This window comes from Equus asinus, chromosome 3 (assembly GCF_041296235.1).
Source record: "Equus asinus isolate D_3611 breed Donkey chromosome 3, EquAss-T2T_v2, whole genome shotgun sequence".
NCBI lineage: Eukaryota > Metazoa > Chordata > Mammalia > Perissodactyla > Equidae > Equus > Equus asinus.
In genome coordinates, this window is record NC_091792.1 from 124,318,421 (window position 1) to 124,462,599 (window position 144,179).

The 144,179-nt window shown below is 36.8% G+C and overlaps 1 protein-coding gene and 1 non-coding gene across 3 annotated transcripts; one reads left to right on the forward strand and one right to left on the reverse strand.

Annotated features, from left to right (window-relative positions):
• Positions 1-20,877: 20,877 nt before the first annotated feature.
• Positions 20,878-99,045, forward strand: COX7B2 (cytochrome c oxidase subunit 7B2). 2 transcript variants are annotated; one of them, XM_070505954.1, is made up of 3 exons: positions 20,883-21,003; positions 21,417-21,511; positions 98,578-99,045. In XM_070505954.1, the coding sequence occupies exon 3, from the start codon at positions 98,641-98,643 to the stop codon at positions 98,881-98,883; it is 243 nt and encodes an 80-aa protein (XP_070362055.1). In that variant the 5' UTR covers positions 20,883-21,003; positions 21,417-21,511; positions 98,578-98,640; the 3' UTR covers positions 98,884-99,045. The 2 variants fall into 2 exon arrangements, with proteins under 2 accessions (XP_070362056.1, XP_070362055.1); XM_070505955.1 differs by lacking the exon at positions 21,417-21,511 and having other exon boundaries at positions 20,878-21,003.
• On the reverse strand, positions 27,950-28,022 carry TRNAF-GAA (transfer RNA phenylalanine (anticodon GAA)). The gene has a single exon. It is a non-coding gene; the product is annotated as a tRNA-Phe (tRNA).
• Positions 99,046-144,179: the final 45,134 nt, after the last annotated feature.

Consider the following 144,179-nt stretch of genomic DNA (forward strand, 5'->3'; position numbering starts at 1 on the left):
GTTACAGAAATGGAACATACAATGAATACCGGATCAGTTTCAGCTTGTGATTAGTTTTTTAGTTTTGAACATTAGATATTGCAACTGAAAAAGTAGATCCCCAGTGAAGATTACAGGGCTGAAACTCTGCTCACCACTTCATTCCTTTGGGCTCTTCTTGTATCTTTGCTGCAAAAAAATACCTCAGCTTTGCCTTTAGTCTATTTTGTGAATCTTAAAAGTATCAAAAATTTAAGCAAATTCTGACTTTCCTCCCCTCCCAGCTGTGTTGCTCATACTTGAATAAAACATAAAATTAAATGTTGGATTTGAGTTATATGTTGTAACTTATGAATTGAATTTAGTTTTCACAGAAATCTGAGCCAAATGTCCATGCGTTTTTAAAAAAACAAATAATAGATGGATAAGCTGAAGTTCACAGACTAAGAGAAACCTTGCTTTAATTTGATTTAAGACACAAAGTGAATTGTAATCTGAAAGCAAATATATTTTTCTCTTTAGGATCCATAAGATTTTAATCCATTTACCCATTGGACATCAATTTCAGTCCCCTCATAATTTGACCTGCTGAATTGACTGTGGTTTAAATAAAGAAGGAAATGATAATACCTCTACTAACAAATAATAGAAGAATTTATTGAGCTCCTATCATATTTTAAGTGCTTTCTACTTTATTTAATTTCATTTAATTAAATTAACACCAAAGCTGTATGAGGTAGGTAGATTGCTATCCCCTTTTTAGACACAAAGTGAGCCACTAAATTGTCCAAGGTTACACAGCTAGGAAGAGGTGAAGACATGAATTCAGACTCCGACATTCTATCTGAGTTCATTTCCTTAACCCTATACTATGGAACTGCTTTGTTGACATAATTTGTGAAGAATTACCTTCCAAAGATAGAAATAAGAAGTAAAGTATGTATTCCTAAAAGTCAGATAAAGGAATTGAGGCTACAAAATGTCGTTAAACACATAAAATATAATAGCAATAGCTATCAGACGGACCTCTTAGGTTATATTTAATTAAGTTTTTCACTTATTTCCCTTCCCCAGCACCATTTTCCAGATGAGGAAACTAGAGGTCAGAGGCATTAAATACCTTCTTCCGGATCACAAAGCTTGTAAATGTCAGATTCAGAATTTGAACACAGATCTCTGACTTCTAAAATCTGTGCTATTTTTGGTAGGAACCTGGGAGTCAGAAAAGAAGGAGTGAAAGGAGCAATTGAGTCCAGATTAGGGGAAATACAAGAGGCTGTGCTTGTGGCTCAGGCGGTGAGAGAAAAGAGGAGGCTTGGCAGTGCTAGGGGCTGGGTGTTAAGGCGGAGACAACCTCACTGTCAGGAAGAGACCACATTTCTGGGGAGAGACACAGGTTTCAACGACCTCAACCCAGGAATGAAGGATTCTGCATCTAACAATGCATTCCTCATCACACCACAGTGTATGTTAAGGACCACGTAGGATCTCTGAAAGAGTATTTTTTCCACCCTAAGTTAGCAGATCTAAGTTTGAGGTTCTAGTTCTGCCAGCAACTGGATGAATAATCAGAGGAAAATCACATACACACTTTTTGAGCAGAAACACACTGTTCGTCTTTCAAGGTTGTGATAAGAAACATTCAATGACGTTTGTGAAATGCATTTATGAATGTAGTCCACCTTGCCATACTTGCTAGTTACTGCTTTGACTAGTTACCTCGATTTCCAGCTTTTTTCTTTCCTTATAAGTCTGAGGAATGAGACACTTCCACACACACACATACAAGACACCCGTCAGAATCTTCAGGGATTGGGGGAAGTGGAGCTGTATTGTTTGAAAAAGTCTCCTACCCCCAGGAAATTCTTAAATATTCCTCTGGGGTGTGCCAACCTACACCAAACCAAATAATTAGGTTGAGTTTAACTTTGAGATGCAATATTTTAAAGCCATAGAATAATCTCTATATATTTCCTCCTCCTTCTCTCTAATGTTTAAGGTGTATTTAACATAAAGCTAATCTTTTCATGAATGAAAAATGGCCTGAAAGTCACATGCTGCTTGAGTTAGTATATTAAAATATCATAAAATATAAGTGATACTACAATACTGTCTTCACTTTCTTGGGATATTCTGGGGAAGGGGTGTGGTAAAGAAAGTCAAAAAGTGACAATTCTGTTCCCCAAATGTGATTGGCAGTCTCTTTCCATCCCACTTTTGTACCAGCCATTTCTCCTGTTTGAACATTGCTGCAAGTCTCCTCCACTCTGCCCCCAACTCTGGTCAATTCCTGCATTTTCTTTAGGTCTCAGTGTACAGGTTGGTGGCCTTGGGAAGCTTTCCCTCTTCCTAAGTCTGGGAGGGTGACCCCACCAATCTGTTGTTCTCAAATCATCTTTTACAATTTTAATATTTCAATATTTTAATTGCCTTAGAACATCTCTGTGTCTTTCACTAGACTTTATGGCTTTCAGGACAGGTTGTGTGTTTTGTTCACCATTGTGGTCCTTATCCAGAGGTTACAAACTGTGGAGATCTGCACATTTTGGGAGGGGAGGCTTATAAATTATTTATTTATTTATTTTTTGCTGGGAAATATTCACCCTAGCTAACATCTGTTGCCAGCCTTCCTCTCTCTTTTTTCTTTTTCTCTACCCAAAGCCCCAATACGTAGTGGTATATTCTGGTAGTCCTTCTAGTTCTTCTCTGTGAGCCACTGCCACAGCATGGCTACTGACAGACGAATGGTGTAGTTCTGTGTCCGGGAACTGAACCTGAGCCGCTCAAGTGGAGCATGCCAAATTTTAACCACTAGGCCATCAGGGCTGGCTTGAAATATTTTTTTAAACTGAGCCAAAATTTTAAGAATTAATATACTTTACATTAAAAAACCCCCAGCCTTCCAGTTTCTTTTGAAGAAAATAAATATCAGAAGTTCTAGTGACATTTGTACCATCTCTCCAATGCTAGTTCCATGGTAAATGACCTCCTTATTCATGTTTTATGTTAATTATAATTTCCCCACAAAGAGAAGGTTGTTTTAATGGGAAGAATACAATTTGGATTTTTAAAGGGATCAGAGTCTTCTTTTTGTGGGCTTAAAACTAAATAAATTATTTGCTTAAGAACATAGACTAGTTTCTTCACAGTGATCAGGGCAGCGCTTTAACTCCTTGGAGGAGCAGATCGTGCTCTCAGGGCTGTCAGAGTGAGGCATGTTGTAGGGAGACTGTCATCTTCAGGTGAAATTAAGGAATGTAATTTTATGGATAATTTATCTAAAAAGGACACTAACTTTTGTTTGAAATATGGGGTAACTGTATTTTTTCGGTTGCTTTTGGATGTGTGTATTAGGAGGACACTTCATTAGAATTTTGCTCATGTACATGTGTCAACATGATTTTCACCTTTTTTCAATTGTCATTGAAATCTGTTTCTCTTAGAAAATAGTGAAGACAATATTGAGTGTTGTTGATCATTGTTTGACACTGGAGATTGACAAGAGTAAATAAAAGTCATTTCTTTGAGTTTATTAGCTTTTACTGTTCAGTGGCGAATGTTAAATTAAATATTATTTATATATTGTATATAATCCACCTTCCCTGGATTTCCCAATATGAAGCACCTACTGTTACCAGGCGGTTTCCACGCTATTCTGTAAAAATACCATGCTCATTCCTTCCTCCCAGTGTTCACATATTGCCTCTAACCAAGACCATTTCATTTCTCCCCCCTGGTTGCCCAAATCTTACCTATTCTCCCAGGTCTAACATAAAGTTCTCTTTTTCACACATCCTTTTTTGGTAAAAAGAATTTTATGTTAGAAAGAGTATGGACATTGGAGTTGGAGAAACCTTGTTTTGAGACCAAATCTTCTGCTTCCTGGATATGTGACTGTGTAGACATTATTTAGCTTCCCTGATCCTCAATTTCCCCACAAAATTGGTGTAATAGTTAGCTCAGGTTTTTATGAGAAAAAATGTTGTAGCATGTTAAACATCTGAAGCATCATAAAGTGCCAGCAAACATTTTTATATAGCACTTAGTGAACCACAGACTGTAAACCAGCAGCTCACAGGCTGCGTCGGCCTCAGAGAGGTGTGTTTGATTTACAAGGTGTTTTAGAATGTTTGAATTAGATTCTAGTGCTGAAAAAAATAGAGATTTTACATAAATGTCTAGATTCTTGTTTCTGTTTAGAAAATTAGAAATCTGGGAACCTTGGGCCTCCGTTCCCAAGTGGCAGCAGTCCATGGGCGCTTGGTGGGCAGCTTTTCTGAGAAAGCATGCTTCCTTTTGGCTTAGCATCTACTTTGCCTCTTACACAGATTTTCTTGGCCTTCCTGGACTTGATAATCATGTGAATTTATGATCCCAGAGTTAAGCCATTTATTCTTGTATTTGAATACATTTTACCGTTCCTCTTTAAATGTGTATATATCTTATTTTATAGTACATAAAAATACAATATATTTTTATGTACCTTATTATATATAACATATATATCTTATTCTATGATATATGTGTGTGTGTGTGTGTGTGTATATACATATGTATATATACTCGTAGAGGGCAGACATGAGATTTAAAATAATTCTTCAAAATCCCCACCGGCTTCTAATAGTTAATAAAGTAACTAAGTTAATTAATCATAAGTTAATAAGTACTAGATAAATTTGATTATGAGGTGAAAAGATGTACCTGTGTCAGTGGAATTCATTTTATCTGATATTAGTATTTCCTCCATCTCTCTATGAGACTATGAAGGAAGAGAAAAAAGAAAAAAAGCAAAACCTCATCTTGTTATTTCTTATTCTCTCTGCTCTTTCCAACACGAGGATTGGGTTTTCAGGGCTTTTCTTTTGTTCCTTGAAACTTTAGGACTGCATACATTGTGAAAACTCTTTGTTTTGATCGGTTTTTACTTCTGTAGCTCTCCCACTGGGAGATTGTACTTGCTCTTTGTTTAATTTAGCTGTTACATAAATATGTTGAAATGCTCCACCATTTCAGTTCCTACTGTGAAAATATTTTGTAAGCAGCAGTATTAAAACACTTTTTTCTCCCGGCTGTATAGATCATAGTGAAAGTAGCAAGACAATGTGGGGCTCATCCAGTGCGCCTCCTCATGGCACACTGGGGCATAGAAAAGAAAATGCTGTGCCCACAGTTCACCTTGAGGTAGAAGAACCAGGCGTTCATGACCCCAAGTCAAACTGATGTTTGAATTTTAAACAGAAATTCAGCTTTTTATCATGTTTGTAAACCAAATAAAGTGGATTCCTCTGAAATGGTGGTTCTCCACCTCACATCCAAATCAACTAGGACTTATTAAACTCACTGTGTGGTATGATTTTATTCTCCTAAGAGCCGTCTGGGGTACGTATTGTTATTATCCTCATTACAGCAGGGAAATTGGAGGTACAGAAAGGTTAGGTAACTTGTTGGGAGTCAGACAGCCAGTGATGGCTGAAGTGAGATTTTGACTCTTGCTGTCAGTCTTCAGCTTCTGTGTCCTTATCCAGCAGGCCACCTGCCTTGTCATCATGTGCTTCACTTCTCTATTCTGTTCTGCTCTTGTCACGTCCGTGTGTAAGAACTGGTATAATATTGACAACGTTTTTAGGCTTTCCACCTGTGATTGCTTGAAGTTTAACCTTTGAAGTTAAGACTTTCTAACTTCGTCACACAGTTTTATCAAACTGTATTGCCATTCTTCCAACTATTTCTATTCCTAGTCACCATTTCACCTATCTCTGAAATTCTGAAGTTGCTGTAGTTTCACTTTTCTTCCACTGCAAATATACCTTACTGATGCTTGCCTCTTTAAAAAAATAGATAAATAAAAACTGTAGGTATGATGACTTTGGATGGGTAAAAAACATCTCTTAATAGCTTTGCCTCAAGAATTTTCTCAATTACTCAAAAAAATCTCTTTTCCCCTAGGGATAGTTTTGGTCTTCTACTATTAATTTCACCCTTTCTCTGAAAAGAGTGCCTGCTGGGATGAAAAATTGTGCACTTTCTATTCATGGGAGAATGTCCTGTTCAACTTTTTAATGTCCCTTTTTTTTTTGCTAAAGCTATATCCGGTGCTAGATGAGGCACTATGGGAGGAAACTAAAGGAGTGGGGACTGGAGTTTGCAGTTGAGAAATAGAACATATGAGCAGTGTGGCGGATAGTTAAGTCCATGTAAGGTAATCCTTGGCAGTGAAAGCCAGTGTCGCATCCCCTAGTGCTGAGCTGAGGTGAATGTGGAGAGTGAAGCGCAGTGGAGTCAGGTGGTGTTAGTCAAGGGCTTTGGAAGGAGATCCTGTCCAGTCCCGGTCCCACAGTCACACCCTCTGCTTGGCACTCATTCTTCACTGATCTGGAGGAACGTGGAGGAAGCAGATAATTCAGAACTTGGGGCTCTGTTTTTTTGACATTACATTTTGGTTTTTTTGCTTATAAAACAAAGCCAGACTTAACTGTGAATATTTTAAAACTATAAAAAGGTATGAAGAAAAAAATTGTCACCCAACACTTAGAGAAATCCCTTGTAAACAGCTAATTATGTATTTCTCTGGGTCCATGTATTTAATTGCTGAAACACCTGTCTGTTGCCTCTACATTATGTAAGTTCAACAAACTCAGGATCATACTGTCTATGTAACTTTTAGCTTATTTTTTTCTCACTTAACCTGTAAGTCGGAGTAGCTTAACATCTATAACTAATCGGCCATACATTTAGTATTATTCAAAGGCATGGTTTAACGCCTTTGTTATGTTTTCTTCTGTGACGTTTAGCATATATTTTGTTATTCTCTTCTTACGCCCTTCTGTCTTCATTTTTTATTAGGAATAAGTGTTTACCATTCTTATACAGAAATCTTTGATTTCTTTCTTTATAATGAAGTAAAAATTATATAATTATTTTTGGTAAATTTCTTTAGGAATCAATCCTAGGTCAGGGCTTTATAGGTTAAATGTATGAGCTTTAAAGAACAAAAGTTTTTTTTTCTTATGACAAAATTAGATCACATTTATAAAAACTTTAGAAAATATAAATTGAAGAAATGAAAAATAAAATATCTGATATCTAGATTCCTCTCTCTTGATGTTTATATTTTCATAATTATTTCCCATTAAAATATTACTATGGTTTATTTCATTTAGCTATAGAACATAACTGTCTTTCCAAGTCATTAGTTTTTTCTAAACCACTCTTTTAATGACTTTATAATATTCCATTATGAGACCATGTTATTATTGATGGATGCGTTTTATTGGATATACAAGTTATTCCCAATGTTTTATATTGTAAAAATTCTGTAACAAACATCTCTTACTATATGTTGCCAGATTTTGTTCCTGATACCATCTTTCATTTATTCATTCTTTTCACAAATATGTCTTGAGTTGGCACAGGGAAAATAGCCACTAGCCTCATGGAACTCATACTGTCAAACAGCGCTGTCCAGTAGAACTTTCTGCAATGATGGAAACCTCACCTCTGTCAGATGAAGTTATTTTATTTTAACTAAATTAATTTAAATTTTGATGGTCACATATGGGTAGTGGCTACCATCTTGGATAGAGCAACTGTAGAATTTATCTATTCATATTCATATAAGTCTGCCAGCTGTCTTGACTACTGTACTGTAGGAACTTTCATGTGATTTGTACTAAGATTTCCTTTATATAATCTTTGAAGAGAAATACCTTCACAGAATTATTCTATTGCAGAGGTTTTACTAAATTCAATAATATATTTTTTTAAACTCAATGTAATCCTATTTACAAAAGAATCAAAAATAATAAAATATTTAGGAATAAATTTAACTATGGAGGTTAAAGACCTATACACTGAAAACTATAAGACATTGATGAGAGAAATTAAAGAAGACATAAATACGTGGAATGATATCTCATGTTCCTGGATAGGAAGAATTAATCTTATTAAACTATCCATGCCACCCAAAGCCATCAATAGATTCAATGCAATTCCTGTCAAACTTTTTTTTTTTTAAATATATTTCTTTGGCTTGATTTTTTTTTAAGATTTAATTTTAATTTTTTTTTCTTTTTCTCCCCAAAGCCCCCTGGTACATAGTTGTATATTCTTTGTTGTGGGTCCTTCTAGTTGTGGCATGTGGGACGCTGCCTCAGCGTGGTTTGATGAGCAGTGCCATGTCCGCGCCCAGGATTCGAACCAACGAAACACTGGGCCGCCTGCAGCGGAGTGCATAAACTTAACCACTCGGCCATGGGGCCAGCCCCTCCTATCAAACTTTTAATGGCATTTTTCACAGAAATAGAAAAATAATTTTAAAATTTGTGTGGAATCAGAAAAGATCCCCAATAGCTAAAGCCATCTTAAGAAAAAACAAAGCTGGGGGCATCACACTTCCTGATTTCAAATTATGTTAAAAAGCTATAATAATCAAGAAGTATAGTCCAGGCATAAAACTAAACACATAGACCAATGGAACTGAGTACAGAGCCCAGAAATAAACCGATACATATATGGTCAACTAATATTTGACAAGGGAGCCAAGAATGCTCAGTGGGGGAAAGGATAGACTATTCAATAAATGGTATTGGGGAAGCTGGATATTCACATGGAAAAGAATGAAATTGGAACCCCATTTTATACCACTCACAAAAATTAATTTGAAGTGATTCAAAGACTGAAATATAAGACCTGGAACCGTAAAACTCCTAGAAGATAACTTAGGGGAAAAAGCTCCTTGATACTGGTCTTGGCAATGATTGTTATGGATATCATGCTAAAAGCACAAGCAAGAAAAGCAAAAATAAAGTGGGACTACATCGTACTGAAAGCCTTCTCTACAGCAAAAGAAACGATCAACCAAATTAAAGCAGCCTATGGGATGGGAGAAAATATTTGCAAACCATATATTTAATAAGGGATTAGTATTCAAAATATGTAGAACTTATCCAACTCGATAGCAATAAAACAAATTATTGGATTAAACAATGAGTGGAGGATCTGAATAGATGTTTTTCTCGAGAAGATATACAAATGGCCGACAGTACATGAAAAGGTGCTCAACATCACCAATTAGCAGGGAAAAGCAAATCAAAACTACAATGAGATATCATGTCAACTGTTAGGATGGCTATTATCAAAAAGACAAGAGGTAAAAGTGTGGAGAGGATGTGGAAAGAAGGGAACTCTTGTGTACTGTTAGTGGGAATGTAAATTGGTGCAGCCACTATAGAAAACGGTATAGAGGTTCCTCAAAAAATTAAAAATAGAACTACCATATAATTCAGCAATTCCATTTCTAGGTATATATCCTAAAGAAATGAAATCATTTCCATAGGGAGAGATATCTGCACTCCCATGTTCATTGCAGCATTATTTGCAATAACCAAGATATGGAAACAACCTAAGCGTCTGTTGATGGATGAATGGATAATGAAAATATGTGTAAATGTATATGAAATATTATTCAGCCTTAAAAAAGGAAAGAAATCTTGCCACTTGCAACAGCATGGATGGATCTTGAGGGCATTATGCTTAGTGAAATAAGTCAGACAGAGAAAGACAAATACTGTATGATCTCACTTATATGGGGAATCTACAAAAATTGAATTCTAGAAACAGAGTAGATTGGTGATTGTGGAGTGGAAGGGGTGCATGGATGATGGTGATCAAAGAGTACAAACTTCCAATTATAAGGTTACTAAGTACATCTGGACACCCAATGTATAGTATGGTGACTATAGTTAACAATATTGTATCATATATTTGAAAATTGCAGAGAAAGTAGATCATAAATGTACTCACCACACACAAAAAATGTTAACCATGTGAGGTGACGGTTGTGTTAACTGGCCCTATTGTGATAATCATTTTGCAATATATATGTGTATCAAATCATCACAGTGTACACCTTAAGCTCACGCAGTGTTGTGTCAGTTGTATCTCACTAAAGCTGGAAAAAGAGGATAAAGTTGTTTCCTTATTAGAATACATATGGATTTGTATTGAACTGCAAAGTCAGTGCTCTTGGCGGCCACCTGCCTTCTTGGATTCTCTCATGGGCCAAAACACCTCTGATGACAACTCCATGCCTGTATTCCCAAATAGCTTGTATTACTTCTTACTTTATGCCTGTGTCACCTTTAATTCTGTCACTGCTTAATTTTCTTGGCATTTCTTAGTTTAAGTCCAAAGGAAAATAAATGGATTGTCCCTAGTAATTTTTTTTTTAATTGAACCAGTCCTCATCTAATGTCAGAAGCCAACCTAATGGATTCCTGCCCTTGGATTAGATGCCTAGCCCAGGTCCAGTGAGTTTGCTCCTGTGGGGGCATGGGCATGGTACAAAGCCTGGCCAACTACTGATTGTCTTCATCAGGGATGGTGACTTCAGCAGCTTGTTATGGTATTGGCAGACAATATAGTTGGCCTATGTAGAGTAGTAATTCATTCTCACTAATATAGCACGGGTAAATAACTATACTTCTTTACAGTGTTAGTAATTAATTTACATTTTTCGCAATGCTTTACAGGCTGAAATTGTGTTCACTTATATAACTTCATGTGATACTTCACATTAAAATGAACTAAAATCTTACCCCTTAAGGCAGTGGAGACTAGATATTAATATTGTGCTATGTTTTTTCACGTGAGGTAGCTATACTATGTGAAAGCATTGTGCAATTTGGAAAGTACAAGAAATTTATCTTCATTTAACATCCTGGTTATTTTTCTGGTCTTGAAAATGCTCACAACTTATCCTAATAAATAATAATTATTGATGGGTACATGCATCAATAACAGAAAGATTGACAGGTGATAGACTCACAGTATAAATCCTGGAAGGAGCTGTATATCTTATTCAATCCAACACCTTAATTTTAGCAATTCTAAATCAATTTATTCATCTTCCTTAAGCCCATTAAGGAAGAAATGTGCTCTGATTTTTGCTTTAATCTAATGATCCTTGCAATAAATTCTTCTTAGAATTTATCACCCAAGAAAAAAGTTTTTCCTTTGCTAAAGTGAAATACTTCTTTTTGTTGGAAATAAGGTTACACAATCTGTATTTCTGTCTTTGTAAAAGCTGTCAGAAAGCACAGGGCTAGATTTAATTTTCGAATTTAGTTATATGGCCTATTTTAAAAAATAGTTATTATCTCCAGTTCATTAAACAAATTGTTGAGTGGAAACCATGGGCTAAACATTGTGTAGGCCCTTTTTACTTAGCTAGAGTTTGTGTATGTTTATCTAACAATGTATTTACATTTGCTTGTCTAAATGTATTTTTCCATTTTCATGAAAGCCACCTTAACCATTTTTGAAAATAGCTAATCAGTCAAATAGTGCTTATTGATCACACACTACGTGCTAAAAGGTATACCAGTGAAAAGCTAATAGTTTCTGCTAGGGAGGAGCTTACATTCAAGTGGGGATAGGCAGGAAAAGGAGAATAGGAAAGCTGTTACTAATAGAATAAGGTGAAAACTCCACCATGCCATGATCTAGTCTTATACTTCCCTTTGCCTCCCAGTGTCAAGGACATTATTGAGATTAATGAAGGCTGTTACACTTCTGAACCAACTGAAACATAGGAGCAACTGATTTAATATTTTAGCCTTGATTATGGAGCAAAATCTGGGGAAAAGCTGATGGTACAAGGGCAGAGTTTTATTGCTAGCTTATAGGAGATAAATATACTATAAATATATAATATATATAGACACACACTATGTATATAAGTTAGGCAGAGTAAATGTAGATAAATATTTATATATGCATACACACATATGTACACACACAGATATGCATAGATAAAGTATATTGAAGACATAAAAGACAAGGCACACATTTTGAGTAAGGTCATCTTATAGAACAGGAACTTTGAATACTTGCCTATTTTTTATCCAGTTTGCCCCTCTACGTAACTAAGTGCTCAATACATCTTCATTGAGTAAGTGAGTAGAGAAGAAATTGCTTTCAAGTCATTATAGGAAAATAGGATGCTTGCTGCAGATAAGTCTAGATAAAAGCTGAATACTAATCACATTAGGGCATAAAATAGTCTTTGACTGTGTGACAGTGCTTTATAAATAGTATAAGTTTGATACAAAATATAGCTGATATAAGTTTGATGCAAATTATGCAAAAAAGCAAGAAGACACCTTCTTTCACTGAGCTCAACCTTGTTAATTCAGGGCCTTGCGCATAATACATGCATATTAGATTTGGTTGTATTAATTTTTTTAAAAAATAAAAGCCAATCTAAGCATGTCTAAAGACAATGAAAAGTTTGGAAATAGGTTATCTTATCTACTTAGTAATTAAAATGAGCTGACCTTGATTAGTAGTAAGCGTTAGCCAGTTTTAAAATACTAACTTTCAAAGCCTGATAAATAGTGAAGGAGCTCAACTTTGGCACTAAGTAGGTCTTCTGGGGAGCCTAATAAGGCTGTCTGTCATTTACTTAGCAGTACCTCTTACCACTTTCTCCTCGGAAGAAGGCTAGAATGGAGGTGGCTCAACCTGGCTTCTCAGTGATTACCTATGAGCTTGATAGATTATAAGGACCCCTCACACACACACAAATGCACAGAGAACTTCATCATTGCTAAAAAATAGCTGTAAATCTTTCAGTGCAGGCACTAGTATTGTTAGTGAATGACCATCTATAGCAGAAAGAACTGAACTTTCTGGCTTCTTCCAATTCCCATGCAGCATCACTGTCTCTTTGCACTTTCACCTCGGAAGGGGTAAAGTAGTAGACCCCAAGGTTGTCAGGGAGGTGGCTCCACCTGGCTTCTCATCTCCCTTCCAATGTTGAATACCTGTGAGCCTCAGGCAAATCAGCAGACTCACCTTTCCCTTTGCTCTTTATCTCTGTTTCATGTTTCTCTGAGGAAGCTGGTGGTAAGCCCCTTGGAGAAATGGTTTTCTCTTAGTTTTCCTAGTACCTCACTGGCCTCTCTTCCTTGATCTTTTTTCCCCTGCTGTTTCATATAACTCTGGCCTCTAAATGTTGTAGTAACTCAGGGCCTTCCTTACTTTTCTATTGTTATTATTGTTATTATTATCTATGGTTATTGTTATTGGTGCATAACAAATTAACACAAATTCAGTGGTTTAAAAAAATACACATTTTTTGTCTCATAGTTTCTTTGGATCAGAAGTCTGGGCATATCTTAACTAGGTCTTCTGCAAGACTGCAGTCAGGGTGTCACGGGGTGGCATCTGAATGCTTGACTAGAGAGATTTATTTCCAAGCTTACTCAGGTTGTTGGCAAAATTTTCTTGAGGCCAAAGGAGTGAGGGCTTCATTTTCTTGTCGGCTGTAGGCTGAAGAACTTACCAGATGCCAGCTAGAGGCTGCCCTCAGTTCTTTGCCAAGTGGGTTCCCCAACATGGCTGTTTGCTTCACAAAAGTCAGCTAGCAAGTGAAAAACTTCAGCAAGATGAGTGCTAGAATCTTATATAATTTACTAGTGTAATCACACAGTGCAATTCATATGCATCCTGTCACATTTTCTGTGGGTTAGAAACAAGTTACAGGTCCTGCTCACATTCTAGGGAATGGGAACCATACAAGGGCATGACCAGCAGGAGGCAAGGATGATGGAGCCACATAAGAGTCTCCCCACCCCAGGGCTAGTGTCTGTCCTCTCTCTTCTGTCTGTACTCCACTTCCTCCTGTATCTCATGGTTTAAATACTGTCAGTGAGTGGAAAACCCTCGGTTTTATATTTAAAGCTTGATCTCTTTCTCTAAACTCCACACTGAAATAGCCAACCGATTACTTTATATTGCCCCTCTTGGTGATGTCTAATAGGCATCTCAAAATTTTCAAACCCAAAGTCAAAATAATTATTTCTCCCAATAATCTGCTATTCCCATGGTTTCTCACTTCCACTAAATGGTAGGTCTATCCTTTCAGTTGCTCACATCAAAAACTTTTACGTCATCCTTGACTCTTCCTGTTCTCTCATATCCAACATCCAGTTTATCAAACCTTTTTTTAAATTTGCCATTTCTTGGTTAGTATCCTTATCTTCAGGTGGCACTAAGACTTGATCTAAAATATAAGTCGCTTGGTGGCTCTCTGGCAACCATTCCAGTCCTAGTGGGAAGTAAACTCTATCTCCATTTTCTAGCAACTGGCTCAGGTCCTACCTTTAATAGGATGGACCACATGGAACCCCAACACCACTGCTCTCTGACTTTGCTATTGATGGAAAGCCATGCAGCTTTACCATATGCCAGATTAGATTATGTCAGATGTTGCCTGTCACCAAATGAAGCTGCATTTGCCTTGATGAACCTCTAGTATTTGTTTCACTCCAAACATCAAGATGGAGTAATGCAGGTAATACTCGTTACCTGATTCCTCTCCTAACATACTCTTCCTGCAGAGTTTTCTCTGTGGCCTGTCCTCTTTTCATCCTATTCTTTTTTTCTTCCTTCTCCCTACATCCTCGAAAACTGTGTTAAAATCTACTTCTGGGTAGGTATGACTTCCTATCATTCACATACACTTTGGTCTAAAATACTAAATACATGTATCATTTTCTCTAAGTGCATTTTTATTTTAAACTCTTACTCTTGTTATAGAATGAAAAATTTGTTGCCTTCAAAAGGATTTGAGACATTAGCCTGCTGATGAATTTGATTTAAGGCGTAAACAGTAAAGAGGTCCATTCCTGCTTCCTTAAACTCACAGCAAAAATGTGAGGTGTGCATACTCTCCATACATATGGGGTGTACCTTGGCCAGAACTCTCTATCTCTTTGAGCTGGGACACAAGTAAATGGTGACTCATGGAGGGAGCTGGCAGAAAAGAGGGGATGATTTCAACCACATGGGTTGAGAAAAGTTTACAGATTCCTTCTCTACCACTATAGGAAGATGGGTAGCTATGTCCTCTTCACATACTTTGTGATTCTTTCCTTTCAACTTTAAGTTGTTTCTTAAAGTTCATTAAATCAGGTGTCATTTGTATAAAAATATTTACCGTTGGTGGAGTAGTATATGGTGACTTTACCTGAGTGATATAGACCACATTTACCTTTTTGCATTTTTTCTATTTTGTTGAAGCCCCATGCTAATTTTCTAATCCTATTTTTAGGATTCTGAATCTTGAACGTTCTGAGGAGAGCATCCAGGCTTCAGAGTTCCTGCCAGGTAATGAGAAAATATGGAAAAGTCCCATACTGCCCCGATTAGAATTTCTCTATGAGTGTCAATTTTAGATAACCGCTTTTTTATAGGGGGGAAAATGTTAAAGTTCTGATAGGAAATTTTATAAAAAATAACATAAAATTGACAATGAAACCATTTTTTAAAGTTGTATGTACTCTTAATTACTCTGTTTATTATTGAGAATCAGCCTACCCACAGATAAAATAAGAGACAGATGCCACTCTAACTAGACAAATGTTTCCAAAATAAGATATTTCCTATCAGCAGAAAATGTTTTACTTGATAGACTAACTTGATAGTATTAACAAAAACAGTTGGATGCAGAAGAAAATGTGTGTATTGCCAACACACATTTTCAGGAGATAAGCACTTGTTACAAGTACTACATGCCTAGAGAAATCTTTGTTTTGGCCAGCTGAGACCGCTACGTGTTTTAAAATATGTCATCCATTATTTCAGTGTTAAGAGCGCCCCCTGGTGTGATTGTATGATCATATGTTTATGAGAAATTTAGATGGTTTTTAAAATCTCATTTTGCTGTTATGTGGTGATGGGCCTTCTTTGTATGCTAGATTGACTTGGTCAGTATGGTGTGTAATTATCTAGAAATATGCATTTAATTTATTTCTTGCTCTTCTCTGTGGATTATATTTGGTATCAGTGGTCAGCCTGAAAGTAGAATTTGGGAATATCTAATCCTTAAACTTCTTCAATCCAAGATAATGACCTTAATATATCATTGAGCAAGTGTGAAATTATATGCTGAGATACATTTTTAGAGAATAATCAAATTCTTTGCTGGTAATTACTTTATTAAGTGGCAAATTGCTGTGAACAGTTTCTTTTTGGTACACTTAGGAGCATTTTAATAGTTAAACATGAGAATTCAGATGAAATATCCATTATGTAAACATGAGAATTCAGATGAAATATCCATTATGTAAAAAAATAATCCAAGTTTTGAGATATTCTTACGATCCAGCAGCCCTCTGTTTGGTATAGAACTTGCAAATATAAACATAATAATTCATCCATGAATCATAAACAGAGCTCTAGCCCCTGAAATCACCCTCACCCCCATACATTTTCCTTCAGAATTGGCAGCAGAATACCTATTTTGTAACTGTCATTTTTCCTTACATTTAATTTTTAGTCCTTTGGGAATAATTAAACCATCCTTGCAAAGCGGATGTGTCCATAATATTCTAAACTACGTTTCTGTAAATGTGATGATTGCAACTATATTTCCCCCTACTGTCTCTTCTCCATATTAAATTTTCTTGATTGTTTTAACTATTTCTCATAGGTTCTATATTCTAAACTTGATCATTTATGGGGCTATAAAACTGAGTTGTTTGCTATAGACTCTGTCTGTTTTCATTTCTTCTATATGCTCCCTCTCTCATTTGATTCTGAAGCCTGAAGCTCAGCACAATATTTACGTTAAGTCCTGGCTTGTTGAAAGGATAGTAGCTTCTAAAACGTAGAATGAAAAAAAAATAGAGAGCAGTCTACTATCTACCATAGTAGATAGTATGTTTGAATCCTGGTTCTCGTATTTACCAACGTTGTGACCTTGGACATGTCACTGAGAGTCTCTCTCAGAGCCTCAATCTCTTCTCCTGTAAAAGGGGAATGCAAATGACTGCTTTGCAGGATGTTAATTCACCCTTTACATTAACATGTATTTAGGACTTGCTGTACGCCAGATTTAGAGTGGGCGCCTCACGAGCATTTACTTCTCACAACAATTCTGTGAACTGGGTGCTATTATTTCTATATCATTGATGAGGCTTAGCAAGGCTAAGTAGCCTGATCAGTGCAAAAGCCGAGATTCTCATAAAGGTCTATCAGACTTAAAGTGAGCTCATATCCACTATGTTATATATTTGTTTTAATGATACTGATTCATTTCTGCTAATTTGTTGATTTCATTTTCCTCAAGGTCAGATAATCTTCCAATGCACAAACATAAAGGAAACCAATCTTTTGAAAAAAGAGGAGGTGTATCTTTTAATTCTTGTCTGGAAATCAGAATTACTTTGGGCACTTATTCTTCTATACAATTTTTTCAAACCAGGCAGTGCGTTAAGAGACTTTTTGTTATTGGCCTGGTTGAGCTGGTAACAGCAGTGACAAGAACTATGGGGTTAATGAATCTTAAGGCACCTCTATGCATAATACAGAGGTAGGATAATAGAATGCTAATTTTAGAAACTGTTGCATGCTTTCAACTCACCATTTCCGTTGGTTTTCTCTGGACCTTGGACCATAATCTATTCCTATGTGCCTTGCTATTTCAGTTAAATATCTAATTACTTGGATTGGCTTTGTGAAGCCACATCATTTTCCTTATGGTTTAAGAATTTTTTCCTGATATTTTAGAAAACAGATTTTATTCTTTAATTGCTTCAGAGGCCGATGTAGTAAGTTTCTCGTTTTGTTAATAAGTCATTTTAAAGGCTACTAAATAACTCACCATAGTAACACGTTGTGAACAGGCCTGTTCTTTGGTTAAAATCTAGTGCTTCATACTATTCCTTTGGTCCTTGAGATTTGCTCTAGGAAGCAGGCTGTTCAACCATGACTCAAGAGCACAGAGTTAGGTTCCTCAATGGCTGAGTGACTATTTTCTTGTTAAGGTTTTCTCATCTTGTGCTTGGGTCGGATGTGTAGGCATTAATATGAATAGGTGTGTATGTTATTATTGTCTTACTAAGGTAGCACATTACCCCAAACACACACTATCCTTAGGAAAACTGGCTCAATCATCATTATTAAATCAATGAATGAGGGAAGGAGTGGGAGTTCTTTTAGCTTTCCACCCTCATTTCTGCCCCACCTCTACACTTGTTACCCCTTCCTGCCCATCACACACACACACACACAGAGGCACACATACGTGCACACACACATTTGGTGAGTGTGTTCTTTAACTTTGACTTGTTTAATGTCTGTGGAATCAATCCCTGTTTTTCCAAATCCTCCAATATTGTTTTGGGTTAGGCTCTCATATATTTCACTTAAACAATTGGAATCGTTCTTTAACTGAATTCCCCCTCTCTAATGTTACCTATTTCCAATAAACTGTCCCCAGTGGGACCAGGATAATTTTCCTCAAGTATAGAACTAAAATCAGCTTAAAATCATTCAGTGTCTCATTGTCCAAAAAGACCCTTTGGTTCTTGCTTACCTCTCATCTAATTTGTCTCACTACCATTGTCCTCACCCTTTGAATTCTGTGTTTTGCACCACTGAGAAAATTACAAATCCCAGAATGCTTTTCACTTTCTTTGCCTTCCTGTGCCTTTATGCAGTAACTCTCTGTGCTCGTAACACCCTTCCTCACTTATTTGGTGAGCTCCACTTTCTCCTTCTGTGACAATCCTTCCCTGACTCAACTCCCACTCCACAGGCACACACCCAGTCTGGGTTGAGTGCCTCTTCAGTGGACCGCTGTAAGACCCTATGCTCACTTCTGTTATCGCAAAGTTCAGCTTACGGTGGTCAACCTGAGGGCGAGAATTATGTTAGATTACTCAAGGTATCAAAGTGCCAGATATATAGAAAGTTCTTGGCAAAACTTTATTTTTGAAGCCCATGAAGAGGCTGAATGAAAAATAGAAAGATATTGTGTCAGGAGTCACCTTAAACCCATGCCTCAGTCAGGCTTTAAAGCTGACAGGTCAAATGCCTGACTTCTGTCAGCCGTTACTGGGCAGGGTGGTGAGGCGGCCATCTGTCGACTTTATCTGCTGTGTCTTCCATTTACGTTGACTTTCTCCCAACACTTGTATACTCCTCTGTGTACCACACCGCCCCTCTGTCACAGAGATTTCCTGTGGCTTACTCAATATCCATTCTCTTCTCCTTCTTTGCAGAGTCCCAATATTGTTTCAGGCAAGGAAAAAAAATAGGGAAAAAAACCCCACTAGCCTGTCATTTTCTCATCCTCTTTGTTGTTGTGGGAGATTATGTGCTATAATTCTGTCCAGTGAAATATAAACAGAAGTCTGATGGAATTTCTGGGAAAGTGGTGCCTTCTTGATATGGATGTTGCCTTATCTTCCTTTTGGCCCTTTCTTTCTTCCTCATTTCTGGAAGGTACACATGATGACTAAAACTGGAGCAGCCACCTTGCAACCTTGAAAGGCCAGGAATATTGCTGTGATTTTAGCGTTGACATCCTTGAACTTCCAAATCAATACCACAGTTTCCTTCCTTTGACTTCTCATTACATGAGAAAAATTCACCATGTTGTTGAAGCAATTGTTATCTGGGTTTTCTGTTGCATCAACTGATTCAGTTGCCTGATACTCGTTAGCATTACAGTTAAAATGAATGCATTAAAAGTTAATGGTGTAAGTTTCTCACCTTTCTACCTATATTTTATATTGTTAACTCAACGATCACGTATTTAGACTTCCTGTCACTGTATACTACTCTACACAGTAAGATATAACAACTGGAACACCATTCTTATGCACATGGCTTACAGTCTCATGGGGGCTCAGAAACATAAATTTAGTTATAATATACAACATGAGATAGAATATATACTATGGTAAGCACCACGAGAAGTATATGTAGACAAACCTAAGGGTAAAATTTAAGAGAGTATCTGCAATTTGAGCAAGATCTCCTAAAAATATTAAAAGTTTTAAAATCAGAAAAGTGAATCTCTCATCTGGGATTTCAGACACCCTGGACCGGACTTATTCGTTGTGCCTTTAGAGTGACGCAGTGTGGGTGGTCACCTACTTTTGTGTGTCAGCTTTGTTGCCTCTTACTAATAATTAAAATGAGCACAGTCTAGGAGGCCAGAGATAAAATCCATGCTTTGAACGGCTGCTATCTTTGGAAAGTTAGATTGGTGAAAAGCAATGTGTGGAGGAGGAGGGGCAAGAAATGACACAGGACGTTGCCAAGGATTCTATTGACACAGACTGAAGCAGTAAGCCAAGAGCTGTAACAGGGAAGGCAGTAAACAAGAAACTGAAGCTCAGTGGTTGAAAGGCAAGAGTTAGTTAATGGAGAGAGACATCAAAACATCAGGCAGCCGACAGCCCGGAACAAACTCACAATGAGGGAGGACGGGGGAACAAGCCTCCTCGAGAGAGCACAAAAATAGGCTGCTCTACTCCGGGACTCTCTGCGAAGTCTGTGAGGAAAGCCAGAAGCAAACCATAATAAGGGCATTATTTATAAAATCACAGAGACTCAAAGAATTAAAATGAGAAAACGGTCTCAAAATAAAGCATAAAAATTATAATCAGTAGATATTTTGAAAAGGCACTAAATGCTCAAAGAACCTGATTCAAAACGAGGGTCCAGGGACATTGGTGTTGATTTCAGTGCTTGATTTTAAGTTGATTTTTTTTTAGGTACAGATTTGATGAAAGAAAAGCTCTGGGAAATGCAAAATCAATGTGGAGTAAAATTCCTGAGGTTGTGCCAAATGCCATTCAGAATTCTCAGGTCTCGGTATAAGCTACAGTAGGAAATTTGAGCACATTACCATTTCTTCTAACTGTGACACAGGGTTTTCCCAGAAGATGAATGAGAGGAAAGCAGCCAATGAGCCAGGTTTGAATAATGAGGACTGACCATCTCCAGTCGACTACACACTTGAGAGAAGCTGTGAATACCAATAAGGCATCTAGTCATGTTTGTGCAACCACAAAATACTCCCCACTTTTACTCCCCTCAGGATTAATGGACCAAGTTATGCTTTGATGCATGACAGCCAGGGTCTGACAGAGAATTATAGATACTCTTCTATGGCACAAGTCCAGTCTTCCTGAAAAAACAGAGAACAGTTAACATAGATAACAGGTATTTTGGCTTCTATGACTGTATTCCATCTGCACTCTTCTTCTAATGAGGAATGCTAATTACTTCATCTAATGAGATTTGACTGAGAGTGGTTTTCTGAAATATATATTATATATTGTTTGTATTTTATATATTTTTATATATGAAATAGATCACTTATAGTATAATATAATAATAATGTATAACAATATTATAAATGATCTGAATTATTTCTAATGTAAGACATATAAGTAGTTCATTTATGATTTTTTTTCACTTTGAAAGTGCTACCTCTGAGGTAGCATAATTATTTCACATGATGTCAAGTGCCATAGAATAGGGATGTGACCTAGATACCTTTTAACTTTCCTTTGTAATTTGGTGTTGACCTAGAATATGTAAATTCGCCTGAATTTTTCTTGAAACTCTTGTAGTAAGCAGGCTGCTTTACTTCGTCTGTGAAACACAGGAACGCACTTTCACAGAGTATACTGTTTTCTGGATTTCCATTCTAGGCCACCAGGATTCAGTAAGTAGTCGTGTTCACCTTACCCATGTCTTCTTTGTTTACAGTAATTTCAGTTATTTCAACCTCAGTCTTCCCGTGTCTCTCTTCATTTATGGATCTATGCTATGATTTATTATTATTATTATCCTTCTCCATACCTTACCTTGCTCTTTGGTATTTCTGAAATGTGGCAACGAACAGCACGAGGCAGTGTAGGAACACATAAAGCAGAATGTTACAGAAAAACCCTTCATGAATACTTAATTGTCATTACCTTTCTGAGAGTACCATCTCATCCTGATGATGAATCCAGTTCCCCAAATCATAAAGTCTTGATTTTTATAAGCAAATGTGTGATTATAGTGAGCCATTAATATTTGATGAATAGAATGTGAAGATTGCATTAGATTTCCAAAAGAGATCAGGAACATATAATGGTTAAGAATTGGTCATGAATTTGCAAAGGAGTTTGATTTAAAGAGATTTTTTTTTAGCATTTCAATATCCTCATTAGATTCTTTATGTAGGAAGAGATTTTCTTTTCCTGCCAGTTTTCCTCTATAGAAAAACTGAGTTAATTATTTTCATTCATTTATACCTATACTTGTATGTTTGGATTGGACCTCATTTTTATGTTGCATAGCCTGCCCCAGGTGAATCGGATGCCCCAGTATATGAGAGCAGTCTAAAATATTCAATAAAATTATCACAGTGAAAATTGTTATAATGAGATGATACTTAGAAATGTGTTTAAGGTCTGCCTTGACTTCAAATTAAATATAATTGCAAAGTATGTGTTATGGACTGAAATGTTTGTATTCCCTCCAAATTCATGTGTTGAAATCCTAACCTCCTATGTGATGGTATGAGGAGGTGGGACCTTTGGGAGGTAATTAAATTTAGATGATTGACACTGGAACCCCTGTAATGGGATTAGTATTAGAAGTGTAAGAGTTGTAATTAGTAGAAGAGGAAGAGACTAGGGTTGGATGTGAGGGCATGGTGAGCTAGGATACACTGCAAGCCAGGAAGCGAGCTCTCACCGGGAACCAAACCTGCCAGCACTTTGATCTTGGACGTGCCAGCTTTCAGAACTGTGAGAAATAAATTTCTGTTGTTTAAGCAAACCAGTCTGTGGTATTTTGTTATATTATAATGTCCTGAGCAGATTAATGAAGTATGAATTGGAAGCCAGGAACCATTTAAAGAATTTCAAATCTTTTTCTAGCTAAGGTTGGCTGCTAAATTCACAGTCACCTTCAAGTACCAATAAAGAATGGTAACCAAATGACTAATAGTGGGCATTACTGAAAAGATGACCTATTAGGAAACAGCATGTTTGAAAACTGTAGAGAAGGTATTTTCTATAACTAAATTGCAATATGGAAAAACTTGGTTAAACAGAATGCCTAGAGAACAGTATTCCAATTAATTGGCTCTTTGATAAAGTTGAGCTGAATGTCCTTTGTGACTCAGTCATTGTTGAAAATCTTCTTCAACTAATGCTATCTTTATCTTCTCTCCCTCAATATCAGTCATAACTGGATCTTTCTTTGCATTTGGAAACTTCTATTCTGAAGCAGATTTCTCATTCTAGAATACTCCAGAGGGGGTAAAAATGGAAAAGTATGGGCATTTGTTTGTAGTGGAACTCTCTAATATCAGCTTTTTATGTGTGTGATTTGCCATTTTATGTCTATAGAAAATTCTAGACAACTGAAGTTTTCAGTTAATGGTTTTATTGAAGAAAAGACTGTTTCAGATCTCAGTAGTTAAAAGTAATTTTCAATAGTTGAATTTATCATGGAGAGATGGACATTTTCATCATCATGGTCATTAGATGGTCTGGAGAAAGAATGTAAAAGAAGAGTTAGGAGGTTGACATAGACTAAAATAAAGCATTTGAAATTTACCCTGATTCTGCATACTGCTTTTGAAATTAGTGTAGATCTAAACAGAGCTTTATCTATAGCTCATGTTCTACGGATACCACAGCAATGCGGTACTAAATACTTACTCTGTCCTGGGCACTGAGTTAAACGGTATCGCACACACACATACTCATATATAAAATCTCATTGCTATATATTTATATATTTCAGACCTTACACATTTTCGAAGGCTCTTGAAAAAGCTTGTGCCCTAAAATATAAATGGACTTATATTGCCTAATGCATTTAAGGCTGGGTTGATAGCTGGATTTTCTTTAAGAAGATACAGCCTATGCAGTCAGTTTTATCCATTGAAAACTATTTCTTTCACTTTTTCTAAGTCACTAAGAGGACTAGGCGTGCTTACATGTCCCAAAATGCAGCTATCAGACCTTTGTTCCACTGCCATTCTCCAGTGGTTCACCTTCATAGCATGAGTGAGTGTGTGATGTGTCTGTGTATCTTGGAACAGTTATTGCATTTTTTTCATTTTGAAAGCAATCCGTTTTTATCGTAGGATATTTACAAATTGGAGGAACATTTGGTTTGCTAACTTTGTTATTATAAACAAGGTTGCAACAGATAGCTTTGTTCCTATAATTGTGTCTGTGCGCAAGGATACCTGAAGGTAAAAAATATGTGCATTTGTAATTTTGATAGATGCTTCCAAATTTTCCATGTATTATTGTTATACTGTCACCCAAATTCCCACCAGCAATATGTAAGGTCACCCGTTTCCTTACACTATCGTCAACACAGTATGTTAGCAAATTTTTGAGTTTTTGCTAATCTATTAGATAAAAAAGATGTTCTCAGTATACTTTTGACTTTTATTTCTCTTATTATGATTGAGAATTTTTTCATGTTTGAGAACCATTCATATTTCCATTTTTATGAATTAACAGTTTATATACTTGCCCATTTTTCTTTTGAGGGATTATTTTTTGAAAGATTCGAGGCTTGCCTATTGCCTGCGATATTAGCTGACATTATTTTGCTCAATGTGCTTGTCTTTTGATATTATTCCTGTAGGATTTTGCCATTCATGAGTTTTTTAATGAAGTTAAGGTTTTTATGTCAGTTTTTGGTGAGCAGAATGACTTCTGGGTGAGATTATTTGAAAACTTACCATGGTTTCTTTTAGTAATTTTATGCACATTCATTTTATATACTTAAAACTTTGGTTTATTGAGAATTCATCCTGTTGGACTGATGAGGCAAAGTCACAATCAAGGTGAAGAAGAAAAGAGCTGGAAGAGTAATTAGAATAAAATACTGTGAAAGAAAGATGGGTCAAAGCAATCAAATTTACATCTTTTATTGAAAAATCCATTTTTTTACGCAAATTGCAATGCCACCTTTATCATATACATATCTTCCAAATGTGTTGTTTATTTTCAGAGTTTTTTATGCTATTGACATCATATATTCATGCTTAGCACTAAAGTGATTTAGTTATCATAGCTGAAAATATGTTTTAACATTTGAGAGGGGTATTGTTCCTATATATTTCCTTTTTTATCTTTTTAAAAATAATTCGCAGCTTTTTGTGCTTGTTTGTTTTACCATCTGAACTCTAGAATCAGCATGTCTAGTTCTCCAAAACAAAACAAAACAAAACCTGTTGGCATTTTTAAATTGGAATCATATTACTTTATGGTTTGACTTAGGAAGAATTGTCATCTTTATGATGTTATCATCTTTATGATCCACCCAAGAATACGTATATCTTTCCTTATTTTCATTTTCTTTTTCATCTTTCAATAATTTTAATGTTTTCTTCATGAAGAATTCACATATTTTTGGTAAGGATTTCGTTGTTATCCATTTGGTTGCTTTTTCTGGATTTCTTAAGCATTTTACTCCAGTTATTCTCCCAACTCTTTGTGACCTCATTTATCAGCCCTACAATTTATAGCTACATCTTTATACTCTTCTTTTGAACTGGATTTTGTCTTCAAGCTTAAAATATTTTCATGGAATTCCAATTTGCCAGCTGAACAGCATTCCCTGTAACTAACCTTGTCTTCAACCTTCACATTCTTGTGCACACTCCTCTCTTTTTTCTTAAATTGCTATTGTCTATAGATTAATATCTACATGGACTGGAGTTTCTCACAATTCGCTTATCCTTTATCCCTTCTCAATTGGTTTTTGTTCTCAGAACTGTTAAATTCACATGGTTATAAAGTGACATGATAGTCTCGTAGTCATCAATTCCCATCAATTTTTCTCTCTGTTCATCTTCCTTCTCGTACCCTTCTGATTTGGTATGGTTTATTGCTTCTTCTCTCTTGAAACATTTTCCTTAGGTTTAGTGACACTGAGTTCTGAGTCTTGCTTCTCCTTCTAAATCCTAGTTCAAAAAGTATATGACCTCTAGGAGCCCATATTTTAACTCTACTCTTCTTGTACTTTCTCCTTTGGAATGCCATCTTTTCTTATGAATTCTGCTTTAAGAATATGCCTCCCAGTGCCCAGAGAAACATTGGAAGCCAGATGTTAAAGATGGTAGAAACTTTTCAGCCAACACTGCTAAATTTCTATGGCATAGACTCTCTTCCCTCTCCTACACTCTTACTAGGCTTTACACAAGCAAGAAATAAACATGTATTGTGTTAAGCCACTTATATTTCAAGCTTTTTCTGTTACAGCAGCTAACATTACCTTTACTAATACAATTGACCTTTGAACATTTCCCTCTAAAGATACTTAGACACTTCAAACTTACTATGTCCAGCATACATTTTCTTATCTTCTGCTAAACCTGATGTCTGGAAAGGAAAGACTCTCCTGTTTCTTTTTCACTCTAATACTGCTCTGGCCAGCGATTATCTGGGTTTTTTTCCCCCACATTAAGCAATTCTCCAACATCAGCATGGTGTCCTGCAATTCAATTCAATTTCGACACTAACTGGAGTTAGCACAGACCCCACAGGTTAAGGACTCAGTCCCACAAGACTGCCCCCAACTTCAGAAGCCAGTTACAAGTAGTAGGTCCCTAGGTTACCCACAACTTCTGTCTGACTTGGCTACAAATCAGAGGTTCCCATGATACCCTCATCATGTTTGATAATTTGCTAGAGTGTCTCACAGAACCCAGAAAACCAGTTTACTTACTATTGCTGATTTATTATAAAGGATATTTTAAAGAATACAAATGAACAGCCAGATTAAGAGATACCCAAAGCAAGATCTGGAAGGGTCCCAAGTACAGGAGCTTCGGTGACTGTGGTATTGGGCTGTGCCACCCTCCCTGCATGTTGAATGTATTCACAAACCTGGAAGTTCTCTGAACCCTGTATTTTGGTATTTTTATGGAGACTTCATCATGTGAGCATGATCAATTATTAACTCAATTTCCAGCCTCTCTCCCCTCTTCAGAGAATGAGAGGTGGGGTTGAAAGTTCTAAGCTTCCGATCATGGCTTGGTCTTTCTAGTGATCAGCCCCCATCCAGGAGCCACTGAGAGTCACCTTATTTAAAAAAGATGTTTATGTCACCCCGGAAGTTCCAAGGGATTTAGGAGCTCTGTGTCAGACACTCCTATCAATCCGAAATTCCAGAGGATTTAGGAGTTCTGTGTTAGGAACTGGGGTCAAAGGTCAAATATTAGCAGGAACCTGGAGCAGAGACCAATATATATATTTATGATTATTTCACACTTGCTTTTCCTCCTTTTCCCTGTTCTTATTTATGAATAAAGTATACTACCCATCACCTAGACCAAAAAAATCATTCATTTTAACTTTTTATTATCTCCCTCACCCAATTGATTTCTGTTTCCTAGAAAATCTTGCCTGTACACGTTTATTCCTCTTCTCTCCATTTTTATAGCTTCTCCCCTATTTCAGACTCTCATTATCTCTTAATAGGACAATTCTCATAACTTTCTACCCAATCTCCCCATTTCATTTCTTCTCCAAGCTCTTCCCGTGCAGCTGTTTAATGTTCCAAACTTGTTTCTAATGTGCCATTGCCTTTTACCCAAACTGTATTAATAGAGTTCAGATTCTTTATCCACGATATGCCCTTCAACTGAGTTTTGCTGCCTTAGTCCATGTGGCTGCACACGTGGTACGATGTACTGTGTCGACAGAGATGCCTGCAGTTCCTTGACCTGCTCTTTGTTCTCCTGCTGCCCTTCGTTCTCTTTACCTGGAATATCTGCCCCTCCACCTCACAAGTTCTGAATTCTCCCTGACTTCAAGGTCCAGCTCAAATGTTATTTCTTCCACAATGCTTCTCTGACCCACTTCTTTTTTTTTTTTTTTTTTTTAGCCGGTTATTCTTTTTTTTTTTTTTTTAAAGATTTTATTTTTTCCTTTTTCTCCCCAAAGCCCCCCCGATACATAGTTGTGTATTCTTCATTGTGGGTTCTTCTAGTTGTGGCATGTGGGACGCTGCCTCAGCGTGGTCTGATGAGCAGTGCCATGTCCGCGCCCAGGATTCGAACTAACGAAACACTGGGCCACCTGCAGCGGAGCGCGCGAACTTAACCACTCGGCCACGGGGCCAGCCCCAAAACTGCCGAAACCCGGGATCGAACCAGGGACCTTTAGATCTTCAGTCTAACGCTCTCCCAACTGAACTATTTCGGCTGACCTCTGACCCACTTCTTGAATAATTTCTTCGTCCTTTAAGGGATGGAGTGTCATTTAAGACACACGCTTTCCTTATCGTTATATTTGTCTTCTCTTGTCCACTAGAGAGAGCTTCATGATGACACTCTTTCATAAACTATTACTAGTAGGATTTTACCTGAAATAAAAGTATCAACAGTTTTTGGAAAAGAGTAAAAATGGGTGTAAGTTGAGGTAGAAAATAGATCTTCAAGGGATTTGTAAATAGATTGTTCTTAGACAAGGTAAGATGCCTTCTTCCACCATCAGCAAACGCTTGTTACAAAGCGGGAGATGTTATTACTTCATAAGGTTCAACTAAACTGAATCACGAAACTTGACATATTTTTCAATTTAAAACAAGAGGAGTCTTAGCAGTATGTCACACACCGTGAAAAATAAATATATTCTCTTTAGAAGGAAAAAGTTCTGATAAAATGATTCTTTGATGTTCCCCAAGGAATGCTGTATCCATTGTGCTATACAGAAAGACAGTAATCCAAAGCACATGCCTGGAATACTGCTGTTGTCTTCAAAGTCTAGGCTATCATTTGAGAAAGGAGCGATAGCTTAGATATAAGGATATGGACACAACATTACAAAAGTGTTGCGAAGCATGAACATATGCAAATGCATTTTTACTTTGTATGCAGAGAATTCATTATACTTCTCTGATACCAATCTGTGCAAGGCCTCTCTCCTTTTATTTTTTCATAATTACCTCTTTTACTTGATTCCTCATCTCTACTGGCATTCCTCTCCCTTCCTGTTCGTATTAGACATTGACTTAAGTGTATCTTTGGAAATTAGATCGTGTTAGTCTGTCTAGATGTGTGCATGTGTTTTTTTTAATTTGCATAAATCATTTTGAATCATCTTATTCTGTTTAATAGGTTTTCTATTCAACACTATTTTTTATTATTTATTAAGTCTACTCTGTACATCTACTTTTATTCTTCAGAGCGTTGCCTTGAGTTCCATCTCATGCATATACCGCATTGTACTCATCTTGTCTCCTGTGATTGACATTTGTGTTACCAGAGGGGGGTTTGCTAGGTTACGTGCTCATATAATTTCACTAAGTACTTCCTGATTGCTTTGCAGAATGGCTGAATCGCTTTACAGGCCTCGCTGCAAAACCTGGCAGCTTAATTTCACCCTTATACTTTCTAACATTTGGTAATATCGAACTTTCTGATTTTTGTCAATTTGAAAACTGGCAGTTTGAAATTTGTGTTACTTTAGTAGTGAAGATGAGCCCTTTTTCAGAGATGCAGCCTTTTTCCACTCTTTCTCTTGGGTTTCCTGTCGTTCCCTTGTTGATTTTCAGGAGTTTCTTTTATATTCCGGATTAATACTTTATTAGTTTCAGACATTACACACATCCCTTCTAGTCTTTAATCTTCTATTTAACTTTGCTCGTAGTAGTCTTCATTGAACAGAAATTCGTACCTATATTTTGTCAAAATCATTAGTCTTTTACTTTGTCTTTCTTAATCAAATTTAATAAAGTATAATTTATATATATAAAATGCATCCGTGTTAAAGATACAGTTTGATAAGTTTTGACAAATGTATACGTCTGTGGCTCATCACCACAGTCAAGTTGTAGAAAATTTCAATCACCCTTGAAAGTTGCATTGTGACCCTTTGCAGTCAAGTTCTGCCTTTGATCCCCAACTCAGGCAAGCGGATCTGTTTTCTGTCCCTAAGGATTAGGTTTACTTCTTCTGGAATGTTATATAAATGGGATAATGCAATATGTGCATTTTGTGTTTTGAAAGAAATTAAAAGAAGAAAATGTGTGTATATATCTGTGTATCTACGTACATATATGCGTGCATATGTACACATACACAGACACATACGCACAGATAGGTACACATACATATATACAGTTTCTCTGCTTCCTAAATATCTGAGCTGCTATTTGGTATCATTTCTCTTTAATCCTCCAGACTTCCTTTAGCATTTCTTTTAGGGCAAATCTGCTATTAATAGCTCATTTTTTTAAAAAAAAATTTATTTTGACTTCATTTTTGAGGGGTAGTTTCACTGGATATAGATTGATTCTTAACTGAAGTCCTGTACTTTGGACATGCCATTCTGTTGTCTTCTGGCTCTGCTGTTTGTGATATAAAATCCACCATTGATTGTATCATTGTTAACATCTATGTAAGGTGTTATTTTTCTGCTGCTTCCAAGATTTTCTCTTTATCTGTAGTTTTCAGAAGTTCACTATGAAGTACCTGAGTGTGATTTTCTTTATGTTTGTTCTACTTGATATTTCTTAAACTTAGATCTGCAAGGTAATGTTTCTTTTTCTTCTCTCTTTTTTTCCTTTATGCTAAGTTTGGGAAGATTACAGCCCTTATTTCTTCAAATATTGTTTTCTTTCACTTTTTGTCTCTACTTTCTTGGAACTCCAGTGACAGGTGCATTGAATCATTTGATATTATCCCACAAATCTTTGAGCCTTTATTCATTTTTCTTCAGTCTTTATTCATTCCATTGATCTCCTTTCAAATTCATTGATTCTTCTTTCTTCTTTCCTAAAACTGATGTTGATCCCGTTTAGTAGATTTTATATTTCTGTTATTGTACTTGTCAGATCCAAAATTTCCATTTCATTCTTTTTTATAGTTTCTGTTTCTGTGCTAAGATTCCCAATCTGTTCACACATTGAATTGTGTTTTCCTTTAAGTTTCAAATGTTTCCCTTTAATTATTTGAACTTCTTTTTTTCTTGCTGAGGAAGATTGGCCCTGAGCTAACATCTGTTGCCAATCTTCCTCTGTTTTTTTTGTTTTCTCCCCAAAGCCCCAGTACATAGTTGCATATCCTACTTGTGGGTCCTTCTAGTTCTTTTCTGTGCAATGCTGCTTCAATGTGGCTTGATGTATGGTGCTAGATCCAGGCCTAGGATCCAAACCAGTGAACCCCAGGCCATGAAAGTGGAGCACACAAACGTAACCACTATATCACAGGGCCAGCCCCTGAACATATTTTTAATAGTTGCTTTCAATTCTTTGCCTAGTATATCCAGAATCTGTGGCCATTCAGAGTCAGATTCTATTAATTGATTATTTCATAAAAAGAGATCACAGTTTCTTGTTTTTATTTTTACTTTGTTGCTTGTCTAGTAATTTTTGGTGGAAAAGTGCACATCATAGATAATTTGTTTTAGCAACTCAGAAACTGATTTTTTCTTTCTATTATTAATATTATTATTATTTTGTTCTTCTCTTTTTCCTCATAAGTTATCTTGTCTGGACTCAAATTGTGAAATTTATTTCTTCTGCAACATTCAGCAGCTGATATTTCTACTGATTTTTTTTCACCTTCCAGCTGCTGTTGCTGCTCCCCCCTCCTTCTCTCCTCCTCTGCTTCTTTTCCTCTTCCTCCTCCTCCTTCATCCTCATTCTTTCTTCCTCTTTTATCTTCATCCTAGGCTTCTTACCTGATCCTGAAATTTAGCAATTAACCGAGAGTTTATGTGCAGAATTTATACACAGATTCTGGAGCTCACCCAGTCTGATAGCTTTTCCTTCCTTTATTGAAATGAATTTTATTTTATTTTTCCACTTTAGTCTGTTATTGCGCATTGCATTACATTAAATTAAAACCACTTCCAGTTGTGAGGTAATATCCACTTAGAAATGATTTATTTTCCTTTTTATATATTTTTGGATTTGATTGACTAACATATTGTTATGTATTTTAATGTGATTTTTATGTAGTTTTGTTATCTAGTAATGTCTTAGTCTAATTTTAGTTTCAGGGTAATGCTGAACTCAACAAATGAGTTGTGATGTATTCTCTCTCTTTGTAAAATTGTTTCTGTGGGATTATTATTCTTTCTTATACATTTGGTAAAATTTTCAGTAAAGCTATATGGCATAGAGTAGTCTTTGTGGGGAGGTTTATAGTTGAAATACACTTTCTCTAGTGTATATAGGGCTACTTAGTTTTACTATCTCTTCTTGGATCCGTTTTGATAATTTGTATTTTTAGGGAATATTTCTGTTTTATCTAAATTGTTGAGTTTATTGGTATAAAGCTATTAATAACATTCTCTTAGTCTTTTAATATCTGTAGTGCTATTTCTCTTTTGTTTCTGTTATTAGTAGTTTGTGTCTTCTATTTTTTTGATCAGTCTAGATGTTTTGCAATGTTATTGATCTTTTGAATGAACCAGTTTTTAATTTCATTTATTTTGTCTTCTATTTTCCTATTTTATTTATTCCTACCTTTACCTTTATTACTTCTCTGCATCTAATTGCTTTGGACTTAATTAGCAATCATTTTTTAACTTTTCAAGCTACAAACTTATGTCATTGATTTTATACTGTTTAAGCTAAAATTTTCTTCTAAACTGTTTTAGGTGCATCTCAAAAATTTTGATATGTCATTCTTTAACGTGGAACTTTTTTTTACCCAGTAATGTGTTACCTTTTCTATAATTTGAAGTTATTCGTGTTGTGGTTATAGAATATAATCTTTGTGATTCAAGCCCTCTAAATTTACTGTGACTAATTTTATGGTCCAACGCATGTTCTATCTAATTGAATGATTGGGTGAAGTGTTCCATAAATGTCAATTAGATCAAGTTGATTAATAGAGTTTTTCAAGTCTCTCATATCCATAATGATTTTCTATTATTTAGCCTAACACTTGCTAGGTCATATGGTATGTATATGTCAAGCTTTATAAGAACCTGCCAAACTGTTTTCCAAAGTGGCTGTATTATCTTGAATTCCCACCATCAATGAAGGAGACTTCCTGTTGCTTCACATCTTCCCCAGATTTTGAATTTTCAGGGTTTGTTCATTTGTTTTAATTTTAGCCATTCTAATAATGCCTTGGTGTGGTTTTAAGTTTGTGTTTTCCTAATGTCTAAGGATGATGAGAAGTTGTTTTCTGTGCTTATTTACCACCTGTATAACTACTTTGCTCAAGTGTCTCTTCAGATCTTTTTGCTTCTTTTTTGTTCTTGTGCAGTTTCTTCCTTATTACTACGTTTTAAGAGGTTTTCACATAGTCTGCATGCAAATCTTTTATCAGCTAAGTGATTTGCAAATATTTTCTTCCAGTATGTAACTTCTCTCTTTATTCTATTAATAGTGTCCTTTGCAAAAGCACATTTTAAATTTTGATGAAGTCATTATTACCAAGTTTTTATCTTTTATGTCTGTTGCTTTTGGTGTCATATAAAACTACTTATTACCAAACCTGAAGTCTTATAGATTTTCTTTTCCTTGTTTTTTCCTAGAAATGTTATTGTTTTATGTTTTGAATTTACGTCTATGACTCATTATGAGTTAATTTTCACGTAAGATATGAAGTGTATGTTGAAGTTCATTTTTTGGAATAAGGATGTCCAGCTGTTCCAGCAATATATGTTTAAAAGACTCTCCTTTTTGGGGGGGGGCCTGTCCCGGTGGCATAGTGGTTAAATGTGCATGTTCACTTTGGCGGCCTGGGTTTTGCCGGTTCGGATCCCGGGTGTGGACATGGCACCACTTGGCAAGCCATGCTGTGGTAAGTGTCCTACATATAAAAAAGTAGAGGAAGATGGGAACAGATGTTAGCTCAGAGCCAGTCTTCCTCAGCAAAAAGAGGAGGATTGGCAGCAGTTAGCTCAGGGCTAATCTTCCTCAAAAAAAAAAAAGACCTTTTTTCATTAATTTGCCTTTGCACCTTTATAAAAAATCAGTTGACTATATTCATATAGGTCTGTTTCTAGGCTTTTTATTCTACTCCACTAATCTGTTTGTCCTTTTGCCAATACCACACTGTCTTAATTACTTTAGTTTTATAAGTTGTCTTCAAATGGGGAGTGATTCTTCTAACCTTGTTCTCCTTCAGGAATATTTGGTTAGTCTAGTTCCTTTACCTTTTTATGTGAATTTTAGAATTAGCTGGACAAAATCTACAATGCTTTCTGTGATTTGGTTGAGATTGCATTCAATTTGTAGATCAATTTTGGTAGAACTTATGTCTTAATATTGAGTCTTCCAATCCAAGTACGTGCTATAGTTCTCCATTTATTTAGAGCTTCTTCAATATCTTTCATTAGTGTTTTGTGTTTTCAGTATACATATTGTGGTGATTAATTTTTTCTGTTAACTTGGCTAAGCTATGGTATCCGGATACTTAATCAGACACCAGTCTGAATGTCACTGTGAGTGTATTTTTTATGATATTAACATTTAAATCATTAGACTTTGACTAAAACAGATTACACTTCATAATGTGGGTTCATTCAATCAACTGAAGTCCTTAAGAGGAAAAAGACTGAGGTCCTCCAAGGAAGAGGGGAATATGCCTTCAAACTGCTTTCAGACTTGAGCCACAGCACCAACTCTTGCCTGAGTCTCCAACCTGCCTGCTTACCCTGCAAATCTTGGACTTGCCAGCCTCTGCAATCATGTGAGCCAATTGTTTAAAATCTCCCTCTCTCTCTCTCGCCCTCTCTCTCTCTCTCTATATATATATATTTATATTTCTTTTAGTGACTTTGATAGTTCGTATATTTTAAGGAATTGGTCAATTTTATTGAAGCTGTTGGCTTTCTGTCTATAGAGTTTTTCAATATTTCCTTGTTATCTTCTGGATATCTGTGGTATCAGTAGTGATGTCCCTTCCTTCATTTTTGATGTTGGTGATATGTGTCTTTGCTCTTTTTTTTTTTTTTTTATCAATCTTGCAACAGGATTGTCAATTTTACTAATTTTCCAAAGAACCCATACATGGGTCTTTGATTTTTCTCTCTTGTTTGCTGCTTTCATTTCACTGATTTCTGCTCTAATCTTTATATTTTCCTTTCTTCTGCTTGCTTTCTATTTAATTTGCTCTTCTTTCTTTAGTTTCTTAAGGTGGAAGCTTAGGTTGCTAATTTTGCATCTTTTTTAACATGTGAGTTAATGCTATAAATTTCTGTCTAATCACTGCTTTAGCTACATCCCACATATTTTTGTATGTGATATTTTTATTATGTTTTAGTTGATCATCTAAAAAAGTCCCTTTAGAATTCCTTTCTTGTTCATGAGTTATTTAGGAATGAGTTGTTTAATTTCCAAACATTAGGGATTTTCCAGATATCCTTTATTATTAATTTTAAGTTTAATTCCCTTATAGTCTGAAAATGTACTTTATTTATATTTTAAAAAATGTGTTAAAGTTTAACATTTCGTCTGGGGTATATTTTTTTTTGAAAGCTTCATATGCACTTGAGAAAAATGTGTATTCTGCTATTGTTGGGTGGATTATTTTATAAATGGTTCATAGTACTATTCAAGTTATTTATATACTTAGAGATTCCCTGATTAATTTTTCTATCTATTATTGAGAGAAGAGTGTTGAAATTTCCGAGTATAAAATGTGGATTTGTAAATTTCTCCTTTCAGTTCTATCAGTCTTTGCCTCATACATTTTGAAATTTCTTTTGTTACGTTCTTGCACATTTACAATTGTCTTGTCTTCTCAGAGAATTGACCCCTTTATAATTGTGTAATATCCCTTTTTATATCAGGTACTCCCTTGTTCTGAAGACTACTTTGAAATTAATAATGCTATAACAGGTTTCTTTTATTTTTTGTTTTCATGGTATACATTTCTCCATCCTTTTAGTTTTAGCTTATCTAAGGCTTTATATTTAAAGTGGCTTTCATTAGACAACGTACAGTGGGTCTTGCTTTTTAATCCAACCCAACAATCTCTGTCATTTAACTGGTTTGTTTCAACTATTCATATTTCAAATGTTTCTCCATATAGTTGGATTAAAATCTACCATTGTGCTGCTTTCTATTCATTATATTTGTTCTTTGTTTCATTTTACCTCTTTTTATTTATTTCTCCTCCACTCCCTCCCTTCCTCCTTCTCTCTCTTTCTTTCTTTTTAAATTTTTTAACTCTAGCATCCCACAGTTTACATTTAAAAATAATCTATGTCTACCTTAAATACACTGTGCCACTTCATGTGTAGTGTGAGAACCTTATAACAGTCTATTCCCAGTTCCTCTCTCCCATTGCTTGTGAAATTTAAAAAAAATTTTTTTTAATTGCAGTAACTTTGGGTTATAACATTATATAGCTTTCATATGTACTCTCCTTCTTTTGTGTGTAGCTGTCCAGTTTTCCTAACACCATTTATTAAAGAGACTTTCTTTTCTCTATTGTATGTTCTTGGCTCTTTTGTCAAAGATTAGCTGTCTGTAGATGTGTGGTTTTATTTCTGGGCTCTCAGTTCTGTTCCATTGACCTGTGTGTCTGTTTTTGTGCCAGTGCCATGCTGTTTTGATTACTATATCTTTGTAGTATATTTTGAATTCAGGGAGTATGATGCCTCCAGTTTCGTTCTTTTTTCTCAGGATTACTTTGTCTATTTGGAGTCTTTTGTTGTTCTATATATATTTTAGGATTCTTTGTTCTGTTTCCATGAAGAATGTCATTGAAGTTGTGATGGGGATTGCATTGAATCTGTAAGTTGCTTTAGGTATATGGACATTCTAACTATGTTTATTCTTCCAATCCATGAGCATGGAATATCTTTCCATTTTTTTATGTCGTCTTCAATTTCTTTCAATTGTGTCTTATAGTTTTCAGTGTATAGGTCTTTCACCTCCTTGGTTAAATTTATTCCCAGGTATTTTATTCTTTTTGTTGCAATTGTAATGAGATTGTATTCTTTTTCGCTTTGTGCTAGTCCATTATTAGTGTAAAGAGATGCAACTGATTTTTGTATGTTGATTTTGTACCCTGAAACTTTATTCATCCATTATTTCTAATAGTTTTTTGTGGATTCTTTAGGTTTTGCTACGTATAGAATCATGTCATCCACAAATAGTGACAGTTTTACTTCTTCCTTTCCAATTTGGATGCCTTTATTTCTTTTTCTTGCCTAATTGCTCTGGCTAAAACTTCCAGTACTATCTTGAATAAGAGTGGTGAGAGTGGGCATCTTTATTCTTTTTCTTAGAGAAATAGCTTTCAATTTTTCACCATTGAGTATGATACTGTCTGTGGGTTTGTCATATTTGGCCTTTATTATGTTGAGGTACTTTCCCTCTATATCCATTTTATTGAGAGTTTTTATTGTAAATGGATGTTGGATCTCATCAGATGCTTTCTCTGTGTTTATTGAGATAATCATATGATTTCTATTCTTCATTTTGTTAATGTGGTGTGTCACATTGATTGATTTGCATATTTATTCCAGGGATGCAGGGATGGTTCAACATCCACAAACCTTCTCACTTTTGAGTCATATCCCATATTGGTTTTATGGAAGGGATCCAGTTCATGTTAGTGCCCTCTCCTTGAGAAACAGAAGCTCCCGTATTTTCTTTTTGAAGCAATTGAAGAAATTGAGTACTTAAAGTGTACTAAACACTTAGCAACTATTTTGGCAATGTAAGAGAGACATATAACATAATTTCTGTTTCCTGGGCTTAGTTTCTAATACAGTTAATCAACAGAGACTCCCTAAATATTCTGTTATAATTCCCAGGTATTTGACATTAAAAGTAAATATTTGTGACAATGATTATTATTCAAATTATACATTTAAATAACACTTCCAAGCTTATACACTTTATGCTCTTTTTTCAATTTGATTCTTCATCCTACAGGTGTGGTATCTGTACTGTTGTCCAAATATCAAAAATTAGGGAACTTGATGCTCAGAAAGCTTAAAAGATCTACCTAATATAAAAAAGTCAATGGTAGAGTTAACACCAGGGCTGCATATTCCAAATCCAGTTCCAGTTTTGTATCACTAAAAATATTGCTGTGTGTTAGCACCCTTCTTTACTTATTGTGTGTCTTAATTTATGTCAGTTCGTGCCTAGGCTGTAAGTCATAAAATCAAATATATTAAGGTTACTTTGAGATTCACTGAAAACTTCAAAGAATGTTACTGCCAAGTAGAGTTTATATTTTCTTTTGGAAAAGTGATTTCTGTCAGAAGGAATTATCCATGCTATTTAATATTATATTCTTTGATGAGAATGACTGAACTTTCTCTGTTGTGTCTTTCAAAGTGCCTCTCATGGCTTTTACTTCATGATTTCCTATTGAATTTATATGACACCTTGTTAAAAAATAATTAATTGAAAATCCATATTTGAGTTGAATTCAGAACAGAAGAGTTTCAGCTAAAACAACCAGGTGTGAAACTCAGAGGTGTGAGCAAGGTCAGCATAAGGTAGTGGATCTAACTTTAGTATGCATGAAACCTACTTGAAAAACCTGTTAAAATTCAGATTGCCAGGCTTCAACTGTAGTAATTCTGGTTGACTTTCTGTGATGGGCTATTGAATTTAAATGTTTAGCTTTTACCTTAGGCTGGACTACTTTTTGAGATAGACTACCTAAGTGCTGTTATGTGTTAGTAAAAAGCAAGTCATCAGATGAGACACAGGGTAATTTCAGTCTGAATACCGAGCAGTCAACCTTGAAGACATGCTTCAATTGCTTGTTGGAATGAGGACAGTTAATTGAAAGGTCTAGAATTTGGCCCTGATCATCCTGATCCCTATGTGGGACTAGATCAGGATTTTCTCTCACTATGTTGCTTTACTTTAGCATTTAACCATGGTTTGTAATTTTCATTCATTGCTCTTATTTATTTTTCTATCTCTAGACTGTAAATTCCCGGAGAATGAGGTGTTAGTGTGCTATTCTACTTCTAGCCCTTAAATGGGTGTTTAATGTACATATGTGAAAAGAATGAATGAGGTGTGACCCTGAAGTGGTACCACAAAGCAGAATTTTGATGAATAAAGGTGGATTGGGAAGTTCTCCAAATCAAATTGACCCTCATTTTACAATTTTTTCTTTGAGAAGTAGTCATTTAATAATCTTTATTCTATAAGAAACTCTCACTTATCAGCCAAGAGCAGCTAACATGGTTAAAAGAAAAGGATGTGTTTTAAAAAGGGCAAAATTTGAGGTGATTGTGAACATGTCTAAGTTACTCAGAAAACATTCTATTCATTTTTTGTCATTCATTCAAAAATTGTTATTGAGCACCTATAATTTATATAAAGCACCACTTTATACATTACGAGGTAGAAATATAGTTCTTTCATTCTTGAACTTACAGTATTTGAGGAAGAAAGCCAAATCAGTAATTACAACAAAGTGTGTGCTGTCTGTAACACTGACGTGTCTGAAGTGGTTAGCACAGAACAGAGGCCATGTGTTTGTAGCACAGATAAGACAGATATGCTGTCTGGTACATTTCCTACAGATGATAACACATTTGTGTGCCATGTCAAAGGGCTCTGATTATAGAAATGAGCACATTTCTGTGTACTTATTTGTTTTTCCATTACATTGAAAGATGCTTAAAGTCCAGGAGTCTGTCTCCCGTGCTCATGTATTCTGTACAGAGTTCACTGCAATACTCTGAACTTAGTGGACCTCCCGTAAAAAACATTAACAAACTGACCCTTCCTACCTTCTGCTGGATGTGCAAAAGATTAATAAGATAGTTAATTCAATAAAAGTTACTGAGTGCATTCAGGGGCGTTGCATAATTGAGAATTGACTTGTAATTTTTCTCTTTACTCATTCTCGCTTGTCCAAGCATTCTGGATGTTTTCAAACAGTCCATTCTTGTGTGGATGTCAGTGCAGTTACCCTTTGTAAGGGGCATGATAAGACTCACTGGAAGCCACTGCACAGTATTTTGGGAAGAAATTTATCTTTTGTAATTTTGAATTTTCTGAAATTTAAATTTCTAATCAGTTCTTTTCCTATGTTCTGCTGAGAAATGCGTAGGTTCAAAGAGTTATTCAAACATCTCATATACAGAGCAAGTTTGAAGCTGGGGGAGGAAATGTGTTTGAAGAGAGTCTCAATAGCGTGACCCTCTGACTCTTCTCAATAGCAAAATTCTAATCTACTGAGAAGATTAGAGAATCTGGCCTTCTTTCAGCTGCCCCACTTTGAGGCTTTTCCCCCATCTCCTGGTTTTCTTTAAATTTCATTGAGCCTGACTCTGCAACCAGACTCTAAGCCTCTTTGTGCTATTTTTGCTTTAACTTGATTGTGTTTCCTCAGAGGGGAAAGTATTTCAGAAAGTGCTGTTTACTCTGTGACCTAGGATTTTGCCTTGATTATGTAATTATTCAGAATGTTTAGAGCATGTAGTTAGACAGTGAATTGAAGTTCCCCAATTAAAGAATGTCAGAAAGAAGTAAGAAAAAAAAAAAGATATTTGAAAATGTCAATATTAAGATCATACTTGAGTTTATTCATCATGTGAAAGTGGAAAGATTATAGACTTGGGGTGTTCATGGACTGAAATGTGAGCCCTGGATTGGCTATTAACCTTGTAGCTGGACTTAAATTCCTAAAGCCTCAACTTCCTCATCAACAGAAAGGGGATGATGATTCTACCTATATCACAAATTGTTGTTCAAATGGAATAAAATAATTCATGCAAATCACTTAGCCGAGTGCCTGGCTCTTGGTAACCATTTAATAAATATTAGCTTCTTTCTAATTTTTCCTAATATCCATTCATCCACAGGTCAAGCTAAATAGACTCTAGCAAAGAACGGCAACATTATCAGTTAACTACTTAATTTGTATAATTGAGGTTTAAAATTCACTTGCTTCCTTTCTATCCCCTTTCTTCTTGTCTGTCTTTTCTTTTAACTTCCCACTCATGAGCTGCTGCCTGAAAACACTGAGCTAAGATTGAATCACTCTTTCTCGCTGTACACTAATCAAAAAGGCAAAAGGAAGCAAAATCCTGAGTCTGACTCCCACTTTTTAAAACTTCTCAGAGGCTCACAAACAAGCTACAAGGCATTCAAAGTAGAATCTCAATCAATAAGTTGTGACAGCGCAGCAACTGCTTTCTGCCTGATGCCTCAAACGTAGGTCTAGTTTTCGTCCACACACAACCAGGGTTACCATGATAACGAATCAGCGAGATATGTGATATTCTGCTTCAAGTGAATACGATGAGACTTTGTGATTTCTTTGCTATTATGTAGCAGATTATTTTCGTGCCTGTGGAAAAACATCCTAATGCAAACAGGATATTATTTTGAAATTAAATATATTTTTGAAATTAAATAATATTTTCAACGTTTGATTGAATTCCTTCGATGTACAAGATATTTTGCTAGGATTTGCAGAAGATTAAAAAAAATTTAGACACCAATCATGGTTTCAAGGTGATTAAATATAATAAGAGATATAACTATTAAATAATTATAATACAGAGTAGATTATTTTAAGATTTCTAATTACTGTGAGAATTCAGAGAAGAACGTGATTACTTCAGTTTAGGTTCAAGGAAGAGTGGAATTTTTTTGGAAGGTGGTGACCTTTTAGATGGCCATTAATTTATGGAAGATATAAAAAAAGGAATAGAACAGAGAAAGGGCATTCTAGGCAAAGGAACAACCTAAGCAAGGAAGTGTAGCCCAGAAAAGATGAAGCATATATTAACAATAGCAAAGACCCCAATATGCGTGAAGCTTAAAGGAAGAATATGAGTTAAGCTTTGACTCTATCATTAAAGGCATTGAATACCAAGCTACAATTTATTTCTTTCACATGTATTCATGAATACAACAATTTTACATGCAGTTGCAATTGCAGGATGTAATCCCAGTCTTGTATTCAGTATACACTTATGTATATATTTTATTGTCTGGTGGACTGACTGAGGCTTGCTGATATTAGTGGAGGATATAAGGAGAGCCTCCATATGCACTGCTCCTGATGTCATCAAGTTTTTATTTTCAGTGAGATAGATTCTCAGACTTTTTGTTTATATCAAAAAATCTAACAGTCACAAGTCTCATTTTATTCCCACACATGAGAGAGAAGAGGACAGTGTCACCAATCTTGTGGTTTGACAAATCTCACAAGTATTTATTGGTACCTTTCCAAAAGAGAAATGTCAATTTAAATATTACCAGGGAAACAAAGTGTTATCTACTAAGACAACTCACCTGTTTTACAGACATTTTAGAGGGTAAAGCTTTACTTTCACGGGGCATTGCTGTGCTCTCAGAAGCCCTGATATCATAAGGATCCTATGTTGAAATAATACTTCAAAGGACAGTTTTAATAATAGAAAATAAAAGGATTATATATTTCCCCTAACCTGAACAAGACAGTAAGATTTGTGAGTTCTTAATTTACCACTAGAGCAGAATTGAATCTGCATTTCTGCAGTTGTAGGTAAAGGCAGAACACAGTCTCTTTCTTAATTTGCTGAGATTGTTTTTACTAATAGGGCAGCCTTTAATTTCCAAGGCTAAGCTCTGGAATTTCTTGGTTAGCACTGAGGAGAGGCAGAGGGAAGGCAGATCTAAGACGCACAAAATGTACACTATAAAAAGGGAAAAGCTATATGAGAATTATTAAGTAGGATTGCTAATTATCACACTGCAGACCACAATGATGAATATGACAGTATCGCAAGTTCTATCTAAATAGAGCTAATGCAATGCGAATTTAATAGACTTATAGATTTGGGTAGTTATTCTATAACATTAATAATAACTCCATAATTTAAAGGAAGTGTCTGACTTCAATCCCAACTGGAGATAATTTTTATTTTCTATCTGAATAATGTGTATGCTTCTGAATGACATTTTCTTAAGCCAAATCTAATTTCTTAGAATATACTAATGAAATAAAAGAATGATACTATAACTACTCTAAGCAATCTTAACTAATGTTGGTATCTCTTCAACAAAAGTGTCCAATGGCAGTCAACTTGTCAATAATACACGGACACAGAAAGTGGTGAATCTTCCAATAAAATCTCTGAAACCATTCGTTGCCGAGAATCTTATCATAACATATCATCATTCGTTAGTATGAGTTGTAACTCTTACTTTGCAAACACATGTCTTTAAAGAAGGAAGCTTTTCTAAGATACTTAAAAAAAAAAAAAAGTAACTATAGGCTTAGTTCATTTCCTAAAGGAAACATTTTGTTTTATACATGTTGTATCGTTACTTGGGTCAACTATGGGTTTAGTAATTCCTGTAGGAAGATGATTACATCCAGGAAGGATACACTTAAAGAGACACATTACAGATGCCTTTTCCCAGGTTGATCCACCTAAGGGAAAGTAGAACCATATATTATCTTGCACAAAGCAACGTCTCCAATGAACTGGAGAAAACAAAATGAAAGTCTAGTTCTGAAATCTACATTGCTACAAGTTGCATATCCAATAACTGACAAAGAGTTAGGCAAATGCAAAATATTTTTTAAAACTTTGTCATATGACTACAGAAGTATCATCATATTAATCTCAAAAGTTTAGATTCAGCTGATTATGTTGTGGAGATTGCTGGTTTCTGACCCAAATCCATGTTCTAATCTTCTTTCTGGTCATACTGGTAGGCATTTACCAAACTTTTTTGCAAATAGGCATGGTCATGTAACTGAGTGCCAGCAAAGGATTGGGAGCACAAGTGGTTCATGCCACTTACAGGCCTGAAAATGAGATAAAACTTCTCATGTATGTTCCTCCATGCTCATCGCCCCTCTCCAGTGGCCTGGAATTGAGACTTCATTTTGCATGAGGAGGTCAGTCCCACTGTTCACCTGCCTAATGCGTTTTTTTTTTCCTTAAAGATTGGGACCTGAGGGGCTGGCCAGGTGGCACAGAGGTTAAGTGCGCATGTTCCACTTCAGCAGCCTGGGGTTTGCCCGTTTGGATCCTGATTGCGGACATGGCACCGCTTGGCAAGCCATGCTGTGGTAGGCGTCCCACATATAAAGTAGAGGAAGATGGGCATGGATGTTAGCTCAGGGCCAGTCTTCCTCAGCAAAAAGAGGAGGATTGGCAGCAGATGTTAGCTCAGGGTTAATCTTCCTCAAAAAAAGAAGAAAAAGATTGGCACCTGAGCTAACAACTATTGCCAATCTTCCTTTTTTTTCTTTCTTTCTGCTTTTTCTCCACAAAGCCCCCCAGTGCATGGTTGCATATTTTAGTTGTGGGCCCTTCTAGTTGTGGCATGTGGGACGCTGCCTCAGTGTGGCCTGACAAGTGGTGCCATTTCTGTGCCAAGGATCCGAACCAGTGAAACCCTGGGCCACTACAGCACAGCGCATGAACTTAACCACTCAGCCATGGGGCCGACCCCTGCCTATAAGTTTTTAATGTGTTGAACTCATACTGTATTTTGGAATATATTTGTTATAGCTATTAGGCTACCCTAACTCATATATAAATGTTTATTATAATAATTGGACAGAATGCTATCCTGATTCAATACTGAAAATAGGAAAGCCGTACAGTTGAGGTCCACATTTATTAAAAAGAACAAAAAACAAAACTAACTCATAATGCTTACATGAAGATATAGAAGGGTATTCTTTTCATTTTTTTTCTTATTTTTCATCATATGGAAATTCACATGAGGTATAACACTATGTCCATGTGTGTGCACACCTGTCTGTATTAATTGGGCATACATGCTCTGCCAAGAATTAGGAAGATAAAGGATGAAGAAGAAAAAGATTGGGACCCCAGGTGATCAAATTATAAGGATATTCAAGACATCTGGTAAAGTGCTTGCATCTTCTCATCCCTTCAAATATTTAGAGTTTACATGAAGACATGGAAGGGTGTTCTTTTTGCTGTTTTTTTTTTTTTTTAGAAAACAACATCTAATAGAAGCAGAAAGGAGTAATAATATATAAAAGATTATATTAATCTACAGAAATCCACAAAGTGGCTGAAAGTATGGGGAGAAAGGAGGACATTGCGTGAAGGTAAATGGAGAACAAAGCAGGACAAAAAGGAGAGGGAAACAAAAATGACATCATTAAAACTTTGGACTTGGTGCTGGCCCCATGGCCTAGTGGTTAAATTCAGCATGTTCCACTTGTCACCTTGGTTCGGTTCCTGGGCAAAGACCTATACCACTTGTCAGCAGCCATGCTGTGGTGGTAACCCACATACAACATAGAGGAAGACTGGTACAGATGTTACCTCAGTGAGAATCTTCCTCAAGCAAAAAGAGGAAGATTGGCAACAGATGTTAGCTCATAGTGAATCTTCTTCAGCAAAAAAAAAAAAAGACAAAATTTTTAAAAATCTAGGTTCAACTCCTATATCCCGCTTTTGTTAGCCATGTAACTTTGCATTTCAACAGTCTTAGTTTTAGTGTTTCCATCTGTGAAAAGGAATAAGAATTCTTGATGTATTGCAGGATTGTAATGCAAATGAAGTAAGATAATAGATATGAAAGAGCTTTGCAACCTATAACATAGTCTCACACACGCAGAAATACTTTTTGTAGTATATTCTTTAATTAACATGTAGCATTTTGAGTCATTTTGGAAGGAATATATTGATGATATTTTCCTAAGAGAGACCTCAATAGTAGCACAAGGCAAGATTGAATAGGGAAGAAAGCTTTAGAAAGTCTCATTCTGATTTTTAAAAAATGAAGGTGGGTGTGAACTATAATAAATATTTGATTTTCTTTGGGGACAAATTTATCCCATGGAAAGCAAAAAAATCAATCAAGTAAATCAGGCTTAATTTTTTCCAATGAGCAAGAACAATGGTGATATGAAAGCACTGGAACATGGAAAGAAAGTGTCCAGGTTATCTGAGAATAAAGACATGTACTGTAACTAAAAGTGCTAAACATATTTGCCAGGGGAGGGGGGAGTGGGAGAAAATGTAAAGATATGATTGTATGGTCTGACACTCTTAAAGAAACATTGGGTTAAGACAGATGAGAATCTTAAAAATATTCACTCTAATAAAATAAAATATTTGATGGAGAATTCCAGAAGCATGGTAATTGGATCATGATAACTGGACAGGAAGCACTAATGAAACTCAGATTTTTGAAAAAGGATCCAGAAAAGAAGATGAAAGGAAGGTCAGTTAAGCACAGAAGGAATAGCAGAGCCCAGAATGAGCTACACTTCGAGAAAAGTGCTAACTACAGGAAGCAGGAAATTTTATCTATAATAAGAAAGATTGGACAGGATCCTAGCTAGGTAAAGATGTCATGATGTTAACATATGAAAGCAAGAAGTCAGATGTGCTGAGGTCTTATTTAAATTCCATCTTCTCCAATAAGTAGGAAGTGGTTGAAACACAGAATCTCTTAACTCCACAAAGCACATTAGAACCAGTAGAGAAAGTTACCCCAAAGCAGATGTAGATACAGTGAAAGACGGGACGTGCTAGAAATTTGTAGTAACTGAAAATTTGACTGCCCGGCTCAGAGGTAGTAAAATGTCCGTTCCTAGAAGGATTCAAGTAAAGGTCATGTTGTAGTCTAATTGTTAATATTATAACTGAGTGGAAACTTGAGTTAGAATAATTCTAAACCCCCTACCCAAGCTGAGATTCTGCAGTTCTAATTGAGATTATGGTCACTTTATTCTAGAGCAGAGTTGCTAAATTTAGCAGATAAAAATACAGGACACTCAATTAAATGTGAATTTTAGATAAACAATGAAGAATTTTTTTGGTATAAGTATATCCCAAATATTTTATCTGGCAACCTTCTTCTAGAGGACAACATGATTTTTTTTTTTTCTTCAAATGAATCTCTGGCTCAATTTGTGCTTTTTTCTGGGGATGCAAGGAACAGAGAATGAATAAATCATCAGCACAGCCCAAAACTACTCAGAGACCTGACTTCAGGGGCTTGGCCACGATTTTTAAATGCTAGAATACATGGAATCACAAGACTCCAAAGAACTCTTACATGAGACCTGGGCAGTTCCTTAATGTTAAGAGCAACATGGATGACTTAGCTTTTCTTAAGACAGAACATAATGAAATAGTTGTTTGCCACAGATATTCATTGCTTAGGAAGCTTACGGAATCTTCTTTACTTAGGTGATTCAAAACCATCTAAAGGTCATCCTTCCTAAGCATGTGGGAGTGGATGGTAGGCTTCTCCAAATACCTTTTAGCTCGGAAAGCCTATTTTTAAGCCTTACCAGAATTCCCCTCAGGTATCATCCCTTCACGGTTTTATAGGACTAAGTTTTCAGCTCATCAGTCTCTGAAGTTCCAGTAACTTCACTACAGATAGTTGTGGGGATAATTTAAATAAGTCCCATATCCCTCCAATTTCCTTTTGTACAACTTCTCTACAAAATAACCCAACCATGAGACACTTTGCAAATGTGAAAGCTCAGTTTTCAGCCTCTCCTGTGGTTAGAAACTCTTGTGGCTAAACTTTGGAAACTAACTCAAAGTAGGAATCCCCTAGGAGATTCCAGTACTGTAATTAATTCTTTGTTGCTTGAATAACTAATATGAAATGATAGTCATGTTGGTGGGGGGGGGGGTGGTGATTAAGTGACTTAGAATTAGAATTGTGTGTTCCAAAAATGACATTTAAAAAAAATCTGCAAAATTCTCTATTATGCATCATTTTCTCAACATCAGTATTTCCATAAAACCAATGTTCACTTGACATTGCATGAAAGAAGCCATAGAAACTGTTTAATAAGCAAGTTTTTGTCATATTGAAGGACACCTTCCAAGATGTTTCATACCTTTCTAACCTAACTCCCTTGTCTAGTCCTGCATATCTCTTTTAAACTGGTAGACCTGCCCATGTAACATGCAGCCACAACTACTTAATATAACCCCAACCATCATTTGGGCTCCTGGGATTCTGCTCCTCAGCTGAGCACTGGCCCTTTACACCTGCCTGGTTTGTTCTAATCACACAAATGGAAGCCACCTCAGACTGAACTAAGTCTCATTACAGTGGTGCCTTCTATGCTAGTTGTTGTCTACCAAGGGGACCTCTTAGAGTAGGAGAGAACTATCTCCAGGAAAGGGCTGTCTCTGCTCTATTGACGTTGTGTCTGGAGCTCACTTTCTTGGGAGTAAATACATCTGATCTAAGCTCTAGAGACCTTTGTATCTAAAGAAGATAGAACGGATACATTCAGAACCTCCTGAAGGCAATTTTGTATAAGCCCATTGATCTTTCTGGCAAAGGCCCCAATACTTCTGTGTTAAGAAAACAAATGGAAAACTCAGAGGCACCAAGAGTACTAAGTACTTAATTTGGGGCCTGGGTTTTTCTTCAACTTTCTCACACGTACTCATTCTCAATCTGCTGTGTTAGATGGGGTGGTGAAGGTTAGAAAATTGACGAACCTAGACTTCCAAGGTGAATCTAAATTATTGATATGTGAGGAGTAATGAATGGTAGAGCATTTAAGATCTGATATGGGTGACCTCAATGCCAAATACGTCATTTGGGTTATGCAGTGCTATTGGAGATTACCAATGCCTAATGAATCATTTTCTCCTTGGCTTCCTGGGTTCTGGAATGGGAGTAATTGATTTTGAGAATATCTTGCAAAAATACTTGATTCAAATGATATAGAAGTAATTTCAGTGACATTTCCTCTGGGTCAGAGTAAACCCCTTATGAGATTCTTGTTTAAGCATCTGAAGGTCAAGATCTTAGGCAATCTGACTGATAATCTGGAAGAGTCTAAGCAAAGTATTTGCCATTCTAAAGGATCCCTGATCTATCTGGGACACTATAGGGATTCTTACTACAGATGTTGAAATCTACTTCTGTAAGTTAATCGGATGTGTTCTTTGGATCTTTGTGATAACTGAACTATATGGAGAATTTAAGGTGCTCTTTGGCTCTGTACCCATTTGAACTGTGTTATCTCTTTCCACCAGTATATACCAAAGGCAGAATTGAAATAGCTCTTAATTATAATACTATCTTTTTTCTTTTTCTTTTTCTTTTTCAAGGAAGATTAGCTCTGAGCTAACATCTGCCACCAATCCTCCTCTTTTTGCTGAGGAAGATTGGCCCTGAGCCACCATCTGTGCCCATCTCCCTCTATTTTATATATATCTCCCGCTATTTTATATGTGGGGTGCCTTCCATAGCATGGCTTGATAAGCAGTGCATAGGTCCACACCCAGGATCTGAACCAGTGAGCCCTGGGTTGCCAAAGCACAGCACGTGAACTTAACCACCGTGCCACCAGGAGGGCCCCAATACCATCTTTTTTTCTTGTAGTGTATAGTAAAGACTTGGGTGGATACCAATAAGCATCATTGGTTGCAAGCTGGAGGGTCAGCAGATGCAGAGGTCCCGTGTTCCTTCAGCTTCCTGTGGAAAGGAATGCCTGGGTGAGAGTGCAGCTATGTGCTCCATGGGTTTGGATTCCAGGAGAGGGACTCCAAAATACACATTATTTTCTTTAAACAGGGCAAATGTGAGAATAGCTTTACGTGGGAGGAAAAATACAGTTTGGGCTTAGGCGCTAGCCATTTAGTTGAGTGTTAGAAAACCAGCTGTTCAGCACTTTGAGTTCATGAAGGCTCTAGGTCCTTTTGGGAGTTTAGTTTGGAAGAAAGAGAGCTCTTGGTCTTGCCTAACTAACTGCAAAGTAGTGCAGAGGAAGCGCCCAAGGTCATTCACTATGCAGTCCTATCCAATGTGAAGTCAAAGAGACAAGAGGCAAGATTCACCCACAAATCTATTTAAAACCCCTCACTTTTGTTCAAAATAATATTATTTTGTTAACATTAGAATTATAAGGTGTCATATGTATTTCCTGATACAATTCTATTCAAAAACATGGGTAATTAATGAGTACATAGTATTAGGACTTTAGGCATTTGCCAAGGCTAAAACAAAGTACTCTCATGAAGTGGACTGAAGTTCACAATGGAATTCCATTCTCACTGAGGAATTTTTGGAGAAAAAATAAGAAAAGTGAGAATAGGCTAGAGTTTGATTCATAAGCAACAAGAATGAGGTGTTTTTTCAACAGAGTAGAGGGTCAATAGATGGTTTCAAATGATGGTCAGGTGTGTGCCAGTATTGTTTATGTCAGCAGACCCCACTGAGACTGTTAATGAATTGCTTTCTTTGGACAGATTTGTCTCAGAGTAGTACGACGCTGAGCTTGAAAGTGCCAGGAGGATATACGTAACTAGAACAGGTATGGGCTGAAAATAATTAGAATGTTTTGGAAGGTGGGATACCAAAGGCAGGGAATATAGTTTGTGGTGATTCTAATTGCCCTTATCTGAGATGACATGGTCTTGAACTGGGATAGTCGTAGTGACCAGGAAAAGGGGCAACAGTAAGACAAACATAACAATAATAAAATAACAAATTACCTATATACGTAAATTTGAGTTGTGAAAATGAAGTGACCAAACTTATTGATCAAAAAATGTCACTCAACACACTGCAAATGTTATATATATGAATAAAAGACTCAGGAGTCTGGATCTTCAGGGGCTATTTCGCTGCCCCCTTCCGAATGAAATAGAACCCATACAGTTAGGGTACAAGCTGTGAATCATCTACAGAGCATAGCCTTAGGCCAGGGCTTAATAAACATTTGCCGAGTGAGTTAATAGGATCACAAAGAACACACCTAAGGCAGATAAATTGCTTACTCTATTTCTGTCTCAAAATTCCCCATGTTTCTTGATTATAAGCAGACATTGTGGTACAAAGATGTACTTAGATGACAGATATAAAGATTATAGACATATACCTTTTCACATAAAGTATACTTGATTTTAAGATGTGTCTCTGTCTAAACCACTATATTTTTTGCTGTCCTTTTTTTAAACAAACATACAAAAATAGTTTTTTGATAAAAAACGTACAATGACTTTTTTTTCTTTAGTTACTAAGTGGCAATTCCAGAGAGGGTCTCCCTTTTCTCATGTTGTTTTTAAAATTCCAAGAAGTGTCACCTACATTGGAAATGTTTGCTAAACCTGAACTTTCAGAATGCTAGTGAGATACACTTTTATTGGATCTATGAAAGTAATTCCCCAAAGAGGGTACTTCCGAATAGTTTACAGAACCAATTTGGGGTTTACAGAGGGAAAAAATAAAATGCTGAAAAACTACAAGTATTCCCTGCTCAGCTTAATGTTTAGAGGAAAGACTGATGAATGAAACTTCAGTGGTTCATTTAGGTGGCACTTGGGTTGGATGAATTGTATAACCCTATTTCATTTTATGTGGTTTTCTCCAATGTTCCAGAATCATGATATTATTAATGCCATGAGCAGTAATATGCCCACCAAAAATAGCTCATTCTAGGATTTCCGTAGTAATGGTAAACAGTGGTAGATCAATGAAATTGACAGGCAACACAAAAGGAACTTTTCATTCAATAAACAATTTCAGCAGTCCTAGAGAATACAATTTTTTAAATCTCTTTTCTGTTTTGAGATTTTTTTGTGTGTGTAATGGTGGTTTTTCACCAGCACTAACATAACAAGTTGGAGAGGCACAGTATTGATCTTTTAAGTTCTATGATTCAGTAGCCTTGTTTACTTGTTTATTTTCGGCTTTCCTATAGTTGGGTCTTATCTGGTAGAAGTGCAAGTAGGCAGTTGAGTAGTCAAAGGAGAGGCAACCAAAGAAAGAAAAGTAAATGGCCTCGATAATCCATACACTAGCTCATCAACCTCCTGATTTTTGAGCGTTGATTGGATTCACAGGCCGTGAAATGGAGTCCTGTAAAGTTTTCCTAGCTAAACCTCAACTTAATTTTGCCTCCCAGTAAAAACTTTGCGAAGTTTAGAAACCAAATACTAAGTTAGAACACACCAGTGGTGACTTAGGGCCCAAAGGAGAAAACAGAACAAGCAGATATTTGGGGAAACCAGCTGAGTCAGCATGGTGCTCCTTAGAGACGGCAGCCTCCACGCCTAAGTCTCTGTAGTCCTGAGGGTAAATCACTTTGTTTCATGGATCATTCATGGGCTGACGTAGGTCAACACAGTTTTCTGCTTTGCACTAAAATAGGTAAAATCATGTTTTATTTGAATTTCTCAGTTTTTTCTGCAGCATTTTATTAACATGGAGCAATGTGACTTTATTATTAGTTTTGCTTTAATTATATTTCTATTTTTGTGACCTTTTTAGTAAGTTTTATTTATTTTTAATATATGTGTATAAATATATATATATATTTTTTACATGGCAAGAATTAGGTGTTTTATCAATCCTGGTGATTCTAAGGATTCTAAAAATTATCATTTAGGCCAAAGCATGATGGCTAGAAATTTTTAAATTTCTTACTTCTTATTTTAGATTTCTGACTGTTATAAAATAACCATTTCACTCGATATAGTTTTTTTAACTGAGAAATGACTTCTAGATATTAAAAAGTAGCATGGATTTAACAAGGTAAGTCTTTTCAAGGACACATTAATGTCATCAAAACTCTCAAAAGGCAACTTTTGCCTTGTATTATCCTGTTCTATGTATAATGTTTTTATTACCTGTCATAGAAATAAAATTGGTTTTTCAATTCAGTTTTTAAGTGTTATGTTATATCCAGCATTGCTTGGTTCCATTTATATTGATTTAAATATAATTGGACTGAATATAACTGACCAGTGTTATCCAACATGTTAAACTCTGGAAGTTGGGCTTCTTTCCTGTCTGATACTTTGTTCTACAACACTATTCTACAGCTTTTTCCTTCCCTTTTCTTTCCTGGGTCTTTGCTCATGCTATTTTCTGGATCTAGAAATATTCTTTCCAAGTCCAAGTACCCAGCTCAATTTGTTGAAAGCTTGGTTCCCTGGAGTCCTAAGCTCCAAGCAAGGTAGCCATAGGGTAAAGAGTTGGTGTCATATTTAACAATATTGCATGGTACACTTAAAGATTTAAGGATGTATATCTTATGTTAAATGTTCTTAACACAATTAAAATAAGCAGAAGAGAGATATAAAGAAAAAAAGTTGGGGATCACAGGCCACATACATCAGGACTAAAAGCCATCCAAGAGAAATGAAGCGAGGGAGAAGACACACTTCAAGTGGTGGGATTACATGGGTGATCAGGATCTGGATACGTAAAAGCCACTAAAACTAGAGTAGACTGAAGCCCCAGGACAGAAAGTGAGAAGAATGCAGAGTAAGTAGAGCCAAGGCAAGGTGTGAGAGTAATTTCAGAATTCATCTCCAACCTCCTTGCCGCTTAATGAAGTCCTGCTGAGCAGGGGCTGAGGTCTTCGTATATCAAAGCTCTGCCAGACACGGCCTTCTAGGATTCTCAGCTCAGATTTTGTCTCTTCAGTGAAGTCTGTTCAGTATCCCTCACACTACAATTAATCTGTCCCCTCAATACTTTATCAATATTCCCATTGTATTTCTACTTTCTAATTCAATTCAGTAAATATTGAGTGCCTGCAACGTGGCAGACTTTCTGCTAGGAAATTCCTTTCAGTCTTTATTAGTCTCCCAAAAATCACAAAACAAGAATTAGCAATGATTAGAAAATGGAAGATGGCTCCTGACTGTTCTCTCTGTCACAGTTGTTAGTATCATCTTTTCCAACCCACAGCAGATGCTTGAAGTCCAGGAGCTTTCTCTACTATCCTACATGTGGAGCGTGGGTTCTTTGCTATGATTCAAGTTTCTTAGATGTGCTATCCTGCTATCATACTCTCCAGCTCTGGCCACCTCCTAGGGGACTAACTGTGGTCTATACTACCAAAGGGACCTACAGACATCTCTTTCTCCAACCAGACATCCATACCTTTGCTTTCTACCCCAGGATATCTGAGATAATCTCCTCAGTAGTTTTAGGCTCCTTTAGCTGCTTCCACTTTGTATCAGGCTGTAAACCCTGAGGGGAAGAATTACAAAGCTGGATTATCTCAGCAAGATGGGGAAAGAGAAAATATATCTGAACTTCCAGAAATTTACCTGCCAGTCTAAAATGAAAGATAGATATTGAACAAGTGACTATTATAGATGAGAAAAATAATTGTAATTATAGCTACCAATTACAATTAGAGGATTTATTCCCCCCAAATAAGCCAACACACTAATATATTTAGCTACATTTATGCCTATTACAGTATCACTTATTAGGAGAAAAAAAATGGGATCAATGTTAGTGCTCAGAAATGGGAGAGTGGTCAAATAAAGTATGTTGCTTCTGTACAAGAATGTGCTACATGGGTACTTGAGCATTAAAATGATGTTGATGGTGACATGAGAAGATGTTGAAATTATATATTTAGGTACAAAATATAGGTTACAAAGAATGCAAATGACAAGGTACATGCCAAAGTTTTACCAGTGGTTATGACTTAAGTAGTCCAGTTGGTGAGAAGTCAAAAGTTTTCAGGGGCCGGACCCGTGGCTGAGTGGTTAAGTTCGCGCACTCCACTTCAGGCGACCCACTGTTTCGTAAGTTTGAATCCTGGGCGCGGACATGGCACCACTCATCGAACCACGCTGAGGTGGCGTCCCACATACCACAACTAGAAGGACCCACAACTAAGAATTCACAACTATGTACCTGGGGGCTTTGGGGAGAAAAAGGAAAAAGTAAAATCTTGAAATGTTTTCAGCTTTGCTCTTTTTGTTCATTTGCATTTTTTCGTTTTTCTCCAAGGACTGTGTATTTCCTTTTAACCACAAAAATGAAACTAAAAAGAACTATTTTGAATTTCATAAAGATCTAATTGCTTCCATGTACTAAATCTTTACTGTGTGTCAGTCACTTTGGTAGGCACTTTATGTACGTTATTCTATTCTTCTCACCAATCCTGAACAAAATAGGTATAAGATGGAAACTTTTTTTGCTGTTTATTTCCCTCCTTTGTTCCTAAAGGAGGAAATATTCATCAGGTTGGCAGATGGAAGAGCCATGTTTCCTACTGGGCAGGATTGCAATACGGTAACAGGCTCCTCCCTCATGGGTGACCCCTCATCTACTCCATCTGTGTGGTTAGGTGAGGAAGAGCCCCCCCCCCACCAAGCCTCTGTTTTTTCCTTTCTCTTTGATTAATATCTTGACATGCTTGTCATTGCTGTTAATTTGGGCAGAATATGGTTATGAAGTGAGAGAAAAGGACTTTAAGGCACGGGAATGAGAAGAAGAACTCTCATTTTTAAAAAGATAACTGTGGAGGAGTTTCCACACAAATTTCTGGATTAGATTTTCTGGAATTCTTTTGCATTCATTTCCCAACAAAAGTAGGGATTTCTCAGGAAATCAATATTGTGTTAGGTCTAAACCTCTGGCTATATGTTCCACACCAATGATGGTGTAACTTCCCTTAACAGGCTATCATCCATTCATTTATGGTGTGTGTAAGGGAATGAGACAGCAACTACACAAGCAATGAGACATCAAGTGATAAAGTCTGTGCCTTATCTAATGATTTTCTTTTGCTATGGAAATTTTTTTTTGGTGAGGAAGATTGGCTCTAACATCTGTGCCAATCTTCCTCTATTTCGTATGTGAGATGCCACCACACCATGGTTTGATGAGCAGTGGTAAGGTCTGCCCCCAGGATCCAGACCCACGAACCCAGGGCTGCTGAAGCAGAGCATGCAAATTTAACCACTATGCCACCGGGCCAGCCCCTTAAAATATATTTTTAAAACTCAGAGTAATGAAATAGATTCTGAAAGTTTATGATACTTTTTACATTTCTTTTTCCTTGCAACTTGATGCCAAATTCTTTTCAAATGCCTTAAACATATTATGTTACTATGTAATGGTTCTCCTTAAACATTTTTAGCTAAAAAAATGAATAAGAAAATAACTTGTGTGAATTGAAAGATGATAATCCTGTCAGGATCAAGGAGCAAATAATTGATGATCTTTAATATTTTACAAACGTAATACTGTGTATGAACAGCTCTTCTAGATGACAGTAAAGATAAAGCTAAGTAGTTAACACTTATTGGTAAGATACCCAATGAGTCATGAGGATTGCAACTTGTCATGAGGGAACTGAGACTTTTATGGCTGGCATAGAGCCTGGTTTTGAGAATTCTGCTTCAGTTGGTTTTTAGTAATTTAGAAATAGATCATTCACTTGATTCACATAGCTTCTCTTATTTCTCTAAGTCTGTTCAATCTTTATTATGTAAGGCTGAATTTGTCTAGTACTTTGTATTTTACAAAATAATAGTTTTTCATAATACACCATTCAATTTTTGTCTACTCAATGTCAGTTTTGCTAATACCAGTGCCCTCTTCTTTGTACTTTGCCCTTCTCCTACTCCATGAGGTTCTGATGGGACTGCTCTTCACAAAGCTAATTGGGTTGTGCAGCAGGGTTGTAACATAACTGAGATCTGGCTGTGATTGGAATGAGCACATAACCCAAGATGAGTGAGTTATAAACTTTTGATGAAATATTATATATAGACACTGGAAATAGAAAATAAGTTCATGATATTGTCTCAATCATGTCCTCTGCCAAAGAGATACCACCCCTTCCTTTCTAGTTAAGTGACATGGTAAATTTCTTTTTTTTTTTTTCACTTAAGCTAATTTGAATTTGGTTCATATCATTTACAAAGAAAATGTGAATGGACCTCATGAAATGGCCCAGCACTGGTGTGTGAATTTTTATAGCAAGACCCTGCTTCAATGAAAGCTCTAATTAAACAAGTAAATAGGATGACCCACTTTGTAGATATAGCCATTCTCCTTCCTTAGTCAACCCAGGGTTTATTCAGTGGGCTTATTTACAAAGTGGTAAAATAGAGTGAATATGGAAGTGATGGTGTTCCCCTTACCAAGACTGACCTGGCTACTGCCACTGCCAGTGCCTAATTTTCCTGAATTATTGATAAGTATCAGGTCCCTAATAAGAAATGATATTTCTAAGAGATCCACCAGCTACCTAGTTGTAGGTCAGTTATATTGGGCTTTTCCATTTTACAAGGGTCACCAATCTACAGTCTCCAAAGTACTTATTTTGAATTTGGTTGTTTTCCTACCTGTAATGTTTCTGTCAGATCCTTTACTCCTAGCTTTACTCACCTGAATATTGTCACACAAATCATCTCTCTTGTTTTAACTCACTTCCCAGTGGAACAAGCAACACAATGCACCAATGCCTGTGGGTTTCCTAGTCTTATTGTATATCCCACCTGTGGTACCAGGTTATGATTTATAATTATTTTAGTAGTGGAAAAAGAACTAAGTCAAACAGAATATATAGGAAAGGATTGAAGAGAAGATTTGAAAAGCTAGCCTTGAGATGGTCAGAAACCAGAGCAGCTCTGGTTTTGTGTACATTAGGTGAAGCTGACTGAATGTTTAAGGCACTGTCATCAGAAACTCAGCTCTAACTTATTTGGTTTCTGAGTGTGTTTGGTCTTTTTACCCTAAGACTAATCTTCCTGGAGAAGATAATCTGGTTGGCTTAGTTTGGGTCATGTGTATACTCCTGTGATCTGGGCTCCATTATCAGAAGAAAGAAGTATTAAATACTAGGGACTAGACTGTAGTAGCTACTATTTTTGCTTTCCAGTACTTTTCCTATGTGTCTCCCACTCAGCCCTGTTGCCCACCTTCTGGTAGTAAATCTATTCTCCTAGCTATATGGTTGCACACATGATCTAAGTTGTTGATAAGCATATCTGGCTGCTGTTAGGGTGACTTTTTCTAATGTCAGAATAATGATAGTCATCCTATGTCTATCATTTTGAAAACTATCCAGCTATAAAATCTCCCCTGAAGGGATGATTACAGTGAAAAATATTCTATTTTTAATAAATTTAATAGCTTCAAGTGTAATAAATGAAGATACTGAGATCACATCACTAAAATGACATAGTGTTGTGAAGTCATGCACTGTTTAATTGCATTAATTTTATGGAGAAGACGAGTATGGACCAATGTTACTTATAGTATGGTATATAAAGAAAGATTTTGCAGTTGTTTTAATAGATTAAAAGTGGGAGCAAAAGTGGGTCTTTGTATGGCACATAGAAATATAGGCATGCCAACCCGAAAACAGACCAAAAAAGCTGTGGCTGTTGGGATTGTATTTATGTTTCAAGTATACCTAATCACAGATCTGGTGTTTTAAGTTCTTAGGGAACCAAATTCTGCCACACAGTTTGTATGCCTGCATCATTTAATACTTTTTCCTTAAAGTAATTTATTATATTAGTTCTGAAATTTTGCGTTTTGTACTGTATGTCCCCCAACCAGACTGTGAGGCAGGGACTGTCTTTCATTTCTGTATCTCATAACCTGCTCTTTAGTTGGGGACATGATAACACAGGACATGATGGTCACAGACAGAGCAAGGGCTTTGGTGTTAGTCACAGCTCAGTTTGTTTACTGGATTTGCCATATTCTAGCCCTGGGTAAGTCGTTGAATCTAATCAAACATTAAATTTTTATTTGTGATTTGGGAATAGCATCGCCTCTTTGGGTAATGTGAGAATTAGAGGTGATAACGTAAGTGAATTTCTAATTGTAGTCTCTGGCATATTGGTTTTAAATGAATTGTAATTAGCAGCATCAGTTATTCAGTGAACATTTGTGGATTGTTAGGTGAACAACTTCTAAGTTCTTCGAGCTAAAAGCCATGCGCTTTGTCAAAAGAATTATATCAATGAATATAAGTATTTCCAGTATCTAAAATGCAAGAGTAACATCTGTGTTTGAATGTATACAATTATGTAAACTCAGTGTTTTATTGAATAAGAACTACATAAAATATTGTTATTTGAGAAGAATGGGAGCCTCACAATTGAATAAAGTAGGCAGAGGGACCATTGAGTTACTACAGTGAAAATTTAGTTTCATTGATTATTCTACTAGCGGAATTAATAGATGTTAAAAATATGGAGCTAATTGATATATAAAATTATTCAATGGCTCATCAACTGGTGTGACTAAATAGCAAGACATAAGCTATATTTAAAAGTGTCTACTGATTCTACATGCTTCATCTCACATGTTAGCATTAAATGCATATTTTTAAATTTGAGTGTAACAGTGGGAAACTGTTTAAGTAGGTCACTCGTAGTTGAATTGATATGTAGTGTTTATTTTTCTTGTTCTGCTAGCCAGTGAACATTTTGGTTGGGTAATCATGAAAAATAATGAAACTCAAGATCTGCATGCATTTACATGTAACTGCGGTACTGCCAGAAGAAAATAGTGATAGCATAGAGGATTCAGAAGATAACCTGGTTTGCTGAATGCCTGTTATTGTCATGGTTACTGTGTATTGAGAAAGGAAGATGACTGACAATAGGAGATGTTGTAACTCCCTTTAGGAGAAATATAAACAGAAATGATAGTGATAGAAAAGCTTCTGGTCTTGTTCAGGGATACTGCTGAGAAAGGATCTGGAAGTTTTCAAAGTAACTATTACAGAATTTGGTTTTCAAATCACATCTCTCATACCTGCTATTCTCCCCCCCCCCCCACACACACACACACTCTCTCTCTCTTACTTCAGCACCAGAGAGTTGTCCCTTGTCTTTGTCAAGGAAGGGATCATTTCATTCCAAATCAATGAGGATGGTGTTAAAATTAGTAACTAGTTGGGGGCCGGCTCAGTGGCACAGTGGTTAAGTTCGCATGTTCCACTTCAGTGGCCCAGGGTTCCCTGGTTCAGATCCCAGGTGTGGACATGGCACCACTTGGCACGCCATGCTGTGGTAGGCGTCCCACATATAAAGTAGAGGAAGATGGGCATGGATGTTAGTTCAGGGCTAGTCTTCCTCAGCACAAAGAGGAGGATTGGCAGCGGATGTTAGCTCCAGGCTAATCTTGCTCAAAAAAAAAAAACAATTAGTAATGGTGGTAATAATAAAAGATCTATGTAAGTACTTTTCAGGTGTTATTTTTTCATTTTTAGCTATGTGCCTATTAAGTCTTGGACACTTAAGCACTAGGGATGTAAAGTAAAAAAGAAAAAAAAACAGGTGGAAATTCATGTCCTCATGGAGGTTATATTTTATTGGGGGAAGATAAGTCCATTATGTCGTCTGATCCTTTTCAACTTTATGATGTTGGCACCAGTATTATCTCCATCTGCCGTTGAAGAAATTGAAGCATGGAGAAGTTTGGTATTTGCTTTAAGTCGTCTGGCTGGTTAAGGGCTGAACCAGGAACTAAAGCCCTGAAATGTCTTGCTCTACCATGATACTCTGCTTTTCCTAATCTACTGCTTCTTAATTTACAGCCCTATGCATTTCTTGAGAAAACTGGAGCCATTTACCTGCCAGCATCTGTCCCCATATACTCTACCTTTGTTCTTATAATACAGATGAGCTGACTATGTACCACTCTGAGACCAGCAACTCCCTTTGTACCCAGGATCCCTCTCTTCTTGTCTAGTTAAGGAACTTGTTCTGGAAATTTTCACCTGTGTCTTCTGCATTAGTTTTCCTCTCTCTCCACTGGATCATTCCAATTAGAGGATATAAACACTATTTTTCTCCATTATTTAAAACATACACACACACTTTCTCTTTAGCTCACTTTCCCCTCCAGTTACTGACCTGTTTATCTGCTCTTTGTTAAAAGAAGAATTCCTCATGAGTTGTCTATACTAACTTTTTACAAATGTACTTCTTCCATTTTTTCTTAAAACCTTTGCATTCAGGCTATTGTTCCCTTTTACTCCGAGATGTCCTTCTCTAAGTCCAAAGGCATCCATATTGCTAAATCCGGAGGTCATTTGTCAGTTCACATTAACGTATCACTGACATTTGACACAAATAAATAACTCTTTTCTTGAAATTCTTTCTATACTTGGCTTCCAGTTGACCACACTCTTCTACTTTTCTATTTCACTGGTAGCTTCCTTTTAGTCTCCTGTATCAGTTTTTCCTCATCTAATCATCTTCTAATGATGGAATGATTCAGGGCTCTGTCTTTGATAATTTCTCTTCTTTTGCTTTACTTACTTATTTGGTGATCTCTTCTTGGGGTTTTAAATACAATTATATAACCTATTACAGATTATGCTATTGTACTCAATCATTCATTCACTGTGTCCCTGTAACAAGATTTCACATTCTTGTCTCTTGCAGTGTGACTAACACTGAACAGTGCCTCCCTGTAGGTAGAGTGCATGTCACTACTCCTTTCTCTGGTTTGATCATGTGATTGACTGGATAGGCTGATGAAATGTGAGTGGAAGTGACAGTATGCCAGTTCTAAGCAGAAGCTTTGTGTGTCAACACTCTTGCTTTCTTGATTTTTTTCATAAGAAACAAGACAAGTATATCCCAGAAAGCAGTTTCTCCTTCAGCCAGGATGCTGGAGTAAGAAGACAGAAACAGAAGTATAGCATAAAACCCATATAGCTACCAAGAAGTAATGTGAGTGAGAAGTAAATATGTGTTGTTTTAGCCCAATGAGATTTGGAGGATGGGGTTGTTACTGCTGCAGAGCTGACTAAAATACCATCTATGTGCTAAGGACTCCCTCATTTCTGTCTCTAGCTCAGTCTTTCCTTGTATACCCAACCTACATATCCAAATGTTTACTCAGTATTTTTAATTGAATGTCTAGTAGACATCTCAAACCTAACATATCCCAAACCAAATCCCTGCCCTTTCCTCAACACACTCCCAGCCCCTTCCCCAGGGCTGCCACCCTTTCACTTGTTCAGGCAGAAAACACAGAATCATCCTTGATTCTTCTCTCTATCGTTATCCCCACATCCCAATCAGGAAATCCTGTTAGCTCTACTTTGAAAGTATATCTGTAATGCTGCCACTTCTTATCACTTCCATGGCTGCTATCGTAGTCTGAGCTGAAGTTGCTTATTAGCTGGATTTAAAAGAGCCTCCCTGCCTCCACCCGTACTCCCCCATATCCTCTTTTTACACAACAGTCATATTTTGAAGTGATAATTGAAATTTGTCATTTTTTTGCTCCTCACTCTTTGTTAGCTCCCATCTCATTCAGAGGTACACCCAAATCCTTTAAGTGGCTTATAAGTCCTACCTGATCTTGTCTCTTATCTCCTCCCTAAATTCCACCTACTCTCTCTCTCTCCTTTACTTCCATCCAGCCACACTTGCCTCTTTATATTTTTCTGGAATACTTGAAAATCACTGTGCTCTGAAGATTTTATACTTGCTTTTGCCTCTAGTGTGAACCCTTTTTCTCTAGTTAGCCATGTGGTTTACTGTCTCACCTCCTTTAATTGTTTGCTCAAATGTCATCTTTTCAGTGAGGCCTTTCTTCAACATCCAGTTCCAAATTACAAACACTCCCTGTACTCTGTATACCCGTCTCCCTTGTTTTCTCCAGAAAGTTGACCATTTCTGTTATTTTATAGGACTTATTTTATTTGTTGTTTCCTCCTCCCCCATTAGAATGTATGTTCTAAGACTGCAGAAATTTTTGTCTGATTTGATCCTTTCAATATCACAGTACCTGGCATATAGTAGGGACAATAAATAATTGTTAAATGAATATGTTGAGATCTTTTTGGATACTCCCATATATGCTATTATGGACTGAATGTTTGTGTCCCCTCAAAATTTATGTGTTGAAGCCTTAATCCCCAGTGTGCTGGTGTTTGGTGGTAGAGCCTTTGGGAGGTAATTATATTTATATGAGGTTATGAGTGTGGGCTCCCCGTGAAGGATGAATGTCTTTACAAGACCAGGAGACCAGATCTTGCCCTTTCTCCAACATGTGAGGACACAGGGAGAAGGCAGTAGTCTGCAAGCCAGGAGGACTGCTCTCACCAGGAACCAAATTGGCCAGCACCTTGATCTTGGACTTTCCATCCTTCCAAACTGTGAGGAATAAGTATCTGTTGTTAAGAAATGTCTGCCACCCAGTCTATGGTATTTTGGCATATCAGCCCAAGTTGACTAAGCGGTTCCTAACAGATTTTGATATTAGGAACCGGGTGCTGCTAGAACAAATAGCTAAACATGTGGAAGAAGTTTTGGAACTGGATAATGGGTAGAGGCTGGAAGAATTTTGAGGTACATACTATAAATATGGATATTAAAGTGATTCTGGTGAGGTCTCAGATGGAAATGAGGAATATGTTTTTGTACACTACAGGAAAGGTGATCCTTTTTATAAAGTGGCAAAGAAGTTGCCTGAACTGTGTTCTAGTGTGTTGTTGAAGATGGAACTTGTGAGTGATGAAAATGGGTATTTAGCTGAGGAGATTCCTAAGCAAAGTGTTGAGGAGCAACTTGGTAAAATGCAAGGAGATAAAGATGAATTGAAGAAAGCATTGTGAAGAATAGGAAGCCGACCTTGAAGATTTGGAAAATTCTCAGCCTATTCTTATTGCAAGAACTAAGAAAGCATGTTCTGAAGAGAATGCCAAGGGTGTGGCAGACTATTACTCCATAAAGAGTTTATGGGATTATACATGCAGAAACACTGCCAATTTGAACTGAAGAGTACAGAAATGGGATGAAATGAAGGAGATTATCAGGCTCTTTGGATTCGACAGGATGGGATGATATAATTATTCAGCTGCAAAGGTGCATTATTCTTCAAAAAGAGGAAAAAATGACCCTGAAGACAATTCAGAGATGGACTACTGCCTCAGTATCAACAGACCAACTGGTCTCTAATTGAAGCCTTGGGGCCAGGACCACTCTGCAGAACCTTGGGGCAGCGCCTGGAGACAGCACTACTGCCCCAGTGGGGCTGGTGGGCAGAACATCAAACAAAAAGGATTATTCTCGAGCCTTAAGATCTGATGGCATTCTCCTTGCTAAGTTTAGACTTTCTTGGACCCCGTCACCCTTTCTTTCTTTTCTGTTTCTTTTGGAATGATAATATCTGTCCTATGTGTGTCCCGCAATTGTAATTTGAAAGCACATAGCTTGTCTGCCTTCACAGGTTCACAACTGGAGAAGAATTTTGCCTTAGGATAAATCATACCTCAAGTCTCCTCCATATCTGATTTAGATGAAACTTTGCTCTTTAAACTTTAGAGTTGATGCTACAATGAGTTAAGATTTGGGGGACTGTTGGGATGGAATGAATGTATATTGCTTGTGAGAAGGGCATGAACCTTGAGGGACCCAGGGCAGAATGGACTGAATGTGTTCTGCCAAAATTTGTATATTGAAGCCTTAACCCCCAGTGTGATAGTGTTTAAAGGTGAGGACTTTGGGAGGTAATTTTGTTTAGGTGAGGTCATAAGGATGGGGCCTCCATAATGGCATTAAACCTTATAAGAAGAGGAAGAGAGACCAGAGCTTACTCTCTGACATGTGAGGACACAGTGAGAAGGCAGCTGTCTGCAAGCCAGGTAGAGGGCTCTCACCAGGAACCAAGTTGGCCAGCACCTTGATATTGGACTTTTCAGCCCCCAGAATTGTGAGAAATAAGTGAGTGTTATTTAAGCCATCTAGTTTGTGATAGTTTCTCATAGCACTCCAAGCTGACTAAGACACATACCTTCTTAAACTCTAAAAAGTCTGCATTGTCTAGGTTGCCAAAATCTTTCCCCAGACTTTTTTTTTTTTTAAAGATTTTATTTTTTTCCTTTTTCTCCCCAAAGCCCCCCAGTACATAGTTGTATATTCTTCGTTGTAGGTCCTTCTAGTTTTGGCATGTGGGACGCCGCCTCAGCGTGGTTTGATGAGCAGTGCCATGTCCGCACCCAGAATTCGAACCAACGAAACACTGGGCCGCCTGCAGCGGAGCGCGCGAACTTAACCACTCGGCCACGGGGCCAGCCCTTTGCCCAGACTTTGTTCTTACAATGCATGAAGATGAATTTCATGAAAAGATCACTTCCAAATCAGTGTATTTTGACACATCAAACAGAGATATCCTGAAAACTCTTGATTTTCAGTCATGTAGGTATTGAGTTACTACATGACCTTGCTTTCAGCCTAACAGATGGATTTCCTTGTGCACAGGAACAAGAATCTAACAATAGTAGTGTAATTGTATTAAAGATTCATGTTTTTCCCCTATAGAGTAAATTTTTGAAAAAAATAATTCTCAGAGCCAGAAAATTTTTAAGAGAATTTAGTATCCTTAGTTCCATATGGGACTAGCTTTTTTCCATGATTTAAGTTTACTAACACACATATGCATCATATTCACTCTGAATGGTGCAGTAGTCTTTCTGTATCTTTCAAATGTTTATATTTAATATACATCCAGTGGAAGGGCAGAAATGGTAAGAGGAAATTGGAAGGTTGACTTAAAGATCACATTGATTAGGACTGCTTATTACCATCTGCTGCAAATTATTTGCTTTAACATGTAGGTTAAAAGAACAAAACCAGTCTATAGCATTCAACTTTAAACTAGCTATTCTATAGTGATCAAGAGAAACCCTGGTTATGTGGCACAGACTTCTTGGGGCTCTTATCCTGCTTTTGTAGGGTCTAAGCGATGGATGTGGTTCATGATCTTTTTTTTTTTGAGGAAGATTAGCCCAGAGCTAACTACTGCCAATCCTCCTCTTTTTGCTGAGAAAGACTGGCCCTCAGCTAACATCCATGCCCATCTTCCTCTACTTTATACATGGGTCGCCTACCACAGGATGGCTTTTGCCAAGTGGTGCCATGTCCGCACCTGGGATCCGAACCAGCGAAACCCCAGGCCGCCGAGAAGCGGAACGTGCGAACTTTGCTGCGCCACCAGGCCAGCCCATGGTTCAGGATCTTTACCGAGCTCTCCTGGGTGCATGGAGAAGTTCAAGGGCTTATTTTATTGTTCCATCTCCAGCTGCTGAAATAAAATAGCTAAGAAAGGAGCAGAAATCCAAGAGGCATTGTTAATTTCTCTTTTATCTTTCTTTTCTGTATCTAATCAGTCGCTACATTCAGGAGACGCTAATATTTCCTGATCTTTGCGCCTTCTCTGCATACCTGTTGCCACTACCTTAAACTCTTTACCCTTTCCCACTGAGTTTATTACAGCGGTGCTCAACTCGTTTCTGGGTCTGCCCTTTTACACATTGTGCACAGTTATCTTTCTGTACCATATATATCATTAGACTACTCTCCAGCTTACAGTTATTTGGTGGCCCGTCATGGCCATCAGGATCTAGTCCAAACACCTTAGCAGGAAATGGTAAAATAATTCCCAAAAGTTATGTATTTGCCATTGTGACTCTGTTGCTCTTTTATATCACATGCAAATTCCTTTTAAAGCATCTATTTTTTGGTCCTCTGCTTTCCTGATGCTATAATCATGGGCTTTGTCTGTCTACTAGGTAATTCTTCACTGCCTCATACTTTTATAGATCAAGGGCATGTGCTTTTCAACCTGTCTGTAATTATCTGTCATCCATTTTCTCCAATGGAATATAAGCTTTGTGAAGTCAGGAAGTATATCTTATTCACTATTTTACCTCCAGGGCACTGGAACACAATAAATCTATGTTTAGATGAATATTCTTCTATTTAAATAATTATTCTACTATCTTTTCTAAAATTGCCAATTATTGGCATCTTACATTTTCAAAGGGACTTGGAAATAATGTTGCACATTGTCCTGCATAGTATTTGAAGTTTCCACCTCATCAGGCCTCTTTGAACACCTCCGACAATGGGGATCTCACTACCTCCCAAGGAAGCCTGTTTCCTTATAAAATAGCTTTAATTTTGATAATCCTCTTCTTCATATTGAGCCAAAATCTACCTCTAAAGTTCTATTCTAATTTGTCTCCCTTGTGCCTCATTGAACCCCATCTACTGTTCTTGCAGACATCATAAGTAATGGAAGGTTTTGGCTCTATATGTATCTAGCTGCTGTAACAGATTTCCCTTTGTATGTGGAGGAAAAGACGTTATTCAGGAGCTTCCTTTATATATCCGTACGTAATGCAGGCGGCTGTTCATGGCAATATGACCCAATTAGACAAGAGCATTTAGACAACATTTTTATCACTAAGCAGTAAACGATTATGCTTATAAAATTAGTACACAGTAATGTGTAATATACTTCGGGGAAATGTAAAATTCTAAAAACTGGGCGTCATGCTTTCTATGATGAAATATTTAAAGTCATCCTAAAGTACAATGACTTTTTGCAATTGCATTAGAACACTAAAATGAATAGAGATGATTCTTTTAACAATATATGACTGTAACACTAAACTTTGGCTCTAGAAATCCTGATACTCTGGTTTGCAAAATACAGTCTCATAAGATGTTTTATATAACATACTGGAAGTCATATTTGTACTTTCCCATAAAGAATATAACTCGCCTTTTCCTAGTCATTATCTTAAATAATACTAAAGAATCTGGCTAGCAAACCATGTATATTTGCAGTTTACTTTTAAATATTAATCTGCATCATATATAATGTCTACAGTTGAGGTAATTATGTAGTTGAGGTAAAAAATCAGAGCATTAAAATTTACAGAAACTAATTTTATTTCAAGTATATGGAAACATCAATTATCTATTTGAAAATTAAATGATACATCTTTATATTTCAAAGTAAATATAGGCTGTCTTATATAGTGCATTGTGTTTCTGAGTGAATGACTTGCTGTGTAAATTTTACATTTAGTCAAGTCTCTGGTACATTTCACTTGTTTCCCTTTTAGAGTCAGGATCAGCCCTAGGAAAAATTGTCCCTTCACCACTCCCAAGAGGGCTTATTATCAGCTACAATATTTACCCATCAACAATAAGATTTGAACAGAGGAGAGGTTGAGGTAAAAATTGAGTTTTCCAAATGGATGAAGATATGCAAGAGGAGGAGGGTGTGTAGCAGAGAAACATGAGTAAGCTCTATATAGCCATCCATACCAACAACATGGAATTAGGGGAAATGGACAACAGTCTACCAATGGAAAAAGGAAAAGACAGACATCACCTTCACTTTAAAGTCAGGTACTCCACTTTGTGCCAATGTAGTAAGGCTATCTACAAAAGATTTAGAGTGGAAGCTTGGTGATATCCATGAAAAATTAGTAAAACTAGAGCCCTGGAGCAGTACCAAGGACAGTAAGACAGGGAGTTACCGTAATTTCTCTGAATTTGAAGACAAGGTCTCCAAATTGGAACTCCAACACAGAATCATTGAAAGTAGCATTGATAGAAGAACCAGGTCCTAAGATAATGAGTTAATGAGTTAAATGTGTTGCTAGCCAAGGCAAGTAAGGAACGCGGCATTTTCAAAGAGAGTCACTTGCAAAAGTTGGAAGCACCTTCCAAGGAGGGAATAACAGCAATTTGAGCTATTGAAATCATTAAAAGGGTGAACCTTTTGACTGAAAAGTAACCACGGAAGGCGTAGCCTGACCAATTCTGTATCTGACTTTCTAGAAAGAAACTGTTAATGGTCTGTACATAGATTCCTGAAAAACCAGGGCCTGAGAATGGAAATCCAGGTCAGCCCAGAGAACAATGGAATGAGGGAAATAGGAGGGCACCTGTTTCCGGCTACTAGAGGAGGCGTAGCCTTCTCTGGATCATGAAACGGAATTTAGTCATCGTCTGGCTGAAACATCTCTCTTAGTCCATTTGGGTTGCTGTAACAAAATACCACACACTGAGTAGCTTATAAACAACAGTTCTGAGGTTGGAAGCCTGAGGTCAGGGTGCCAGCATGGTCAGGTGAGGGCCTTCTTCTGGGTTGCTGACCTGCCAAGTTCTTACTGTGTCCTCACATAGTGAAAGGGGCTAGAGATCTCTCTGGAGCCTCTTTTACAAGGAACTAATCCCATTCATGAGGGCTCCACCTTCGTGACTTAAGCACTTCCCGAAGCCTCCATCTCCTAATACCATTACCTTTGGGGGTTAGGATTCAACAGATGAATTTTGGGGAAACACAAACATTCAGAGCACAGCAACATTCCTCTAAATAAGAATCTTAAAGAGACAGTGCATAGACTGAATATGGCTCCCAGTATGTGTTTTGTTTGCCCTATATCTTATTTTTAGAAACTAAATCTACTCTTAAAAATCGGGGGACCAGCCCCATGGCATAGTGGTTAAGTGCGCACACCACTTCGGCAGCCCGAGGTTACTGGTTCGGATCTTTGGTGCAGATCTACACATGGCTTATCAAGCCATGATGTGGCAGGCATCCCCCATATAAAATAGAGGAGGATGGCCACAGCCTTTTTCTCCTCAACTCTAAAGCTTAGTGTCAGTTCTCATTTTTTCATGATTACACCATGGGTTCTCTTTGTAATAGTAGAGAAATATTTCTCTGTGCTCATATCTCTATCTAGAATGGCAAATCAAATCAGCCTAAAGACAGGCATTATATTTCTTGTGTTTGAAGAGAAAAGATAATACACATATTTTTGTTGAAGTGAAAAAAATTTTTAGCTGATTCTAATGAAAACCTTCAGCCCCTTTGCCACTTGTCCATTATGTCTCTAGCTTCTGTGGACATTTAAGTCCATGCCCTGTGCTCTAGACTCAAGAATCCCAAATTAAAACAAGAAAAAAGAAAAACTGTTTAAAGGTCACCACATAAATTTCTTAGATAGTTTGGTTTCCTCCAGTCTCCACTTACAGGATATAGGTACCCTGAATGGTGCACTATGTGGGCACTAGCAGTAACTCATCCTGGTGTCTAAGACTGTGAGTGTGGACAGTGTGATTTGAACATCTGAAACCTAAACAACCAGCATAAGTTGTGGAAAAAAAGGAATTTCTGTGAGGATGAAGATGAGGTATGGATTGTGATCACTCTGCTTAAGCACCTAAAGTAGCTGATGACTCTGTTCCTTGGCATTTCTTTAAGTGAAAAAATGCATTTTACTGTTTTGACTTTTTTGTCTGTCAATATTTCTGAAATCAGAACTTATCTGACAATCAATGTATACATTTAATGTGGCAGTATTTTCTTTTTAAATCTCTGAGTAGATTTTATTAAATTGATAGCATCTAAGCAAAGAGGAAATTAAGTAATCTTCCCTGCCTTAATATATATAGTTAAAAATCCTAAATAGTAAGCAAAAATGCTAAAGAATTCTGGCATAGTAGCCGTTCAAGAAGGGAAGCGATTTGGAAAGGTAATCTTTCAGATCGCTTCAGATCAGTCATTCAGGTGGCGGCCCACTCCCTGAGTGAGGCTGACTTGAGTGTGTTGTCATTGGCCATGTTTTTAATTTCAAACTATTTTCTCTCTTCCCAACATACTGCAAGAATTTGAGTTACCTTCTTCATGTAGCCAACTTATATTCAGGCTACAAGAAAAGATTCAAATATTCACTTAAGTAAAATCTGGATAGGGAATCAATTGTTGCTGAAGTCATTGGTCATTTGTCTATTTTGTGTGTATGTGTATATGCATATATATTTATATATATGTACACATGTGGCTGCAACTTCAGATACAAACAATGTTTGAATTCTCTGGTGGTTTTGTCCTTAATCCATATGCTTGAAACTTTGATTTTTCACTTAAGAAGCCATATAGAACATATACTCCATACCTGCCTTGTGCTGGATCTCTTGTGTCTTAAGTTCATACGATTTGGCAGGGGTGAGGAGATAATTATGTATGTACATATAAAGTCTGATTAAATAAGGGTTAAATTTGGCTGAATTATAATCATGTTCATGAGCTCTGATAGAAATCGTCAGAGCAGGATGAGAGGCCTTATTTTGTGCATGAGGATTTAAATGTTGTAGTCCTCTGGAAAATATATTGAAGAAAATTTTGAGACCAACTAGACCGCCTGGGTCACCACTAGTAGAAATAGGATTATATCCTTAGGTCTGCTCTAAGACCATCTAGCATAAAGACCACACACATGAAAAAACAGGGAAATGGAAAATGTTTTCTCTCTAAGTTCATGAAGTTATACTTTTTTTTTCTTAAAGATTGGCACCTGAGCTAACATCTGTTGCCAGTCTTCTTTCCTTTTTCCTTCTTCTTCTCCTCCTCAAAACCCTCCAGTACATAGTTGTATATTCTAGTTGTAGGTCCTTCTAGTTGTGGCATGTGGGATGCCACCTCAGCATTGCTGGATGAGCTGTGCCATGTCCACGCCCAGGATCCGAACCGGCAAAACCCTGGGCCACCAAAGTGGAGTGCGCGAACTTAACCACTGGGCCATGCGGCCGGCCTCGTGAAGTTATACTCTTTATAGAAAGGGAAACTGAAATAAGCAATTATCTATGTCTGTATCTATATCTATATCTTTATGTATCTATATGTTTCCCTTTAGCTGATAGGACAGTGAAAACTGTGATGTATAACTCTTCTCTTACTCCCCCATCTCTCTGTCTTCTCCGGTATGGCCCGATAGCTGGACACCTATGTTGAACTAACTCTTATCAGAATTCATTTACTCAACAAACATTTATTGAGAACTTTTATATGCGAGATCCTCCATAGGTGCTAGGAATTCAAATATGGATGAAAGAGTTCTGGTTCTCAATAAGCTTATGATTAAGTTAGAAAAAAAGCAGAGGACAGACATTGTTAATAAAGTTTAGTATATGCAATTATAGAGCTAAGAGTCCTTTTGTTCTCCTCTGCTGGGCACCGTATTCCATTGTCACCTATTCCTACTCTCATTAAGCCTCTTATAAGCTATTTCACCTTAGACTACAATAGTTATTATTATTCTTATTTATATGTGAGTAAGATGAAGCAAGGAGAGTTTGCAACTTACTCAAGGTCACATAGTTAATAAAGCTGCAGAGCCGAGACTAGAATTTCCTGGATCCTGCACCCAGGATCATACTGTTCATTTGGTTATTTGCAGTCTTACCAAGGTGGTTTAAAAAAGCGTGGACAATAGATAAGTAGATGACAGTCGTGATTAAAGAGATCAGTAAGTTGCCTTAATGGATGATGGAATTTTTAGGTCTCTTGTAATTCACTCGTCTCCACAACTTCTGACCTATAGTTAGAATTTCTGATTTCTCCTGGGCTCTCTTGATTTTTAATCCCTAATACTTACAAAGGTCTGAGAAGAGCATAACAAAAAGCAATTCATCATGTGGGCCAGCAGAGATCCGTATTTCCCTGGGGCAAAGCAATGAACCTTTGAGTTTCAAACAGCTTAGGATATTGAGTCCGAACATTCAGATTTCAGACATAAAAACTAAAAGGAACTAATAGCTTCTGGAAAATGCATTCTCAGCCTTAATTCTATTCATACTTCCTCAGCAAGAAACAGTGGAAGCATAATACATACAGGAACAGTTCAGCTCTCTCCCCTGTCCTGGGACCAGGAGAACACAGTAGGAATGATTGAACAATTAAAGCAATATAATCTATATGTGGAAGGAAGAGGAGACTGTGTATTTAGTAGAGGCCATTTCTAATGTGCCTCTGGAAGCTGTGCCAGCTCTTTAATGGATATCTTGGCCACATGAAAACAGCAGGAAATTATATTGCACTCCAGATGCTACCATTTAGGCGGCCCCCTGCTACTGGTTCTGCTGACAAGCAGGTTTACACATAGAAGCAAGGGGCTATTTTTTAGGGAGCTCTGGCTTCTGCTGGCATAGCATCCTTTTTAAACCTTTTTCTACTCACTTAAAAAGGCTCTGATTGAGGAAGAGCTGAGGCCCTGCTAAGAGAACACTTAGCTTGCTATGTAAGTAACTCACCTACCTTCCAAGAAGTTTTCTTGTGTTTGATTGCAGCCAGCTCAAGTGGCTGAAAAGTTAAGGGCCAGACTGGTTTTAAGGGTCGAAAGAAGGAGGAAATCCCTAGAAGGCCCAGTTAGAAGGCGTATTTTACTATCATTCATTACCATGTACCCTCACCAGTATGATTCTGAATTCTCTGCTACGCATCTGAACACATTAAAAACCTTTGTCATACTTTTTCTTTCTTTCTCTGCTGGATTTTGAATAATTCCTCAGATTACCTTCTTGTTCACTAATTCTCTCTTTAGTAGTGACTAATTGCCATTCAACCCATTCATTGAATTTTTAATTTTAATTGTTTGTATTTTTAGAAATTCTTTTTGGCTCCTTTTCAAATCTTCTTAGTCATTCTTTAAAATTCCTTGTTCACAGAATATATTTTAAGATTTTTTAAAAAATTCTTTAAATGTAATAAATATGTTTATCTTGGAGACAGTCTCTGATAATTCCATTATCTGCAGTACTTATGACTCAATTCCTTCTATTATTTCTTGGGCTGTTGCCCATGGTGCCTCATTTCCTTTGTGTTTGGTACTTTCATCTGCGAGCTGCTCATTTTCCTTAGACTTTTCATTGTGAAAATCCCCTGAACCTGGGATAGAAGTGTGTTCTTCTGGAGAAGATTTACATTTACTTTTGTGAGTCTAGGATCTCTAAATTATATTCTCAGTTTGAGGGCTTTCAGACTACCAAGACAGTGTGAAATTGGGCTGTAAACCTGCAGGAGGGCCAGTTTGTGGTTCCAAAATCTTAATCACCATTTTAAACCAATGCCTTCTAGACAGTTTCAAGGTTTGAGAGAGGTCATTTTCTTGCAGTTTTCTGCAGAGTGGATTATTTCTGGCCCCTTCTTTCCCGAAAGAGATAATCCTTTGGAATCTCAGTTGTAAGAGAGAGATTCCCCACCTTGGACAGGTTTGGGCTGTGATTACAAGTTTCCCCACACAGAGAAACCATGAAAACTGAAGTTCAAGTTCACTTTTGGGGGAAAACATCTCAGAATAAATGCTGACTAAACTCCTGTGCTTATTTGACCAAATTCCTCCATCACTAAACCTCTGCTTTGAGAATATGTATTCTTCTGTGTATCCTGCCACATTACTACAACTAGAAATCTTAATCAAAAACACTCTGGAAAAGAGACTCGGACTCATACACAGCTATTCTTTTTAAAATTTTTTTTATTGCAGTAACATTGGTTTATAACATTATATAAATTTCAGGGTACATCATAATATATTTCGAATTCTCTATAGATCACATCATGTTCACCAATCCAAAGACTAATTATAATCTATCCCCACACATATATGCCTAATCACCACTTTTTCCTGCCCCCCTCTCCCCTTCCCCTCTGGAACCACTAATCCAATCTCTGTTTCTATGTATTTGTTTGTCATTTTTATCTTCTAGTTATGAGTGAGATTATATGGTGTTTGACTTTCTTCCTCTGGCTTATTTCACTCAGCATAATACCCTCAAGGTCCATCCATGTTGCCACAAATGGCTGCATTTCATCATTTTTTATGGCTGAGTAGCATTCCATTCTGTATACATACCACATCTTCTTTATCTATTTGTCCCTTAATGGGCACCTAGGTTGCTTCCAAGTCTTGGTTATTGTGAATAATGCTGCAATGAACGTAGGGGTGCATGTATTTTTATGCATTTGTATTTTCAAGTTCTTTGGATAAATACCCAGCAGTGGAATAGCTGGATCATATGGTAGATCTATTCTTAATTTTCTGAGGAATCTCCATACTGTTTTCCTTAGTGGCTGCATCAGTTTGCACTCCCATCAGCAGTGTACGAGGGTTCCCTTCTCTCCACATCCTCTCTAACACTTGTTGTTTCCTGTCTTGTTAATTATAGCCATTCTGACTGGAGTGTGGTGATATCTCATTGTAGTTTTGATTTGCATTTCCCTGATAGTTAATGATGTTGAACATCTTTTCGTATGCCTGTTGGTCACCTGTGTATCTTCTTTGGAGAAATCTCTGTTCAGATTTTTAATTTGGTTGTTAGATTTTTTTGTTGTTGAGCTGTATGAGTTCTTTGTATATTTTGGATATTAACCCCTTATCTGATATATGGTTTGCAAATATCTTCTCCCAGTTGTTAGGTTTTCTTTTCATTTTGTTGATGGTTTCCTTTGCTGTGCAGAAACTTTTTAGTTTGAAAAAGTAAATTTTTAGTTGAAAAATAAACATTTGTTTATTTTTTCTGTTGTTTCCCTTGCCTGTTCAAACATGGAATTTGAAAAAATGCTTCTAAGACCAGTGTGGAAGAGTGTACTGCCTATGTTTTCTTCTAGAAGTTTACTAGTTTTAGATCTTACATTCAAGTCTTTAATCCATTTTGAGTTTATTTTTGTGCATGGTGTAAGATAATGGTTTACTGTCATTCTTTTGCATGTGACTGTCCAATTTTCCCAACACCATTTATTGAAGAGACTCTCCTTTCTCCATTGTGTGTTCTTGGCCCCTTGTCAAAAATTAGCTGTCCATAGATGTGAGGGTTTATTTCTGGGCTCTCAGTTCTGTTCCATTGATCTGTGTCATACACAGCTATTCTTATAATTTACTCTTTTTTTTGTTGAGGTAGAATGTCTCTTTGTTCTTTTCTCCATGTAATATCAGCTTGGTTACCTGCACTTCTGGAAATGGAAACATATAAAACTTTCATTAATAAAAAAACACATACTATCTGCACATTTAAGCACTTGCCAGGATGCAGAGATATGAATTGATTATTATTCAACTCCTGCCAGACACATGGCTGAGATAATAGCTAACTGTGAGAGAGAGGGAGACTGTCTCCAAGGGCCGTGCCAACCACCCACTTCTCTAGATTTTCTGTGCTCTGTGACTCTTAGTTTAAAATATTAAAGAGCAGTATATCTAGACTATCTTATTTGCTGAAGGGAAATTTTCACTGAATTCTGATTGAATAAATATTACAGTAGTTGTTATAGAACAATACTATAGGAAATAGTTATGTAAAGAAATTACAATGAAGTGTTGTACTTACAAATACAATCCAAAATCCCTTGGAGGGCTGCTAGGTTCTGCGTTGCTGGCTCCTGCCAACCTTTCCTCACTTACCTGCTGCTAGCTTTCCTCCATCCGCAATGCTCCAGTCATGCTGGACTTCTTTCACTTTCCACCTCCGGGACTCCTTGTGTATTGACTCTTCCTCTTAGAATTACCTTCCCCCTCTTCTGCTGGAACGTTTCTGGTCATTGTCTGGTCCCACCCTAAATGTCTTTTCCTCAGAGAGATCTTTTCTACACACCAATTATAAAATAACTTCAATTTCATTCCCATTTTTATAATACTTGGCATTTTTTTCTAGACTTATCACACTGTAATTATATATGATTGTGGTTATCTAATGACTTGTTCCCCCACTGACCTATGTAAGCTGCTCAAGGGCAGAGAATGTGTCTGTTTTTTTACTACTATTTCAATAAATACTCAAGCTTACAAATAAAAGCATAGCATAAAATCTTCTCAGTTTCATCAGCTCTAAAATGAAGATAATTAACTTCCACATTTTCTGGTAGAAGTTAAAAGAGAATAAAGTTGATGTAAGGAGTGGCTTCTAAAGTAGACATATAAGTGTTAACTAAATGGTATGCCACGCACTCCACCACCAACAATAAACAAATTCATATGTAGGCCTCAATAAAATTGTTGCTTTTAAGTAGTTGAAATAAATGAAAGAATATAAAGATCTCTCTGAGGACAATTTGAGCTGATAACAGAGGGATAAGTTAGAATTGAGTACATGAAGTGAGAGGAGAAAGAACAGCAAATTCAGTGGCGAGAAGGAATAGGGGTTCCAGAAACTGAAAGAAGGCCACGTGTGACTGCAGTGCAGAAGGTGAATAGAAGATGGAATGCAGAAACTGAATAGAAGATTTGTGAGCGATGTGGCTGATTAAATGCTCAAGGATCGTATAAGCCTCCTTCATCATTGGTAGGGACTGAATGTTTGTGTCTTCCCAGAATTCATATGTGGAAGCCCTACTATGCAATGTGACTCTTTTTGGAGATAAGGCCTGTGAAGAGATGATAAAGGTTAAATCAAGTCATAAGGGTGAAGCTCTAATTTGATAGGGCTGGTGCCCTTCTAAGAAGAAAAAGAAGACACCAATGCTTGCTCCCTCTGCCACATGAGGACACAGCTGAAAGGTGGCTGGCTGGCTGCAAGCCAGGAAGAGTCCTCACTGGAAAAAGAAACCCTACTGGACCTTAATCTTGGACTGTCTAGCCTCCAGAACAGTTAGAAAATGAAATTCTGTTGTTTAAGCCATGCAATCTGTGGTATGTTTTTATGGCAGCCCAAGCAGATCGTGACAGTCACATAAAAGATGTTAGTGTTTATCTTAAAAGCAATGAGAAACTACTGAGTGGTACTGTATCCTGACCTAAAACAATTTGGCCTTTCAAGCAGTCACATTCTTTTGATAAATATTTGTGCTCACTAATAGCTTGAGTAGGTTGTGCACATAGATGGTATTATAATAAAAGAAATTCTTAAACTTAATTCTTTCAAATATATGGAATTGAGTTGAAAGAAAACTCAAGAACATTGGTTCAGGTACTGTCCTTAGGCACTTTGGCACACTTCTTACATTAAAACAAGGCCAATGATATTCTTTTTAAAGGCAGGAGCAACCAATTATATAGTTTAATTAGAGAACAGAACTTGTTTACAATAGATAAACTCAGGACCAGTAGAACTCTAGAAGTAAAGCCAGTATATCAAGCTGCTATGCTTGCCAGATTCTCATTCTTCATTAACGCAAGAGCATTAGGCCTGATCTAACCTTTCTAGTCAGTCGTGTATCTTTAATACAACTCATCAATGAAAAATTATTTCCAACATTCTTTAGGCTAATTAACAAACCCTCTGATTTATATTTCTATAATTGTATGTCAGGTGCGTATATAGCCATTCCTGAAGTGCAGATTTCTGATTAGTGTACTTCAAATGCTAACAACCCCTAGGCTGTAAACTGAAATTAATTTATTCACATGTATATCAGACTATTTATGTTGAAATTTTGTTTGAAGGGCAAGATTCTCCCAGAGCTAACACCTGTTACCAGTCTTCCTCTTTTTTCTTTTTTCCTCCCCAAAGCCCCAGTACATGGTTGTATGTTCTAGTTGTAAGTCATTCTAGTTCTTCTATGTGAGTCACCGCCACAGCATGGCAACTGACAGACAGGTGGTATGGTTCACAACTGGGAAGCGAACCTGGGGCACTGAAGTGGTGAGTGCCGAGCTTTAACCATTAGGCCACTATTTATTTATTTTGAGAGGAAGATCACTACTAAAGTGATCTACAGATTCTATGCAATGTCCACCAAATACCAATGGCACTTTGCACAGAAATGGGAAAAACAATCCTAAAGTTCTTATGTAACCACAAAAGACCATAATTATCCAAAGCAATCTTGAGAAAGAAGAAGAAATCTGGAGGCATCAAAAGTCCTGATTTCAAACTGTATTAAGAAGCTTTCGTAATAAAAACAGTATGATACTTGCATAAAAACAGACACATAGACCAATGGAACTGAGCAGAGAGTCCAGAGATAAACTCACAAGTACACAGTCAACTAATCTTGACAAGGGCACCAAGAACACACAATGGAGCAAGGATAGTCTCTTCGATAAATGATATTGGGAGAACTGGATATTCACATGCTAAAGAATAAAACTAGACCCTTATCTTACACCACTCATGAAAATTAACTTGAAATGTATTAAAGACTTAAATGTGAGACCTGAAACCATAAAACTCCTAGAAGAAAACAGGGAAAAAGATCCTAGACATTGATCTTGGCAATGATTTTTTAATTTTGATGCCAAAGGCACAGGCTACAAAAGCAAAAATAGGCAAGTGAGATATCAAAGTAAAAAGCTTCTGCACAGCAAAAGAAACAATCAAAAAAGTGAAAAGGCAAGCTATGGAATTAGAGAAAATATTTGCAAACCGTATATCTGATAAAGGGCAATATCCAAAATATATAGAGAACTTATAAACTAAATAGCAAAAAGAAAAAACAACCCGATTAAAAAATGGGCAGAGGACCTGAATAGACACTTCTCCAGAGAAGACATGCAGATGTCCAACAGCTACATGAAAAGATGGTAAACATCACTCATCATCAGGAAATGCACATCAAAGCCACCATAAGATATTACTTCATACATTTTAGGATGGCTATTATCAAAAAAAATAGAAAAAGCATTGAGGAGGATTTGGAGAAAAGAAAAGCCTTGTACGCTGTTGGTGGGAATGTAAATTGGTGTACCCATTTTGGAAAATAGTATAGAGGTTCCTCAAAAAATCAAAAATAGAACTACCAGGGGCCAGCCCAGTGGTGTGGTGCTTAAGTTCGCATGCTCCACTTCAGCGGCCCAGGGTTTGCAGCTTCAGATCCTGGGTGCAGACCTAGCACTGCTTGTGAAGCCACACTGTGGCAGTATCCCACATAAAATAAAGAAAGATTGACACAGATGTTAGCTCAGCGGTAATCTTCCTCACAAAATAAATAAATAAATGAAAAATAGAACTACCATATGATCCAGTAATCCCACTTCTGGGTATATAGCTGAAGGAAATAAAATTAATATCTTGAAGAGATATCACATGGAAAGAAGAAATTGCACATGGAAACAACCTGTGTCTGTTGACAAATTAATAGATAAAGAAAATGTAATATACATATGTATAGTACATGTATGTATTACATACATACACACACAATGGAATATTATTCAGCCATAACAAAGAAGGAAATCCTGCCATTTGGGACAACATAGATGAATCTGTAGGGCATTATGCTAAGTGCAATAAGTCAAGGAAAGACAGATACTCCATGATCTCACTTACATGTGGAATCAAAAAAACCTAAACTCATAGAAACAGAGAGTAGATTGGTGGTTGCCGGTGACAAGGGGTGGGGGAAATGGGGAGATGTTGGCCAAAGGGTACAAACTTCCAGTTATAAGTTCTGGGGCTCTAATGTATAGCTTGGTCACTATAGTTAACAATGCTATATTGTATGCTTGAAGTTTGCTAAGAGAGTAGGTCTTAAATGCTTTTACTACACACACACACACAAAATGGTAACTGTGAGGTGATAGATGTTAACAAACTTTATTGTGGGAATCATTACACAAAGTATACATATATCAATTATCACATTGTACACTTTAAATTTACACACTGCTATATGTTAATTATAGCTCAGTAAAGCTGGGGGGAAAATAACAACAAAAAATAAGCAAACATGAAAAGATCACTTGTAAGCAGTTGGAAGAATAGTTGGGGAATGGGGGATGGCAGAGGTATTGTGGGAACACCCTTTAAAGAAAGTGTATGAAAAGAAGTTGAGTTACGATGGAAAGAGTTTGGAAGGAGAGAACTCAACAGATTGGAGATGGTTTTAGGATGAAAAATTAAAAGAAACCAGTGGTTTATTAAAGGTTTCAAGGGAGTTGAAGGTATCAAGAATGATTTCTAAATTTAACTTGCTCAACTATGTGGGTGGAGGTGTACTTACTGGGTTGGGGAACATTGGTAAGGACTAAGTTTGGAAGTGGAAGAGCATGGTTGTACACTTAGGCCTGTTGATTTTGCAGACATCAAGTTATCATTGAATTATCTTGTGAATATCTTAGAATTTGAATTATCTTAGGAGATATGTTGCGAAGGCAGTTTAATGTATTGCCCTGGAAGTAAGAATAGGGTTTATATGCGGAGATATAATTTGGGAGTTATCTAATTACCCATGATAAATAAGTTTATTAGTATGACTGGAAATACCTAGAAAAAGAGAGTATGTAAAGTGAAAACAGAAGGAAACCTATGCCTGAGCCATGAAGAATATAAGGACCTGTTAGAGGAAGATGAGTTTGTAAAGAAGAAGGAGCCACAGAAATAGGAAGAAAACTGAGAGAATATCATAGAAGCTAATGGAAGAGAAGAAGTCCAGAGGAGGGATGCATTATTGGTGTTACTGTAGCTGATAAGCCAAGAAAAGTGATTTTAATTATCCATTTTGGGGACAGAGAGGTCATTATTGACCTTTTAATACCTGTTTATATACAATGATGGAATGGAAGCTGGATGGAGTGCAAGAAGAATGAATGGAAGCTCAGGAAATGCCCAGGGTTTATTAAGTTGTAGTTTGAAACTGGATCCCTTTTTCCATGGGGTAATGTTCTACACATGTTCACATTGTGTGCATTTGGCATAGTATAAATTGCTGTTTGGCCTTAAAGTATAATCTTTTTTTGTTCTAGGACTTTTTTCTGCAGTCAAATAAATAAATGTTTTATGTAGGGAATTCCCAGCATCATCTAACTGCTGGGTATATGTTGTATCAATGTTTTTGGACTTTGCTAATATTTTGGCAGTGATCATCTGTAGACTCTTAGATAAAGTGTGACAATGGTTGTAAGGATACTTAAGGGAACACCTTCACAATCTAGCTTAAATCCAGTCCTGGATGAAGCATGTGCTTATGAAGCATGGCTATGACCTATTTTCCCGGTATGAATTCCAAGATTTCCTTGTCCTCTCTGGCTCTTCAATGTAAATTATAAAGTTATAGGTGGTAATGTAACATCATGAACTCTAAAGTAAAGGCAGAAAGTGACTCCACCTTTGATATTATTAATTATAAACATAATTGGATTCTATCTTAACTCTGATCATTTTGTGTCTATCTTGTCTTATAAACTGCCTAAAATCTGTTCTAAAAGAAGTGACTGAAGCTTATCTGCTATTTCTTAGTAACATTAACAGCAAATCTTTATGGTGATTACAATATTATGTTCAATCAAGATGAAAATGTATTATAGAATTGGCAAAAAGCAGAAGGAGCTTTATTCCAATATGATGTTTACATGCCAGTTACATGTGCTGTTGTTATGAATTTAACATTAAAGGAGAGTCTCTTGATTTATATATGATTGGACTTGAAAGTCACCTTTAAAAGGGAAGTGTTTGATAACTAAATTTTAGCCTGGAGATTTGGAGAAAAGCCCTTAATAAACCTTTTCACCTTCATTCCCTTTCATCTGGTTGAGCCTATTTAAGAATCTAGCTCATTCATCCATTACTCCAGGAAGCTCTTCATGAGCTCTCTGGATGGGAAAGGTGCCTCCTATTTTTGGTGACATAGCTTCCCAATCACATCTGTTGTTTTCATATTGAAACCTTATGATTATCTGTCTGTCTCTCCCACCAACTGAGCATTCTTGAAAGGATGGATCATTCTTACCCATTTTCGTAAGTCCAGTGTTTAGCAGGCTGCGGTCACATAATAGGAGCTCAATTGAATCATGATTAAGTGGCAAAATAATCAGAATGCTATTTAGAATTTTCTAGAGGATCTTTTCTTTATGTAAAAGACTTAAAAGGGCAACTTTCAGTTTTGGAAATAGTAGTAGGAAAGAGAGTTCTTGCACCCATCCTCACACAGTCCTAATTGTCCCTCACACTGACTTCTCTGGGCCATTGCAACACATTTATTTGAAACTTTTGGTATATAAACAAATGTTAAAGATTGAAGAAACTAGAGAGAATCTAGTCCACTGGTCCCTGTCATTTAATGAATGAATCTCTGTGTTTCCACTCCCACTCCCAATAGACCTGTAATTGGATCAATTTTTTCTTCCAATATAGTGGACATCTTTTTTTTCCCCTCATTCAGTATGCATTCCACCTTTTTCCGGTAACAGCATCCTATTGCTCTTAGGAAGCCATAAATTTCCATTCTCCATCAATGCCCGACTTTTAGTGGAAGGCAAAGCATTCAGGTCCCTCACCTTTTTCTACACTTAGATCTTTGTTCCTCTTTTATAATTAGGTTGCATTAGAAAAATACGTATAAGAGTTTGGTTCACCACCTCTCCCTCAATTAGAATGTGAATCCAGGAAAGGAGTAGCTGGACCTATATGTTTACTATCCACTCCCCATCCTCCTGTTTCTAGCCACACTCTTCCTCAACATATGTTTATAATATCAAGTCATTAATGACCAGTGGCCAAAAGAGTACTACAAATATTAAATACTACAAACATTAAAGGGAAATTTAAACTGACGTCTGGGTCTTTCAGATCTTGTGTTTTAGATTCAATGAATATGGTAAAATGCATTATGTATATAAAGAAGCCCACAGTTGCATCATTAGCAGTGGTTCTAAACCGTATAATTGTATGTGTAATCAAAGTTATGGCCTGTTTGCATAGAAATCTTACTTTTCCAATTAACAAATGTTCAAATCATTAAACTATGCTAATTTAGTTTAAGAATGCCCTTTTAATCTATGAAATTTCAGGTTCCTTTAGATTAAAGAAAAAGAGACTAGAAGTTCATAACCTCTTTGAAACTAGAATTCTAATTGGAAATCTTAGGATTTCCAGACAAGAATCTGTGTTCTGAATTTCTGTTGCGTATGTTTAGATGGCTAACCTCTTTCAGACTTGCTTTCTTCTTTATCCTCCTTCCCTCAGGAGCTTAAAAGAAAAACTAAAATGAAACAGCAGTTCACTAATGCAGGCACCCTGCCCCAAGGTTTAGCAAAGTGCCTCCTGTCTCACTGTTTCTTCTGAGGCATCTACAAGGAAAAAAAATCGGTTTACCAAAGTCAGCCCCTCTGGCCAAAGTCTTTCTGCCTTCCAAATAGTGAATCCTAAAAGGAAGGTGGGAAAAAAAAGGTAAAATGCCAACATCTTAAAAGTTTTCAAAAAGTTTCCAAAATTTTATGAAAGTGAAAGAAAAAAAAATATACTGAAAGACAGAACTGGCCTGATAAAACAACTTGCAAAGTGATCAGAGTTACTAATTCAGGGCTGTGAAGTACGCTTCTCATCAAAGGGAATTTCTCTGAAAATGCTCCATAAGTTGTCCAGGTGATGGCAATAACAAAGCCCAACTCATAAATGTTTTATTTACAGATACATTTTGAGCAGAGTTTAGGAAGACAGAGATAGTCCAAGTCAGAAATAAAAAAAAACTGGAGATTTCAGAAACAAGGAGGAAAGGATTATTTTTACAGCGCTAAGTATTCCAATCTGCATTTGGAATTTGATCAAAATTAACTTCTGGGGTAACCTTTACTGGCCTGATTTCTGGTTGCAACTGAAAACAGTTTTCATGAAAAATGGAAACACTTGGTAAATGTGTCTTTTGAAATTAAAGTGTCTTTAATATCTAAAAGTTAAATATTTTAATTTTTCCTTCCCTTTTACGTAAATATATCAGTGATGTACTTAGATTAAAGGCAGGAATGGCTTGTACATTTTCATTTCAAGATTTAAATGAAAGTTTCAAATTATGCCATGAGGGGTCATTGATGCGACTCTAATGGCCACTGCAGAATCATGCAATCTTTCTATTCATAGAGCATTTAATGAATAAAGGTAGATGTGGAGAGGAGAGAAACGTCTATACAAATATCAAAACAGCAGAAGTTAGAAGCACATAATGAAGGTTAGAGTTAATTGCTGCTACAAGGGTTGTTAAGATGCCCTGGGCTTACCACACACTCTCTTACTCCTTGAGTCATATGTTAAAAGTCCCCACAAGAATGTGATGTAGTTTAGAAATGCCTCCTGGAACTATTAAACCATTGAAAATGAGTACAATGATGTAACAGCATTGAGAATACAGAAACATCCTTCGGTATTCTCCAAAGAGTGTTCTGGAAAATACCAATATGGAGATATGCTCCAGGGGAGAAAAAGCTCAACATGCTCAGCTAAGTTTGGAAAGCACCACATGGCGTCACAGAGAATCAGTGTGTACATTAGCACAATAGAAGTTTGTAAAATACTTCAATAAAAAGCAATTGACTTTGTTACCTGCATATTTCCCAAACTTAGATAACATTGAGACCCTTTTTAAAGTAACACTCACTAATGACAAACGGAACTAGTGAAATACGTATTTCTCAGCTTTTGGGAGATACTGCTGCAAGGTCACTTTGCGATTGGAATCAGTGTCAAGCTAGTGAAGCTAAGAGAGAAATTGTGTATTGCAGTCATTGGAATGGAATAGCCTTCTTTTAAAGTTAATAAAATAAATTTCCACATTCTAGTTTATACATCAAGTCCTGAGAGTTCTGTTGGCATGAGGTGGATCTACAGATGCTGTCACCTTTAGGTGCCTGTGCAAAAGAATTGTGGTCTGGCTCTGCAAAGCTGAGGATTAGATGCAGAAATATGATGACACAGATATAAGGGACTGGCACATTCTGAGACCTTAATTGGGTGAACTGTCCAAGTTCAAGTCCTTATCATTACTCACTGGAACATTTGCAGTATTCCCCTGCAAACCCTTCCCCACACTCGTACCTGAATAATGTCTAAACTGCGAAGTTGACCATGTAACTCACACTCCTAGTATCTTTCAATGACTACATAGCATTTTCTGGATAAAATTTTAAAGTGTTTAGAATCTATTATAACCAGGATCTCTGTCTTTTCCAAGATTAGTTTGGAGAAGGTCTGTGCATTTATCCAGATGTTTGACTTGCTGGATCCACTGAAATAGACTCTTCTAGCAGTACATGACCGTACAACAATCTATGAGCTGTGGAATGCAGTTAATATAAAATCTTTTGAGCATAACCACAGTAGCCCTCTTTCTAGCACTTAACACATTGCCTGAAAAAACAGGGTCACCTATTTCTAATGTTTGAAATAGATTGTAATGTAAAAATAACATGGTCATCCACTTTGAGGAAATTTGCTGGGCTTACTAAAGTTTAGTAGAAAACAAAATAAGAATTATTGCACAGTCATGCCACTGACCTCCAGTGTGACATGGAGAAAAGCCTTCAACCTCTCTGTTACCATTTTGTTGTTTTAACGAATGAGTAGAAAAAGTGAGTATATTTGAGAGCACTTTGTGACTAATGAAAATATAATGGGTATTTAATGAGTGAACAGCATTAATGTGATCAGGTCTTTAAAAGGAATTGCCTGAATAAACACTATGATTATTCCCAGGATGAACATTATTGACTTCTTTCGGCATTCTATATAGGATAGAAATGTTCTGTTCGTTAGACTTTGACTTTGTGGGAAGAATGTGAGGGGGAGTACACACCTTATATCCCTTCGCTCTTCGGACAACATGTGCCATTTTAGGCCATCAACTCATAAGTTGTCCACTCTGTTATTTCTCCCTCCTGGCATAACAATTCAGTATTGTAATCTACCTTTTATTTGTTCAGGTAACATCCATTTATGTAACTTTTTAAGCTTAATAAAGTGACGTAATACAGAGCTTTAAGCAAATGGCTGTGCCATCTATGAATGCAGTGACTCAGGAGATGGTGCCAGTACACATGAAGTAGAACCATTGTTCGGCATTTCCACCAGCAGCATTGCTTCTTGCAGGACTCCCATATTTCTTGTTACAAAAAGGCTAAAGACTTAAGGAGTTGTGATGGGAGACACTTTGCCCTGTGTACACTTAACCCCTCCTTGAGCAGCACAGTCTTCTGAGAAGTAGATAAATGAATGGAAGACACTGCAGGTTATGTGCATTTTCACTTCAAGAAAATTGCCTTTTTATTGTTTCTTATTTTGCATCGATGTTCTAAAGCTGTAAAAAGAAGAATAGAAATAAAAGTGGGTTGAAATGAAGGTATTACAATCGAGTAATGTAGTCTAGGAGGCTTAGCTTTGAAAGAGTATAATTCATTATACAGCAAAACACCAGGATTATTAGTACTTTTAATGTTTTTAAATGCTGCCAAATGTTTCTGTTGACTAACTTATTCCCAGGGAGTCCCTATAACTCTTTGAGGTCACTCAGGTACTGCTTTCTAAATTACCATGGTGGCGAATTCAATTACTACTGTACTCTCTCAGTGGCCTAAAAGAATAAATGGTCTTCCTAAAATGTTTTTCTCTTTGGAAAGGTCTAGAGTGTTAGAGTCGGAAAGGACCTTAGAGATTATCTGATTCAGTGTTCCATAAACTTGTCTCATGACAAGATTCTCCTGAGAACCTGTTTAAAAAATAAAGATTCTCAGGTTACTCCCTTGGATACTCAGTTACCATCAGTTTAACATGGAGCCCAGGAATCTACATTTGGTAACAAAGATTCCAGGTGACTCTTAGGATCAAGCAAGTTTGGGAAAAGCCAAAGTAGTTCCACTTTTTTGTTTTATGATTGAGGAAGCAAAAGCCCAGATAGATTAAGTGATTCATCTAAATTGTACCGCACAACATTTTAAAAATTGAGATTAGTTCAAGAAACACGTTGATAGGCAACCTGTATGCATCCCATGGTAGGGAATGGGAGAATGTATTTTCTTAGAATTTAAGCCTTCTGTGTTGAGTAGAACAATGTCATTTAGAAGATTGTGGGAGAAGTGACAAAAGACACTTCTCTGTATACAGCGGTGTGGTCCTCAACTGGGGGTGATTTTGCCTCCAAGGTGACATTTGGCAATGTCTGGAGATCTACGTTTGGTGTCACAGCTGAGGGGAGGGAGGTACTACTGGCATGTAGTGTGTGGAGGCAAGGATGCTACTAAACCCCCTCCAATGCACAGGACATCCCCCCACAACAAAGAATTACTTGGACCAAAATATTAGTAAAGTCCAGATTGGGAAATCCTGGTATTCACTTAATCCCTTCTTGAACATCATCTCCCTGTGAGGTACTTAAAGAGTAATATCTGGGCACATTTGAGAAGTAGGACACAGTTTCCAATTTTTTTCCTGAAATTAGATAGAAAGCCTTATATCAAAGCTACACAGGTCATTTATTGGTTTGTGTTAGGCTATACCTAGACTGGATGAAGTTGATTTTTTCCTCAGGACCATATAGTAAATCCTTTTAGGATTCCTCTCCCTTCTTCTACTCAGGTTATCTAGACCTGCCTACTCCTGGAACACCTCTATTGTGTCTGCTTTGCTCTTGCTGCATTCTGTACCTAGATCACCCACGCTCTAACTCCCTGGAGTCAGCTACGAGCTACAGTGTCAATGTCTGGTAATTTTTAACAGACATTGAGACAGTTTTTGGCCAAAATCTTAACCCAGAAAGCGAAGTGAATGGAATACTTAATTTACTTAAAGTAACTTATTTTCCAAACAGTCTGATTTTTTTCCTAATGTTTCTCAATTCTATCTCCTTTCTGTCTCTATTGTCAGTACTTAATTCAGATCCTCCTCATCTTTTTCATGAACCATTGAATAAACGCTTACCTAATCTCTTGACTTTTCTGCCACTTTTACCGTCTTCCCACCATTCTCGACCTAACAATTGTCTTTGCAAAGTACTTTTTCCCCCAGATTTTTCCCCACCCCTGATTAAACCAATCAGTAGTTTCTCTTCACCTGTAAGACTGTTTCTCAAACTTGGATAATGTATGAAATCTTTTTAAAGGGGAAACAAATTATTTCATATCACTTGTAACATCTTAAATTATTTTATTATAAAATCTGTATGTAAACATAAAGCTAAATTCATCCTCTTTGTGTTTAAAGCTTAATGCAACTATGAAACCAAAACATGTTTCAAATTAAAAATGAACTAAACTATACAACAAAGAAAATTCTAATTTGCAATATTAATTCAATATGACAGTTAATATTATCTTGAAACTGTAATGCTACTTACAGTGGCCATAAGTTCTTTTTTTTTCAAATGCCTGTGCTGTATAGTGAGCTGTCACATAACTCCATTTGTCTAATTCTTCATTTTGTCCATGGCGTAAACACACCATTTAAATATAAAAGCCACTCCCATTCTTTTCAGATTAACCCAGGACAAATAAAGATTGTAGGCTAGTGCAACCGAAAGGCAGAACAAAGATAAACATGGGCCCTGGAAACTGATAAGCTGCATCGTCCAAGTCTCATATTATTTTCTTATATTTCTTTATATTATTGTGAAAGTGAAGACACAGAATTAAGAATTCTCATTATTAACTCACAGAAAAAGCAGTGGGAATCACTGACCTATAGAATTGAGTCCAAATGCCATAGCACAGCAGGGAAAGCCCTGAGTGTGCTACTGTCCCGTCCTCATCGCTCAGGCTTATCTGTGGGCATTTGCTGCTTCCATCCTTACTAGCTAGAGTTTTTGAGCTCCTCAGATTGCCCTGCCCCCACACTATCTCTTTTGCTACTTTGTCTACTCTGTTTTTCCCAGCTTTGTTCTTTTATAGTTCTTAATTATCCTTCAAGATCTAGCCTAGATGTCATTTCCTCTAAAACCATGTTAGAACCACAGATTGAAATGTACCTTTCTGTGGACTAAAGGCCCCCGGTGCTCATCTCTAGCCTATCTCCTCCCTTATAACAGTGGCTCTGTTCATTCCCTCACTCTACCATAAGCTTCTTGAGAGTGGGCATGGTACCCCTGGCCCCAGCCCAGGCCCTGACACACCAGGAGATGCTCAATAAATATATAGTAAATGGAACTGAACCATTTTCAATTAAAGGGCCATCTCTGGTAACCACACTGGGGGTTTTTGTTCTATTTGTTTCCAATACTCAGAATTGAATATACTTTAAGAAAACACGATATAGTTGAAAAATGCATTGGATTTAGGATCAGAGGACTTGAGTTCATATTTTGTCATGTCGTTTGTTCTTGTGTATAAAATGGAGATAGTCTCCATCTCACACTGTTTTTGCAGATGTGCAAAATTCTGGCACAATGGCTGGCAAACAGGCATATATTCAATAAAGATTAGTTTCCTTCCTGCATTATTGCTTTACTTCTCTTTATAGCCTTTAGTGATTTGAAATTCTTATTGTTACGGTGAAGCTTCAAGTTTATATACCTCCTTGTCACAGTTAGATTGAGGTCCAGTGTTAGTTATTTGTCCTGAACCGAGCTTCAACATTGCTGTATAAAGTAAATGACACCATCAGTCTTTCCTTTTCATCCTCATAGATTGCTTTACTCCCTTTAACTATTTATATTTATTCAGAGTATACTTCTTTTTTTTATTGCCACAGGCGTGAGAGAACCTCTACTTTTTCCTATTACCTGGAGAAATCTATCTTCTTCCATCTCTTTGTAGTCTGTTTTCATCAGGAAGTATCTACTTGAGAAGCAGTTTCTTTACCTACATTATATTATTGAATTTCCCTTTGTTTTATGCTTTCATATGGGTATTAGAACCTATAGCTTCAGTTCTTTGGGTAAATAGGCTTAGGGCTCTTCAATAACACAAAATTTATTGTAGAAGTATGTCCTGTGGAGTTTAGCAATTTGGAAAATTTTTCTAAGCAGTCAGTTCCTAGCTCTTACATGTGTTGTATAAACAAAAATAGATGTAAGGTAGATATGAAAGCAACTGAGACAGATGTAGCTGATGCTGACAAGGAAAAACAAAACAGGAATGAAAAGACGGCAGTTTGTTGATTATAGGATGAAATGCCAACTACAAACTACAGAAGGAGTTCCTAAAAGAAAATTCTTAGTGATAGACACTTATTGGTACATAAAAATTCAGGCTAGATGGAAAAAAGAAGCTTCACAGATATGGGAATAGCCAAAGGATGAACTCGGCTACAAAAGGATGTGATTACTGTCACTGGAGACAAAGTATCTGAGTTTCAACTTAACATGAGGATAGGAATAGTGAAATCAGTTTGTCATAAAGCAACAGGCATGAGTCCATGACCCCCAAGAGATCCCGATTATCACAAATTATTCTCTGGTTATGTGTCTTCCTAAAGACTGAAAGCAATGTGTGGCACAAGTGCTTTTGTATTGGGTTAAGGCTGCACCTGTCGTGCTGTGACCCCTTTCACCTTCAGCCTACTCTCCGAATTCAATCCAAACTAAAACTTTACTGCCTCTTGATGGAGAGATTCATGATTAACAGGAAAAAAAACTTCGAATATTTGGAACTTCAAAAGAAATGCATTTGGTTCTGTTTTTGCCCTGTTTGTCACAATCATGAAGAGTACCACTTTGCCATCTGGTAGGAAATAAAAGAGAACCTTAGGGTCTTATTTTCTAAGTTGGGAGTAAAGTCATTTGAATTGGCAAATCTCAGTGAACAGTTATAAGTTTACAAGTACTGACCCCAGGCCCATTTGTATTCATGTTGCCTAAATTTGGGCCATAGTTAACATATGTCATTGTAAGAGACTGAGCACTGGTTGAGAGCTTCCACAAAGAAGAGAAATTGACAGAACTCCTCCATGTGTTTCTGCTTCTAGATCTCTGGTTCAGTGTAACTGTTTAAAAAAATTGTTAGGACTATAATAACACGTGCATCTGATGTCATGATTTTTTTTAATATTTTTAATTTAGATTCATAATAGGTTACATCATTGTGAAATTTCACTTTTACATTATTTCTTGTCTGTCACCACATAAGTGCTCCCCTTCACCCCCTGTGCCCACCCTCCACCTCCTTTCCCCTGGTAACCACTGAACTGTTTTCTTTGTCCGTGTGTTTGTTTACATTCTGCATATGAGTGAAATCATATGGTATTTGTCTTTCTCAGTCTGGCTTATTTCACTTAGCATAATTCCCTGCAGGTTCATCCATCTTGTTGCAAATAGAATGAATTTATCTTTTTTATGGCTGAATAGTATTCCATTGTATATATATACCACATCTTTTTTATTCAATCATGAGTCGATGGGCACTTGGATTGTTTGCATGTCTTGGCTATTGTGGATAGTGCTGCAGTGAACTTAGCGGTGCATATGTTACTATAGATTGTTGATTTCAGGTTGTTTGGGTAGATACCCAGTAGTGGGATAGCTGGGTGGTATAGTGTTTCTATTTTTAGTTTTTTGAGGAATCTCCATACTGTTTTCCATAGTGGCTGCACCAGTTTGCATTTCCACTAGCAGTGTATGAGCATTCCCTTTCTCCACATCCTCTCCAACATTTGTTGTTTTGGGTCTTGGTAAATATAGCCATTCTGACTGGTGTAAGGTTATATCTCGTCGTAGTTTTTATTTGCATTTCCCTAATGATTAGTGATGTTGAGAATCTTTTCATGTGCCTGTTGGCCATCTGTATATCTTCCTTTAAAAAATGTCTGTTCCTATCCTTTGCCCATTTTTTGATCGAGTTTTTTGTTGTTGTTGTCAAGTTGTGTGAGTTCTTCATATACTTTGGATATCAACCCCTTGTCCAATAAATGATTTGCAAATATTTTCTCCCAGTTAGTGTGTTGTCTTTCCATTTTGTTGATGGTTCCCTTTGCTTTATAGAAGCTTTTTAGTCTGATGTAGTCCCATTTGTTAACTTTTTCTTTTGTTTCCCTTACCCAAGTAGACATGGTATTTGAAAAGATGTGGCTAAGACCAATGTTAAAGAGTGTACTGCCTATATTTTCTTCTAGAATTTTTATGGTTTCAGTTCTTACATTCAAATCTTTAACCTGTTTGGAGTTAATTTTTGTATATGGTGGAGGATAATGGTCTTCTTTCATTCTTTTGCATGTGACTGTCCAGTTTTCCCAAGACCATTTATTGAAGAGCCTTTCCTTTCTCCATTGTATATTCTTGGCTCCTTTGTCAAAGATTAGCTGTCCACAGATGTATGGTTTTATTTCTGGGCTTTCAATTATGATCCGTTGATCTGTTTGTTTGTGTTGGTGCCAGTACCATGCTGCTTTGATTACTATAGCTTTGTATGATGTTTTGAAGTCAGGGATTGTGATGCCTCCAGTTTGTTTTTTTTCTCAGGATTGCTTTGGCTATTCGGGGTCTTTTGTTCTTCCATATAAATTTTTGGATTCTTTGTTCTATTTATGTGAAGAATGTCATTGGGATTCTGACTGGGATTGCTTTGAATCTGTAGATTGCTGTAGGTAATATAGACATTTTGACTATGTTTATTCTTCTGAACCATGAACATGGAATATCTTTCCATTTCTTTATGTCTTCTTCAATGTCTTTCTGTAATGACATAGTTTTCAGTGTACAGGTCTTTCATCTCTTTGGTTAAGTTTATTCTTAGGTATTTTATTCTTTTTGTTGGAATTGTAAATGGGATTGTATTCTTGATTTCTTTTTCTGCTAGTTCATTGTTAGTGTACAAAAATGCAACTGATCTTTTTAAATTGATTTTGTACCCTGCAACTTTGCTGTAGGTTGTTGATTATTTCTAGTAGTTTTCTGGTGGATTCTTTAGGGCTTTCTATGTATAGAATCATATCATCTGCAAATACCAAAAGTTTCACTTCTTTCTTTCTAATTTGGATTCCTTTTATTTCTTTTGCTTGCCTAATTGCTCTGACCAACACCTCCAGTACTATGTTGAATAGGAGCGGTGAGAGTGGGCACCCTTATCTCCTTCCTGTTCTCAGAGGGATGGCTTTCAGTTTTTCACCATTAAGTATGATGTTGGCTGTGGGTTTGTCATATAGGGCCTTTATTAAGTTGAGGTTCTTTCCTTCAATACCCATTTTATTGAGAGTTTTTTTATCATAAATGGATGTTGGATCTTGTCAAACGTTTTCCCTGCATCTCTTGAGGTGATTGTGTGATTTTTACTCCTCATTTTGTTAATATAGTCTATCACATTGATTGATTTGCAGATGTTGAACCATCCCTGCATCCCTGGAACAAATCCCACTTGATTGTGGTGTATGATTCTTTAATGTATTGCTGTATTTGGTTTGCCAATATTTTGTTGAGAATTTTTGCATCTAAGTTCATCAGTGATATTGGCCTGTAGTTTTCCTTCCCCATATTGTCCTTGTCTGGTTTTGGTATCAGGGTGATGTTGGCCTCATAAAATGTGTTAGGAACTCTTCCATCTTCTTCAATTTTTTGGAATAGTTTCAGAAGAATAAGTACTAAATCTTCTTTGAATGTTTGGTAGAATTCTCCAGAGAAGCCATCTGGTCCTGGACTTTTGGTTTGGGGGAGGTTTTTGATTACCGTTTCAATCTCTGTACTTGTGGTTGGTCTGTTCGGATTCTCTGTTTCTTCTTGATTCAGTTTTGAGAGCTTGTCTGAGTCTAGGAATTCATCCATTTTTTCTAGGTTATCAAATTTGTGGGCATGCAGTTTTTCATAGTATTCTCTTATAATCCTTTGTATTTCTGCAGTATCTGTTGTAATTTCTCCTCTTTCATGTGTAATTTTATTTATTTGATCCTTCTCTCTTTTTTTCTTGGTCAGTCTAAGGCTTTGTCAGTTTTGTTTATTTCTCAAAGAACCAGCTCTTAGTTTCATTTATCCTTTTTAATGTTTTCTTAGTCTCTATTTCATCTATTTCTGCTCTGATTTTTATTATTTTCTTCCTTCTGCTGACTTTGAGGTTTTCTCTAGTTCTGTTAGGTGCATTTTAAGATTACTTATTTGAGATTTTTCTTGCTTGTTGAGATGGGCCTGTATTGCTATGAATTTTCCTCTTTTGACTGCTTTTGCTGCATCCCATAAGAGTTGATATGTCGTGTTTTCATTTTCATTTGTCTCCAGGTACTTTTTAATTTCCTCTTTGATTTTTTTTTTCCTTAAAGATTGGCACCCAGGCTAACAACTGTTGCCAATCTTTTTTTTTTTTTCTTCTGCTTTATTTCCCACCCCCCCCCCCCCGGCACATAGTTGTATATCTTAGTTGCAGGTCCTTCTAGTTGTGGGATGTGGGACGCCACCTCAACGTGGCCCGACAAGAGGTGCCATGTCTGCGCCCAGGATCCGAACCCTGGGCCGCTGCAGTGGAGCGCAAGAACTTAACCACTTGACCACGGAACCAGCCCCTCCTTTTTGATTTCTTCAATAATCCAGTGGTTGTTCAATAGCATGTTGTTTAGTCTCCACATATCTCTGACTTTCCCAGTTTTGTACTTGTGTTTGATTTCTAGCTTCATAGCATTGTGGTCAGAAAAGATGGTTGGGAGGATTTCAATCTTCTTGAATTTGTTGAGGCTTGCCTTGTTACCCAACATATGGGCCTACCTTTGAGAATTTTCCATGGGCACTTGGGAAAAACGTATATTCTGCTGTTTTTGGATGGAATGCTCTATATATGTCTATTAAGTCCATCTGGTCAAGTGTTTCATTTAAATCTACTATTTCCTTGTTGACTTTTTGTCTGGATGATCTGTCCATTGAAGTAAGTGGGGTGTTGAAGTCCCTTACTATTATTGTGTTGCTGTTAATTTCTCCCTTTAGGTCTGTTAATAATTGCTTTATGTACTTTGGTGCCTCTGTGTTAGATGCATATATGTTAATAAGTGTTATGTCCTCTTGGTAGAATATCTCTTTTATCCTTGGATGCTGCCTCTCTTTGTCTCTCAGTCTTTTTTAACTTGAAGTCTGCTTTGTCTGAGAAAAGTATGGCAACACCTGCTTTCTCTTGTTGGCTAGTAGCTTGGAGTATTGTCTCCCATCCCTTCACTCTAAGCCTATGTTTGTCTTTGTAGCAGAGGTGCATTTCCTGGAGGCAGCATATTGTTGGGTCTTGTTTTTTAATCCATCCAGCTACTTTGTGTCTTTTGATTGGACAGCTCAGTCCATTTACATTTAGAGAGATTATTGTTATATGAGGGCTTAATGCTGCCATTTTATCTCTTGTTTTCTGGTTGTTTTGTGTTTCCACTGTTTCTCTTCCTTTGTATTTCTGGCTGCCATTTCATTTTGTTGGTTTTGTGAGAGGGATTTCTCAGTTCTCTCTCTTTTAGTGAATTGTGGCTCTGGTCTGATTTTTTGCTTAGTGGTTACTGTGAGGATTGTATGAAAGATACTGGAGATGAGATAGTCCATTTTCTTATAGTCTCTTATCGCCATTAAACCTAAGCAGTTTCCTTCCCTTTCCTCCCCCCTTCTGGGTAATTGCTGTTACACATTGTTCTGTTTTTAATTTTCTGAGTTTGTGGCTAAGTTGAGGTATTTATCCTTACTTTTGATGCTTTCTTTCCCTTTCTCTTTTAAGTTGTAATTGACCCTTTGCCTCCCTGTTCTAGGAGAGAGTTGCAAGTTTCTGATCATGTCTGTCTATTTATCTCCTTGCTCAGAGCTTTGTAGACCTTTGCCAGTCTGAGGGCATCTTTAATTATTTCTTGTAGGGGAGCTCTAGTGGTGGTGAACTCCCTCAGCTTTGGTTTATCTGGGAAATATTTTATTTCTCCATTGTATCCAAAGGAAAGTTTTGCTGGATAGAGTATTCTTGGCTGAATGTTTTTGTCTTTCAGTCTTTTGAATATATCATTCCATTCTCTCCTAGCCTGTAGGGTTTCTACTGAGACATCTGCTGACAGCCTGATAGGGTTTCCTTTGTGGGTTATTTTCTTCTGCCTTACTACTCCTAATATTCTTTCTTTAACCCACACTTCTGCCATTTTTACTATTATATGCCTTGGAGAGGGTCTTTTCATGTTGGTAAAATTGGATGTTCAGTTAACTTCATTTATCTGTAAATCTGAAAGCATCCCCATGTTTGGGAAGTTCTCAGCATTTATTTCTTTGAACAAGCTCTCTGCTCCTTTCTGTCTCTTCTCCCTCTGGGATATCTATAATCCTTATGTTGCTTTTCCTAATTGAGTCAGATATTTCTTGAAAAATTCCTTCTTTTTTTAAAATCTTAGTTCTGTCTCCTCTTCCACCTGTAGAATTTCTACATTTTTATCCTCATGAAGACTAATTCTTTCCTTCATAAGATCAATTCTATTTCTTAATGATTCTAGATTATTATTTATTTCATTAATTGTGTTTTCATATCCAGAATTTCTGCTTGATTTTTTTGTATAGTTCAATCTCTTTGGTGAAGAGAGTCATTTTATTGCTGAGCTTCTTAAATTGTCTTTCCATGTTTTCTTGTAAGTCATTGAGTTTCCTTATGATGGCTACTTTGAGCTCTCTGTCATTTAGGTTGTATTTTTCTGTGCCTTTAGTGTTGGTTTCTGGAGAATTGTCATTTTTCTTCTGGTCTGAATTGTTGCTGCAGTTTCTCATGGTGTTTGATCAGCTGATCTTTTTGTTGGGACTTCTGTGGTATTCTTAGGATGCAGATTCCCCCTGTTACCACTAGGGGGGAGCAGGAGCAGTGTTTCTGGCCCCACCCCATCTGCTGGAAGCTTTGGGGGTGTTATGGATGCTTTCCCCAGCCTGAGATGCGTTCAGGCAGTTGTGTGGACTGTCCTTGTTGGGTGGGGCTTCCTCACTAGGCTGGGGCCACTCTCTGGTGCCTCAAGGGTGCACTGAGCTCCCCCTCCCTGCGAGAAAGTGATCACCAGTGGGCTCAAAGCTACCATGCCCATTCACACAGCTACCCGGGACATGTTCCCTCTTTGGGAGTGCAACTGCACTGTGAGCACTTGCACACACCTGGGAAGTGTTTGCCCCAGTGCAGAAATCTGCTGAGGTCCCTGTTTACGATCTGCAGTCTGCAGAGCCTCTGTGCTTGGTGGGCTGGGCTTCCTCGCTGGGACCTGAGCTATGGCTGCTCCTTTATAGCCCTGGGGCATGGTGAGCTCCCCCTCCCCACCAGTTAAGCGAGGGCGTGTAGGTTCAAAACTGCCTGCGCCTATTCCCACAGCCACCCAGACCCATTCCTTCTTTGGGAGCACAGCTGCACTGTGAGTGTTCGCACATGCCTAGGAAATGTTTGCCCCAGCGTGGAAATCTGCTGAGGTCCCTGTTTATGATCTGCAGTCGGTGGGGCCTCTGAGCTTGGTGGGCAGGGCTTCCCTGCTGGGACCCGGGCTATGGCTGGTCCTTTATGACACAGGGGCACAGTGGGCTCCCTCTTATGGTTGCCCAGCTGCGTGTTCCCACTTTCTGGGTTCTTCCACCAGGTTGGAAGGCGTTTTTGTGCGTGCCCAGGGCTACCAGGGGAGACCAGGGTATGCTCACCTATCTCTGCCACTTCCCGGGGAGCCAGTCCATCCACCCTCAGATGTATAGCTTCGTGTGTCTCAGGCATCCTGTTGTGCTGTGTGGGCTTCCTCCGTTGGTCAATGAGTGTCCATCTAGTTGCAGTTCAAAAGGGGGAGAGACAAAGGGAACAGCTTACTCTGCCATGTTGCTCTGATTTCATGATTTTTTGACTTATTCTCAGTGTTCATTTTAACTTCTTATGAGGATACCAACATTCATTTATATTTCAGATTGGTTCAAAAAAGTTCTTTCTATGCTTTTGCGTCAGCTACTGTGTATGCAAAGTTACATCCCTTGCTCTTGAAGAACTTGCAGTCTATTGGAGGAGAATATAAAGATAATTCCTCAAGAAAAGGACAAGCCAAGCCACAAGCTAGGAGAAAATATTTTCAAAAGACATATCTGATAAAAGACTGTTACGTGGATTCATTGATTGTAACAAATGTAATACTCTGGTGCAGGAGGAGGATGCTATGCACATGTAGGGTCAGAGTGTATATGGCGACTCTCTGTACTTTCCACTCAATTTTGCTGTGAACCTAAAACTGCTCTAAAAAAACAAAATCTACTTTAAAAAATGATAAAGCCAATGAGTGATGGTAAATACTCTGAAAGAAGGGTTATAGGAATTATAGTAGCCCAGAGAAGAGGGGGCTTATTCAGCTGAGGGAAGTTTGGAGAAGAATTCACAGAAGCAGTGGCTTTTAGACTGAGATTTAAAAGGCAAGAAGAATTTTACCTGTAGGAAGGTGCAAGGCAGGACTTACGGGTAGAGAAGAAGGGAGAAGGAGATGGAGGGAGTTACAAGGGAAGGGTAAAAAGAGCAGGGGGAGGAGGAGGTATGATACACTCTGTGAATACCTTCTAATTCTTACTGAAACCAGATTTTATAGTAGACATAGGCAGGTAATTGGACTAGTGGAGCAAGTTGGGAATTTTAGCCATTTTATCAGCCGTGCTGATGAGTTTGGAGTCTATCTAGGAAGGAAGCTATTGACTGTGAAGAATAGAAAAGCTAACACTTATTGTGTCTTTACTTTTGTTGTTATTGTTGTTATGGACTATCGCATGTAATGTCACAGATCCCCTTGGAGCTAGACATTATTGTCTCAGTTTGCCATTGAAGAAAATAAAGCAAAGAGAGGTTAAATAACTGCCCTAGTTGACGCAGCTAATCAGTGGCAGAGATGAGACTCAAATCCAGACATCATGATATCAAAATTCACATGCCTGGCCACACTCCAAGGGGTGATGTGGGTGACAAAGAGGGAGGAACTGAATGTAGATCAGATACCATTGCCCAACTCTTGTTTTTTCCAGGTCTCTTTGCAAGAAAATAAGACCAGCAGCTGCAATCAACTGCAATCCTCTCACACCTTCACGATGTTCCCCTTGTCCAGAAATGTACTAAGGTCTCTCAAGATTCGAAGCATTCAGCAAATTAGGGCAAGACAGAGTCATGCAAAACACTCACCAGATTTTCATGACAAATATGGTAATACTTTACTAACCAGGGGAACCATTTTCTGTGTTGTTGCATGGGTGTTTACAATCACACAGATTGGAATAGAATGGAACCAATCCCCTGTTGGCAGAGTCACCCCAAAAGAGTGGAATGATGAGTAACCGTCACAGTTACTGTAATACGGAATTGCTTCAAAATCAACTTGTTTATTTAAGGGCTCTGCTGCTCATTAAAATTTAACATAATTGAGAAATAAAGTACATTTGAAACCTTTAAATAGTCATTGAAAATAGTCATTATGGTGCCTGGAAGCAAAGATGTAGCAGTGGGTATAGATTAAAGGGGATTATGAATAATAAATATTTGAAAGTAGAGTTAATAAGGTGTGTATTCTTCTGGTTTAATGATTTACAGTAGATATCCTTCAGTAGACATATACACATATGTACTTTACAAATTAATTTAATTGTCTGGAAAATCCTATTGAATCTTTGTTTAAAACATATTCATAATCTGACCACTTTTCGCATCCTTCATCTTTCGCTCCCTTATCTGAGCCACTGTACTCTCAATGGAATTACTACAAAACTTTCTAGCCAGTGTCCTTGCTTCTGCACTTGATGTCTCCCCAAGCCTGTCCCCGCACCCTGCCACATACAATCTTTTTTAACCACAGCAGCCAGAATGATCATTTTAAAACATTAGTGATATCATTCCTCTTTTCAAAACCCAATGACTCCCCATGTCCCTCCAAAGTTAAAGTCCTTGGAAAGGTACACAGGCTCCCAGGTGCTGCCTGGTCAGCTTCACTCCTGCCTCAAGACTTTTCCATTTGCTCTTCTCTCTGCTTGGAATGCACCTCCTCCAGGTCCTGTATGACTCACTCCATCACACTTTGCAGGGGTTTGTTCACGTGTGGTCTTTTCAGAGAGGGCCTCTGACTGCCCTTTTAAAGAGTACAGCTCCTACTCAGACCAGGCTTTGCCTGTGCTTCTTCCCGACTTTATTTTTCTCTATAGCGGTTATCACCATCTGAAGTAAGAAGTGTTTTATTGTTTATTGTCTATGTGCAAAACGCCATAAAAGCATAGTTGGGGGCTCTTTTTTCATCACTTTATCCCTACAAAGGGACCTGATAGATTAGGCCATTAGTAATTATTGATGGAATTAATGAATTGATGGGTGATTTTAGATAATTCAGAGTCCCTATTAGTCTGAAAATAATGAATTGTTTACCACTATGGGTTTGCAATGGTTATTGGCAGGTGTATTAGTTACCTATTCCTGTTTTACAAATTAAAACTCCGTGACTTAAAACAGCAAGCATTTATTATCTCACACTTTCTGTGGGTCAAGTATCTGAGCATGACTTAGCCGGATGCCTCTGGTGCGGGATGCCACGCTTCTGCAGTCAAAGTATCAGACAGGGCTGTAGTCATCTCAAGGCACAACTGGGCTTGACCCATACCCAAACTCACTCATACAGCTGTTTACTGGCCTCCGGCCCTAGCTGGATATTAGCTGGAGACTTCAGTTCCTTGTTGTGTGGGTCTCTCCACAGGGCAACTCACAATGTAACAGAGTAAGAGAAGGTGCCCAATACAGAAGCCACAGTCTTTTTGTAACCTAGTCTTGCAAGTGACATGTTATCACCTCCACCATATTTCATTCATTAAAAATGAGACACTAAGTCAAGGCCATATAAAAGGCGAGAGGGTTATACAAGGGTGTGATTACCTCAAGGCAGGGACCATCATGGGCTGTCTTATGGACTATTTACCACAGTTGGCCATGGAGACCACCTCCTCCTCCTGGATGACTAACTTCAAGGTAAATGTACTGTTCCTCAAGCTCAAATATATATTAATATCATTATTCTCTAGATAAAGGGCATTACATGTTCCTCCCCATTTTTTGCTATGTGAGAGTTCCTCTAGGGCTGTTCCTAGGTGTAGAATTAGTAGGTCGTAGGACATGTCCATTTTCAGCTTTATCAGTCTAGCTGAATTATTCCCAAAGTGGTTAAATAGTCTACAGTCTCACCAGCCATTTGTACAACTTCCTCTTGTTCCACATCCAAACTCCCTCTTAGAGTTTTCATACATTTTAATATTTGCTACTTTGATGAGTATAAAATAGCAGCTCATGTTTTAATTTATATTTTTATGATTACTGATGAAGTGGAACATCCTGTATTAGCTTTTGGGGTTTTTTTGTGTGTATGTGACTTTTCTGTTTGTTTCTTTTGCCATTTTTCTATTCAGTTGTTTGTCTTACTCATTTGTGGAAGTTTTTCTATATTCTACATAGCAATTGTATCAGTCAAGGTTTAACCAGAGAAACAGAACCAGTATGAGTAGTATAGAAGATAGGATTAATTATGGGAATTATTTCTAATTCCCTTGCAATCGTGAGAGTTAGTGGAGAAGGCTTTACAAGGCTATTGTCTCTGCATCTGGTACTAAATAAGTTCTCAGTAAAGGAGGAAAGTTGAATGTGAAGTAGAGGAGAGCAAGGACCACCTGGAATTGAGAAGGATGCATTGAAACTGTGAATATAAACTGGAACTTGTGCCTGTTTCCCACTGTCTCTAAGATGACATGGATGACTTATGGGAGAAGTGATGTCCTTCACTGTGAAACTGCACATTCACCTGGAACAGGACTCACAAAAGCTAAAGAAGAATGTAAATAGCTGTACACCTAGGTGCTGTTCCCTGTCAGTAAAGTAAACAGAAGATGAGCAACAGCATATGCAAGCTGCCACAGTATCTGGTATTCTGTGCCAACCTTTCGAGTGTAAAATGATTGCTATCTCATGTCCACCATCCCTATCTCATGCATTTCTGTCTTGTGGCCAACTCTAACCTGAAACCATAGAAAGAAGGGACTTCTGGGAAAAGTACTTCAAGCCTAGCTAAGTTAACACTTAGAAGGCCACAGTAATCCACCTCTTGTCAACCTGAAATCAGTGCATATCTTTCCTAACCATACCTATATCTCAAACAAAGACAATAGCAAACATATGCTTTCCCCTAACATGAAGCAACTGTTCCTCATAAAACTAACCTGGTGAGCCTATCTCCCAAAGAGGACACAAAGTGCCTTACCCATGGCAGGGGGGCATTCTCAACTTCCAGGTTAATGGAACCATTGCTGTGATTCCTAGAGGAAGCCTAAGATGTCTAGACCAGCAAAGTTATGGGAACAGGAACTGAATATTTCTATAGTGCTTTGCTTTGGATAATTGTGGGGGAGCCACTTCCATTTCCACCTCTTGATTCCCAGACCTGTAAATCCTAGCTCTGGGAAAATAGCAACATATATTTGTTGGTTATTTAGAGAATATCCAACATCCTAGAAGACATTACCTCAGCCTGGTAAGGTGGTGTTATCCAGCCTTTATTGTAACTTACACTTCAAAAAGCCATTGCACCATTCTATCAGTGACGAGAAACATGGTAAGATCAGTGACTCCCATAAGTGTGAGCCCATTACTGCACTTCATTTACTGTAAAGTAAGCTTCTTGGTCAGAATCAGTGCTGTGTTGTATACTGCAGTGCTAAATAATGCATTTTGTAAGTTCATGGATGATGGTATTCACAGAAAAGTCACAGCTAGAGAAGGTAAATCTCTCTTGTTAGTAAATGTATATTCAAGTGAGAACAAAGTGCTGCCTTTTCCATGGTGGAAGTGGTCCAATGAAATCAACTTGACACTGATGGCTAACTGATTCCCTCCCTTCCCCTAAGGAATGGTGCCAAATGGAGATGCAGTGTTGGTGTGTCCATTTGGCAGACTGAGTGCTCAATGGTGGCTATAGCCGGACCAGCCTTGATGAGCGCAAGTGCACACTGTTGGACCTTCCCATGGTCTCCACCCCTGCTGTCATGACCACTTTGTTTCTGAGTCATTGTGAAAGCATAGGGTGGCTGAGAAAGAGCGTGATAGCCATACGAATGGATCACCCTGTCCACCTGATTGTTAAGATACTCCTCTGCTGAGTATCATTTTGTGAGTATTTATATGGTACCCAAATATCTTCCCACTCTGTGCCCATTTAGAAAAGTCTGTTCGCATAATCCATTCCTAGAATTCTTGTCACCAATTTTCCAATAGTGTTCCTTCTAATTCCCTGACCAACCTGCCAAACCACTTGTACCCATGACTTGGTGTGGAATTGTACCTTTGGCCATTTCTCCTTCCAAGCAAAATTAACGGCTATGTATGCTTCATAATGTACTGCCTACTAGGAAGATTTCCCTTCTTCTTCAGGGCCAACTTGAAATTAAACTGTATTGTTGCAGCTGTCCACTTTCAGGTGTGTCTAACATATTTTTCAGAACCATATCCAAATTCTTTCTTTCTCAGACAGGTGGTAATAGGAAATACACCATGGGGCCACAGGTTTACACACCTATAAACTCTAGGGATGATATGAAACTTTTGTAAACACACAACTTGTAAACAATGGAGCCAGGAGTCAAGCTTTAGAACCTGGTTTTTTACTTCCAAGTTACATGGTCTATTAGTCTTTCTTCAAGTATATAGGTTGGAAGTTCTGGAAAAAGATTCAAGCTGGAGCTAGAGAAGATAGGGAGCCATCATAAATTGTTGTGAAAATCATAGGAGTGAAAAACATTTTCAAGAGAATATATCAACAAGGAAGTAAGGATAAGGAATGCATGTGGCATGTAATGAATATTTTTAAATGACAATTACTTTCTTCCTTATCTTCATCCTGAACGTTTTCTAATTTGAAACAAGGATTAAAGCCTACCTCTTTAGGTGTATGTATAAGTATGCATATGTGTGTGTAGAGAGAGAAAGAGAGAGAATGCATATGTGTGTATGTGTATCTATATCTATATAGATGTAGTCATACCTATATATACACAGACATATATCTGTATAGATATAGGCATAGATATGTACACATACATATATCTATATAGATATATACACATACATACACATATATTTTTAAGAGCACAATTATTTTAAGGAATGTATATATACATGCTAGAATTATTATGATATTAAAACTTGTGGCCACTGCTTTTTTTATAACAAAATCTAGGTCTTGAATCTTTTACTGTTTCTAATCTTTCTCACTGGATGTCATATTGATCATATGTAAGACATCTGATGCAAGCCATTTTGTTGTTCTCCATGTGTCTTAAAACTAACTTTTGAATGTATTTATCAAATTACCAGCCACAACGTAATTCTTACATTGTCTCACACATTTCTTGGAAAATTATATTATTATATATTATTACTAAGAAGAAGTATTACCTGGCAGCTATTGAATACATTTGTTTACTGTCAGCAGAGAAAGAGAACTTGATTTTGACACATATTCTTCCTTTATTTGGATAAACTGGGCTACCAGGGACACATGTTGCTACTGGGCTGTGAGTAAGTATGCGTAATAAAGGAAGAATGAATAATTAGTTTTCCATATCTATGTGCTGTTAAAGTTGTTAAAGGATTGAATGTTTTCTCATTTGAAATTTACAGTAATCCTGTAAAATCCATTGAGCTGGTCATGTATCCTATTGAATAGATGCATACCCATGATCAGTCGTGGGTTGGTTAAGTGACATGAAAGTCACTTAGAAATGAAGATAGAAATAGAAACGCCATCTCTTGCTTTTGGTCTACTGTTGCATTATGAATTTCACATGCTTTCTAAGAAAAGACAACCATGATCTTATTTCGGGTGATGATGGCAAGTTGACAAATAAATGGTGTGGCTGCATGCCAACTACTGGGAAGATTGGCAGTAAAAGCGGCAGGCTAGAGAACAGGGCCAAAAGGGTGGTGTGTGTTTGATCAGTCTAATTTATGTGCAGCTACTTTAATGGAATTTAAATATAATGTCCAGTATTTACCAGTTCTTGCTTCATGACACAACTTTATAGATAATAACAATAACAAGAATTATCCCCAAAACTGTGTAAACTTTGGTCTCAGGCATAAACAATGAACAAAGAGGTATCTCTTTGTCAGTTTTCACTCACGTCAACTGATTTAACAGATGCACTGTGTGACATCTTTAAAGATGTGATGTAAGAAAAATGAAGGAGACAGTGTAAGTCAGTTATTAGTAGCAATTATTCAAACAGATTTCAACAATGAATTCACAGCTTTTAAGAGAAGTTGCTACTAATTTTGGAAATTAAGTGTCATGATAGTTCCTCATTTGTTACAAGTGTAGAAAAGAACATGGATGTATGACATACATCATAAAATATTTCATGTTTTGCAGTAACAGCAGTTCCTTTTCTGGGGGGGATGACATTAATTTGAGCAGTATCTCTTATTGTCCAATAACCTTTTACATTACAAAAAAAATCTGCAACTTCATTTTCTTCCCCTATCTGGAAACCATAGAAACCAATGTGAAATTATAGCTAAGAAGTTCGTCACTGGGCTATCTCAAGCTGATCTCCATGGAAACATTTCACATTTTCCTGCAATGAAAGATCTTCCAATCAGACACAAAACCATAACTGATGGGTGTCTGACAAATATAACAGCAACAGCAACAACAAAGAAGTATGTGGATATTTTATTAGATAGCACATGCAGGAGAGTTTTAAAACTACTTCACAAATGAGACATTTAAATGGTAAGTATGATGCTAACTACAGAAATAAAAATACAGTTTTGAGAACGTCTGTCACTCTTTTAAAATATTGTTCTTTCTAGATTTTTGCATTAAAAGCAATTTCCTAAAATGATATGGACTTTGAATTCAGAAAGACCTATATTCAGAGCCTAGCTCTGCCCCTTACCTATCTGGCTCATCTCTCCCATTTTCTTATTATAAAGTTGAGAGAAATAATACCTGATTTATAGAATTTGTTTGCAGATTAAGTGAGCTAAGTCAAATAATAAGTAATTATAATTTTTTATCTGGTAAAATGAATTAATGAGTGATGAAAGTATCGATGCTGATGATGAGGATGAGGATGAGAGACTACATATGAATGCCATATTCTCCAATCTCAAGAGCTCTGATTATGATTTAACTTTAATAATACAACAGCTATCCCTAGTTCAAAACTCAGGTAATCTCCAAAAATTCACTTTTAAGATTGTTGTTTGGAGTTGGATTGCATGAATGGGGTGGGAGAGGGGCTCCATCATATTGTAGGAATAGGCTCTAAAATAAGACTGAAAGGTAAAAATCATATTTTCAAAATTGTCTTAAATTACACATCAAATTCAGTATTCTTTTAATGTAGTTTCTGTTATATATAGAATGTATACAGTAATATACATTTACCAAGACATATACATGACAAATATAATTGTACAGTAGACCCACACAGATTATGAGGATATGGCCTTTGGTGAGAGCAAAGTGAAACCCAGAAGCCACTCAGGAGATACAGACTTATTGAGCAGAACAATAGATAGAGTGTTCTGCCCTTTGTGAATTCTTCTTTCTTTTTCGCTTCTGTCATTCTGTATCTATGTCTGTCTCTTAGTTTCTCCCCACTTCTCTCTCTGTTTGCCTTTCCTCTGTTCCTGTCTCTCTCTTTGTCTCCACGCCTGTAGAGTTAAATCTGATTAAGTCAAATATATATATGATGTGACTCCACTGTGTTACCATGGAAACAATATTAAAATTACACAACTTTAAACTTTTTCTTCTGCAACACATGCTGAATGATGGATGCACGACAGACTTCTATGGATGTATTCAGGGTTTGATTTTTCAAAGATTAGGGAAATAAAGCAATAAGAACACGGATATTTTGTAGGTTAAAAAGTCATAGGCCTTCATAAAAGTATTTTAAGCATACATAATTACATTGATTATAGAATTTCTCAAGCTGTTTTTAAGGAAATAACTAAATTCATAATCCATGTGATAATTTATATTTGCCTCAAGTATGTTAAAGAACTATATTTTTAAAATTTTGCTTACCTCGGGTTAAGATAGACTTGAAGTTATGTCACAATTTCAAGTGCATTATATTTGGCCACATGCCTTTTTCTCAATCAGTGAAACACATGTAAATGCTACTATGTATGACGAGTATATACTAGGAAAAGCCCTAAATTCACTCCCATTTCTTCCTTTTTCTCTATGTACCTACCTCCCCTATCTACTAAATAATTTGTGAACTTGAGTTTTTAACTGTTACTACTTTAGTAATAGAGTTCTCAAGAGATTACATTATTACTGCATCACCTGATGTTATGAGAATGGTGCTCAGCGTCATACACCACCCTGCCCAAGTTTGTTTATCTCATAAAGTCTCTGAATTGTGGCACCAAGAAAATTTTTGCAGTTCTAGTAACTCTATAAATTCGTCCCTAAGAATACTGAATAAGCAATAGAAGCTGTTATCCCCAGTGGAATAGCATAAGACTTCTGACTTCACACTGCTTTCAAAAAAGTTATTCATAACTTAATTGCTTGTAAGAAAGCAACCACTCAGTTCATGTATGAGTGAATATTCAATTTTCAACATTTTTCCAAAGTGTTATATCTGGAATACAAATAAATTTGAACTATACTGGTTATTTTCCTAATGCAACAACATAGAATGATTTGAGAGTGAGAATCATTCTATAAAATTTTTTTAAATCATTTTGTTCATCTTTCTGGAACGAACTGCATTGAAATTTGGCCAATTAAAGAATCTAATCAATGGGAAAAAACAGGCTTTTCTTTATTTGCTAAATGTTATACAACTTCAAAGTAGTCATTCTTGACTTGTTACCTAAGAAATGAGGAAATCTGGGATGTTTGCTTCTGTAAAATGAAACAAAAATTCTATTAATAACACTTAAAAGGAAGTTTCCAGAACAATTGAAAGAAGAGGAATTTCACATTCTTCACTACTTTTTCTGATATATCACATAAAATATTTAAGCAAGATTTTCACTTGCTCTTAACTTAGATGTTACATAGTTACATAGTCATTTAACTAGTAGAATATTGCTATTAAACTAAATGTTTGTATCCCTCCAAAATTCATGATGAAACTTAATCCCCAATGGGATGGTATTTGGATATGGGACCTTTAGAAGGTGATTAGGTCATGCTGGTAGAGCCCTCATGAATGGGATTAGTGCCTTTATAAAAGAGATCCCTGGAAGCAGGCTCTCAGCAGATGCTGGATCTGCTGGCATCCTGACCTTGGACTTCCCAGCCTTCAGAGCTGTGAGGAATACATTTCTGTTGTTTATAAGCCACTCAGCCTATGGTGTTTTGTTACAGCAGCTTGAACACACTAAGACAAATCTTTTGTGCTCTTTACTCATTCAAAATTAATAATTTATTGGATTGTGTATGAATCTCCCCATAATACAAGATCATTAATTAGTTTGTGGAATAGAATTATTAGAATTTGAACTGGCCATGAGGAAGAGAGTGGCAAAACAGCAGAAAGCATCTTCCTTTATGAATTAGTCCCAAATGCATGCCACATTTTATTTGCATTAGTTGGAACTGACATTTTGTAAAGCCACCTGTCACTGAGCCAATTTCTTTTCAGAGCTACAAACTTGGTAAGTTTGTCTATGGTTAGTTAGCTACAATAAGGCTAAGCTAAAGAGAGAGATCTAAAATGCAGTCTCAAGAAAATTGAAGGGTATTTCTCTCTGATTTAGTAGTTCAGCGTGGGCAAAGAGTTCAGGGCAGTAAGTTGCACACTATAGCAACAACTATACAGATCAAGCCAAACAGATCAAGTTCCCCTTTTCCCCCCAAATTGTACAGTTGTAAAAAAAAGCGAGTGTGTGTGTGTGTGAGATTGAAATAATATACATACTATGCCCATATTGCATTTAAAACCCCCCAAATTCCTAAATTATAAAACAGAAAGCCTCTTTCACCTAACTTTTAAAAAAAAGTTACTATGGGATATTACATATATATAACATATGTATATATATACACATATGTAGAGAGAGAGATTTCTTATAAAATATAGGTTGGCTCATGTGAGTATGGAGACTGGCAAGTCCCAAAATCTGAAGGGTGAGTTGGCAGGCTGGGGACCCAGGAGGGCTAATGTGTAGTTCTAGTCCGAGTCCAAAAGGCTGAGAACGAGGAGAGCAATGATATAAGGTCCTATCTGAAAGCCAGCAGGCTCAGGACCAAGAAGAGAAGATATTTCTGTTTGAGTCTGAGGACCAGCAAAGACCAATATCCCGTCTCAAACAGTCAGCAGGAGGAATTCCCTTTTATTTGCAGGAGAGTCAGCTTTTTAATTCCTTCAGACCTTAACTGATTGGATGAGGCCCACCCACATTAGGGAGGGCAATCTGCTTTACTCAGTCTACCAATTTGAATATTAATCTCATCCTAAAACACCCGCACAGACACACCCAGAATAATGCTTGATCAAATATCTGGACACATCATGGCCCAGTCAAATTGACACATAAAATTACCTATCACACAATTTTTGGGTCAAAGTGGAAATAGAAACCAAACTTTCAGATCTCCTTGAAAATAAAGATTTATGAGAACACAACATACCAGAATTGATGAGATACAGCTATATTTGTTATTAGAGGAAAATTTATGGATTAAATACCTATAACTATAAAAATAAAAAATCAGTTAAACACCTAACTGCATGCTATAAGAAAAAGAAACTTTAGAAATAACTATACAAACCAAACAAGGCAGAAAAATTAAATCAACTCCCAAGCTGAAATATAACAAAACATCATTAAGAAAAATAAATTAATCCAAAAGTGAACTCACTTATTTGAAATGATCAATATAATAAACAACCACTAGTCAACCATATTAATTTTTAAAAAATGTGTGGGAGAGAACATGAATACAGAAATTTGGAAATGGCAATGTTTCCTTCAAATTGCAAAAAACATAGATTATTCTGGATACCTCTATGAAAATATATTTGAAAATCTAGATGAAATGAATAATTTTCTGGCAAAATACAATTTATCAAAATAAATTGATCTCAAAAGGTATAAACTCTAAACAGACCAATTATCAGAGAATAAATAGGGGAAGTAGTTGAAGAGATTACTCCAACTAAATAAAAAGGACCCTGAATGGGCCCAGATGAGAATTTTGCCAATATTGGAAGATAAAAATCTTCAGTCTATTTAAACTATTCTAGAACAGAGAAAAGAAGGAAAAAGCCAAATTCATTTCAAGAATGAAATAAGTATATTATTGACCCAAACATTATAATGATTGTACCAAAAATAAAATTACAATTCAGTCTCAATATCAGTATTGAAATAATACATAGTGATTATTTAGATTTCTTCCAGGAATGCAAAATGCAATGATAGTTAAATATTAACAAACACATTTGTATAACTCATTGTATTAATAGAGCTAGGGAAATAAATCATATGCTCATGTTCTTAGATGCATGAAGATATTTAACAACGTTTAAAATTTATTATTCTTTAAAGACAAAATGAAAATCTGATTTGCATGCATACACACACACACACACACACACACAAACACACATCGTTTGGCCCTAAAGTCTGTGTCTTACCCGATGGGAAAACATTAGAGGCTTTCTGCTTAATGTCAGGCACAAGGCAAATATCTTCTCTATTTCTATTACTATTTAACATTTTTATTACAGGTATTAGCTTATAAAGTACTCAAGAAAAACATGATTAGAGGCATAAGAACTGGAAAGGAAGGGTTAGCTTCTATTTGCAGATGACAAGGTGGTATCAGATTATAAAACCGTAAAATCAACATTCAAAAAGACGATGTGGATGAGACGATTCCATTTACAAAAAGGAAAATAAATAAACACATAGAATAACTATCTGTAAACTTATGTCCAACAAATGTATGTGTGTCTATATGAACAAATGAAAACACATGCCATGTTCTTGGACAGGGAGACTCAATGTCATATAGTTAATCTTCCCTCAGACAATTTATAACATTAAAGCTTTTCCAAGAAAATATTAATAAGCTGTTTTTCTTTGGACCTTGGCAAGTTAGTTATAAAATTCATTTAGCAGAGCAAATAATAATCAGGACACATGATAATTTCAGAAGTAGTGGCTGACTCTCTTACTTATTAAAACATTTCCCAGAGTCTATTTCTAAGGCACTATGCTATTGCGTGTGAATGGAAGCCAGGACAATATGATAGAATAGGGAATCCATAAATAGACATTATTGCATGTGAAAATTTAATATATGATAAAGGCTGCATTTAAACAGTGGGGAGAAGATGAGCTTTTAATAAGTTGTGTTGGGATAACTAGTGAGCCATAAGGAAAGCAGATAAAGCCGTATCCGCTTTTGACACTGTAGACAGGTTAGACAGGATTGGTTTAGAACTCAAATATAAAAAAATGAAATTATAAGATAAGAAAATATGGGGGAACTTATTAGTAACATGAGAGTGAAGGAAATTTCCTAATTATGAGTCAAAATCCAGAGGCAATAAGAAAAATATTGATAAATTTAACCATATTAAGAAATAATGTTTGCACTGCAAAAAATCCAGTAAGTAAAAAAATGACTAAATGGAAAAAGTGTTTGAAAATGATGTCAGTTTAAAGTGCTACTATCCCTAATATATAAGCCTTCTGAAGGTAGAGAGGTAAAAAACCAAAGGGCAAAAGAGAGATGAAGGGATAGTTCACAGAAAAAGAAATGCAAATAGCTCATATATATCTGAAAATAAGATTCTCCATAAAAAGAGAAATGTGCTAAAGCTAAACTAAGATACTATTTCTCACCTAGAAGATTGGCAAAAATCCCAACGTTTGACTATATGTTGATGAGGCTGGGGGAAACAGGCACTGTCAAACATTGCTGTTGGGAATGCAAACTGGTAAATCTCCCTGGAGGAGAATTTGGCAATATTCTGTATTTACCCTTTGACCCAGCAATCTCATTCCTAGAAATCTATCTCAAAAAGCGCTAGCAAATACATGAAAACGTATATGCAGGATGCTGTTCATGGCAAAACTCTTTTGTAATAGCAAAAGACTGTAAACAGACAGTTAGTAAACGCCTGTCTCTCAGCTTCAAAACCCACCCGTCTGTAATTGACTAGATTTGCAATCTGGGCCTCTATTAACCACTAGCTCTGTTAGTCTCTGCCTGCTGAGGGCACTATCGCCAGACTAGCGCTCTGAGGGGGAAATAAAGGATGCTAGCCTTTCTTTGATTTGCCTCTGGTTCCTTTGAGTGTCACAACAGCAAACTACTTCGCTCCGACAACAAGAATTTGTTTCCCACTGATTTAAATACTATTTTCATGGTGTACTAATTGCTTTTGTCTGGAGTTGACATTTTGATTATACAATTCATTTGGAAAAACAAATATCCAGGAAAAGTCGGATTTTTTAATAAATAGTGTTGGACTAACTGGTTAATCATAGGAAAAGTAGATAAAACTGGTTCCCTTTCTGGCACTATCCAAAGATTGCTTCTAAATTGTTCTGAGATTTAAATATTTCAAAAATGAAATCTTATAACTAGAAGAAAATGGAAACGATAAGGTATTACACAGGTAGTAACTACAGGAAATGACAACCACCTATGACCAGGGAAAAATTTGCAGTTATGAGAACTTGGAAGCATAAAGAGGGGGTCAGCAGATCTGGTTCTTCGACCTCTGAAGACCGGGCACTGCTTGGCTGGTGCCGGCACCTTTGGGTTTGGAGTCCTGCAGAGCTGGCATCCAGACCTCCAAGGTGGGGCAACCAGCGGGCTTGTGCTGGTTGGTGTCTGTGATAGCATGAAAAGTCTCCATCTGTGGGAATTAGAAAAACTCTTCAACAGAATCCACTGCTCCCTGCAAAGGATATTAGGAAACCATCTCGCTACAGATGGTCTCTGGCTTAAGATGGTTCGACTTATGATGATCCAAAAGCGATATGCACTCAGTAGAAACCATACTTGGGATTTTACTCTTTTCCCCAGCCGCACCATGCAGTCTGATACTCCCTCGTGCTACTGGGCAGCAGCAGCGAGCCCTAGCTCACAGTTAGCCAAGCCATCACGAAGGCAAACAACGCAAGCACTTCGAGCCATTTTGCACCTATCAACCATTCTGTTTTTCATTTTCAGTACAGTATTTAATAAATCACATGAGATATTCAACTCTTTATTGTAAAATAGGCTTTGTGTTAGATTATTTTGCCCAACTGTAAGCTAATGTAAGTGTTCTGAGCACATTTAAGGTAGGCTAAGCTAAGCTGTGATGTTCCGTAAGTTAGATGTATTAAATGCATTTTTGACATGATATTTTCAGCTTACAATGGATTTATCAATATGTAATCTCATTGGAAGTAGAGGAAGATCTGTATTTCAAAAATGGAATATATATATATGTAAAGAACGTGGCATTCATCCTGCCTCTTCTATATGAACTCTGACAAAGCATAAACAAATGGTGAAAAGTTTCTTTTCATATTGGAAAAATGACAGAATTAGAATACTGCCATTCATATGAAAGAATGGATCTAAGCAATGATTGTTAGTGACTACTTATATCACAAAGAAAGAGAAAATCAGACATTACCTGCCTACTCGTGAAAGTACAAGTAAGTACAAATACCATCTACGAACTACTCTTGCCAAAAGAAAAAAACCCAGTAAAGTATAAATCTAACCCAATTTACAAGAAATAAGGAGACAGGGGAACATGTTTGGACAACACCATGTGGCTGCAGTAAGCAAAATCAAGACTGAGAAACTCTTTTGGACAAATATTCAGTTTCCTCTGCAAATAAATGGCAGAGAAAGAAATCAAACTTGAGACAAAAAAATATTGCAGTGTATAACTTCCAATGGATCTTCACTCGATGTTTATTATTATTATTGTGTGCCAGGCACTGTTCTAAGGGCCTTGTTTGTGTTTATTTGATACCCTTAACTACCCTATGAAGTAGGACTTTTATTAGCTAAATGAATTTTATCATGCTTGGAAAGCTTGCATAATTTGAGAGCCACCAATCCAGAATCTATTTAAGTCACTTCTCTTAGACATATAAATTCCTCCTTTGTTACTATTAGAAATGATAATGTATTAAGCAGCCTTATACACAAACCTTAAATGTGCACTTTTGGTATTTTTAAGTAGAGTCCTATGAGAGGAATTACTAGGTATAACCATTTTAAAACTCTCGATATGGATTATCAAGATGTTTTTTAGAAAAATGTTACCAGCTTCCACCAGTTGGACATTGCAGTTTGGCATTATGTGGAGTTCAGTATACTTTACTCCCACTTAGTAATCTCATTTTAAAGAGCAAAATTGAAAACTGAAATGTGAAAAATGCCATATCTGTTGTATGCTAATTTTCCTTTCTTTGATTATTATTAGTATCAGACGTTTTAAAATAAGATCATTTTGTATGTGAATGTGTGCACGTGTGTCTCACGTTGTCTGTTATTTTCCTTCATCTGTTTTTTTGACTGACATTCTTGTCTTAATAAATTGTGAGACTTCTTCATATAGTAAAGTACCAGTTCTTTTCAGTCATATATTCTGCAACTGCTTTCTTATGTTTTTGTTTGCCTTTTAAATTTGTTCAGGCTATTTTTGACAGTGAATTTTCAATTTTGATGCCATCATTTAATCAAACATTTTCTTTGACCTTTTCCAATGAGCTTTTTTGCTCGGGCAGTCTTTTGGGATCACAGTATCAGAGAAACATTCAAGGCTTGTGCATTAGTTGATTTGTTTTTGAGGCATTATTCTCCCCTTTGTCAAAAATGCTCTAGTCAACTGATTTCCTTTCATATCCTTGAATCTACCAAATGCTCTGCCAACTTGGGTTGGGAAAGGCATATTGTAGTGCATGCTTTCTAGGCAGTTCAAAGCTGGACCAACTTGTCCAAAGCTGTTTTATAGTCTGAACTGGTTGAAGAATCCTGGCTGTCAAAGAACCTGATCTCAGCAGGGAATTCCAGGCGTTGAGCTGAGGAGCTTTATTAGTTTACAGGTTTCGGAAGCCAGCTTGTGACTAGAGAATCACCAATGCCTTACGGTGTGAACACATGGCTTTGATGCAAATTGGTCATGGGTAGAAAAGACAGAGGAGAGGTAATTGAAAAGCATCAACATTTTTGAAGCAGTATTTAATTTTTGCTGGCACTGCCTCTGTAATGATGGCATAGGAGATATTTAGCAAAATGCTTAGAGAATTTCATTCGTGGACATAGCTTATCTAAACTGCTGAAATCCCAAAGTTTCCTCTCAATATTTAACTCACATAGAGTACATATTTGACTATAGAATTTCAATGATAACAACAAAATAAATCATTCCTGTTAATGCTTCAGAGATGATTTTCCATTTCTGTTTTCACTACTCAGAATTGAAGTGAAAGTTAAAGCAAACGTGAATTTAGAAACCTGACTTTTGTTTGGAAATCTTGTTATTTTGAGAAGGAACATTTTGAAACATATTTTTTCCTATTTTTCACATTATTTTTTTATTTGTAACAAAATAATATAAGTACATGTTTTGAAAACTCAAAGCAATGTAGACAGGCTTAAAATAAAAACAATAATCTCTCATAACAACTCCTTCTATCTTCAGTCTCTTTGTCATGAGAACCATTTTACAGTTTTCTAATTGGGTTTCTGTTTTTGTTTCTTCTTTTAGCTCTGCATCATAAACTTAAATTGATATTTCTTGGTTATTCCATTTCAACCATTGTCTATGGATGTCTTTGTATGACAGATGAATATCTAGCAATTCCTTTCTGGACTGCCCTGCTCCCCTTCTGGGGGGTTGCAAAATCTTTCAAACCTCTGTGCATTAGGGTTAAAAATTTTTAAGTTCTCTTCAATTCCCTGATAATTGATATTTCCACTGTGATAACTTTTTCAAATTTGTTTGTCCTGATCTTTCTCTTGCTACAGATTTTTCCTCAATTTCTAGCAATTCTTGATTATTCTTTCATATTGAAAATGACTGGCAGTTTGAGGTGTATGGATGGGGCCTGTCAACTGGCAGGCTTCATTTTGAATAATTAATTGAGCAGGAAGCTGGAATTTTTCTGAATGGTAGAATTTGAACAATTTTGCTTTCGAGGCACACCCCCATTGTCCCAGTTTGCCCACAGAGAGCCACTTCAGTTTCGTTAGAAAGAAATCCTCCTCCCTCCCCCCCCCCCCCCCCCCCCCCCCCCCCGCCCACCACTTTGCATGGCTTTGTGTTGCACAGGGGGAGGGCTATTTCAGCCTTTTTGAAAACTAACCAGAGGGGTTGTATCTGGAATGTCACCTCCCTCCATTTCTGGACCCTCCTTCTTAAATCCTAGGATGAGTGGTGTCCTCCTCTCTTCCTTCCTATTTAATAAATCTGTCTGCTGAAAGCCCTTGTCTCACTTTATTTATTATATTCATTTATACTTTTTACTCTTTATTGTCCCTTTATGAGGATCTTGACACAAAAGAGGAAAAATATTTGTATTTAGTGAGCTTTTGTGAACCAGAAGCCACATCTTGCTTGTTAAAATAAATTTGATTGTATTTTATTTGTAAAACAAATATATAATCGGGGCCGGCCCAGTTGTGTATCGGTTAAGTTCACACACTCTGCTTCGGTGGCCCAGGGTTCTCTGGTTCCAGACCAGGGCACGGACCTATGCACAGCTTATCAAGCCATGCTGTGGCAGGCATACCACATATGAAGTAGAGGAAGATGGGCACAGACATTAGCTCAGGGCCAAGCTTCCTCAGCAAAAAGAGGAGGATTGGCAGTGGATGTTAGTTCAAGGCTAATCTTCCTTCAAAAAAATAATAAAGAGGAAGATTGGCAACAGATGTTTGCTCAGGGCCAATCTTCCTGACCAAAGGAAAAAAAAACCCCAAATATGTAATCACTGAAAAAAAGCTTGTAATACTCAGAAACATATAAAGAAGAAGTAATCATCAATGATGGTCTCATCATCAATGATAATAACATTTGAGGGTTTTTTTTCCCCAAAGTTCTATCTCTTTTTATTTCTATATCTACAGCTCTAGTATGCCTTTGAATCTGACTTTGATCCCAACATAGTATGGTGAAAATTTTCCACGTGAATAATAATTCTCATAAGTAAATTTTAAAGGAAACAAAATTCTCCATTTTATGTGTAAGTATATCATAATATAACATTATTCCTTCATGGTTACAATTTAAAATGTTTCCTTTATCACTGTTATAAATAATGCTACAGTGAGAATTCCTTGCATAAATCTCTACCCCCACCCCTAATTATTTCCTTGGGATTTTATCTTAAAAGTAAAATTTGTCGGGGCCTGCCCAGTGGCCAGATGGTGGGGTTCGCACACTCCACTTCTCCTGCCCAGGGTTTCACCGGTTCAGATCCTTATCGCAGACATGGCACCACTCATCAGGCCATGCTGAGGAGGCATCCCACATAGCACAACCAGAGGGACCTACAACTACAATATACAACTATGTACTGGGGGGCTTTGGGGAGAAGAAGAAGAGAGAAAATGATTGGCAACAGATGTTAGCCTAGGTGCCAATCTTTAAAAAAAAGTAAAATTTCTCAATGAAAAGCTGTAAAAATATTGCATTTCACAATTCATGTGCCAAATTGCTTTACAAAAAGACTGTGTCCATCAGCAGTATATAAGGGGCCCCTCTCACCAATGACTCTATGTAATATGATATTAACATTTTTTTAAAATTCCAATATTATAGATAGAAATTGCATCTTGTTTTACTTGGTTTTTCTTTAATCATTAACAAAGTTGAATCGTTTATGTTTTATTTTGCTATTTTTGTTTTTTCTTTCCTGAATTATCTGCTTGGATCCTTTGCTGATTTTTGCAATCATGTTATGTAACGGTTGCATTTTAGAATTTTATAACAAATCAAAATGTGTTCCCTATCAAAAATACTTATGTATACCTCTAGTTTTGTTTTGGAAATTTTGTAGTGTAAAACATTCATGAAATGTCCAGGCAACTTTCACGTTTTCTGTGGATATTATCATCATCTACATATCGATATCATGTTACCAAAATTTTAAAAATAAATCATAAACACAATAAAAGCATAAAGAAAAGAAACATGTAGCAAGGATTATAGTAGTTATAGTCTTAGCACAGGAGAAATAATTGGAAGACAATTGCAAAGAATTCAAAGAAGTGCGGCTTCCAGCACAGCTCCTGCTGAGAGGCCATCACTCCATCAGTGCTCGGTGAATGAATCAATCAGGGAATCGTGAGTAAGCAGAGGACTGCGTACACAGCTCATGATGAGATCTCCTTCTCTCAGTCTTTGCTGTGATTCGATAGATAAATCACCCAGATCAGGAATTCTCCCTTTGTTTAAGTTTTTCTGTATTACTGAAAATAATCGTATCTACAATACTCCTTCAAGGTGTTGTATTTACTAGCTGGTGCTGTCAAAAATGGTCTAAACTCTTCCAAATAGGGTTGGGCAAATGCAAGCAGTTCTTAGCAAGTTATCACACATAATAGAAATGTTATTAATTCACATTCAAGGCAGATAGAGTTGCAAAAGTTAGTGTCTCTTTAAATAGCAGGTGGTATGGTTGTTTTAAAGTTATTCTCTTAAAACGTTTTGAAGTTATTCTCTTTCTGGCAAGAATTCTCTCTTTTTGACTTTTAATTGTAAAAACAGTATAAGTCATATTAAAGATAATTTTGGAAAAAAAGGAAACAATTGTTACAAGGCACAACTGCTGTTAATTTACATTCCATTTTCTTAATTGTTAGTGGATGTATATTTGTTAGAGGCCACTGTGAACAACTCAAACTAGTATGAGAATTAATAAATTTTCAGTGAATTTGAACTATATTGATGCGGGGTCGGTGAGCCGAGGAGTCTAAAGAAAGATTTCTTGGACTCTCAAGATCTGGCAGTAGTGCTCTTTTTATTTAGAGAATAGTGTGGAATAGCATGGGGACAGGACCCATGGGCAGTCAGAGCTTCTGCTGCATGGGGACAAGACCCATGGGCAGTGAAGAGCTGTAGGCATGGGGACAGGACCCATGGGCAGTGAAGAGCTGCTGCTGCTGCTGCATGGGGACAGGACCCATGGGCAGTCAGAGCTCCTGCTGCTGCCCTGACTTGAGGGTTAGGGCTAATTTTATAAGGCATGGGTAAGTGACTTATTTTTACCGGAAAAAGAAAAGATGATGTAAAAAGTCATTAAAGGATTTCAGTGCAGATGGGGTCTGGTTACTGTGCGGTCATATAACTTTTAGATGCGAATCTGGCCATATAGATCGGCATGTAGGTGAGGATGCCCTGGGCTTCTCTCCCTGGGGCGGCCCTAATTCATACCATAAAAAAAATCCACTGGGTCATATAGTTTGGCATGTAGGCCAGGTCACCTTGGGCTTCTCTAGCTGGGGCAGCCTTAATCCACATCATATATGTGCAAAAAATAAAAATGAAAAAATAATGAGGTTAGGGATAATTTCAGTTGTCTATTCTGATTGTCAAAATTCATTGTGTGAACATTTTTGAGACTCTGCTGGTTATAAACCATGTAATTTATCTGTGACCTTTATATCTTGTTTATATTCCATCCTTTGGGCTAGTTCCTCTCCTCTATGTGTGAGATTCCTGGCTACAAGGGAAAGAATATAAACCAGGCTGACCTGCAAGAATAGCCCTCATTGTTAGGAACAGTAACAACTCCAGAACTTTTCAAGTGATTAATATAGATGGCAGTAGAAAAGAGATCATACTATTTTTGTGGCAGAAATATTCAGTATAAGGAAACAGGAACCCAGAACCCCCGTCTTTGTTAAGATGTGGATGGAGTCTATTTGAGAATGAAAAGATGGTAACTTTCCAATAACATTTGAACCTTTGGATCCAGCCAAGCCTGAGGCAAAAACCACCACATGTATTTTCTTACTAAAGGAGCCAATAGATTTCCTTTTTAACTTAAGCTAATTTAGATTGGTTTTCTGTTTTTTGTTAAACAATACCGTCCTTATGCCTTGTATAGACACTGGGTATATAGCTTCCATCTTCACATGAAATGAACAAAAATAAATCTTTGTCACACAGTATAGAGTAGTGTAGATGGTGACAAGTGCCCAGTGATGAGGATTTTTAGGCTGGTTAATTTTAAAACTACAGATGAGAAGCAGGCTCTGAGGAGTGGAATTTGCTTGTCCTTTTGTTGGGAAACATTTACATTTCTAAGGGAAACCTCTGTCTGTGAAGATGCCTCCCTCTCTGTGCCAGGAGGAAGGGGGATGGCCTTATCTCTAGAAACTCTTAATCAATGCCAGAGGCAAGGACTTAAGTTGTTTACTGTCTGGCAACCTCATGTAACTGAACCCCCACCCCCCCCACCCCAAATCCTCCTTTTTACTCAAGCAGTGACTTCTGCCATTTACTCAATCTGGTTTGATTCTTATCTAAAAGTTGTGGGACTGCCTAAAGAGATAACTCACATACCTATGCCTTAAATTTAACTCTAACCCTCAACTTGGAGCAGCAGAAGCCACAGCAGCAACATGCCGGCAGCAGCTCTGTCTGTCCATGGGTTCTGTCCCCATGCCAGCGGCAGCAGCAGCAGCTCCCCATGCCAGCAGCATCTCTGACTGCCCTGTCCCCATGCTATTCTATTCTCTAAATAAAAGAGCACTACTGTCAGATCTTAAGAGTCTAAGAAATCTTTCTTTCGACGACTCAGCTCACCGACCCCACATCACCCAGAAGCCCAGCTAGATGAAACAACTTGTGCAAAGGCATTGAGGTAAGAAAGACACTAGGCCATGTGAAGAAAATATGCAACTTTGGGGGGTTTATGGTCCACCATCTAAGGAGGTTGGAAGTCATCACTCTGTCCTGAAAACAAGTAAAGAGCTGAACAAACTGAAAATCCACAACTCTTCTTAAAACCTTCAGGAGAAGGTTTTGGGGAGACACACAGGCCAACACAGAGAATCACAATTGACTGGAGCTGAAACCTAAACTGTAACTGATGAACTGTTAGAGGCTCAATGTGGGCAAGTATTTTAAAAACTACAGGGGGCCCAGTCTTGGGGTGGTACTCACACTACATGTATTCTTACCATATGATCCAGCAATCACACTCCCTTGGTATTTACCCAAATGAGTTGAAAACTTATGTCCACACAAAAGGTTGCATGTGAATATAAACATCTTTATTCATAATTGCCAAAACTTGGGAGCAGCCAAGATGTCCTTCAATTTTTGTTGTTAGTGCCATCAAGTTGATTCTGACTCCTAGTAACCTTGAGTACACCAGAGCGAAACACTGCCCAGTCTTTTTGTGCCATCCTCTCACCTTCTAGCACTACTGCACCAGTTCCACTGCTATTCATAGGGTTTCCATGGCCAATTTTTTCAGAAGCTGGTGGCCAGGTCCTTCCTCCTAGTCTGTCTTAGTCTGGAAACTCTGCTGAAACCTGTCCACAATGGGTGACCATGCTGGTATTTGAAAATACTTGTGGCATAGCTTTCAGCCTCACAGCAAGACACAGCCACAGTATGACAACCAACAGACGGGTGGTATGGTTCCCTGACCAGGAAGTGATCCTGAGCCATGGCAGTGAACATGCTGAATCTTAACCACTAGACCTTCAGTAGGTGAATGGATAAATAAACTATGTTACATCCATAAAATGGAATGTTATTCAGCACTAAAAAGAAGTAAGCTATCAAGCCATGAAAAAACATGGAACAGTCTTAGATGCATATTACTATGTGAAAGAAACCAGTCAGAAAAGCCTACATCCTGTGCGGTTCCAACTATATGACATTCTGGAAAGGCAAAACAATAGAGAGTAAAACAATTGGTGATTTCCAGGAATTAGGTGAGAGGGACTGATGAATAGGCAGAGCACAGAGGATTTGTAGGGCAGTGAAGCTACTCTGCATGACATACTAACGGTGGATACATACCATTATACATTTGTCAAAACCCAGAGAATGTGCAACACTAAGAGTGAACGTTAAAGTAAACTACGACTTTGGGCGATGATGTGTCAATGTAGGGTGATCAATTGTAACAAATGTACCACTCTGGTGGGAGATGTTGATAGCTAGGAAGGCTATGCATATGTGAGGTCAGTGGGTATATGGGAATTGTCTACTCAATTTTGCTGTGAGACTAAAACTGCTCTAAAAAATAAAGCCAACTAAAGGAAAAAAAAAAAAAAAACACTTAGTATGACCCGGAATAAGATACGTGAGAAAATGACAGAAGACTAACCATAGAAGTTATACAGTGTTCTTGAAGGTTGTGATAACAAGTTCCAATTTTATTAAGTCATTTCGGGGCTGTATATGTATGTGTGTATGTATGCATGTATTCATCTTTGAGATTCCATGATTTTATTGAAAGTCTCACCCAAATGCATAGAATGATCGAGATATTTTCAGTCTGATAATTCTATCCACCACCACCACCACAACTGCCACAGGGGTAATTGGCTTAGTTTTACATAATTTTTTATTACATCTGTTTGTGATGATTCCTAATAATCAGTGTTCTTTTCTAAATGTTTACCAACTCCATTTTATTCATTTATTTTTTAAATTTATTTTTGTTGAGATATATTTGTCTTAAAACACTGTGTAAATTTAGTGTACAGTATGTTGATTTGATACATTTATATATTGAAATATGATTACCAGCATAGTGTTAGCTGACACCTCTATCATATCACATAATTGTCATTTCTTTTTCTTGTGGGAACAATTAAGATCTAGTCTCTTTGCAACTTTGAAGTTGATAATACAGTCTCATTGTGTATAATCATTATGCTGTATATTAGATCTCCGGGACTTATTTTTCAACTAGTTGTAAGTTTGTAGTCTTAAAAATCATCTCCCCAATTCCCCCAATTCCCAGCTCCTGGTAAACACCATTCTACTATCTGGGTATACAAGTCTGGCTTTTTTAGATTGCACATCTAAGTGAGATGATGCAATATTCATCTTTCTCTGACAGCTCACTTAGCATAATGTCCTCAAGGTGTTTAAGTATTTAAAGCAAGGCAGAGACATCACTTGTTTGATATGTAGAAAAGCTACCCTTTTGGCATTGTGGAAAATAGATTGAATGATAAGACCAGTTAGAGTGATATTGCAATCATCCAGAGTAAATCCCGGAGGACATGGTTGAAGAAATATCAGAGACAGGAAAGATTCCAGAAGGATTTGGGAGCTGGACTGGCAAGACTTGATGAGTTGGATGTGAGAAGCAAGGGAATAGGAAGGGGTTAGAAAGACCAGGCTGGCCCCTCCCATTTCAAGGGCCCAGTGCCTGAGTCAACGTGGGCCGACATAACATGAATACTTAAAAATTATGAATAAAGTTAAAAACTCATTAATTAAAACATATTCTATTCTCCTATCTTGAAAAATACAATTCTATAATGACAGATTAACTATAGTGTTAATCTATGATTTTTGTATTACAATGTTGGCAAAATATCAAAGATAGCTAAATTTAATTTTTATTGTACATGTCTGAGTGTTCTGGTCAGCAATCTTTTGTAAAGACAATGACTTGAGTGATTAACAAACTAAAATGTAACTGTACTCAAAGTATATATAATTTAATATGTTTTCAATAAAATGGTGAATTTAAGTAAACTTTAAAAAAATACTGTTTGTATTTTTAGGAAAGATTTTCCTTCCAAAGCAATCCAAATGATCTATTAAAATTAAGATGCAAAATGCAAATTATAATGAATATTATAATTTAAAATACAGTTCTAGCATTTAACATCCATCTGGTTGCCAGTGGAAAGAATTGGCATACTTCATGCATGTTTCCTCTAGAACATTATACATACAAATTTAAAATCAATATGAATTGTTAGTTTTGCTGAATGTTCTACATTCTCCACTGAGCAGTTAGTAATATGATACTGATTCTTGAGTACAAATTGGAACACAAAGAGAACAAGAAAATGGATAGCTGGCACGAATGAAAAATGACATTTTATTATTTGCAAGAATCCATTGTATTCATGCTAGCTGAAGGAGCATTTGACAAGTTCATTAATTTGTGTTTTTACCTGAGCACACCCATAGCTTAAATCCTCATCATCCTCCACGACAATGTCCCTCTCTGGTGTCAGTAGTGGCACAATCCCTCTTCCTTCCCATTATTCAGAAATAGTTCCCTTTTGTTTCAAGAATATAGGGCAAGAGATAGGAGAAATATTTTCACCAAGACTGAAGGGTACTAGTCAAGAGAGAAGATATTAGTGATACAAGTTCACCTTGTGCCAGTCTGAGTGTCAGATCGAGAGTGACAGAGGTGCCCATATCTTCCTTAATAGTGTGTGTGTTTGTGTGTGTGCGCACAAGCATCTCTGTGCGTGTCTGTACCATATCCAGGGCTGTCTAAAGTATGTGGCTCAGCGCAGGGATTCCTCTTGCCTTGGTTCAACAATGCTTGGAGGAACACCGTGACATTTTTCCCTTAAGCATCTAGGTTACTGGTGGTCTTTTAGCCAGGACAGGGATTATCACAGTAAGAGGAACAGATTTAAGAGAAAATTATAGGTTCAGTTTGGAGCAAGTTAATTTTGAGATAATGCTGGGATATCCAAATAAAGATTTTGTTGAGTTAGAAATATAGTCTAGGCCTCTGAATGGAAGACTGAGTTTGCAAAAAATATATATAAGAGTTGTCAGCTTTGTAGTTTCTAAGGGAAAGGAAGATTTTAAGTTTCTACCCTCACACTCGCCTTCTTATTTCTCCTGAAGGAGAAATCTGTTTATCAGATATCAGACACTGAAGAGGCTGTAACAGCCAACGAGTGAAGTTAACCTGTGGGCGGAATGGCTAGCTCCATTTGAATTGCTCTCTCATGTGTCCTGTACTCTTACAGCTCAGTGACGACCATCTCAACAGTCCAGGAGCCTACTTTTTTTTCTTTTCTTGCATATCTTCTTCATCTTCCTCCCATGGAATTAGAACGTGATCACATTGAAAACCTGCTTCAGGTTGAAGGGAGTAGAGTTTTAGTGAAATAGAGAAGGTGACAGGTCAAGCTTGAAAAGTCCCAACTTAATATGGTTACAAGCTTTGGGATTTAAGGCCAAAGATAGCTTTTGCTAAAAGATTCTGTCTCCCATTTGTCATTGTTTGCTGTATAGAAATCTCATGAGAAGGGTGATATAGTGTAGGTTAAAATTTCAGTACTCCTAGATAACCAATCCATCTGAGATTGCTAAACCTCCACCATAATATTAAATACCAAGATACTAGATAGTAAAAATCTTGCACTATCATTAATTAAATAACGAATTCAAATGGTGGCATTTGAACTTATGTGGAACAAGAAGTTGTTTCCATTCCAGTCTAGGTCTGGATCCCAAATTTCAACACAAATAGGAGCATTCCATACATATTGTGCAGTGCTTTCCATTCCTCACTTAACTATATACTGACAGGCAAGACTGTTAATAAATATCAGTCCACATGTTTTTGTTCACTTGTACATGTAAGAATAAATTCCAAAAAGTAAATTTCTAAACCAAAAAAAGTGCCTTTTAAATTTTGTTATTGCCAGATTGTTCTCCAAAGAGGTTGAATCAATTTGTGTTCCCTTCCCCAGTGTATGAGAATGTTGTATTAATAGTAATAAATATTTTCAGTTCGTTGACCTGGAAGGTAAAGATGGTATCAAATTTTTGTTTTAAATTGCATTTTGTTGATTAAAAGAGAGGTTTATAAATTGATGTTATTTCTTCTTTATATAATCTACCCATTTTTCTATTGGGTCATTGAGTTATTCTTTTAATGTATGCAAATGCTTTATATCTTTAAGAAACAGCCCTATTCTTAGTTTATCATTTGCCATTTTTACAATAATTTTTCTATACTGATATTTAATAATTATGGTATATGCAACTTTAATAATATTTTTCTCTGTAGTTTCTGGAATATGTGTCTCATGAAGAAAGTCATTTCCCACTCTCAGATAATGAATAAATGGACATTTTTTATTTCCTATGACATTAATTTTCAAATTTTCTACTTTGATCTCTCTAAAAGATATTTTGGTGAAGAGAATGACGTTGGGATACACCTTTGTTTGTTCTAAGTGGCTAGCAGTCATTCTAAATACTTTAAGAAGAAAAAATCCATCTTTTCCCTATTTAAGTGAAATGCCACTTCTTTAGCTATTCGTTAAATTCCCATACGCATTTGCTTCTATTTATGGTCTCTCTGTTCAGTTCCTTTGATCTGTCTACCTTTCTCACACCAAGAAAGATCAAGGGAACAAAAATTATGAAATATAAAAGATGTAAATACAATCAATAAGGTAGATTTTGTATAAATACACACACCTATGCACAAATATACATAAAATCAGCAAAGGTTATATACAGAAAGTTATAGAAAAAAGAAATGCAAATACCCTATAAAAATTTGAAAAATGCCCAACTTTGCTCAGAATCAAAGACAGGCAAATTAACGTTATGATAACATCCCATTTTTGATCTATTGTGTTGGCAAAATTTAAAATGTTTGATTAACACAGTGTTACTCAACTATTACTATTAATATCTTACTATTGATAGAATATAACTTGGCACTTTTTCTTTGATTAACCACTTGAAAATAGCTATCAAGTTTCAAACTGAACCTGTCTTTCAACCCAATAATTTCCTACATATGTGCTTGTATACATTAAAAAATACTTGTACAATGTATACCATTATTTGTAATATGAAAGGAGAAGAAACAAATAATCAGAGGTAAGGGTTTTTTTCAACAAAATATTATATACATACAATGCAGTCCTATCAGAGTGAGTAAGATATATTGGTAAGGAAAAAAACCTCTAAAACTATATTGTAAATGAAAAAAATATGTTTTTAAATGGTATAAACAAATACTGAGGAGTTTGTAAGCTAAGCTTCCATTTATGTTAAAGGGTATACTTCCCTTATATGAAAAAGTTATACATCTATGTGGCTGAATATGGATGGAAAACGTCTGAAAGTGATACAGAGCAAGGGCTCTATCTGCTCTCCATGAGCCAAAGCCAATCAGGCAAGAAGCAAGGCAGTGGGGAGAGAGAAGACTTTCATTTAAGAGATGAGCTAAGTGATGGGAAGATGGTGATGTATCACCCCCAAAAAAACGTCTTAAAGGGGAAGGCTTTGGAGACAACTTATGTGAGGCAAATGGGGTTAAGGCGGGGGCTCAGGAGCACCAGGTGTTGCATGACCACAGACCGTTGGGTATCTCTCCATAGACAAAAGTTTCAGATCTGCTGAATGTGACATTCCTGAGAATCTAAGGAAACATTAGTCGTGTTCTTATCAGGGAGAGGAGGAACAGTTTGGGTAGAGGATTTAAATGTTCTGCTAACAAGTCATTCTTTCTGCTGGTTCCTCACTGGTTCTAATTAGCTTGCCTACATACAGGTCTAAGTGTTTCTCCAAAAGCGCAGTGTGAGAATAAGCTGGGGTGGGGAGTTGTAGACATGGAGTCTCTCAAGCTAACTCAGTCTTAAAAACATATATAAGAAAACATTAATAGTTGGTGCTTCTGGTCAGTGGCAGGATGAAGTCTTTCCAACATGATTAACAAAGAGTTAATTTATTTAATTATAAGATGTTTTTATAAGTAAAAGAAGATACCACAACTCTTTAAAAAAGTCAACAAAGTAAGCAGTAAACAGGGGCCAGCCAGGTGGCACAGTGGTTAAGTTCACACGTTCTGCTTCAGGGGCCTAGGCTTCTCAGGTTTGGATCCCATATGTGGACCTACACACTGCTTGTCGAGCTATGCTGTGGCAGGTTGTCCCACATATAAAATAGAGGAGGATGGACACCTATGTTAGCTCAGGGCCAGTCTTCCTCAGCAAAAAGAGGAGGATTGGTGGCATATGTTATCTCAGGGCTAATCTTCCTCAAAAAAAAAAGTAAACAGTAAACACTTGAAAGAGAAAAAATTTAAGTACAGTCAGCTAACCTTACTACAAAATGCGCATTAACGTGAAATTCCATTCTTTACCTGTCAGATTAGAAAAGTTTGGCAATACGAAATATCAGTAGATTTTCTTCATAGTTTGTAATTTGGGATTACTTTATTTCCAAGGATAATTGAACAGTCTTCTGTGTGTGTGTTTGATTCTGTCAACTTCAACCAGAAATTCTTGGCTTTCTGTCTGCCCCCACCCCCAACCTAGATAGCTTCTCTAACATCTTTGCTCAGCCCTGGTCCCCAGGAGGCTGACCTTCCAGAGACTGTATCCCCCAAGATTTTTCTAAGGTGACTTCTGGTCAAATTTGCCCAAAGGGAAGCATTGAGATTACCAGAGAGAATCAGAGGGAGGTTAATATAGTTCCTTCTCCTGGTTCCCTCTCTACTTGGTACTGCTTCTCTAGCAGTTGCTGAATCCCTCTATAATGAGAGCATCCACCAGGTGGCCCCTCGTCCATGACTCCAGTTCTTTCTGGGCTCCAGGAGCACTGTGTCTTCCCATTGCCTCTTCAGGCTCAGGGATAGTAGTGGCTGCCTTTTTTTGTGAGTTACTGGGTACTCTATTTCTCTTGTTTGCTATCTTAACCCTTCTAACACCTCTGCAAATATTCCCTTCAATAAAGGCTCTTTATTATTTAAAACATTGAGACAGGAAGCCCAAAGAAATTTGCAAAGGGACAAACACAGAGGTACAAACAAAACCATCAAAAAAGCATTTACACACAAAAAAAGGAAGGAGAGTTTAAATTAGTAAGCATTTAATGAGGCCATGTGTGAGTGGCCACAATAAACTCCGCACTATAAATTGGCATTTGATATTAGAAGAATGTTCGTGAGTTGGTAGTCTTATTGTGGATAATTTCAGAGAGGATTAAGGGCTGAAGCAATGGATTTCGTTGGTGAATATTGGAGTAGAGATAGTTAGTATAGATTACTTTATTTAGAAGCTCTAATCAAAAACTCCTTGTTGTATTTATTTCATATAAAACTAGACAATCCAGTCAACCCAGTTGATTAAAATACTGTTCAGTTAGTCATTTTTATTTGGACACAAGACAGTAAATTTTCTCATTTTTCTGAAATTAAAAACCCAACTATTAGATGGGAAGGCAATAGAGGAGAGATTTAGAATATTTTTCTTGAAGATTATTCTTAAACCACTCAGTCACCAACCTGGTTCTTAAATATATCTAGAGAAGGCTCTTGTATAACCAAAATATAATATAATTCTCTAATATACCTTCAAGGTAGAATAGTGCCTCTAAAATTCTATTATTCTCTATAGGAACTGGAGCTCATTCCTGTATCACATCTCATCATGAAATATTAATAATCACTTACCTTAATATTTTAGTGGGAAGATGTCTAAAAATCAAACGTCATTACAATAATATCTACATTACATTTGGTAAGTAAAGCATAAATAAATAAGCTAATGGAACTAGCCAGTATAAACACTTGTGGAGAAAAGAAACAGTCTAGTTTAATGGAGAGTCATATATCCTTTGTAACGTTCCTAAGAAGGAAATTTTTGGATAGCATCTTACTTTGTTGAATTGCAGCTAAGTCATGTTAGTTTTGGTACAATTTTCAATATGAGATACCAGTTTAAAAATGCAAGATTGGTGGAAAATTAAGTACTAAAAAGAAATTAAAATAGAAAACTTTACCCAATTCTTACAAAATGCAGACAAGATATTAAATTCTGGCATATTTTTCAGGTATAAATTAGAAGACTATAGACAGCAATTAATATGAGATTTTTTTCAAGCATTTCTAATTTCAGTGAAAAGCCATTTCTATTTATTTTTCTAAAATGAGTATTGACATTATATTAATGGAAATTAAAATTATCATCAGATTTAGTTGTGAAGAAAAGCATTCATCTTCAGGAGAGAGTCATTTTCCATACTAACTTGGGCACAGGATCAGAACATTGTGTTTCTTACCACCCAAGTCACAAAAGTCATATTGTTTTATGAAACCCAAGAGGGCATAGAATCCACAGGTAGAACCAGAGATGCAAAAATCAGTCAATTGAAATGGTACCAAAGGAATCAGGTACAAAACAGAGACTAGTTCTATGAGAAGGAGAAGAAAATGATAATGAAATGGAAGGAACATTTTTGGAATGACGAAAATAGTTGGATCATGGTCAATGGTCTGCTAATTCTGTTTTGCCATAATCTGCCTACCCAATATATCTGGATGTGGCACGGTCAATGTGTCAGGATAAAAAGTTGAACTTTCTATGAGGATGTAAGATTAAAACTTTTGGTGGAACCTGATTTTCTCTACCACAGTCTGGTTATTTCTGTCTAAAGACATGGAAAAGAAGGTCATGGTTTCCATAGAGTACTGGAGGTGTAGATTGGAAGAGCTTAAAGACCTGTTCTGTGTTTGATATAGAAACTAAAACCCAGAGTAACTCAGAACAGAAACACTATGCCACATAAGTTATTGTAACACAAGGAAAAACTGTTTTTCTTACCTTGGACCCATGGTTCAATCTCACAGTAGTGCCGATAGTTTTGATATTTCTAACTGAGGAATTGTGATACTTTTAACTGAGAAATTCTGTGTGTTTCTCTAACTAGATGCTCAAAGAAAAAAAGAGAAGTGTTTTTCTCTTTACCTTCTAGTACAGCCAAAATTTTGTCTTTCTAAGTTCTTCTAGGGGTGGGAGAAAGTATGACAATTGATTCTCCCTGTTTGGGGTAACATTCTAAAATGAGTAATAATCCAGGGTATTATTCATAAGGACAGGTTCATCAACAAATTTAGCTGAAATCATCCTAGAGTAGCACTGCCCAATAGAAATATACTGTGAATTACACAGGTAGTTTTAAATATTTTAGTGACTGTATTTTTTAAAAAATAAAAAGGAGTGAAAATAATTTTATTAATAGATTTTGCTTACCTCAATGTTTCTGAAATATTATTATTTCAACATATAATCAATATAAAAACTGTTAATGAGACATTTAAGATTCTTATTTTCATAGGAAGTCTTTGAAATGCAGTATTTCTTTTTAGTATTTACAGAAAACCTAATTCAGACTGGCCACATTTCATGTGTAATAGCTATATGGAGCTAATGGCTCCTATATTACACAGCATAGTACAAGAGGCTTAGAGGCAGAGAGGGGAAGGAGGAGATAGCCTGATCTGGGCAAAGGGTGAGATTCTTGGACTGCAAGGATTGAGGGATGTTCAAGATCTGTTCCCTGCCTCCCTGTGTACTCTGCTATGTGGCAAGATTTTAATGAGGAATGGCGGTAAAACGCCTGTGGAGGGCTGTGAGTCAAGGTAATTTGATTTAAAATATGCCATTTCTTGCATTTTATTGTTCTTGAATAAATTCACACCTGTTGCATGGATGTCCACCTCCAAACAAATGAACAGTTTTTGATTGAAACTTCTAAATGGAGTAATATGTGGCTCATCCTGATGTGGCCTAAATTCTGCCTCTAATCCCTGTTGAAATTTTCCACACTAAGACAGGGAATGAAGAGGATTATTTAAATCAGGGGAAGATTCATCATCAGAAATTCTCATGAAGAATTTATTTTATGATACCATTATTTTCTTCTACAACAAAGCAAAGAAGCTGGTTGTTTAAGAATAAACTCTAGATGCCATGTAACTTGATATTTATGTAGTACTCAATGTTTTGCTAAGGATTTATAGTGTACTCAGTGTAACTATAAACCTGGAGAAATAAGGTTGAGACTAGGCTAAGCACAGCAAGCAGTTTTCATTTTCTGTGTTAACTCTGAAGATTTGGTAATGGCCACCATGTGCTCTTTGCGAATACAGAATCTCGGGCTAAATTTCTTCGGGTTTTTTTCAGCTTTATTAGGTATAATTGACAAACAAAATGGGGAGATACTTAAAGTGTACATGGTGAGGATTTGATATATGTGTACATTGAGAAGGGATTCCTCCCATCTAGTTAATTAAGCTGGGATTGATTATCAATGTCTGCCATAGGTTCAAGGAGTGGACTGGATTAGATCATGTTTGCACTATAACTGTATAAATTTTCAATGAATGTTTATACTGTATGCCTCCAGAGGTCGTGTTTGGAGTGTTAGACATACCCAATAAATGTTTTTGCCTCATGTTAGTGTGCAGACCCAACTTATTTCTCACTTTCACTGCTCTGAAAACCAGAAAGAGTGATGCCACCAGTTAAGTGGCAATGTGGTGTAGTGGAATGAGAATGGGCTTTAGAATGACAGTACTTTGATGTCAATCTTCACTCTGTAAACTTAGCTGTGTACCTTTGGGAAAATCCATTTCCTCTTCTATAAAATGAGGATGATAATAATAATACATATCTCACAGGGATGTCGTGAAGCCCTCGTTAATGTGTAAAGCATTTGACATTTGTTGTTCTCAGCTAAGTATGCTTTGGGACCATTATGAGATTTTTAAAGGCAAGAACCATGACTTATGTTTCTTTGTAGATACCTGGCATAGGTAATCAATAGGTGTCAAAGCAAATTAAAGACCTTTAAAGTGGAACGTTAGCAAGTTTTATTTTTTGTGCACTTCAAAGGAAAAAGATAAATTAACTTTCTGTTTGGGCAGATCAAAGCATAAGCTTTATTAGAGACAGGATAAGATGCTGAATGACTTCTTTGAGTTGCTTCCAATCCTTTCTTTCTATGCAACTTAAACAGTAAGGCAGAAAAGAAGGGCCTGCCCATGACAGTTTTTAGCTGGGATTCATTGGTAGTCATTGTGCGCTTGTTGTAAAATACAGCTTAGTATTTTATGGCAGCTTAATCCACTTTGCCTTTCATCTGTGCATCTGTGAAAAAATAGTGACAACATGGAAAATATTCTAAATCAAACATATGGAGTGCTGAAGACTGCAGCCAAATCCTGTCCTCACCAAACTGTTATTGAGAGAAAGTGGAAATTCCAGGACTGGTTTTGAATGCTAGATGGTTGTAATATACTCAGATAGGCACTCCCTCAAATTGATTATTCTTTTAAAATATCCTTAAAACAGAAACAATAAAGAGTCACAGGAAGCAATTTTTTCAGATATTCACAAATGTTTACAAAAGAAAAGAGCTTTCAGTAAATTCATATATAAGGAACACGTGCAGACACATGCACACAGAGCATACATACCCAGGAGAAGATCTGAACACAAATTAAGATGTATGGATTTAAATTAACAATAAAATTTTGAAACAAGTATAGGTTGATGACATGACATCATGTCACAATTATTTATCATCGTTTTACTTTTGTTTGTTTTTATGCTGAGCCTCATGAACACATGGAGAGGTGAAGAATGGAATTCAAGAAGTGCTACTAGCACCAGGACTTCATGCTTTGTCACTGGGACTCTGCCATACACACCTGCGGCAGGGACCAGTCATACAGATTATGATGTGAAGAGCATCCCTTTGAGTTGTACATTGGATCAGCACTCAATCTAAAAACATGTTGCCTTCAAATGAACTTCAAATAAATGACTTTTTTTGTGATGGGGCAGTGACAGTATCTTTTAGTATGATCATATATTATGTTGTAAATTACTTGCCTTTCTATGTCTTGCTACAACGTGCATTTCTCAGCAGTGTTTCCCCTAGAGCAATGTTCCTCAAATGTTAGCTGCATTATAATCACTGGAAAGCTTGTTAAAACAAAGATTTCTGGACTCCACTCCCATAGTTTCTAATTCGGTAAGTTTGGGGTAGAGACTAAGAATTTTTATTTTGATCTAGTTCCTTGGTGATATTGATTCAGCTGGTCCAGGGACCACACTTTGAGAACCATTTTTCTTAGAGTGATGATTGAAAGACTATACATATGAGTAAATGAGCTAAGCAGCAGAATTATTTCTACATTAATAGTAATTTTTCTTTTACAATCTCAGTGTACATGGAAATGGTTTTTATATAACACTCAATAGAAAACGACATGTTCGTTATTTAATTAGATGTTTTCTATACCTTCCTTTAAATATCCAGATATTTGGCATCATGTAGACAATTGCTTTGATTACCTTAAATTTTACCTTTGGCATTGTTTGGATAGCTTTGCTGGGTGTGAGATCATATTTCTAATAACTTATTGAAATGGTAATTTTAAAACAGGTTAGACTGATTCAGTTCCTATGCCACTGAAAGATCTGCTTAGAATATTCTTGTTTTAAGAGAAGCTGCTCAAGGCTTTAAGACATCATCAGATGTTTGACTTCAGGATTTGATTATAGGACATCTCCTTATTGAGTAACTTTTATCATTTTTCTAAAGACTTTGCTTTCAGTTATAGGTTATCACCTGGTGCCTGTTAAGGGTGGGGTAGGCTTTGCAGTTAGGCTATTTTCAGACATAGATTATTCAAGAGATAAAGCACAGAGGAATTGGCATATAAAAGAAGACTTTTACTCACAAGTTAGGGAGAAATTCAGATTTTTAAAAAAATATTTAGGAAAAATGTACCAAATGATACCATAAGGTTTTTTTAAGCAAAAAAACAAAACAAAAAGTAAACAGCAAAATAATTTTGTTATTTATTACATTGATTTTATTGTTTACTATTTTTGCTCACCTTAGTTAAATCTAATGAATTTTATTTTTGAAAAATATAAAACTTCACACAAAATATGCAAAAATATAAAACAAAAAAATTCACACAAATTATACACACAAGCACAACAGGGTAGTTGAACAGGTGATAGTTTTAGAATTTTGGGGATCCTTTGATTGATCTCTTTGTTTGATTAGGAACAGAAATTCATTCAAGCTTGCTCAAATAAAAAGAAAGGATACCAAAATCTCATAGAAATCAACAAAGGCTGAAAAACTAGGCCTTGGAAAGTCAAGAATTGGGTCAGCTATAGATGCCCAGCAACTGGATTTTGTGGGCCTTTACTGTAGTTTCTCTGATTTTATTTTCATTTATCTGTACTTACTGTGCCTACTTTTTTTCCCGTTTTGCTAACCAATGTCTCAGTCTTTCAGTAGTCAAATTTTGAATTCCCAGAAAAGAAATCTAATGGGTGGCCCAGGCTGTGGATAAGGTTGTCTTGGACCAATGGTTTGCAAGTTGTTCAATTATCTCTGGTTAGATAATATATGGGCACATGTGTTATGGAACGCCCTCTCCCAGGGACTCTGGCATGGTCAAGTTAAAAAGTGAAGGCTGGGTGGATACCATAAGCAAATGATTTTTTTAAAGCATTCTTAGAGGAAGCCTGATTGGCTGAGCCATAACACTATAAGTAGAGCTAGTGTTTCCGTGCTGATGGAGTGCCCAGATTGCAGAGGGAATACTAACAGGGAAATAAACAGTCTCTTGAGAATGGGATTAAAATTTAAATGTATAAACTGATGAAATCACAAGCAACAAGAAGCAAAGTACAAAATCCACAGAGGGAGCAAAATGTTTCCTGCACTGAAGTAGTATTTCATATGGAGGGAAATAAATAGGACTTTCCAGAGAAATCAAATACACTCAGTTCATAAGAAGTGCCTTGAGTTTTAAAATGAATATCTTACCTTTATACTTAATAGTAATAATGTATTATAACTTTAATAATTCTATTATAGAATGAATAAATGAGACACACACCCCCCACTCCCCTGCCATGTTTAAGCCTACAGTATCATCTAGTTTCATCTGGTTATGAATCTCTTGTTAAATGCTTTCATATTTACTATATAGGACACTTCAAATTTAGAAATATATAGATTTTCCTATCTTAGAATTAAGCTTTAAATTTATGTTACTAAACAATTTTTAACAATGGAAAGAATAAAAACTGATTATGTACCTTGTCATTTTGTCTTTTCACAATCTAGAATTTGTGCAGTGGTTGGTGGTTAAGAGTGATGAATCATATCAAATAATAAAACTTTCTCACTAGAGAAACCTTTTTTGTGTAGTTTTAAAATAAGTTGGTTTTAACCAATCTTCAATATTGACCACAATCATAATCTGTAATGGGAACATGCTTTTTTACCAAGTGGAGTTTTTTTCGCCTGACTATACCTGTAGAGTTAGTGATTTAGTTAGGCAAATTAAATATTAAGGATCAAGGATGATTTTCCATTCCCAGAAAAACAAACTTGCCTTTCCTGTGGTTTTCCTTAACCAGCTTATATACTTCCTTTCCCATATCTAACAATCTCTCCCTATAATCCACCACCACACATTACTTAGCTGTCTACACGTTCTTGTGCATGGGTGGATAAAGTGGAAGACAGAAAGAGAGAGAGGCTGGAAAGGTAAGTCAAGGTCAATTTCTGAATTATTTTGGAGGCTTTTCTAAGGCTTCTGAGCTTAGGATGCTCGAAATGTGTTGTGCCTCACATTCTATTTCGTTTTTTAAAATTTTAGGTACATGGTCTCATTCTAAAGATTCTTATTTAAAAAGTGTTGTATGAGACCTCAGAATCTAGGGTTGAAAAATAAAGTGATTCTGTTGTACTCCAGTATTTGGAAAAAACTATCTTTGACGGTGGAGACTCGATGAAGGTTTTTGAGCATGAAAGTATGAGCAAACATATGCTGCAGAAAGATCACTTTAGAAAATGATGAATTTTAGCAGTCTGAAACTTAACACAAGCAGACAAGTTGTAAGATGGTTGCAAAAGGCCAAGAATGAATTGATGAGGGCCTAAGTCAAGACAATGGCAATAAGAATCCGAAAGAATAGGAAGACTCAATGATTCAACAAATATTTATTGAGTGATTACTAGAAGTCAGGCATTGGTCTATGTGTTATGGATACAGCAGAAAACAAAACTGAAAAGACATTTTTACCACTGTGGAGGCTATATTCTCTTGGTATGAGACAGAAAATAAACATATTAATTAAATATTTATATATACTATACAATATATAGTATATAAATTATATATAATTTTATATAATATGCATTTATATAATATAATATTTTGTATATATATGTCAGAGAGTGACAAGTATTCTGGAGAAAAAAACAGTGAAGGGGACAGGAAATATCTGATGGAGGAGAGGTTAAATAAGATGATTTGGGATAGTTTCACTGAGAAAGTAATATTTTAGATAAATTTGAAGGAGATGAGAGTTCAAACCATGCAGTTATCTGGGCAAAATCATTCCTGGTAGAGAGTAATGCCAATGGAAGGACCAAAGGATGGAAGTGTGCCAAGAACAGCAAGGGGGTCAGTGTGGCTAGGATGGACGAGGCAAAGGGGAGAATAGTAGAGTGTTAGGTCAGGTGGCCGATGAGATGCCAGAAGCTTTAGAACTTTGTAGTTTTTTGTAATAACTTTGACTGCTCTGGACTGAGATGGAAAACTGTTGAAGGGTCTTGCAGCGGAGAAACACAATGTGCTTTATGTTGTAACAGAATCACTCTGACTGCTATGTTGATAGACTAGGGGCCTCAATGGCAGACAGAGAAACTAGTGAGAAGAGTATTGCAATAATCCAGTTTCATATAGTGATACTTTGGACTTGTGCGGTAGCAATGGAGGTAGTGAGAATTTACCAGTTTTTGGAAATATTCTGAAGATAGAGACAACAATATTTTCTGATAGTTGGATGTCAGATATGAGAGATAAAGAGGATGTGAGGATGTCTTCAGGGAAGGATGGAGTGGCTATTAAATAAGATAGGAAAGCTGCAGGTGGAGAAAATTCAGGGGAAAGAATATCAGAGGTTCAATTTTAGACATGGCTAAATTTGAAATGCATATTAAGACATCCAAGCAGAGACGTTGAGTTGGAAGTTGAATCCTACAATTTTGCAGTTTAGGAGAGATGTCAAGCCTTAAGCTAGAAATTTGGCAGTTCTCAGTTCATAGGTGAGATCACCAACGGAGTAGTCTTGACAGAGAAGAGAAGAGGTCTAAGAACTGAAACCTAGAGCATTCCAACACTAAGAGTTTAGGCAGATGAGGAGGAAAGAATTAAAGAGACCGACAAGAAGCACCAGTGACATAGGAAGAAACATAGAGATGATGCTGTCTCAAAAGCTAGAAGAAGAAAATATTTCAAAATGGAAAGTGTAATGAATTACATCAAACACTGCTGATAATTCAAGCAAGAAATCCAAGAATTGACTTTTGGATTAAATAATAAGAAAATCTCTGCTGACCTTGGCAAGAACAGATTCATGGGGAGGTGAGAGTGAAAGTATTACTGAATTGTGTTCAACAGACAAGGGAGTAGAGGAACTGGAGCATTGATGAGTTTTGCTTTAAAAGAACCAAGAGGAGACCTCAAATGATATAAGAAAGATTTTAAAAAGAAAAAAAGAAAATGTATTTTGTGGTTGCCCACCTCTATCCCCAACAAAATTTGTTTTTATATCTAGACGAATGATATCATACATGTACCACGGAGTTATGAAAGGTTTACTGCTTGCTCATATAATGGGACTGTCGTGGTGGTTAGAGTAGGGCAGGCACAAGAGCTTGAGCAAAGGGAGGCACTTTTGTTTTTATTGTGGTTAGAGGGTAGGGCTAGAGTAGGGCTTCCCATGTGGGCTGGCTTTGCATAGTTCAGATTTCTGCTGGTGCCAAGGGAGGGTGGGGGAAGACTTTCTTATTGGCTTTCCCAGCTGCGGGGTAAGAGAAGTAAAAGATGAGACTTGAAAATAGACAGTGGTCAAGCATAAAAAATGTAGTCAGAATGTAACAAAAGGGCTTGGGGACAAGTTCTGGGTGGGATTTTAGGGAAGTGGTGAAGATGGTTCTCTGAATCGGAGCCTGAGGATTGACAATATTGATACCATTTAACCAAGACAGGAAAGATCCAATGAGGATCAGGTCACATCTAGAAATGCCAGTCCATTCTGGCCATAGGGAAGAAGCAAGAAAACAGCGGGAAGAGGAAGAAGAGAAGGTTGGGATAAAGTAGGAAATGTTGAGAGTGTGAATTTTGGTATTTGGGCCTTGAAGAACTATTCTTCTGAATCTCAGTTTCTCTTTATGCAAAATGGTTCTGGTTTAGCTGGGGTTTTTAGAGCGTGAGAAGCAGACACAAGGAATCACTTTCTCTGGAGTCCTCCCTGTCTCTCTTTTTTAAATAGACTAAATCCTTTAGTCAATATCATCTTTAAAAGAATTCATTAAGACTCTTATGAATCTTCTTGATTCCCAATTTTAATTCTGAAATGTAAATAGCTTGAAAGTGGTCACTCTGTCCTTACAATAATAACTGAACCAATGGAAAATCAATGATTTTTCTTAGACCCATCAGAGGACTGAGGTTACAAAGCAAATCACCAACCCAAAATCTGAGTGGACAGGGGAAACCAGAGAGTCACAGACAAAATCTGCTTACCTGGAGCAGAAGGTGCTGCAGCCCTTTACTGGTGGGAACACTTAAATGGTAATTTGGATGACTTGCTGGAGGCTGAGTATGGACTAGAAGGAGAGTGAGAAAATCATGGGAGAAAAATCATGGGTTTCACCTCTAGGAACCTCACCAAGCTCTCATGTTGAAGAGCTGAGAAAGATACTCTCCTGAGTCTGGTAAGGGAATGAGAAGAGCAATCATTGAGAAACACCTCCAGAGCGTTCTCCATAATAAAGATCTACTTCCCGAGGAACAAACTTTGCCAGAGCCTTATGTCACCTGGAGGAGGGGCATGCCTCACGCTCTAGCTCCCTCTATCCTTCCAGTATCAACTGAGGAGGGGTGGGGGAGAGGGAGGGGAGGTAAGAAACACTTGTGAAACTTATGGCCCAGTATCACAGGCCTACCAAAAGCCTGAGATTTAATCATAAGATTGTAGAATTCTTCCCCTTCCCCCCACATTACAACCATACCAACAGGGCTTCTAGAAAATAATGGTAGATTACTGCTAAAACAACTGCAAATTTCAGACTCTCTTTGAGGAGGAGTATTTAGGAAAGTTGAAAGATAATAAAGGAGACAAAAACAAAGACATTACAGACATTTGAAGCCTCTGGCACCTAAAGCTACAGCAAATGTTAAGAACAGCCCACCTCCTAGCCAGACTAACTTCAGGCCTATTTAACTCAGTTTCTATTATCTGATACTATGTACCTGGCTTTCAACCATAACAAAATCACAAGGACTGCAAAAGACAAGAAAAAAACATGAAAAGACAAAGCAATCCACATTAGATATGACACAGATGTTTGGATTATCAGACTGTGAATTTAAAATATCTGTGATTAATATGTTAAGGGCTGTCATGGAAAAAGCAGACAGCATGAAAGAACAGATATGTATTATAAGCAGAGATATGGAAATCCTAACAAAGAACCGAAAGAAATGTTATAAATCAAAACCACAAAAAAAGAAATGAATTATGCTTCTTGATGGGCTCATCAGTAGACTGGATACAGTTGAGGAAAAAGTTAGTGAACTTGAAGATAGGTCACAAGACACTTCCCAAACTGAAATGCAGAGAGAAGAATAAAATACAAAACAAAAACAGAACAGAACACCAAAGAACTGTGGGACAATTTCAAACACTATTGAAACACCATACCCTTGTGCCCTTCAATCCCTTTCCATCACACTCAAAAGCCAAATGCTCCACCTCTTCTGGTTCTATTTCTCAGACTTCATCTCATATGTTCTTCCACTGGTTGATAATACTCTAGCCTATTGATTTTCTTTTTATCAAACATGTTAAGCTTGTTCCTACCTACCTGTTTTTCTGCCTAGAATATTCCTCCCCAATCCTTGGTCTGGCTGCTAGCTTCTTATCAATCTGAATTCGATGTAAAAGTAACCCTCATAGACGCTTTCCCACATCATCAAACTAGAGTAGCAAGCCAGTCATTCTGCTTCATGTTATTATTTATTTTTATTACTTTTTTCTTCATAGTATTAACCGCCATGAGATATTATTCTTGTTTGTTTATGTTTCTTGCTGGTCTCCTCCAGTGAAATAAAGTGTTAGTGTGAGGATCATGTCTGCTTGTCATTGTTATTGCTCTATCTACAGTGACAAAATGGAGAAAACGCATACTAGATATTCAATAAATTTCATTAAATGAATAAAATGTGTTTAAAAAAATCTTTGATATTGATTTGATTTGCTTCTCGAAATAAGGTACTGCATCTAATTCCTCTTCAAAAGTCCCAGATGCCTATTGAATTGCCTTTCATATAGCATTCAAAGGATGAGCTCATTAATTTGTTATAAATTTAGTATATTCATGAAAAAATCTCTTGCTCTCTGTCTCTCCAAATGTTAAAAGTACTTTTCTCTAGGTGTTGGAGTTATGGTGGTTTTCCTTTCTTTTCTTATTTCTTGGGGACAGGTGGATTTCTGTGAAGTAGAAATTTTCTTATTTGATACACTGGTGATCATAGATGATCAGTCATTGAAAAATGAATTTAAGGCAGGATCATAGAAATGATATATGTGCTGCTTTACTTCAGGTCCTGGGTGACCTTGCTAGCATAAACTATTGTGTATGGTCTGAGGGGCCCACCGCAAATAACAAAAACATTCTTATCACTTGGGAAATTCCGAGAGTTTAAGAGGCTATCTCCCAGGAGCCCAGGACAAAGGCAAGAACTCTTCTTGGGCAACACTAAATTATTACCACACAGGGCATATTTATAGTAATGTTCATATCTGGCAGAAATCATTCTGGTAACCAACACAAGTGTCCCTCTGCAATCCTTAGGCTCAATTCTTGAGGACAAAAGTACAAATGCATCCTAGGAAAAGCCTAAGAGAAGGAGAATTCAGTTTATGATTATACTTTTAGGGAACCTGCTAATACGATTTATGCCAATTGAGGAAATGAATAAGTTGAAGTCATGAAGCTCTTCTGTTTAATTTTTTTTACAATAATTATTAATTCCTTGAATTATAAACATACATATTAAATAAAATTATTAAAGTACTTAAAAGGTATATTCTTGAATTTTGATATGGATTAATGGAGTTAAATATTTATGGTTTTCCCTGAAAAGTTCTTTTTAATTGCATTTTAAAGTATTCTTTTTTCTTCTACCATTTTTTATTGTTACCTTACCTTCCAAATACTATAATACACACTGTTGGAGGTGGAAAGATCTTAAAAGTCCTTAGTTCACACTCTCATTTTGCAGATGAGGAAACTGTAAGATGTGGGGTAACTTGCTCAATGTCAAACAAATTCTGGCAGAGCCCTCACTGCAGTCCATGGTCCCCGAGTTCAGAACAGGGTTCTTTAGGTAGAGTTGGAAGGGCAAAACTTACGACAATTGCTTATGTTCTAACTGAGAGATAGTATGACACAGTAGAAAGCTTTTTTTGAATCAGAACTACAGTTATGTCGCCCCTCTGTTATGGTTGGCTAAGTGCCTTTGATCAAATTACTTAACCTATTTGAAATATACTTTCTTTCCAGTTTTGAGTTTATCAAATAAGGAATATTCTAAAAAGGCTTAGCATCAAGAGTCCTTCTATGAATATTTGTTTTGTATGTCATTTAATTAATAAATGTCTAGTAATTTCAGACCTGCTACATTTCTATTTGAACTGGAATATAAGTAGATATTATACATCTCAAGTCTGAGCCCTTCTGATTTTCAGATCTAAGCATCTGAGTTCATGCTTTGCTGTTCATTGCTTCTTTAACTCCCATGGAGACTGTTATCGATGCATCATTCAAATTATTGAAAGATCTCCATTCTTCTAAGTGTTTTAAAAATCACTGAGAAAATTTGCTGAGGCTTAAGACTTTGCAAGCATGCTCAAATATCAAGACAGGTGTCTCATGAGAAATCTAAAATATACTTGAGTAAAAATATAGACGTGACCAAAAAGAAAGATAATAAATGATATTGTAATGACTTCTTAAATCAGATTAATGTAAAATAACAAAAAATGTTAGTTTCCAAAAAAGGACTTTAAAATTTTGGCTGAATGCTGAACTTTCAGTTGAATGTAATTTTTAAAAGTCATATACAAGTAATTTCATATTTTTAAGATCTCAATTGTCATGCACTCCTTTATTTGTCAAGTCAAGGCCTATTTAGCAAAACATTTGCTCCATATTACTCTCTTTCCATTGCTATCCTACTTGCACAATGAATTTACGACATTAAAAACAACTGGGAATTACGTGCAGCAACTAGAGCACAAAGTTCTAAACACAATATCTGTAAAAAATCATATCATCTAAGTTATGAAATCATTATTTAATTTGAGGACATAAGTAATGTTGACTTCAATTTGTGTGTTGGGCACTCTGCTAGGAAATCATATAAAAGTGAATAAGACATGGCTCCTTACTCCTCAAATTCTCAAACTAGTGTTGGAAAATTTGATCTGTTCATTTGCTGTGGACAGTTGGTTCTCATTTACCTAAAGATACATGATGACTAGGAAACTTCCAATCCTCTGGCGCAAACAGTAGAACGTAGATTTTGCAATTTATCTAATTATGTGTGTTTGAGGCTTACCCAAAGCCAGTGCTTCTGTGTATCAGGTGATTAGTTTCTCTTAAAATATTCTTTCACTTTGATGTAACAGATTGTTTTCTTAGACTCTGAAAGAGAAAGTAAATGCTACAATGTACACTACCATAGTGTGGCATTTCGAGGCTCAAATGGACATCCCTCTGAGAGGTGCAAGAAGATGTTTTGGGAATCAGGTAGATCCCTGAACACTGCTCCCAAAGACACAAACTACTCTGATCATGGCACTAAAACTTAAGAGAGGGTTTAAACTATGTCCTTTTCCTGAGTTTTATATTGAAACTAGGCCTATAAAAAGATGTTGCCTCTTTTGTGATATGAAAAAATTAATCAGTAAGGATGGGGAAGGCGTAAGTCAGGTATGCTATGCTTTGACAGAAAAGCCACAGACATGTGTAATGAAATGTGTAATATGACTTTGTTCCACAAAGAGAGCAGCATAATTGGAGGGGCTAAGGTTTTCAAGAGCAATGATCAAAGGAGAGCTAGGGCACATGAAAAAGAGAGTACCTGGGCCATCACTAATAGATTTCCAGAAGACTAAATTATGTAGCTGGAGCACAGAATTGACAGGCTTAGGACAAGGGTCCTTCAATACATATTTTTTAAAAAGAAAGAAGTAGCAATAATTAGAATTTAACAAGAAAGAGAAAGAAAAACAATGACATTTTAGCAGTCAAAAGAAATGAGATAGAATTTGAGATGGTGGCCACATCCCCTGAGAAAAAGGTTATGAAATGATTAAAATATATTGCAATAGGTGGATAATGACAAGGTGAAAGTGGAATTAAATTTCTAATTACAAAAATCATGTATTTATGCAAAGGTCTAGTCAATTATGCCACAGTACTCTGACTCACTCATCACATCAACACATAGCCAATTTCAAAATACATTTGGGAGACAAAAAGCAATCATTTGAGGTTTGAAATTATAAAGGAAGTAATTGTGAACAATTTTCAAGTGTTTAGCTATAATGAAAGAAAAGCCACATTTGAAATAAACAGTTGAATAAAAACTTCAGTTGCGCTATAAAGTTTGTGAATTTTGTGTTCTTTAAAACAAATGAGAGACA

Coding starts and splice junctions, on each gene's coding strand:
- COX7B2 (XM_070505955.1), top strand. CDS start 98,641: ATGTTCCCCTTGTCCAGAAATGTACTAAGGTCTCTCAAGATTCGAAGC.